Source organism: Euleptes europaea, chromosome 14, assembly GCF_029931775.1.
Source record: "Euleptes europaea isolate rEulEur1 chromosome 14, rEulEur1.hap1, whole genome shotgun sequence".
Lineage (NCBI taxonomy): Eukaryota > Metazoa > Chordata > Lepidosauria > Squamata > Sphaerodactylidae > Euleptes > Euleptes europaea.
The window spans coordinates 44,760,558-44,904,736 of record NC_079325.1 but is presented as its reverse complement, the minus strand read 5'-3'; the positions used below and the strand labels follow the sequence as shown (position 1 = coordinate 44,904,736).

The 144,179-nt window shown below is 45.5% G+C and overlaps 1 protein-coding gene across 5 annotated transcripts; it reads left to right on the top strand.

The window, feature by feature from the left end:
- Positions 1 to 55,371: 55,371 nt before the first annotated feature.
- TNC (tenascin C) lies at positions 55,372 to 126,318 on the top strand. 5 transcript variants are annotated; one of them, XM_056860377.1, is made up of 26 exons: positions 55,372 to 55,889; positions 60,345 to 61,937; positions 63,024 to 63,287; positions 64,968 to 65,083; positions 65,418 to 65,574; positions 67,400 to 67,669; positions 68,673 to 68,858; positions 69,070 to 69,159; positions 72,314 to 72,577; positions 83,845 to 84,117; positions 86,708 to 86,980; positions 88,066 to 88,341; positions 89,800 to 90,075; positions 91,434 to 91,706; positions 95,253 to 95,525; positions 103,645 to 103,767; positions 104,685 to 104,828; positions 111,122 to 111,241; positions 112,511 to 112,654; positions 116,333 to 116,463; positions 118,002 to 118,134; positions 120,027 to 120,178; positions 120,974 to 121,070; positions 121,575 to 121,736; positions 124,162 to 124,325; positions 126,057 to 126,318. In XM_056860377.1, exons 1-26 carry the CDS (start codon positions 55,427 to 55,429, stop codon positions 126,165 to 126,167), a joined length of 6,528 nt encoding a protein of 2,175 aa, XP_056716355.1. In that variant the 5' UTR covers positions 55,372 to 55,426; the 3' UTR covers positions 126,168 to 126,318. The 5 variants fall into 5 exon arrangements, with proteins under 5 accessions (XP_056716355.1, XP_056716352.1, XP_056716351.1 ...); XM_056860374.1 differs by lacking the exons at positions 88,066 to 88,341; positions 89,800 to 90,075; positions 91,434 to 91,706 and having other exon boundaries at positions 60,345 to 61,383; positions 61,570 to 61,937; XM_056860373.1 differs by lacking the exons at positions 88,066 to 88,341; positions 89,800 to 90,075; positions 91,434 to 91,706.
- Positions 126,319 to 144,179: the final 17,861 nt, after the last annotated feature.

Below are 144,179 nucleotides of genomic sequence, written 5' to 3'. Positions count from 1 at the left end.
CTCTACACAATCCTTTCCTGCCCTCACTCCCTCTCAAGAAATGAATTAGCAGTTCATTCAGAAGGTAATCGATGATGGGGAAAGCGTCCATTGAAATGAATGGCTTGGCTAGGACTCTGACCCTTTAACTACAATTGCCGAACAGAGGTTGGTCAAATGAGTACCCAGCTTGCTGGGGGTAAAGCGTAGATGACTGGGGAAGGCGCTGGCAAACTACCCCGTAAACAAAGTCTGCCTAGGAAACGTCGGGATGTGACGTCACCCCATGGGTCAGGAATGACCCGGTGCTTGCACAGGGGATCTTTACCTTACCTTTTTAAAGTATGCATCGTCTCCAGATAGCTGCCATATGTTTCATACCTACTGCCATGCATTTCCCCAAGTGGCAGGGAATTCCAAGGGCTAATGCATACCCAAATGGTATCCCTTTGGGATGGGGCACTGTAAGCTTATGGTGTTTTTGCTGTATTTCTTTATTTGAAAAAAGTGGAGGCAAAAAAAAAAACACCACCCTACAGATTCATTCCCCCACATCAGATCTCTCCAGCTGGAAGGGGGATCTCCATCTTTTTCCATCCAGCCAGTACCTTAAGTGGTAGAGAAAGTTGAGATATAAAAACTAACTCTTCTTCTTTCCCTTTATCAGAGCCATTAAAGCTCACTGAGGGTATATCCATAGTTATGAAGAAATATTACCATTCCTTTTGTCATGTAGCATAGGCTGAGCCACAGTGATAAGAACCCAAGCTTGTTAGCTACCTTATTAACTGTCTGACTCCAACACAGTACAAACAAGTCTACAAAATCACCAGCAAAAATAGACAGCAGAAATGGCTGTTTTTAAAACATGTAATAGGGAACACTGACTCATTCCAACTGCCTTCTTGTGCTTGTAGCTGTAGAATCTGAAGACTAAAGAAGAAAGGCTGGGAGGTATCAGTGGGCACTGAGACCCAGAGGAAGCCAGCAGACCAGAGCACCATGGTAAACCAGAGATTTGGCAAGGTCATATGTGGAGGGAAGGAATAGAGGGAAGGATTGAAATCAGTCACTAAAAGGGCCCAAAGTAAGCAATTATGCTCTGTCAACTTGGCTGGCATCCTACTTGCCTATTGGGAGGGGTGAACAGATAACTTTGTGAATTGCTTGGATGCAATTTGGATGTGCCCATTTGCAAGATTATAATACTTTCTTGCATTTTTAGATGGGTTTCTCACAGTTCCCTCCTCCTCACTTGCCTGCCACCACTGTCTCCAATTTTAAAAGGTAGATAGTAAAAAAAAAATGAGATTTTTGAATCGAGACGTACTACTTAAGTGTCTCACATCTGCCTCAGTGCCTGCCCATGAACCAAGCTAACTGTGTGGTCAGTTCTTGCAAATTCTTGGCTTTGGAATAGGCAAATACTTCTATGCCTTTTTGCTAGAATCCCCACAAAACAGTGAAAGCATGGTGACATCTTTCAATGTTGAGGAAAAACAATGAATATCAATCTCCCCTTGGCTTTGACCTAGTCTGGATAAGCCATAAAGAGATTCTATAGGCAAAACTTTGTATTTTTGCTGGTGCAAATGAAAACTGAAACTGTTGGGTTGAAAGTTTGGCAGTTGAGCATGGAAGAGAGGAAGTGGTTGCCATTTTATCCCTCTTGCCCATCCCATGAAAACCAACTGTGTCCACAAAATATAATCCACTTAGAAGAAAAGAGCGTTCATGTGTGGCTGGCACTGACCTCAGAGGTGTGTATAGGTCAAATATTTAAAGGAACTCCGGGGCAAATTGTAAGGCATCATCAGATAATATTGTTTTAAGGAGTAAATGGATGATAGAAACTCTTGGAAGTATCTGAAGCCAGAGGCTAGACAAGAGGGGATGTGTCCATTTGGAGTTACATGAAATGCAGTGGCTAGTGAGGAAAGCATTGTGTAGTCCACTGAGTGACAAAGGTGTGGATAAGAGATAAGCCAGGACTTGAAGTAGGGACAAAGAGATTCCCCCTCTTCAGTTGTGCAGGAAGTTTACTCTGTTGTGTATTTCACTCTTTAATTCCAGTTTATCGAGAATTTGTTAAAGCCTGTGCAATTGACTGCTGTTGCCAGCTCCTTTATTTATTTGCATCTCCCCCAGTTCTTTCAGAAGAAGAGCTGGTTTTTATATCCCACTTCCCTCTACCTTTAAGGAGTCACAAAGTGGCTTACAGTTGCCTTCCGTTCCTCTTCCCGCAACATACACTTTAGGAGGTAGGTGGGGCTGAGAGAGTTGTGAGAAAACTGTGAGTAGGTCACCAAGGTCACCCAGCAGGCTTCATGTGGAGGAGTATAGGGAATCAAACCTGATTCTCCAGATCAGAGTCCACTGCTCTTAATCACTGTACCATGTTCCTCCATATGAGTGGTGGACTCTGATCTGGAAAACTGGGTTCAATTCCCCATTTCTCCACATGAAGCCTGATGGGCAACCTTGGGCCAGTCACAGTTCTCTCACAACACTCTCAGCCCACGTGGAGGCTGGCAAATGGCAAACCACCTCCAAATGTCTCTTGCTTTGAAAACCCTATGGGGTTGCCATAAATCAGCTGTGAAAATAAATTCCCATAGACTATAATGGGCCCTCCCCCCTCCCCGGAAATAAAGACGAAATACCCCTTTACTGGTATGGGTATTCGGCTTATTCTGGGTTTATTGGGGGGAAAAATCAGGCCCAATAAACCCAAACCTGAAATTTACCATTGTTATTGTGGGGATTTTTTGCACAACTCTACTCCAAGGGCTTTAGCTGATCTTTCTTGATAATAAATGTCCTTGATATGGTTGTTGATCACTAAGGTAGCTTTATTTAACCCCATGGATTTTTTTAAAAGGAGGGGAAAGATCCAAAGTGGTCAATTTCTTGTCTACTGGGTTAAGCTAAATTGGAGTATAAGGATCAGTCATGAGGGGAAGGGCCGTAATTCAGTGGTAGAGCATCTGAATGGCATGCAGAAGGTCCCAGGTTCAATCCCTGGCATCTCCATTTAAAAGGAGATGTGGGTGATGTTAAAGTGGGTGATGTGAAAGACCTCTGCCTGAGACCCTGGTGAGCTGCTGTCGGTCTGAGTAGACAATACTGACTTTGATGGACTAAGTAGAAAGCAGCTTCATGTGTTCATGTAAGTGTTCATGTGAGTCTATAAAGAAAATTGTTCTGGTCACAGATAAACAAAAATTGGATTCTAAATCTGAAAGCCGATAGCTAGGAAAAATGTATAAGTGATGTGAGACCAATTTCAAATCTGAGTCATAGAAGGTGCACACCTCGGCCCTTTAAGGATTGTTCTCAAGGTGAGTCAGAACTCCAAGATCTGGGAGGAAAAAAGAAATTGGAAGCATCCCTAACTATATGCAAATCCACAACAACAATTATGTCTTGTTTTAGAAAATATCCTTCTGCCACAATTCCCAATTTGCACCAAAAGAGAGACACATGAAGTTGCCTTCTACTGAATCAGACCCTTGGTCCATCAAAGTCAGTATTTTCTAAGACTGGCAGTGGCTCTCCAAGGTCTCAGGCAGGAGTCTTTCACATCACCTACCTGCCCAGTCCCTTTAACTGGAGATGCCAGGGATTGAACCTGGGACCTTCTGCATGCCAAGCCGATGCTCTACCTCTGAGCCACAGCCCCTCCCAATCAGTATGACAGCAGAAGCTGAAAGCCCAACATTCTACGGTAACTTCCAAGAAAGGGTTTAATCTGGTTGCAATATTACAAAAGCTTTTTATTTATGCATTTGTACATTATCGCATGTGTACATGGGACCGCTTTACAGAATAACAGATGTAAAAAAAAAAACCCCGATCTCTGGTGCCAAGGAACTTGCAAACTAAATTGACGGGAGATTAGAGAGTGGAATGGGATGATGGAGACCAAATACATTTCTCAAAGCTTTGGATTCATTTTGCTTGGGAATGAAGGGTGAGGTGGGCAAGCCAATGACTTCTCAGAAAATATAGGCTCTGAAGAGGGAGGTGAGGAAAGACATGGGTGGTTTCTCTACATATGCTCTCCTAAAGTAGATATGCTTTGGGCTCCTGGGAACTAAATGGGAAAAAGCTAAAAATTAGAGTTGATTTCAAATTTCCTTTTTTAAAAAATATTTTATTTATTTTCATAACAAAGAGGGTGATTTTAAATTTATTATATCTGCTGTTTTGACCTGAAGCCCCCTGTTTTAGTTTGGCCTCTCCCTTGTGCAAATTGTAGCCATACTTCTTCATTTTCATTCTATCTTCTGTTCCCTTGCATTCTATTCCCATAAAATATATGAATTATTCACTGTTGTTTGTGCATTAATAAATCAGCTGGATACAATTCACATATTATACATTATAAAGGACGAACATTGTCCATATCAATACTATGCAAATGGTCATATAACAGGAGCATGTAATATAAAGAACTTTGGAATCCAACAGCAAATGACCAAAGCCATTGGTGAAAGCATAAATAAGAAATCAGCTAATTCCTACTACACTGTGGTCACTTAGAGGACCTATTTAAAAAATCTATGCAATGATCTAGCACTGCTTCTTGCCTACTCTTAATCATTACAGTGGGTAATTCTATACCTTAAGGACCTGCAGCAGATGCATGACCAGCATGTATTGAAAAACCTCAATGGAAAAAGATTCCACATCTTCCCTATGTAATTTAACCCTTGAGTTAGGGAGTACTAATATTTAATCTACATATACTCTCTCTGTAATATTAATCCATTTATTCCTGGGCTATACCCAGCAGGTAAAGGACATGCTGGATGTGTATGGTTAAATGTGTCCATAGATGTTTGCCAATTTCACCCTCCTGCAGCAGCCCAAAATGCACACCCTCAATATGCTCCTCCTGGAAGTCAGGGGACTCCCATTGGCTTAGCATGCAATCAGAGGGCTCCCATTGGACAGGGGGGTTAGGAAAAAGTGCCTCCCTCCTTGCACCCATAGGATCCAAGCCTGTATGTATAAACACATCAGGTCATTACTGATCCATGGGGTGATGTCACATTCCAACGTTTACTAGGCAGATTATGTTTACAGGGTGTTTTGCCATTGCCTTCCCTTGGCAATGTAAATTTTTCACCCTGTAAATTTTAACAACCTTGGAAGGATGGAAGGCTGAGTCAATCTTGAATAGGCTACCTGAAACTGACTTCAGTTGGGATTGAACTTAGGTTTTGAGCAGAGCTTTTGAATGCAGTACTGCAGTTTACCACTCAGCACCATACTATATGTATAAGCAGCATATATATTGCATATAAAAGCCATACAACACACATATAACATACAAACAAATCTATTAAATGAACAGTGAAAAGTGGGTAACCAAAACTGTTGTCCTATAACTGACAATAAAAAGAAATGGAACAGAGAAATACTGATGCACAATACAGGAAGCACAAATAACAAATCATGGGCCCACAAAATCTGACCAATGAATGGGAAGCAACTAAGAGAATGCTGGTTGGGCACACAGCCATCCATCCAGACTGTAGGCAGTAGGGATTCTTCCAAAGTTTTTAAATCTAGTTACAGTTCTGAATTACTTGATTTTGTTTCTAAAGTGGAGCAGACCCATTAGGAATACCTCAAAGTTCTTTGTGTGTGTGTGTGTGTGTTAAAAATCCAAATGTTGAACATGGAAATGTGCATGTTGTAAATCCATGTGCATGTGTAGGTTGCCACAACATACAGTCGCTTCATCCTGCCTCTTCATTCCCATTGACATGTAGACACTGATAAAACACTGTAGAAAAGCAGTCATGATGTGATGTTGTATCAAGATTTGTGGTGTTTTTGTATTGTGCTAGAGCATGTGCATAACAGGAAAACACTCCTCCCAAATACTTTTGCAGTCTTATAAGTGATAACCGCCTATTTGCTTCTTTTCTTTTCTTTTCCTTTCCTTTCCTTTCCTTTCCTTTCCTTTCCTTTCCTTTCCTTTCCTTTCCTTTCCTTTCCTTTCCTTTCCTTTCCTTTCCTTTCCTTTCCTTTTCTTTTGCAATGTTTGATCAATGCACGTCAGGGAGAAAAACATGCAAATGGACTGAAGGAAGTAAAAGTTGTGGCAAGCTGGGCATGCTGAAATTCTGGAATTAATGCTAGATTTTTTCCCAATGAAGGTATATATTTTTTTAAAAAAATCAGGACACGGGTACATTCCAAGGTCACCCCCTGCAGACACTTGGAGATCCAATAACAGTCAGAGCCAACAATATTGAGAGCCGAAAGATTTGACTCAGTAGAAGGCAGCATCTTATCTTGCTTTAAAACATTTTAGATCATGCTTATGACTGTAGGGGGTCCCAGTGATTCCAGCTCTCCTCAGGATTTCAGCCTAATCATCTACATAACCCAAAAAAAAAATGACAGACAGCTGTGGGCAGAAAGCAAGGGTTTCCATTTTCTGCCCGTGCGTATTGCTAACGTGACGACAACTCAGTCATTAATAAGAAGTGGCAAACACTCCTCTGTCTCCCCCCCTCTCTCTTTGCGGTCTTGGACCAGCACTGAAACAGAATCTCTGAGGATGCGCCGGCAAAGGAACAGCCGAGCCGAAACCTTCTGTAAGGGATTTGGGGTTACAGCTGTCTTTAATAAAAAAAGCCCAAGCTAGCCGCAGAGAATGTGAGTAAGTTAAATCCCATCTGCTCAGAGGTTTCCCTTTGGTCCCTGAAGAAGATGGAGCAGGATATGAGCAGAGGTGTACAGGCCCTTGCTGGAAATGCTGAAAGAAACCTGAGCCCAGATGCCTCCCTCCGCTCTCTTTGTCTGACTTTCAGGAGTGACTTCATCAGTTCTGGCCTCCCACCATGACAGGAACTGGGTAGCAATGCAGAAAAATACAGGGGCCGAGGAGAGCGCATGCTCTGCACTGTTTGAACAGTGATTTTTCAGTTGCCTCTTGGCTGTGGTTCAGAAGATCCCAGGTTCAGGCCTTGGCATCCTCAGTTAACAGGTAGCAGGTTATAAGAAATAGACTTTTTTGGGGGGCTCCAGGAAACCACAACCATATCAAACAATCTTGAGCAAAGTACCAACCTAAAGAAATTCCCCATACTGAATATGCCATGCCCTACTCTCCATTCCTGCATGGGGGTGCCATGTCTCCTGATGCTCAGACTCTAAGATGAAGGGGCAAAGGGGTGTGGCTAGATGAGGGGTGGGTCCTGATGGAAAGGCTGGAATCTGATGAGGGAAGTGGCCGTCCCAGCCTGAGGGAGTGTTCTGGTGAGCTTGAAAGCTCACATGTTTTTGGTCAACATGGTTGGTCCCAAATTAACACAGGCTCTGTCCTTGTTGGGGGAATAGCCTGAGCAGACAATACTGACTTCGATGGACTGATGATCTAACTCCATATGAGGAGCTTCCAGTCAGCCCCTGAATCATGGCAGCCCTAGACACATAATCCAAAACTGTGACTTTTGGGTCTTTGAACAAGAAAATTGGAGGGAGGGCAAGTTCTAGCTTGCATTATCCAAGTATGTTCCTCCTGGCAACCGATGGAACTCTCCCCTTTGACTCAGTCTGAGTATTATGTATTATCTTTGAAGGGGAATCCTTGGATCACTCTGTTCTGTCACGTGTACCTTGTTGTGTTTCAAGTAGCAGTTTGGTGCAGTGGACTCTGATCTGCAGAACTAGGTCTGATTCCCCACTCCTCCACATGAGTGGTGGATGCTAGTCTGGTGAACTGGATTTGTTTCCCCAGGAGCCCCATGGCACAGAGTGGTAAGCTGCAGTACTGCAGTCCAAGCTCTGCTCGCGACCTGAGTTTGATCCCGATGGAAGTTGGTTTCAGGTAGCTGGCTCAAGGTTGACTCAGCCTTCCATCCTTCCAAGGTCGGTCAAATGAGTACCCAGCTTGCTGGGGGTAAAGGGAAGATGACTGAGGAAGGCACTGGCAAACCACCCCGTAAACAAAGTCTGCCTAGTAAATGTCGGGATGTGACGTCACCCCATGGGTCAGGAATGACCCTGTGCTTGCACAGGGGACCTTTACTTTACCTTTACACACAAAGCCAGCTTGGTGACCTTGGGCTAGTCACACTCTCTGAGCCTCACCTACCTCACAGGGTGTCTGTTGTGGGGAGGGGAAGGGAAGGTGATTGTAAGCCAGTTTGATTCTTCCTTAAGTGGTAGAGAAAGTCAGCATATAAAAACCAACTCTTCTTCTACCACTGCCAAAGCTATTTGCTGTAATAGTGGGGGCGGGGGGAGATGGGTACCTGTCTTTTTCCATACTGCAGCACATTGGGGCTGTTATTATTTAGGAGCCCTGACCTGGATGGCCCAGGCTAGCCCAATTGGCCCTACTTTTTTTTTAAATGGGACCACTAAGGAAGTCTGGGGTTGCTTCACAGAGGCAGGCAATGGCAAACCACTTCTGAGCACCTCTTGCCTTGAAAACCCTATGAGGTTGCCATAAGTCAGCTGTGACTTGATGGCACTTTTCACCACCATTATTTAGGAAATCTATTTATCAATGTATATTCCACCTCTCCAGATACCTGTACAAAAAGACAGATTTCTCCCACCTGGTCCCTGAACCCAAATCCCCATCCAAATCATCCCCTACTCATGCCTGCTTAGTGATGCAAAAGAAAATGTGTGATGGTTTAAAACATGCCTGTCCTGCTTATTATATGTGATCCTATACAAAGCTGCTTACAAAAAAAAAAAAAACAATTAAAACAAAACTCAGACCAAGAGAAGACCATAAGAATAGCATCAAAAGCCAGAGCATGACAACAGAAAAGTAGCAATGAAACTCACGATTTTCATAAGTGGGCTAGGAGAGAGCAGATTCCAATTAAAAGAACATTAGCAGAGTAAAATACTTTAGAGAGGCATGTGAGAATAAGAGACTTTTTGCCAGGTGTCTAAAAGCATGTAAGCTTGGTGCCAGATGCAGGGTGGTCTTAGGCACGGGCAACCAAGGCCGATGTCATGGCACCTGCCAGCACCTTTCCTGGCAGCCGCTAAGTGTTTTTAGAAAGTGGTTGTTGAAGCAATGTCTCCTCAATGGGAGCTCTCCCAGGTACTGAAGAGTTTAACTTGCCAACTCTATGAATTCCACACTTATTTATTTATTTTATTTATGTCCCAACTTTCACCCCAATGGAGTCCCAAAGTGGCTTCCATCATTCTCCTCTGTTTTATCCTCACAACAACCCTGTGAGTTAGGTTAGGCTGAGAGTGTGCGACTGGCCCAAGGTCACCCAGCAAGCTTCCAGTGGGGACTCGAACCTGGATTTCCCAGATCCTAGACCAACACCTTAACCACTACACCATGTCAGCTCTCTGTTCCTACTACCAAATTCCTATGCTCCATCTATCAATGTATTACAAACAACCTTTACTTTTATTTTAAAATTGCATCCCTATGGTAGAATACATGCTTTGCCTGTAGAACATCCCTAGTACTACACTGGCATCTCCAGTTAAGCATTCTATAGTCTGTAAAAAGACCTTTCTCTGCTAGAGCCAGCATGGTGTAGTGGTTAAGAGTGGTGGTTTGGAGCAGTGGACTCTAATCTGGGGAACCAGGTTTGATTCCCCACTCCTCCACATGAAGCCAGCTGGGTGACTTTGGGCCAGTTACAGCTCTCTTAGAGCTCTCTAAGCCCCACCTACCTCACAAGGTGTCTGTTGTGGGGAGGGGAAGGGAAGGTGATTGTAAGCTGATTTGATTCTTACTTAAGTGGTAGAGAAAGTCAGCATATAAAAATCAACTCTTCTCCTTCTCCTTCGAGAGCTATTGTCAGTCTGTACAGGCAATACTGAGCTTTTGGGGTCAATTGTTTGAGTTAAACAGAAGGCAACTTTATATGCTTGTGTTTGGGGATGGTGAAGTTTTGGGAATTTGAGATGGAATCTGAAGCTTGTGCACTAAAATTAGGGGCAAACCACAATCCACACTACTTGCACCATCATTCATCCAGGAAGAGTTTCTTTTTGCTTGTACCATGTTAATACTACAGACACTATGATGCACTGTGACTGTGAGAAATATCTGAAAACATCTATAGTCTGTGAAATATCTGAAAACATCTATAGTCCAACTGGGCTAACAAATTGATAGCTAGAGGGGAAGGGTGGTGCTTTTTGGGGTTTTTTTTGGGGGGGTGGGGGGTAGAAATTACAAATGATTTTGGATTACTTAACACTATGGTTTTGACCTTAATGTTCTTGTGTTATTTTCACTTCCCCCTTGTGCAAATTGTGATTCTTCTTATACCATTTTCTTGCAAGACATACAAATGTTTCAAGTTTATTTGTGCTTCAATGAATAAATGGGAATGGTGTATCCACATGCGGTTCACTGTATGTATAAATACTGCATGCATTGCACATAACAGATGTGTAACTTATGTAGGCCATATGAATGAGCCTGCAAATGCCAACAGTGAACAACAGAGAACCGAGACCTTTGACAATTATAAAAAGAAACAAAACGAGGAACTGTTCCACACACACACACACACACACACACCCTACATCATCCTCTTTTTCCAGCCAGGTCCCATTAAATTGCTAGTTCTTCCCCCACCACTGGACCCCAAGCAAACTAGTCCCTGGCTGGGTTAATGGCTCCAGCATGTGTGCTGGAGCTGAAAGTGAGAACTGCACATAAAATTATCAGTCACCCATCAGTCAACAGTAGCCTCCCCCTTCCCTTGTGCTGCTAAATGCTTTGCAGAGCAGTTAAAAACTGGGGCAGCTCGGTGATTTATGAGTAAATTGTGACTCAACGGCTAGTGGAAAGGTAACTTTAAATTATCCTGACCACATGGTAGTTGCAGATTAACTGAGGCGCAGTGGCTGGATGGTCCTGGGAGCTTGGTAAAACAGAACTCTGAATAACACCAGCGTGGTGTAGTAGTGGTTAAGAGTGGGGGACTCTAATCTGGTGAACCGGGTTTGATTCCCCACTCCTCCAGATGAAGCCTGTTGGGTGTCCTTAGGCTAGTCACAGTTTTCTCCGAACTCTCTCAGCCCCTCCTATCTCCCAAAGTGCCAGTTGTGGGGAGGGGAAGGTGATTGTAAGCTGGTTTGAGACTCCTTTCTGTAGAGAAAATCAGAGTATAAAAACAACTCTTCTTCTTGTAACAGATATGGTTTTAAAAGCCTAAGTACCTAGAGAAGCAATGCTTAGAGGGTGGGATTAGGATGGGGGAGACCCAGATTCGAAGCCCTGCTCAGACATGCAACTCACCGAGTGACTTCAGTGCATTTCTCTTAGCCTACCTTAGGGTTGTTTTGAGGATAACCCGGAAAGAACCAGGTACGCACCCCTGAGCTCTTTGGAGGAAGGGAAGCATAAAAATATCAACAGCCAAAGTCTGGCTCATTCCTTACTACTAAGTTGTGTGGTGTAGTAGGTCAAGAACGGTGGACTTTAATCTGGAGAACCAGGTTTGATTCCCCACTCCTCCACATGAAGCCTGCTGGGTGACCTTGGGCTAGTCACAGTTCTCTCAGAACTCTCTCAGCCCCACTACCTCACAAGGTGCCTGTTGTGAGGAGAGGAAGGGAATGCAGATGTAAGCTGTTTTGAGACTCCTTAAGGTAAAGAGAGAAAGAGCCAGCATGGTATCATATCAATAAGCAACATTTTATTCTTCTTAACATTCTATCTCTATGCCCTCTAATAAACCAAAGAGTTTAAACCACATGAGTATTTATCATATTGAGACAGCAGGGGAAAGTCTGCTGGAGTACAAGACTGTGTGTTGAGTCAGTGGGGGGAAAGTCATGGTGAATGATAAAGGGGACTGGATGGAACCGCTGTGCTCCTGTGCTCCTGACTATGTGAAACTACCAGATAAGCACCAAATGGTGACTTGTCATGTCTTAGCATGGAACTAGGATAAAAGTTCATTCCCCAGTACAATTGGGGCTCAGTTTTTATGCTTGTTAAGGTGGCTGAGCCGCAGCTGCAATAAAACTGTTTTCTCAACAAACGGTCTCGGGTCTCTCTCCTCCACGAACCCCCCGTTTTGCCGCAACAATATAAATACTTTACACTCCTTTGTGTGATTCTTGCTTACTAGGTAAATACTACAGGCTCCGTAGCTAAACCCATTTCAAAGAGGATGACATTAAAAACAGATGAGCAGTCAGCAGAATGTTGTCAAATGGTTCAGCTCTTGTGAAGGAGGCAAAGGATAAGCAGGCTGTAAGACAGACACCATATAAAGTCTAGAACATTGTCACTTGTTCTTTCTTGGGGGTGATTTGCCAATGTGGTCAGATTTTGTTCCAAGGAGGAGTGAGACTTCCTGCCGCTGGTGGTTCAGTGACTGGGGACATGCTGATCTTGTCTTTATTGGTGTTCTTGTGTGGTGGGAGAATATTTTGTTTAATCCACCTCACTCACCTATTATAACAACAACAACATTTATTATATGGTCATGCAATCATTATCCTGACCTGGATGGCCCAGGCTAGCCTGACCTCATCAGATCTCAGAAGCTAAGCAAGGGTTGGCCCTGGTTAGTATTGGATGAGAGACCACCAAGGAATACTAGGGTTGCTATGCAGAGGAAGGCAATGGCAAACCACCTCTGTTAGTCTCTTGCCTTGAAAACCCTACTGGGTTGCCATAAGTCAGCTGCGACTTGATAGCTCTTTACACACACAATGGCCATTTATGCTTGGTAATTAGCAGTGCATTCCAGGCTGAAGCGCCCCGCATAATTTTTGGAGTTTTTCACTCTAAACCATCATTCAGGAAGTGACTGCGAAGCTGGAGCATACCTGCTCTGCATTTCTTAAGAGCCCCTTTAACGCGACCTTTTGTGTTTGCTCCGCCCCCACCTCGAAGAATCTCCTCAAGGAAGCATGCAAAATCACAGCGGCATGTTAGCTGTGCAACCGGTGGTTGCTAATTGCTATGCAAACACAGGAATGAAGGAGCAGGCGAGTGGGGGGTGGAATTTCCTTTTGCGTTCGGACTGTGAATAGGCATTTTAAAGGTCGCATTTTTAAAAAGAGCTTTGAGCGAGCATCAAAATTAACCCCGCATAAATGGCCAATGTAATAGTTAAAACAAAGTATGTGTGGAGGGAGTGCAGTCTTCCAGATGTCTTTTTTCCTCTGGCAGGTTACAGGTTCTTTCTCTTGCCTCTGCAGCCTACTCAGACTGGCAGTAGCTCTCCAGGGTCTCAGGCAGAGATCTTTTACATCACCTACTTGCCTAGTCCCTTTAACTGGAGATGCTGGGAATTGAACCTGGGTCCTTCTGCATGCCAAGCAGATGCTCTACCACTGAGCCATGGCCCCTCCCCTATCATGCTGTAGAACTCGGAGGATTTGGAGTGCATTCGAGACAGGATCCTCCATCTGGTTTAATTTCACTGGCGTACTTGCAGTTGAGAAAGGGGAGGGAAAGAACTGACAACAGAGATGTCAGAAAGCCCAGCTCACTGTCTGGTGTGTCCGTTGCTCCTCACTGCACCATCAATCAGCATGCAAGCTTGCCATTCGTTCCATCCCAATATGCCGCCCTCCCTCTGTTTACAAGAGGTCTCTCGGTAACAGGGCGCATCCGATTCCAGAGACCAGCTATCTGTCGGCATATGTCTCCAAAGTTGATTGACCTAGCCCTGCGGAAAGAGAGCTGGCATCCTCTCTTTATTTAAAAGGTTGCTTTCAGTTAAGTACAACTTGGTGTTATGTCATCCCCTGTGAATATGTCCAAACATAAGATTACGGGAAGCAAACACAGATACACAAACTGAGCACCTGTTAATTGTTAGTGGGGCCCGAGCAAGAAGCTGCCTGCAGCTTAATTGCATTTTACAGGGCTTTCCCAGAGAGGCATAAAAGTCTCAGTGGTATAACATCCAGGAAGGTGTGCAACGCTTTGTTGAAGAGCATCACAGACTGAATTTCTATCTTCTGCAGTGTCGTGGTGATCAACGTCTTCTGCACACTCACAGTAATAAGTATGGAAGCAGCAATTCCGTGGCTTCCCATAATTGCATGGCGACTGACCTGGCTTCTGCAGCAACAGCCGCCGCAGTTTCCTCTTTGGCCACACTGCACGGTGGCGCACTAGCTGAACAGCAGCAGTCCCACAAAGCACCAGTTCAAACCCTGTGAGTATGGGCCGGTCAAAGGCTGTTCCAGAGGCAGTCTGGTAGGTGGGTAGATGATAGAATCATAGAATCACAGAGTTGGTAAGGACCATACAGGCCATCTAGTCCCATCCCCTGCTCAGTGCAGGATCAGCCTAGAGCATCCCTGACAAGTGCCTGTCCAACCTCTGCTTAAAGACTGCCAGTGAGGGGGAGCTCACCACCTCCCTAGGTAGCCAATTCTACTGTAGAACAACTCTTACTGTAGAAAAACTTTCTCCCTCATTGGTTCTTGTAGGTTATCCGGGCTGTGTAACCGTGGTCTTGGAATTTTCTTTCCTGACGTTTCGCCAGCAACTGTGGCAGGCATCTTCAGAGTAGTAACACTGAAGGACAGTGTCTCTCCTTCAGTGTTACTACTCTGAAGATGCCTGCCACAGTTGCTGGCGAAACGTCAGGAAAGAAAATTCCAAGACCACGGTTACACAGCCCGGATAACCTACAAGAACCAATGAACTCTGACCGTGAAAGCCTTCGACAATATTTCTCCCTCATGTCCAGCTGGTACCTTTCCTCCCGCAATTTAAAGCCATTGTTGCGAATCCTATCCTCTACTGATAAGGCAGTGAAGTGGTTTGAGTGTTAGGTCAGGACTGAGAAGATTTGGGTTCAAATCCAGCTTGGTCACTGGCTTGCTGACCTTGGGCCCATCATATAAGGAAAAATTGGAGGAGGGGAGATCCCAGGAATGGTGTCAACATACCTGTCAGGCCTTGGCTGGGCTTCCGTAATGTCAGGCCTTGGCTGGTCTCCTTTCGGAGTTAAGATTCGGCATCTGCAGACCAGAGGGTGGCCTCCTCTCAAGGCCAGGTGCTGGCTGCTGGTCAAGGTTATGATCTCATGCTGTTGATCCTGTCTCCGTGTTATGGCTTTGATTTTGTGAGAGCTGTGAGAACCGTTATCTCTTAGTAACCTTAGTAACCTGCGGTTTCACTTGTATGACTGTTTTCACTTAGAATGCTTTTATATTGTAACCCATTTGGTTTACCTTTATTAACGCCCTTTCCTGCATGAGGGGCAGTCAACTTCTTAAACCAGTCTTTTTGTTCCTAATAAATTAGCATTGCTTAGGTTCACCTGCCTGAGCGTGTCTGTTTATGGGAAGCTAGGGATAGATGCCTGAGTTGACAATACCAAGAGGTGGAGCAGTGGCCTGGGCCCAAGGCTTCTGGTGAGGCCCACTGATGCTGCCACTCACGCATCTCCCGACATTCCCATTCATGACCTTCCCCTGCCTGCTTTCAAGTGCTTCCTCACCCACAATCCCAGCAGCCTAGTGCTGCCAGGGAAGGGCATGTGGGTGATGCACACAGCAGAGGCGCTACTGGTAGCCATGGCAGCAGCCCTCCCAGCTAAACCTGCTGCCCAGCACCATGGGAGAAGGACCAATGTGGGCAGCGGCAACTGTAGGTGGTAGGAGAGTGTGGAGGACACACAGTAGGGTTGCCAACCTCCAGGCACTGTAGATTCAAAAACCAAGCACAAGTAAGAACACACCAATATGAAGGCAATTAAATATCACAACTGGATTATGCTGATAGAAAATATATTATGAGGAAAAGACCTCAAAGAGACAAGCGCAGTTGATAAGAATAAGGGGACAAAGGTCCAAATTGTACAATAAATAAGGAACGCAAAACATTAAGAAGTCAAAGGTGTTGAAACGCTCACAAGTCATAAAAGCCCATGCATGGAGCAGAAAGCAACGGAGCAACGGAGCATGAATGTATGGACGGCAAGATGAAACGTCTTATCCTGCCGTCCGTACATACTAGGAAGGTTCACTCCTTTAACTTCTGAATGAAGCTACAAGCATACGGAAGAATTTAAAGCTTGAAAAAATATCTATGAAATGGGAATTTACCGGAAACCCATTGCACGATATTCTTGCTCCCCCAGCCAGGCCAGGCTCAGGGCGGGTAACAACATTAAAATGTTTACAATATAACAATAAAACATATGAAACCATAAAATCATTCCTCAATTAAAAAAAAAGATGGTCACCATATATATAAAGTGCCGCCTGCAGCAAATGATGGCAACCGCAGAACAAACAAAGCAACTCAAAACTGGGGTGCCTATCCACCCCCAGTAAGTTGATCGTAGACTAAAGAAGGTGGGGTGGGGAGTAGGGAGGCCAGCACTGATCTCACCTGCGACGGTCCTCAACCGTAGGCCTGGCGGAATAGCTATTTTACCGGCCCTGAGGAACTTTTTCAGGTCCCGCTGGGCCCCGATGTTACTAGGCAGAGTATTCCACCAAAAAGGCTCTGGCCCTAGTAGAGGACAGCCGCACACTCCTCGGGCTGGGGACCACCAACAAGTTATTATCATCAGAGCGTAATGCTCTCCAGGGGGTATACCAAGAGAGGCGAGCCAAAGATACGAGGGTCCCAGACCGTGAAAGGCTTTAAAGGTTAAAACCAGCACCTTAAACCGATCCAATACTCCAGCTGGAGCTAGTGAAGTCCCTCCCTTCCCTAAACCCCTCCCTCCTTAGGCACTGCCCCCAAAACCTCCCGCCAATGGCAAAGAGGGACCTGGCAACCCTAATGTGGGGGCAAGTCAGTAGGGAGACAAAAAGGGGGGCAGGTAGCAGCCGTAGGAGGCCCATGGACACATTTTGTCCAGCCCCGAGCCTGGAACTGGCCCTGAGAGATCCAGATGTGTTGCCCTCAGCTTTCTGGAGAAGGATGAAATCACGGAGGTAGCTTCATGCCTAAAAGCAGAGAGCACTTCGCTGGAGCATGAAACGCAAGAGGGAACCTCCTTGGATAACAAGCCGACTCAAAAGTCATCATATTTGGTGGACTTGCAAAAAAGCTAAGAAAAAAAGATTTTACAACAAAATACTTCTAAAACGCCTGAAATGATGCTATTAAGTATGATACAGGATACAATTTTTACTCACCGGACTTTCCTGATATATGCCACCACTGCTGCCCGCTTGATATATGCAGCTAAATGGAAGACTGACGAGATTCCGACTAAAATAGACTGGATAAATAAGATGCTGGAATTGACAGAAATGGCAAAACTTACAGCTTTGATAAATCAGACTGACAATGTACAATTTTTGGGGGAATGGGAGGCGTGGAGAACTTACTGTGAAACACAATTTTGATGGGATCATTTAAAGGATATTCTTTGGTTTAATCCCCTATATATATTTTGTATTATGGCTATATTAAGGTATTGAATTAACAATACTAGATAAGATAAGATAAGATAAGATAAGATAAGATAAGATAAGTATATACTAATCAAATAAGATGGGGATTAGTTTTAGTTGGCGAAAGTATATACAATTTAAATTAAGATGGAAGAGAGTGAGGGGGAAGTCACTTTATGATTTAATTACTATAATTATTTCCTTTTTATTACCTTATTAAATTTTAAATAATTGATGTTTTATATATGTTAATGAAATGAAGAAAACAATAAAAAAATTATTATTAAAAAAAAACCAAGCCGACTCAAAGTGCCTTCCTCCATCTGATCTGCGCTCAGCTCAGCTTGCAAACTGCTCTCGCTCAGCTGCAGGTAAATTGGCCACTCAGGAGAAGCCTTCAATATCCTTAAGAGCCATGAGGTTCTTTTCTGGCACTTGTGCTGGAGGTGGACAGCCATTTGCAGGGATCAAGCTGGGCGAGGTAACTGCCGTGCATCCAATACTGATTTCGCACCTCATTGACGCCCAGCATGTGCCTGCCTGGTATTTTGAGGACTCTGGTTAGGGTTGGCAGGCACATGGTGCAGATACCTTCCTGAGGCTTAGCTTCCTGATCAGCACCCGGATGGGAAATTTATTGGGAACCCTTATGTATGTGAGACTAGCTCATTTCAACCTTCAGAGGCTGCAGGCAGCAGGGACCGGACTCGGGTTCACAGTTTCCCCTGCAAGCCCCCCTCCCTTCTTGGGGAGGCAGAGCCCGAACAATTTGCAGGCCAGACAACAGCACTCAAGGGGGTGCATCCAGCCCATGGGCCGTATCTTTTACCCCCCCTGACATACAGTGTACATATAAATACCGTATAAATGGCATATTTAAAAAAATGTACAATCTGTGTACCCAGTACAAAAAGTCTGTCAAACCAACAGCAAAAGAGTGAGAGGCCATTTATTCATGGAAGGTTTTGCATTGGATTGGCCACTCTTTAGATGCACTTTCCCCCCATCCATATTCTCAAAACTCAACAATAAGCCGCCATGCAGAGTTTTGAGAATTCAGATGGGGAAAATGTGCATCTAGAGAGTGACAAATCCAATGCAAAACCTTCCATGAATAACCCGGGAGAGAGAACTGAAACCATCAGCAAAAATATTAATGAGCATAGGAAGAAACAAAAGAAAGGGACATTCATTTGTCCCTAACTCTGGCTGTTACCGCACTTGTATTCCCAGCAATGTATTAAGAGTTTGAAAATGTTATCAAAAATACTGTTCACACTTTCTATGTATTCCCACCAATGTATTAAGAGTTTGAAAATGTTATAAAAAATACTGTTTGCGCTTTGTTTGGCCCCTTTAGCTGTGAAGACTTCTTCCAACCATTTATAAGCCGTGGTATCCAAAAACCCTTTAAAAGCGATGTTTTTTACAACATTTTCAAACTCTTAATACATCGCTGGGAATACAAAGTGTGGTAACCCCCTCTGTGTGTACTCTGATGGAAGGAAGGAAGGACAAAATTGTAAATGGTGATGGAAATTGCCGTCAAGTCACAGCCGACATATGGTGATCTGGTAGGGTTTTCAAGGTAAGAGATGTTCAGAGGTGGTTTGCCCTTGCCTGCCCCTGCGTAGCAACCCTGGACTTCCTTGGTCGTTGCCCATCCAAGTACTTACCAGATCTGACCCTGCTTAGCTTCTGAGATCTGATGAGACTGGGCTGTGTGTGTGTGTATGTGTGTGTGTGTGTTAAGTGCTGCTGAGTCACTCGGGTTAGCTGATTATTTTCATATGAGTAGAGGCTTATTAATGGGAATGGGGGTCATTTAAACAAACCTGTGGCAGGGTGGGGAGAGATAGGTTCATTCAATGGGATGGGATCACTCTGTGAGGCCTCAGTTTTAGGAACTGAAATTCAACACAGTTCTAGCCTGGATCTATCAGTGCCTTGTTGCATACAGTTGAAAGGCAATTTTAAAATTTCCTTCACCCTGGGAGAGATTGGGGCTCAATAGCAGAAGAAGAAGAAGAAGAAGAAGAAGAGGACCATTTATGCACAGGAGGTTTTGTCTTAGATTTGCCACTCTCAAGGTGCACATTTTCCCCATCCGAATTCTCAAAACTCTGTATGGGGGCTTATTGTTGAGTTTTGAGAATTTGGATGGGGAAAATGGGCATCTAGAGAGTGGCAAATCCAAGGCAAAACCTCCCATGCATAAATGGCCGAAGAGTTGGTTTTTTTAGGCCAACTGTCTCTGCCACTTTAGGGAGAATCAAGCCGGCTTACAATCACCTTCCCTTCCCCTCCTCGCAACAGACACCCTGTGAGGTAGTTGAGGGTGAGAGAGTAAGAGAGCTGTGACTAGCCCAATGTCACCCAGCTGGCTTCATCTGGAGGAGTGGGGAATCAAACCCGGTTCTCCAGAGCAGAGTCCACCACTCCAAACCACCACTCTTAACCACTACACCATGATGGCTCTTGGAAAGCCACTCCAAGCCAGAGAACACACTACGGATAAGGAGATGAAACAGTGGCATCTATACAAGCTGATATGTTCACCCAAGCCTACTTTTAAAAACTGCTTGGAAGTTTGTTTAAAATGCAGTTAAAGGCAAAGACTACCCATTCATCCAGCTAGTTATTGCTAGGGAGGAGAGGATTTCCTCGGTCCCTGATTTGTTCTGAATTCCAGTTGTGTGAGGAGAAAATTTCAGAATTGTGCCATGCTCAATTCCCCCCACACTTTCAATTCCTGAAATCCTTATGCAATGTTTCCTCTGTGTGGCTCATCCCCACATGCCTATTTTGTTGCAGTGTTTTATCGGTCTTGATGCCGTCATCTGTACAATTACATCAAGATGCTTTGGGGTGGTGTTTTACTGATGCGCGCCCTGGTATAACATGACACACAAAAAGAAATCCCATTCAACAGCACATTTTTATTGCTCTTTGCAGTTTTTATCACAATTCTTTTGTGTGCGTGAGTGTAGTGTCTTACCAATGCACAGGAGCAAACTTTGGCATTTCACCAATGTGCTCAGCAAAATGCTATACAAAAAAAGAGTCCAGACTCATGTATACACGTGATGACATCGTAGGTTTATCAAGGCGCATGTGTGCATCCATCATCAGAAGGAAGGCGATTCAGATAAGGAACTGGAAGCAGCAGGGAACTGGACAGCCTGAATTAACTTCTTAGAAAATCTCCTTGTTGGCCTGGAATTAAGAAGAAATCAAATGCAGAGTGGCGCAAACCCACAGAACAACAAAGGAAAGGAACATGGGAAACCTGATCCACAATGTGTGTATAAGTAAAAGAGAGGAGGGGGTGTTTCTTATCCCCTGCTAGGGCAAACATGAGCCCTTACAAAAGGAAACAGGCTATCTTTTCCCCGCACACATGGCTCCCAGAAATATAATCCCTTTCTATCAGATCTTTGGAAGAAAGAGGAGCACTCTCTTTGTGTCCACCCCTGGCCGTTTATCTCATCTTTTCAAGTGGCCTGGCCTTCGTCTCCCGCTCTCCTCATCCAGGACGAGGGAAGGGGGAAAGGAGAGAAATGTTGCAGTTTGCATCCCTTTTCTGAGATACACCAACACCCGCTGCGCATGGCACATGCCTTTAATTCCTGCTGGGAAACCAATTTGCGCCAAGGCTGGAGACGTGACACAGTTTAAGGAAGCCAGACAGTACAGTGGGGTTCTTAGAGCTTTCTTGGAGTCCTTTTTTTTTTTAAAGTAATGTAATATGAATTCGCTCCCCCCCCCCCCATACCACACTGTTCTCAGGAAAATATTCTCCCTTTCTGAGTCATTTGCTGCCTTGTGCTGACTTTCCTCGCCCCCCCCCCCAAGTAGGGGAGGGAAAGGGGGGGGAGGCTATTTCCTCCCCGAGCCATAAATTACATGCAAATGCCTTTTGTGTCTCTGCCTCCTATATATAGGTGCGTGTGAGTGCGTGCGCCTTTCACAAGCGCGCACGGGATGCGGAGAGAAGCGGCGCCTTTAATTCGCCCACTGGAAGCCGCCGAGCGCTTTGCTGCCCGCAGGCATCCTATTACAGGAGCCCGAGCGCCGGAGCCAGGCGCAACTATATAAACCAAGAGAAGCGGCTTCCTCTGACCGCCCTCCGCCTTACCGGCTGACAGCTCTCCCTCTTTCCCCCCCCGACGCCCACCTAAACCCTAGCAGAGGCAACTTTCCCAAGTTGGTGGCAGGGCAGAAAGACAGCGAGGCGCGCAGCCTTTGGAGAATCCCGTTTCTCTTAGGGAGACCTGGCAAAGCAGGACCTAATTCATATCAAAGGCGAGAAGGTAAGGCACGGAGAGTGACAACCCCTTCCCTGAGAAAGGTGACCATTTGAAGAACGGATCCCCCCCATTTTCTCAAAGTTTTCTGCCCCTCTTTTCTTCGGGAAATGTTTCAGGGGCTTGGGATGTGTGCGGCCGTTTATGCACGGGAGGTTTTGCCTTGGATTTGCCGCGCTCTAGATGCACATTTCCCCCCTCCAGATTCTCAAAACTCTGCATGAGGGCTTACTTTTGAGTTTTGAATTCAGAGGGGGGGGGAAATGTACATCTAGAGGGGGGCAAATCCAAAGCAAAACCTCCCGTGCATAAATGGGTTTTTTTTGTTTTTTTTAAAGTTGCATTTCTTTGCACTGTTAGAGGGGATCGAATCCGGGTTTCCATGGTGCCACCGGGGACGCATGAATGAGCCAATGAATGAATGAATGAACGGAGGGCTGAAAACCGTAATCAGAGATGCGCAGGGCCAAAAATGACGCCGGCGAAGGAGAAGCACAGGGACAATGGGGTTGTGGGGGTCCCATCCAGGGTCCCAAAGTCAGATCTATTTTTGGAGACCTCAAGGAATGGGAAAATGTATTAAAACTTTGGCTGGGGGGGAAAACACACCTTGGTTAATGTAAAAAAGTAATTTCTCCTTGTTGTTTGGTTAGAGTGGATTCCAGGTTTCTTTTCTCCAAAGTACGGTTACGTGTGTATGCACTGTCCAGGGCAAAGGATTAGAAGCGGAGGTTTGGCACAGATCTTTTCTTGTCTAGGACTGGAAACAGGAAAATCTCTGAGGGCAGAATGAAAAGCATTTCTTTTCTATAGTTAAAGGAATGAGCTGCTTTTTTCCACATTTGGTCGTGTTCCTTGCTTAATTCAGTTCCACTACAACTTTTGTACGTATTGAGTGGCTGAATAGAACATCTGTGCTGGGTTGGATCCGAGGAACTGAATAGTAATAATAACAAAGAATAAGGGTTTTGTAGCATTTGGCTTTGTTTAATAGCTGGATCTGACTTTGAAACGTGCAGACTTTTCCCTGAGTTTTTCGTGGCGGTCTTTGGAATTTATGATTTGGAACATTTGTATTGCTTTTTTTTAAAGAACATGTTAAGCCTTGCTTTACACAGAACAAAGCTAAGACTCAGTGCTCAATCCTGTGCATGTTGGCTGAGCAGTAACCATCACTGAATTCAATATTGCTTGCTCCTAAGGAGTGGTGCTTAGATACACAGCCTTAGGTAAAATTATACACCCCTTAAAAACCACAGGTGCAATCCAGTTAAGATACGGCTGAATTCTGCCTAAAAGTACTTTTAAAGTGGATTTTAAGGTTAAGGGCAGAGGCAGCTTCACTGGTGTAGTGGTCAGCATGTCAGACTTGGAGTGGGAAGACCCAGGTTCAAAAACCTGCTCAGACATGGAGCTCCTTTGAGGGACACCAAAGATCACTCTTCTCTACCTGACCTACCTCACAGGTTGTTGTGGTGAAAAGGAGGAAGCACCATTGTAATTTATGCTAGCCTGAGTTCCTTGGAGAAAGGGCAGAATAAAGATATATGAGGTTCATGCTCTAGGCACTGTGCAAAGAATTTCAAGGGGGATTTAAAAAAAGTTTTAATAGGTGAAGAAGAGTTGGTTTTTATACCCTGATTTTCTCTACCTTAAGGAATCTCAATTGAGAAGAATATTGAAAATTCCAATATGCAAACATGGGTAAGCACTTTCAGTGGGGAAAATGTGTAGCCTGATCCTGTGCACATTTACTTGGAAGGAAGCCCCCCCCCCCCCGTTTGCTCAATGGGATGTACTCCCAAGTAACTGTGCATAGGGTAACAATCTTTACTTGGGAGTAATGCCCATCAAAACTTGAAAATATTGATCTGTGGGGCACAAGGACCTTTAAAGGCTTACGTACATTGTCTGGTTTGTGCCCCACACTCCAGTATGGATATATTCAGGTTATATCTGTGTCTTGAAAAGCTGCCCCCGCCCATGTGGAAATCTAAATGAGACCCATCAGGCAATAACACTAACAGACTTTCCTTTTCATTTCAAGCTCTCATGACCAAATGGGGAGCCTTTATTTCTTTAAGGAAAATATGGTGGAGAGATACATTAAGAATGCAACCCTATACAGAGTTACTTTGATCAATGGTCTTAGACTGGCGTAACTCTGCAAAGGATTGCAGTATAATTAGCACAGAAGAGTGGATCAGTTTATAACTTTCTTGAAACCTGTGCACTTTTCGTGCTTTATTTCACTGCCTTGCAAGAAAGAAGAAAAGAAATCAGCATGGAACTAGCGCAGCTCTTCCACAGGGTTTTGTTTGAGGCCAATGATAATTTATTTATGCCATGCGCTTGGATCCACTGGAAGTGTTGAAAAGAAAATGAACAGGATTCTAAGCCCGTCAGTTTTTGCTGGCAGAAGATGTTGTCTGGATTTGCTGCTCTGTAGCCAGAGATCACATGGAAGGTCTGCAACAGTTCATTTACAATATAATAACTATGGAAATAAGAATTGGGACTTTAGAAGAAGAGTTGGTTTTTATATGCCAACTTTCTCTACCACTTAAGTAAGAATCAAATCAGCTTACAATCACCTTCCCTTCCCCTCCCAACAACAGGCACCCTGTGATGTAAGTGCAGCTGAGAGAGCTCTAAGAGAGCTGTGACTAGCCCAATGTCACCCAGCTGGCTTTGTGTGTAGGAGCAGGGAAACAAATCCAGTTCACCAAATTAGCCTCTGCTGCTCATGTGGAGGTGTGGGGAATCAAACCCGATTCTCTAGAGTCCACTGCTCCAAACCACCATTCTTAACCACTACACCATGCTGGCTCTTTAAAGAACTAGGAGTGTAACCAGATGATTTCTTCTCATTTTACTAGGGCAAGTGGGAAGAGGCGTAGAATTAACAACACCTCCCCTATTGGGGGTCCCACCACTCATGCCAAAAGCAAGCTTGGATGGAAAAAAATGTTGGAAGGGGGCATTCTGGATGGGATCCCATAATGGGAAAATTAGAAGTGGGGTCAGTTTATATGTTTAGCTGAATTGTGTACTAAAGTTTTTGTTGCATTAAAATTAAACAGGAATCCGGTGGTATCTTCAAGACTAACAACGTTATTTCCAGCATGAGCTTTCATGAGTCACTGCTTACTTCATCAGATGCAACAGCTCACAAACGTCCATCTAGAATAAATTGTGTTAGTTTTTTTAAGATGTCACCACACTTTTGTTGAATTTTGCTGTAGCAGATTTACACAGCGACCCTTCTGGATTTATTATTTTTCTGGACTTCATCCTGGGGGTGGGGGTGTTTGTAAGGAGGGGGTTGTGTGTTGGCTGCATCACTATAAAAAAGAATAGCATGTCAGAGAAAAGGCTAGAAGGAGTTCCTGTCCTTGGCATGCTAGTGCAGGGAATATATTTCCCCATAGGGCAGCAGTCAGCTATGTGATTTCTCCCACTATCATCTGTAGCCTGAAGTGGTACAGTCCAGCAATAGCTATACCAGTTGGTTTGTGCCAAATGTTGAAGCTTATGTTGAAATGTTGAACTTCTGTGCAAATGTAGCACAGAGGTAGAGATGAGTGGGATTTTAGAAGATTTCTTCTCCCATGTTGGTTGGATTATGTGTTTCCATAAATCAGGAAACTCTGTTTGGGATTATGTGGGGAAAGAAAGTGGTGGGCAGAATTAAAGGTAAAATATGCTGGTGTACTTATGAGGAACTACACTGTTGTAAATGCTTCCCTGTTCAACAGTGGTCACTTGTTTAAGGGGTGTGGTGAGACTGAAGCTTCTTTAGCTCAAAGAGCAAAAAAAACAATGGATTTTCCTGCCTTACCCTCTGGAACTCAATGGTTACCGTATTTGGGTCTTGGAAAGATTTCCACCTCTGGGAACATCAGAAAAGTCCTGATGGATCCAAACAAAGATCTATCTAGTTTTGCATCCTGTTTCCCCAAAATGGCTAACTAGTAGGGATGCCAACTCTGGTTTAGGAAATTCCTTGATATTTGGGGGTGGGGTTTGGGGAGGGGAGAGACCAAAGCAGCAATTTTCTCCAGGAAAACTGATCTCTTTAGTCAGGAGATCAGTTGTCATTCTAGAAGATCTCAAGGCCCCACCTGGAGATTAGCAACCTTACTAAACAGATGACACTGGAGGGCCTACAAGCAGGGGCACAGATGTCAATTCCTCCAACTTGGGCAGCTGAATGTCTCTGAACATGGGGAGACAGTTCATAGGTACACTGCCTCTGAACACATAGCTATAGCCATTGATACATCTAGGGTTGCCAACCTCCAGGTGGTGGCTGGGAATCTCCTGTGATTACAACAGGTCTCTAGGTGACAGAGATCAGTTCACCTGTAGAAAATGGCCACTTTGGAAGATGGACTCCATGGCATTATACTCTGTTGAAGTCCCTCCCCTCTCCAAACCCCACCCTCCTCAGATTCCACCCCCCCCCCCAAATCTCCAGGTATTTTCCAACCTAGAGCTGGAAACCCTACCTATATCCCATTAATGTAATACATATTTAAGTCATCTGCATTCGTACATTACTAAATCTGTGGCAGTTAAATTCCATAAGTGAATTATTTTGGAGGTGAAGACATCTCTTTTCTATTTGATTGACCAACTCCAGATTCTAACATTATTGGAGAGCAAGAAAAAGTTCTCCATCTACATCTTCTATGCCATGCATAGTTTTATGAGTATATATCAAATACAGGATGTGGTCATTGAAACACTACTGAAGTGGAAATTCAGCAAAAGTTAGAATGTCCAAAATCATCTAAAACTGAAGGGTTCCAGATGCACCTTAAGGGAAGGCCAAGCGGCTTTTCAAAGGATAGGGACATTTGGTTTTAGGATTCTGACAGACTGTGAAACATTCCGCTATAAAAACTGAAATCTGATTTTACTGTTGTGCTGTTTCCTTTAATCTTTAGCTTCAGCTCTGGTGCAGTTTTTTTTAAAAACCTACTATACATCCTCAAAAATATTGTAAAGCACTAATTATCTGGAGGTTTTCCAAGGAGTCCCTGAAGTTGCTGCAATTTATTTATTTAAAAGCAGACGCCAACTTTCTGCCTTCCAGAGAGGTTCTCAGAGAGTCTCCTAACAATTCAAGTCTAGGTAGACTTTCAAACAACCTAAAACATAAAGATACACAACCTGAAAGATGAGGATAATCAAAACGGCAACATAAAAATGGAGCCAAGAGCTTTATACAATCGGTGCAGAAACTAAAACAGTTGACCAGCCAGCCAATGCCTTTCAAAAAACCATCATTGTTGACCAACTTGTAAGAGATCAAGGGGAAGTCATTTTGATGACTCTTTAAGAGCAATTCTGTGGGAAGGTGCTCTCACCAAAAAGGCCCTATGTCTTATATTTAAGTCTGCTGAGTCAACTACTACAAAGCTCTTGCAGGTGGTCCCTTAAACAAACAAGTTGATTCATGCAGTCCTCTACTAGGGTTGCCAACCTCCAGGTACTAGCTTAGGGTTGCCAACCTCCAGGTAGTAGCTGGAGATCTCCTGCTATTACAACTGATCTCCAGCCGATAGAGATCAGTTCCCCGGAAGGAAATGGCTGCTTTGGCTATTGGACTCTATGGCATTGAAGTCCCCTCCCCAAACCCTGCCCTCCTCAGGCTCTGCCCCCCAAATCTCCAGGTATTTCCCAACCTGGACCTGATTTCCAGACCGCAGAGATGAGTTCCCCTGAATAAAATGGCTGCTTTGGAGGGTGGACTCTATGACATCACATCCCTGTTGAGGTACCTCCTCTCCCCAATCCCTGCCCTCCTCAAACTCAACCCCCAAATCTCCAGGAATTTCCCAACCCAGAGTTGCCAGCCCTAGTTATCTGTTAAATTACTTCTAGAATGCCCTAGATCAATTTACTGCTGTTTCCCCGATGGCTGTAAAGAAACTATATTCTATGGGAATTTTAAAGAAGCAAAGCCACCTTCGGCCATGAAAAAGGGTAGGATATTAATATTTTAATAAAATCAATGCAATACAATAAAATAACAACTTCAGTCCTTCTGGGCAGAGAACATTGGCTAAAGTGTCCCATTCCAAAACAATATCCTATGACAGTGCAAGTAGGGTTGCCAGCCTCAGGGTGGTGGCTGGAGATCTCCTGCCATTACAACTGATCTCCAGGCAACCGATCAGTTCCAGCTGGAATCTAACAAGGCAAAGAGGAGATAGTTAGACTGATGACTGTATCCTAATTTTTAAATGTTAAATGATCTATATTAGATTTTTTGTTGTGTGTAGAGATGAGCAGATTCCCCTGGCTTCTTGTTACTGTTATTGTTCCAGGCCTTTTACTGCATTACACTCCTCTTTAATTCTAGTTTAACTAGCAGAATTTCTAAAATTAATCCCACAATTGGCCACAGGTGACTGTTGTTTAAGATTATCCATCCTTCTGTTACTAATGCACAGGTGTGCACTGATAACACACTGCAAAGCAAGCAATTTTGTCTTCATCTGTGATTGCTTTTTTGCAGCAGTCCTGATGCAGTGCATCAGTTCATGGTTAATGCATGAAGAAGCCAAGAGCTGTGGCTTGTGGCACATGCGCAAAATCTCTGTGTGACATTTGGAAAGGAAAAAGGAATTGATGGGGGGAAAATCCTAGTGTATAAGTATTGCTTTTGAAACAGGACCAGAAAATTTGTAACTCCGACATCCAAGGATAAATTTGGATAAGGATCATGTAAGAAATCCCCAGTTGTCTGTTTAGCAGCAAGCTCTGGAAAATGATGTGCATCGTATTATGCATTCAAGGGTGCTCTCCGTCTGGCTGCTGCTTTCTCTGCTTGGACACGTTCCTAGTCAGTGGCATATGTGTCCCACATGTGGGAAAAGTTAAAAACCAGGCACACGTTCAGCAAATCCCAACCCCCCCCCCAAGTGAGATGTAAATACGCAGCAGAATGGACCATTGCTCCCCCTGACAAGGGGGTGTCTGTCTGGTCAGCAGGATGTGTGGGGAGGATGCAGGAGGAGGACAGCTTAACGGTTGTTTTGCTAGGTTGTAAAAGAAGCCTTGACGCGTTCTGAGTTGTATTGCCTGAGGAAACCCAATCCGTGTACACCTACCAGTTAACACATACACTTCATTATGTGGAAACCTGATCTTCCTTTCCTGAGCCAGTTTCTCATTTAATTAGAAAATGTCAGGGAGCTTTCTGAACTTTCAACCAGGAAAGCCTTGAGTGGCTAGAGCTGCACATAGGAGTTTAAAAGTGTGTCTGCAGTGGATGGGCATTTGAAAAAAAAAACTTATATCAGAACTCTTATCAAAGGCCTGGGACTGGTTATTCTGTGTACAAGTGGTAGCAAGTACCATTTTGTTTTTTGTTTTTTGTTTTTTCATCATCATTCCTTTATTGGCATAAAAACATAATACACAATGGGTACAAAAGGAATGGAGATATTAAAAAGTGCCCTTTATGGCATAGTTAAAAGACGGTTACATCAAATAGCGCTGTTTGTTGCTACTGCAATCTAATTAACCGTTTGGCGGGCTTTTAAAACAAACTTTAAAAACTGTGCCACCGTCTCCAATATAGGGGGCGAACGATTGTTCAATAAATAGGAAACGTTAAAAGAATCTGAGACTTTCTGTCTATTAACCAACAGGGGGCTTAAAAGTTCGTTGCGAGATTCTGTGTAGAAACTACAATAAAATAAGGCATGAGCAACCATTTCAATACAGTTGTTGCCACAGGGGCATAGCCTGTCTACCATTTTGTTACTGAGTGATGGTTGAAATGGCCCTGTTATCTTCAACACTGCTTGTGCACCTACATTACAAACTAATAATGAAGCTCAAGACAATGCATTCTCCTGGACTGAATAGACTTCTGGGATTCCTGTCTCACTGCCAATGCTGATTTCTCCACGCCTACTCCTTTTCTCATATTTTGGTTACGTTATGAGAAGACAAGAGTCACTTGAAAAGATAGCCATGTTAGGAAAAGTCGAGGGCAGCAGGGAAAGAGGAAGACCCAACAAGAGATGGAGGGACTCAATAAAGGAAGCCACAGCCCTCAGTGTGCAAGATCTGAGCAAGGCTGTCAAAGGACATTTTGGAGGACTTTGATTCATAGGGTCGCCATGAGTCAGAAGCGACTTGATGGCACTTAATACACACACGCTCCTCCTCTGCATATCACACCTAACCCAAGCACACCTGCTAATAGATCCTGATGGGTAGCCATGTTAGTCTGTCAATAGCAAGAGAAAAGAGCAAGAGTCCAATAGCACCTTAGTCTTTAAAGTATTACTGGACTCTTACGCCTGCTGACATCATTTACCAGTAATTGACATTTACATGCTATTGCCACTGGGTATCTGAATTCATTCATCTCTACTTAAGGACAGATGGACTCACATTCTAGCTGTATCTGAAGAAGTGAGTTGTGACTCACGAAAGCTCGTACCCTGCCAGAAATGTTAGTCTTTAAGGTGCTACTGGACTCCTGTTCTTTTCTACTGCTACAGACTGACTAACATGGCTACCCATCATGATTAGCTACAGGGATGGATGTGTTACATGGATCTGGCAGCCAGTGATGATGGACCAAGACTGGGGCGATATGGTCCCTATGGCCCTTGCCAGTTAACATTGATTATATTCCAGATATACTTCCCTAGACTATAACGTTTTCATGCAACCTAAGCATGTACATTGAATGTGCTTAGGTATGGGGATGGTTGCAGTGGCAAGACCTACATAAATATAGGTATATAGGTTCGTTTATGTGATTACAAATCCTGCTTTTGGCAGGGTACCTGAATGAATATTTCTGAACATATGCATGGACAATGTGAATATATTTCAGGGACCACACAGTCTAGTAAATGGTTTGGGATGGAGCTTGGTGTCATAAGAAAAGCCATGCTGGATTAGACCAAGGTCCATCAAGTCCAGCTGTCCGCACAGTGGCCAACCAGGTGCCTCTACAAAGCCTACAAGCGAGACAACTGCAGCAGCATCCTGCCTGTGTTCCAAAGCACCTAATAGAATAGGCTTGATCATCTGATCCTAGAGAGAGTAGGTATGCATCATGACCAGCATTCATTTTGACTAGTAGCCATGGATAGCCCAGGCCTCCATGAACATGTCCACTCTCCTCTTAAAGCCTTTCAAGTTGGTTGCCATCACCACATACTTGGGCAGGGAGTTCCACAATTTAACTATGTGTTGTGTGAAAAATACTTCCTGTTATCTGTTTTGAATCTCTCACCCTCCAGCTTCAGCAGATAACCCCACATTCTAGTATTATAAGAGAGGGAGAAAAGCTTCTCCCTGTCCCCTCTATCCATACCATGATATGTTATGGTCCCACTTGCCCACCCAACACACATGTGCATTCATGGCCCAACCATAGGCTGTCTGAAGAGAGCTGTGATCTTTCCTCCTTATTCTTAAGGGGATCTTATGCCATCTATTTTTTTTTTTTTTTAAAGTGGATGATGTGGGCCCAGGCTAGGAAGAGGTGAGGTCTGGCATTGTTTGCAAGCTTATTGGGAGAGAGACAAAACTGTGCATTGGGAAGGATATGGGTTTGCGGAATGAACTCTTTTACTTCATATGAATGTAAATAGTCTATGTTAGAACCCAAGTTCCTGCTGGGGAAAAGGGCTGTGTGTATGTGTATATATATATATATATATATATATATATATATATATATATATATATATATATATATATATATATATATATATATATATATATATATATATATATATATATATATATAAATTCTACCTGCATAGAGGTTTTTCTCTGAAGTTCCTTTCTTCTTCCGCTCATAACGTTTTTCCCAAAGTGATTTTTTTTCAAGAAAAGTGTTCTAGTCTGGATATTTGGTACATTGCAAGATTGTCCCAATCAGTGGTTGGTTGGGTTTTTTTATCGTATCTTTCCTCCAAGGTGTTTGAGGTAGCATATATGGTTTGTAAGAGCAAGCATGGTGGTTAAGAGTGGCAGACTGTAATCCGGAGAACCAAGTTGGATTCCCCACTCCTCCACATGAAGCCTGCTGGGTGACCTTGGGCCAGTCACAGTCCTCTCAGAACTCTCTCAGCCCATGCAGGCAGGCAATGGCAAACCACCTCTGAACGTCTGTTGCCTTGAAAACCCTATGGGGTCACCATAATTGAGCTGTGACTTGGCAGCACACATACGCAAACACACATATAATTTTACAACAACTATCCTGAGAATCAGACTAAGTTGAGAGACAGAGAGACTGTGATGGCCCTAAGGTCACCCCTCTTCATCGGCAGGAAGTTTTAAGGGGCGGGGCTGGGTTGATTGCGCATGGCTGGGAGTGACGGAATTACATCACTTCCAGGTTTACCCCCAGAAGCGCCAAGGGGTTTGAGTGCTAAAGCAGCCGCGGTGATGCGGCACTTCCGGTGGTTAACCCAGAAGGATGTCATTGCGTGATGCGCAGTTGCGATTGCACATGATCGCTGCTCTGGAGCAGCTGTGTGGATTGGCGGGCAATTGCCTGCTGAAACCACTCACCTGGCAACCCTAGTTTAAACCCAGGTCCCCACGATCCCACATAAATATTAACCCACACAGGCTGTGAATATTTAATCCAAATATTACTTTTATTTCTGGGTATGTATGTCCCCCCCCCCCTTTATCTCAAAGGTATGGACAGCCGAGGAGCTAAAATTCCATCCACTTCTGTTGCCAGAGAAGGCAAATTCTTGATTTCACAGTATCTGACAGAACTAGGCCAAGCAACCATCAAGCTAGAGAGGGAGGGAGAGGAGGGAGAGCCTTCTAGGAACCACTTTTGTGATTGCTGGAAACAAAGCTCTTTCATGCTGCTGTAAATTTAAATATGCTAGTACCAAGGACAGAGGAGTTCTGCCTGGAAAAGGAATACTTGCAGAGTAACTCATGGTGTTTCATTTTTCAAGCAAGTGAAATTCCCTGAGGAGTCAGTACTATAGAACGGAACCATTTAATGACTTTCAAGGTTGCTTTTTCTCCTTGTTCAGGTTGTCAGGGAAGGCCAAAATGTTTCTTGCAGAGTGGGGTTATGCGTATAGTTAGAGGAAAGCTCATTTTCCGAAAGCTCTCGACCGCTGAAATTTGAAAATCCCACTCTGAGTATGCCTGGGGCAGTGCCTTTACATTGGCGAGGACTTTTAGTTCAATGCACACAAGTTTTAATGGTGTTTTTTGAGGTGCAGTTAAGTCTAGCAGAAGAGTTAAGCGAAATGATCCCACACTGCAGTGAATTTCAAAACAAGTGAGGGGGGAATGTGTCTGGCAGCGCATGGAATCAAGAAGAAGAGCTGGTTTTTATATGCTGGCTTTCTCTACCTTTTTAAAGGAGTCTCACACCGGCTTACAATCTCCTTCCCTTCCTCTCCCCGCAACAGACACCTTGTGAGGTAGGTGGGGCTGAGAGAGTTCAGAGAGAACTGTAACTAGCCCAAGGTCACCCAGCAGGCTTCATGTGAAGGAGTGGGGAAACCAACCTGGTTCACCAGATTAGAGTCCATTGCTTTTAAACACTATGCCATGCTGGCTCTCTGTGAAGAAAGTGGGCGAGGCCTGCTAGGGGTGTTCCAGGGGGGTGGGTTATTGTGGGTCTGCTGGTGGAAGGGTGCCTTTTCAATGCTCCCCTGTTGTAATGTAGAAGACTAGAACAGCCATAAGTCAACTTGACCACACTTTACACACACATACACACACTCACACACTCACAGAGCCCAATCTTATCACCTCTTAGAAGCTAGGCAGGATTGACCATGGTCAGTACTTGGATGGGAGACCACCAAGGAAGACTGGGGCTGCTATGCAGAGGAAGCATCTCTGCTCATCTCTTGCCTTGACAACCCCATGAGGTGGAAGTTCATGGGGTTGCCATGAGTCAACTGTGACTTGACAACACTGTTTACCATTAGAACAGAAGGGAGAGAACATTTATTTCTGATAAAGTATCTTTCTTATTTCAATAAACTCTTTAAAAACATGTATTCTCCACCTGCAGTCTGGAGTTGTCATCCTTGAAGATTTTATGTTCAAAAATGGAACTTGCCTTCCTTGAGAGGTCCATTTTATCTTGAGTTATTCACCCCATCTGTGAATAACTATATCTTCTTATTTTTCATTCTCTAGGATCCTTCCGAAAGGTATCAGAGCAGGAGAAATATCTTCCTATTTCTCCTGCTCTCCTGCTCTCCTGCTCTTTTGGAAGGATCCTAGAAAATGAAAAATAAGAAGATATAGTTATATCAGTATTGTACTTTACCAGTGTGAATACTTACCCCTACCTTACCTGTTTGGAGACCTTTGACTTTGTACTATATTGACCTTCATGTTATTGAGTGATTATATTTGTATTTTAGCTTAGGGTAGATATAGTAGTAGTGTTAGATTGTTATAGTATATTTCATTGAATAATTGTGTAGCATATTAATACACTTTTTGCACTTTGTTACAACATTCATCCCTGTCCTAATTTCCAAATCCCTGTGATACTTGCACAGTGGTGTCTACTTTTCCAGCAGTACCTGGAGGTTGGCAATCCTAGCCGCGTATGTTACTCTTCACTCCCTGCAGGAAGTTCAGAATAAAAGTGAAAGAGAGGATTTTAAAAAGAGCAATGGATGACTTCAAATTTACCTCAGAAGGTTGTTGAGAGGATAAAATAGAGAGTGGAGTACTGTGTAGGCTGCCCTGAGCTTACTGGAAGAAGGGTGGGAAGGGGAGATAGGAACAGACAAACAATAAAAGAATTAGTGGTTAAACATCAGCTTCTCCAGAAGATTATCTATGGTGGTGTGTTTTTGAAAGGAAATGCTGATGATCCTGGAAACGAAACAGCAAGCCTTATGTTTCAGATTCACATTAGTTGCTGTGATTGATTCCGGGGGTTGGGGGAGAAGAAGAATTACAAGGCCTGTAAGTATAAGCTGAGCCTGTAAAGGACTTGGCATAATTCAGTGTGAAGTCATTGGGAAAAAAAATGAGCTCCCAACCGAGTGTAACTTGGCAAAGGAACTTTCCAAAGACAAGTTTGGAAAGCTGTAGGTTTTTGCCAGCTGGGCATATTCTTGCCTAAAGGAGAAGAGAGAAAAGGGGTGGTGGGAAATGGAGAGTTCACACGGATTTGAGGTATGAGGAGAACTTCTCTTGTAAAGTTGTAATGCTTTCATGGCGGAAAGCAGATATTTCGATGCATAGGCCACAAAGAGGATTGTGCTTTCCATCGGCTTGTTGAGATTTGTTTTGGAGGGGCCATGAACACACATGAAACTGCCTTACACTGAATTAGACCTCACGCCCACGCAGATTGGTAGCAGCTCTCCAGGGTCTTAGGGACAGGTCTTTCACATCACGTACTGCCTGTTCCTTTTCATTGGAGATGTTAGAGGTTGAACCTAGGACCTTCTACATGCAAAGCAGAGGTTCTTCCACTGAGCCACAAGCCAGGTGACTTGGGAAAATCTGTATTTCCAAGGATCCCTGGTTCCTGGGACACAGTCATTTCATTATCCAGGGTGCCAGAGAGGAAAAGATACCTGGGGGGTGGGTGGGCATTACTCTGGGGGGCTACTGGGGGGCAGCAGTAAGGTGAGCAAAGCGGCCCCTGCAGTGTTGGTAGAGCTACAGGGTCCATAGGGCTTTGACCCAGGGCTCTGCATTGCTATCATTACTGAGACTTGGTTCCAAGCCATACTTATCCTATGGCCCAGCCAACACTGCAGGGGCCACTTTACTCAGCTTCCTCCAGTTGGCTTCTGGAGTGAAAACAGCTCAGGTGATGATTTGAGCCAAAGGCCTTCTGGGAGGAATGGTGCTCTGCCTGGATTACAGCCAAGCATCACAAATGGGTAGAGTTGCCAGCCTCCACGTGATGGCTGGAGATCTCCTGCTATTACAATTGATCTCCAGTCAATAGAGATTACTTCACCTGGAGAAAATGGCCACTTTGGCAATTGGACTCTATGGCATTGAAGTCCCCTCCCCAAACCCCGCCCTATCAGGCTCCGCCCCAAACACCTCCCGCCAGTGGCAAAGAGGGACCTGGCAACCCTACAAATGGGGCAAATTCATATTCCAAATCAGGTTAGAGAGAACTCCAGAGACGTCACTAGAATTGCCCCAGTTTGGCTTCTTGGTTACGGACCCATCTCTCCACTCAAGTTAAACATTTTCTTCTGGGTCTCTTGGTTTTAAAAATCTGGCCCAGACAGAAAGTGACCTGATCTCCCAGTAGCCCTGATCCTGGACCTTCCAGAACATGACATCACCACTCGGAGGAGCGCTAGACGTTATAATGAAGTGCCAGCAACGCTTTGGATTTTATTGGGGGAAAGTCGCAAAGAGGAGGAGGGTGTGCCAATGGGAAGAGCTGGTTATGGAGCCACACGGCAATCTTCCCTGGGCCAGGGGAACACTGAGAGAGTTTCCGATGTGGCTGGAAAGAGCAGCTGACGAGGAAAAAAGAAAAGCAGTGGCTCTCTTTTGCTTTCCAGGGAGTCATTTCGCGTGGCCTATTTCCGCAGCACAGTTTCCATTTTTAGAACAGAGCTGGCTTTTCCGCCTTCAGCCTGATTGTGGCTGCTCATTGTGACCCACTGTTTCCAATCTATTGCTTGTATCTCAACTGGATCTGCCTGGGGTCTTTTTTTGGTCAGGCCCTGGAAACGACAGTAAAAGGAAGGACTGTATCGCCCGTTGGGGGAAAGCTTCCCAGCGAGCAATGCATCCTACCTACTTGCATCTTTTGGTTGGATTTCCGCTCACAAATTGCACACGTAACTCCGTTTGGCTAATTGGTTCGCACCCTGTTGGGCTGTCGACTGCAAAACCGAGAGCACCCCACTGACCCTGTTGGCTTTGTTTATTCATTTTCTCATAGGCAACTTGCCATAGATTTGACAGCAGGCTGTGTGTGAAGCCTCGGATTTCCAGCCAGAGTGAATTTTCCAGCTTTGGGCTATCTGATTAGTTGTGCCGGCAAACACATAACTAGATCTGAGATGCTTCTGAATTCCTCCCCAATAGGAGTTCTTCCCAGAATATGACATCTGACTTGTCCATATCACAGATAGGAGCTGCATCCATATTTAAATTGTGGAACCCCCTGCCCAGGGTAGGGTGATGGCTGCCAACTTGAAGGTCTTTAGGAGGGGAGTGGACATGTTCTTGGAGAATAGGGCTATCCATGGATACTAGTCAAAATGGATACTAGTCACGATGCATACCTATTCTCTCCAGGATCAGATGATCATGCCTATTCTATTAGGTGCTGTGGAACACAGGCAGGATGCTGCTGCAGTTGTCTTGCTTGTAGGCTTCCTAGAGGCACCTGGTTGGCCACTGTGTGGACAGCTGGACTTGATGGTCCTTGGTCTGATCCAGCATGGCTTTTCTTATGACACCAAGCTCCATCCCAAACCTTTTACTAGACTATGTGTGGTCCCTAAAATATAAACATATTGTCCATGCATATGTTCAGAAATATTCATTCAGGTACCCTGCCAAAAGCAGGATTTGTGATCACATAAACAAACCTATGTACCTATATGTATGTAGGTCTTGCCACGGCAACCATCCCCATACCTAAGCACATCCAATGTGCATGCTGAGGTTGCATGAAAGTGTTATAGTCTAGGGAAGTATTTCTGAAATATAATGAACGTTAACTGGCATGGGCCATAGCAGCATGGCTTTTCTTATGTTCTTTTAATAATGCACTTTGCTTAAAATATAGGGGGGAAATACAATCAGCTATGATGATAATTAAATGGAATAGGGCTGAACCAAACCATTTGCTTCGATGTCAAGGTCTGTCCCTTGTTTTGGTGATCTTTGGGGAGCATATAAGCAGAGGGGAAAATGTCTTTCTCCATCATAATTGCAAGTGCCAGATTAAAGCGGTTATCTCCGGCATGCATGTTGCATGAACAATTCTCCTCTTTTGAACAATGTTTTCCAAGAGAGGGAAAGGATCACAGAACACAACATGATTGCCTCCTTCTGCTTTAAGTGAAGCAAAGTGTGGTGGAATAGATGATGTGAGGTAGAGATGAGTTCACCTGCTGGATCTCTCCAGCAGGTAGAGATCAGTTCACCTGGAGAAAATGGCAGCTTTGGCAATTGGACTCTATGGCATTGAGGTCCCTCCCCTCCCCAAACCATGCCCTCTTCATGCTCTGCCACAAAAACCTCCCACCAGTTGCAACCCCAGGCAAAACAACACCTGGCAACCCCAGGCAAACAAAAAAAAAAGTCTTCACCTGCTGGTGAAAGGCATCAATAGAGGGAGACAGATGAACCTTGGGAGGGAATTCCAAAGTTTTGGTGCCATGGTGGAGAAGGCCCTTTCTCAAGTTGTGACCTATCTGGCCTCAGATGGCGGGGGCAACTGAAGGAGGCCTCCCAGGATGACCAGAATAAGCGGGTAGCTTTGTATGGGAGCAAGCGGTCCTTAAATAAGGTTACCAGCTCCAGGTTGGGAAATACCTGGAGATTTGGGGGGTGGAGCCTGAGAAGGTTGGGATTTGTGGAGGGGAGGGACTTCAATGGGGTGTAATACCATAGAGGCCACATATCTTTGATATAATGCCAAAGTGGCCATTTTCTCCAGGTGAACTGATCTCTGTCACCTGGAGATCAGTTGTAATAGCGGGAGATCTCCAGCCACCACCTGGAGGTTAGTAATCAGAAAAGGCTACAAATGCTCAACAATGGGGTTGAACTCAAGCAACGACAGCACAAGAACAAAAAGCCAAAATATCTGGCATATAAACTCCAACACATGGAAATCTGCTAATTGTCTATATTGTCAAAGAATAACAAAGTGCAACCACAGTTGACATGGAACAAGAGCGTGCGTATATAGGTCAGACAAATTACATGGAACGCAAAGTGTTTAACAAGTTAAAAGCAACGGAATTAATAAGATACAATGGGCTTCCGGTAGATTTTCCCATTTCATAATGGCTTTGTCAAGCTTCAGATTCTTCCGTGTGCTTGAAAGTTCATTTTTAGGACAAAGGTGTGTACCTTCCTTGTAACAGCGGATGGCTGGCTGAGGCAGTGTGATAGCATCTTTAGGAGGAGCCGTCCCACCCAACAGATACCAGACATCGGAATCCTCCATTTTTATTTCCAAATGTGGTAAAGTTCTGTGCAGGTGCTCCAGAATTCTTTTTCTTTGCATCATTCTTGCTCATTGGTAAATCACGGGGAAATCTTGATGTTATTCAACGTATGGTTACATCAAGATATTTTTGTGTTCTACCAATGCACAGCAATGCATGTACCTATTGGTGTAATATCACGCAAAAAAGAATCTTTGTACAATTTGTGTGTATGGTCTCATCAAGATGGGTGTTTTTTTTTTTTTTTAGTGTTCGGTCAATTCACAGATGTACATTGATCATGTAGAGATGCAAATGAACTGTAGGATCTGAAACCTGGCAACCTGCATGATCCTACAGCCAAATTCTTCCTGTTTGAATTAAAGGGGAAAACAAAGCACAAAAAGAGATTCTGGGGAGTGGGGGAAATCTACTCCTCTATACCTCAAATGACACTTTCTGCTGGGGGGAAAACAAACCACAAGAATTCAGTGCAGCTCTAAATTCAAATCACAGCAGAACTTTATAAAGGGCAATTGCCTGAAATGGATTCTCTAGTAGGAACTGTAGAATGATGAACTGTGTTTCATTCCCCCGGCATGTTTGACGCCAACCCAGTTTGGCTAACATCCCAAGAAGTTATGTGGAGTCTTTGACAGCTGACTGCCATCAGCCATGACTATGAATCTTTCTACTGGTCTGGGTTATGTCAGATAAACTTTGAATCCTTTATAAACACAGTTGCTTTGAGCCGAATGTTTAGGTAAGTAGCACCAAGCGCTGCATTAAGTAATGGTTATATTTAGCCGGCCAAATCTCCAGAAAAGCCATGTTTCTAAACATAAGAATCAACGTGCTCCTAATAACTCACCTCTGGAAATGAGACCATCAGTTTAGCTCTGCATGAATAAGTGGCTAGCTTCTATAATTCAGAATTAGTCATTCTGTGCTCATGTCTCAATGCTTAATCTCATGTAATTCCTGTTAATTATGCATAATTAGAGCCAGATCCATGATCTCTCTCTGTCGGAGATACCCCATTAACAGGAGATGGCAGATGTAGTGAGTTCTATGTTCCCCTAGGTTGCTTTTCAGGAATGAAGCAGGCTTTCACAAAGAAAGCATTCAGCTTCTTCTACCAAAGAGATGCCGACTTTCTGCCCTTGTACCACTTAAGGGTGATTTTGAATTTCTTTTCCCGGCTGTTACAGACACAAAATTCCCTTTTCAGTTTTGCTTGTTTCTTGCTTAAACTGAACTTGGGTTTCTTTATTTTCATACTGTTTCCTCTTCCCATGCACTAATCCCTCCCCTGCAAAATGTACACACCATGATCTGCGCATGAACAAAACAGCATTATATATTAGACCAGGAATCACCAATGTGAGCCAGCATGGTGTAGTTGTTAAGAGTGGTGGTTTGGAGTGGTGGACTATGATCTAGAGAACCAGGTTTGATTCCCCACTCCTCCACATGAGTGGCGAATGCTCATCTGGTGAACTGGGTTGGTTTCCCTGCTCCTCCATATGAAGCCATATGGCTGGCTGGGTGAACTTGGGCTAGTTACAGCTCTTAGAGCTCTCTCATCCCTCCTACCTCACAGGGTGTCTGTTGTGGGGAGGAGAAGGAAAGGTGATGGTAAGCCAGTTTGAGTCTTCCTTAAGTGGTAGATAAAGTCGGCACATAAAGACCAACTCTTCCTCTTCTCTTCTTTCTCTTCTTCTTTTTCTTCCTGGGTGGTGCCCAGGAATGCTATAAAATCTGTCAATGTTTTTCCGAACAGCACCCACTTTCTACTTCCCCATAGTATCTCTTCCTCATAGCATCTCTTTCCCAAAGCGAACAGCCAATCTTAGCTTTCTTCCACTTGACTAGAGAAGGAGGTGCTTCAGAACTGCCCAGGAGACATCATCTTTGGGTCTGCAGGGAGCCCCCATTTGTAAAGGGCTGGCTCCATCACAGGAGGAGTCTTGGCTTGGAAGCACATAACATTTTGTTTACCCTCTCAGTGTTTTGTCATTGGGCCCAGCCCCCGAGTGGGTACATTTTGTGACTGGTCCTGCCCCGATGTCAGCCATTTTACTGTGCATCACTAAGTGTTGCCAACTTCCAGGTGGTCCAAAAAAGACCCAGTATTGGGCTCAAATGTTTATAGAAACAAAATGCTATTTACTTATTTTTAATCTCATACCCATACCCATGCATGGAACATGGAAACAATATATACAATAATACCAAAAATCTATTGTATATATTGTTTCCATGTATGTCAATATGCACGTCTTGTTCATTTTTCACTGAGATTGTGTGTTAAGTGTCGTCAAGTCGCTTCCTACTCATGGCGACCCTATGAATGAAAGTACTCCAAAATGTCCTATCTTTGACAGCCTTGCTCAGATCTTGCAAATTGAAGGCAGTGGGTTCCTTTATTGAGCCAGTCTATCTCTTGTTGGGTCTTCCTCTTTCCCTGCTGCCCTCAACTTTTCCTAGCATGACTGTCTTTTCCAGTGACTCTTGTCGTCTCATGACGTGACCAAAATATGATAGCCTCAGTTTAGTCATTTTAGTTTCTAGGGTCAGTTCAGGCTTGATTTGATCTATAACCCACTGATTTGTTTTTTGGGCAGTCCACGGAATCCGTAACACTCTCCTCCAACACCACTGATATTAGGAATCAGTAAATAGCATTTTGTTTCTATAGACATTTGAGCCCAATACTGGGTCTTTTTTGTTGAGCTACTGTACAGTATAGGTGATATTTTTTGCTCAACCTCCAGGTGGTGGCTAGAGATCGCCTGGGATTACAACTAATCTCCAGGCAACAGAGACCAGTTCACCTGGAGAAAATGGCCCCTTTGGAAAGTGGACTGTATATACCGCACTGAAGTCCCACCCCAAAGCCTGCCCTACTTAGGCTCCACCCCCAAATCTCCAAGTATTTCCAAACCTGGAGATGGCAACCCTACACCACTGCCTGTTCTCAAAATTTCACAAGCAGCCAGCATTTAGATAAGAATAAGGATCCCTGCTTTATATGTATTAAATATAAGTTGTACACATAAATAGCACAAAAATTGTATATAAAAACCCTATATCATGGACCCACATTACAAAACATCTATATGCGTAGGAAGCAGAGCACTAACACCGTTGACAATTACAAATCACTAGAAAAATAATCAAAATGAGAAATATGTTCATCCCTGCCTCCGTGCCCCTGTGTTAAAGCGCCGGCAAGGCATGCCCCTGCTTCCAGAATGTCCAAATTGTGTATCCTTCGGGGATAGGTGGAGGATGTTTCTTATTTATCTCATTCCAAATCAAGTTCCATCTTTTCCCATTTGTTTAGGGACACTGGGTAGAGTCTCACACACCCCATCCCCTTTGGGTGGTTTCATGCAGCAAATGCCTTTTGAAATCAGATCCAAGCCTGCCCATCGTTACACCATGTAAACAGAATGTTTTGTTTGCATTTATTCCCAAGCAACTTCAGAAAAGCATCTTGCCAGACAGATTTTTCCTCTCTGATGGGAGAATCAGAAGCTGATATTAATCCAAGTGGTTTAATAAAAGACACACAGATACACACCCAAAAGCACGTAGAATAGGTAAAGTTGCCTGGTGGTGACCTGGGCTCGGCTCACACTTTCAGCTTCCATGTTGTAGGATCTGTATTGTTGCTATGCCTCCACCTGACCTCTGATGTGTCTCCAGCCAGCCCTACCTAACACACGAACACATGAAGCTGCCTTATACTGAATCAGACCCTTGGTCCATCAAAGTCAGTATTGTCTACTCAGACCGGCAGCGGCTCTCCAGGGTCTCAGGCAGGGGTCTTTCACATCACTTACTTGCCTAGTCCCTTTAACTGGAGGTGCCTGGGATTGAACCTGGGACCTTCTGCATGCCAAGCAGATGCTCTACCACTGAGCCACAGCCCCTCCCCTACTTGACCACATCTGAAGCTGCCTTATACTAAATCACACCCTTGGTCAATCAAAGTCAGTACTGTCTGCTCAGACTGGCATTGGCTCTTGAAAGTCTCAGGCAGAGGTCTTTCACATTACCTCCTACCTAATTCTTTTACCCGGAAATACTGGGGATTGAACCTGGGACCTTCTGCATGCAAAGTAGAGGCTCTTCCACTGAGCTACAGCCCCTCCCCAGAAAATGGCAAAGGTGTGAGATCAGTTCTTTTCCCACTGTGCTCATCAATATTACTATGCCCCATTTGGCTGTGTTGCTTCTTGTGGGTATATGTGTGTGTGTCGTCAAGTCACAGCAGACTTATGGTGAACCTGTAGGGTTTTTTGAGGCAACATTTGGAGGGGGTTTGCCATTGCCTGCTTCTATGTCAGGCCCCTGGTATTCCTTGGAGGTTGCCCATACAAATACTAACCAGGGCGGACCCTGCTTGGCTTCTGAGATCTGATGAGATCAAGCTCTCCTGGGGTGATCCAGGTCAGGGCTCATTTGTTATCTGCAGTAAGGGGGACTTCTTTTTTTCCTCCATAGCAGTTAAAGGACAGAAGTAAAAAATGGGTCCTGGGATGGAATGAGCCTGGAGGTGTGGTAGTCTCTTGAAGCTGAAGTTCTATGAATGCTGTTCAATTCTAACACCCTCCTCCTCTAAAGGAATCAGAATTGAATTCATGATTCTCCCGTCCTTCATTATATACAACCCAGAAAGGGAGGTTAGATTGAGAGCACAGTTGACCAAAAGACATGCAAGATGACTGGGGATTTGAAACTGGATCTCCTTTGTCACTCACCCTACTGTACCACAATGGCTCTCCGATTGTAATCTCTGGGTTGCAAACTAGCCTTTCAAATAATATTAGCCTTGTTTCTATGTGTGTGTGTAGAGTGACGTCAAGTCACAGGCAACTTATGGTGACCCCGTCGGGTTTTCAAGGCGAGAGACTTTCAGAGGTCGGTTGACCGTGCCTGCCTCTACATGGCAACCCTGGACTTCCTTGGTGGTCTCCCATCTCCAAGTACTAACCAGGGCCAATGCTGCTTAGCTTGAAAGATCTAATGAGATCAGGCTAGCATGGGTAGGGTTGCCAACTCTGAGTTAGGAAATACCTGGAGATTTTTGGGGTGGAGCCTGAGAAGGGTGGGGTTTGGGAGGGTCAGGACTTAAATGCCATAGAGTCCAATTGCCAAAGTGGCCATTTTATCCTGGTGATCTCTATTGGATGGAGATCAGTTGTACTATCAGGAGATCTCCAGCTAGTACCTGGAAGTTGGAAACCCTAAGAGTGGGCCATTGCTAGCAAAGTTTTAAAAGTGTACTGCTAGTGCCTGTCCCACACACAAGGAGGGGTCAATCTTGTCTCAGCTGCCACTCCCGCAAATGATTTCTTGGTGCACAAATAACACTGGAAAACACATACCATCTCTGAGAACGACCTGTTGCAAGGAAAAAGGAAATGGCACGACAATAAAGATTTGCAGGTTCAATTTGCACATGAGAGCCATGAAATTGAAATGGGTTTTGGGATGGGGGGTGGAAACTGCGAGAAAGAGCAACTGGAAACCATCCCCACAAAGCCATCAAAAAGGTGCTAAGTTCCAGTGTAGCAAGCATGGCAGCAACTTAAATGAAGAGATGGAATCAGCTCCCACTCCTGCTATGTCAGAAGCCATGGTCCAGTCTTCTCTAACTCTCTCAAACCATTTCAAGATGCTCAGCTTTTTCTCAACGGCAAAGGATGGCTCAGAGCCCACGGGCTTTTGGCAGGAAGCAGCAGTGCTGGCAGAGTTTCTTTGAGCGGGAGTGAGCCATTTCAAGCTGTTCTTTGTAAAAAAATCCACTCTGGCCGCCACTGTTCATTTGATTAATCTGCCCTAATGAGGTCCCTTGCATCTCATGATTTGAAGAAAGCACAAGTTAGCTGACCTCACCAGTTCCTTTGGGTTTCCAGACCGTGCCAAAGTTGTCGGCAATTTTAAGCAAGTAAGAGAAGAAGAGGACCCGATGGAAGCAAGACCTTGTCCAATGAGGGCTCTGGCTGTGTCAGGGCCTTTGATTCAACTTTTTCAACTTTATGTGTGATGTCAATAAATCAACAGTATAAGGCAGCTTCACGAGCGTGCACAATAGCCACATCTCTGGCTTGGGTGCAGGCAAATGAACACATGAAGCTGCCTTATATTGAATTAGACCCTTGGTCCATCAAAGTCAGTATTGTCTGCTCAGACCAGCAGGGGCTCTCCAGGGTCTCAGGTAGAGGTCTTTCATATCACCTACTTGCCTAGTCCTTTTAATTGGAGATGCTGGGGATTGAACCTGGGACCTTCTGCATGCCAAGCAGATGCTCTACCACTGAGTCACAGCCTCTCCCCCTACCTGACACCCTGGAGAGCCACTCCTACTCTGGGTAGACAATACTGACCTTGACGTACCAGTAATCTGATTCAGTATAAGGCAGCTTCATGTGTCCATGTATCAATATTGTCTACTCTGGTAGTGGTTGTCCAGGGTCTCATCTTTAACTGGAGATGCCATGAATTAAAACCGGGACTTTCTGCACCCAAAGCCAGGGCTACACCACTGAGTAGGGTTGCCAGGTCCCTCTTCGCCACCAGTGGGAGGTTTTTGGGGCAGAGCCTGAGGAGGGTGGGGCTTGGGGAGGGACTTCAAGGCCATACAGTCTAATAGCCAAAGCGGTCATTTTCTCAAGGTGAATTGATCTCTATTGGCCGGAGTTCAGTTGTAATAGCAGGAGATCTTCAGCTAGTACCTGGAGGTTGGCAACCCTACCACTGAGGCCTAGCTTAATCCTCTCTATTAAACGCATGTGGGCATTTTTAATTATGGGAACACTCACAAGCACATTACAGTTCAAGAACAACTGCTGAAATACTTGTTGTTGCAGCACCAGACGGCCCTGACGGGTAATACCATCACCAATGGTGCACCACAATTGGGCTTTTTTGTTTTTTAATGACTGAATAGATGAGGCCTAGAGAAGATTTCTGCACATGAATGTTTTGTCTGCAGTTTCTCAAGCCTTGTCTGGATGGGAGTGAAGCATCAAGAAACACAGAGGGGGCCTCAATAGCCGTTGATTCGCTTATCTCTCCCTGGGTGGTCTAGATAGTATGCTGAATGGCCGGAGATGCATTCTGGAAGGAAGGGAATGAGGGTGGAATGCAGACTTTCTTCCCAAGTCACGATCTGGCTAATTTATAATGTATTGTGTGATTCTGGGGCTTGAACTGGGAACCTCGGGCATGCAGCCAAGTGAATGAACCGGGACAGTCTCTGCTTAAGCATCAGTGTTTTTTTTTCCAGGCACAGAACAGGGGTGTGCAGCAGCATCCCTCCTAGAATTCATCTGTCCCTATTTATAAAATAAGTAATTGGTCCCTACGTTTTTTGGGAGGGGGGAAGCCTTGTAAGGAATCATTCGAATTACTGGAGTTTTCATTCTTCAGGGCTTTGCTCTTTCCTCCCAACTCAGAATGAAACCTCTGAGTGTAGAATGGATCCGTCTTGTCTCTTGCTGTGCAGATGTATAAATGCTTGCACATGAATGTTAAGACCCAAGCCACAGCTGAGCTTGGCACAAGGTCATCTGTTGGCAATTCCTGCCTTCCAAGTGTTCTGCTTGTCCTCCATTAATGCCACAACTTTGGACACATGAAGCTGCCTTATACTGAATCAAACCCTTGGTCCATCAAGGTCAGTATTGTCTACTCAGACTGGCAGTGCTCTCCATGGTCTCAGGAAGAGGTCTTTTACATCATCTACTTGCCTAGTCCCTTTAACTGGAGATGCCAGGGATTGAACCTGGGATTGAACCTGGGACCTTCTGCATGCCAAGCAGATGCTCTACCACTGAGCCATGGCCCCTCCCCTACTTGACCACACCTGAAGCTGCCTTATACTGAATCACACCCTTGGTCAATCAAAGTCAGTATTATCTGCTCAGACTGGCAGTGGCTCTCCAGGGTCTCAGGCAGAGGTCTTTCACATTACCTTCTACCTGCTCTTTTCAACAGGAGATGCCAGGGAGTGAACCTGGGACTTTCTGCATTCCAAGCAGATGATCTAACACTGAGCCACAGCCCCTCCCCCAAACTGTCCACTATTGGAGAATGTGGGCATCGATCCCACTACCTCTCACATGCTAAACAAGCTCTCTACCATTTGAGCTAATTCTTCACTTTCTCTGTCATTGCCCCCACTTTGTGGAATGGCTTAGCAGAGCAAATGCACAGAGCTTTTTCTGGCAAGGTGTAGGAAGTGTTGTAAGGCAACTTTATTCCTGCATGTGATTGAAAACTGAAATTAAGCGTTGATTTAAAGATGTTAGATATGATAAATGTATGCCAATTAAAATAGTAAAGGGATTAGCCCCGTTAGCAAAAGTTTATACAATTTATTTTTGGACGGAAGAGGGAGCGGGGGAAGTCAATTTATGGTCAATTTAGAAATTTTAAGTGTGTCTTTTTAGTATTATTAGTGTTGGAAATTGTTTTATATGTTAACCTGTCAAAATAAGAAAATAAAAAATTATTATTAAAAAAAAGAAAACTGAAATTGAGTGACTGCATTCTGGACTGGTTACTCTGCAAAGGGAGAGGCATTCTCCCGGTGAACCTGGAGACCCCATTCAGATACCATGGTGGGAGGTTTTTGGGGCGGAGCCTGAGGAAGGGAGGGTTTGGGGAGGGGAGGGACTTCAATTCCATAGAGACCAATTGCCAAAGCGGCCATTTTCTCCGGGTGAACTGATCTCGATCGGCTAGAGATCAGTTGTAATAGTAGGAGATCTCCAGCTAGTACCTGGAGGTTGGCAAGCCTATAGATGACCCTAAGTTCTAGTGTTAAATTGTAGGACAATTTTTTTTTCAAATAGAGCCAAAGAACCATCCCTTGTAACGTAATCCTGTAGCAGGTGGTGAGGAAGCATCATCAGTAATATGTACCAGGGGAAGGGGAGGGTCCTTGCAGATGCCATACTATCATACTAAACTAAGTACAGGTGGAGTGTACTTAGAACCAGAGGTGTTCTGTATTTTGGATCTTTCTGTATTTTCTAATATTTGCAAATACATCTTGGGGATGGCCCACAATTCTAATGAAATTCATTTATGTTTTATATATGTTTTGTATCCAGTTTATGCATATAGCTTGCAAGTAATTTTAAACAATATTTTTTTAATAATTTTGTGTACATTGAACAATCAGAAAGCAAAGATGAGAGAGGCCTGGCACGCTGTTCAAGGCCTGTGAGTAATGACTGCATGCCAGCTCAAAAGTTTTGGTTTTCAGGTTTTTGGATGTTCAGTTAAGGGATACTCAGCCTGTAATGTAAATACTTCACATGGGTTTCAGCTAGGGCGGCCATCTACAGAGGACCAAAGACAATGGCAAGAGCCTTCAAAAAGAAGGCAAAAGAGGGGGAGGGACAAATTTTGCATATACTAATTTACATTCATAGGAGCCCCGTGGTGCAGAGTGGTAAGCTGCAGTACTGCTGTCAAAAGCTCTGATCATGACCTGAGTTCAATCCCTACAGAAGTCAATTCCGGTAGCCGGCTCAAGGTTGACTCAGCCTTCCATCCTTCCGAGGTCGGTCAAATGAGTACCCAGCTTGCTGGGGGTAAAGTGTAGATGACTGGGGAAGGCAATGGCAAACCACCCCATAAACATAGTCTGCCTAGTAAGCATTGGGATGTGATGCCACCCCATGGGTCAGTAAGGACCTGATGTTTGCACAGGAGACAACCTTTATTTTTAATTTACATTCATAACTGCTTTTTTAATGAATCCATATGGGAGACATGCTTACACAGAATGTTATGTACCTGCATGCTGCCAGCATTCTCACACCAAACCATCTGCTGCCTCTGCTCTCTGTGCGTAGCTGTAGGGCTGTCAAAAAAAAAAAATTCGGTACAGTTCGGATTCGGTCGAATTTGGCCCTTGTGGGTTCGGTACGTGCCGAAGTCCAAACTCCCCCACTTTGAATCCGTTCAATTAGGCGGGAATTCAGAGTTCGGGGAAAAATTCGGCCGAATAAAGCCATTAAAAACACAATCGCGCCTTTCTGCGGCTCTGGGGGGGCATTTTTGGGGTTAGAGGTCCCAAACCTTTGGCAGAGCTTCAAAGGACGTTTATTGAAAGACTCCCCAAGTTTTGTAAATATTGGGTCAGGGGGGGCTGAAATATGGGCCCTGAAAGGGGTCCCCCCCACCCTTAATGTGCATCTCTCAGCAGAGCTTGCCGCCTACGCACAAAGCTCCCAGCCCCGACAACAGCTGAGAAATTAGCAAAACAACTGCAAACACAACCTTGTTAAACAACACCTTTGCAACACACAACTGAAACCTCCCCCCTCAAACCAGTGAACGAGAGACTCGAGGGGGAACACACACCCCAGGCAGAACCGACGAAAGCCCCCTTTGGCTTCCCCCCCACCCACAGAAACTGCTCCCTCCCCACACACACACAGACTCTGCTTTTCCCCCCCCCACACACACACATACACAGGAGAAAAATTATAGATTAAAGCCCCCAAAGGGGTCTTACTGTGGCTGTCTTCTGTTCCATCAAGAGGGGCTGAAGAGAGGACTTGTAATCCAAGATGATTCCAATTAGGCACGGAACGTTTTGCTCTGGAGAAGATGCACAGGATCTGATCCATTCATCCCAATAGGGGAAAGGGGAAAGCCCATATCTCTGGCCCCCCTGACCCAATGTTCACAAAACTTGGGGGGTATCTTAAGAACACTGGTCTGAAACTACGCTCAAAGTTTGGGATCTGCACCCCCAAAAATGCACCCCCTGCAGCCATGGAAATAGAAAAGGGGGGGAGGCGATATTTCTGCCCCCACTGAACCCATCTTTACAAAACTTGGGTAGTATCTTAAGAATAATTCACTGAAGCTATGCTAAAAGTTTGGGGGCTATATCCCCCAAAAAGCGCCCCCTGCAGCCACATAAATGGAAAAAGGGGGAGGGAAAAGGGGGAGAGCCCATATCTCGAGACCCCCTGACCCAATGTTTACAAAACTTGAGGGGTATCTTAAGAACACTGGTCTGAAACTCCGCTCAAAGTTTGGGATCTGTACCCCCAAAAATGCGCCCCCTGCAGCCATGGAAAGAAAAAGGGGGGAGCCCATATCTCGGGACCCCCTGACCCAATGTTTACAAAACTTGGGGGGAACCTTAAGAAGCTTCATCTGAAGCTCCAGTGAAAGTTTTGTGTCTGTACCCCAAAAAATACGCCCCCTGCAGCCACAGAAAGGAGCGAATGTGCACAAGCACCCCCCCACACACACACACGAGGATTTCGCTCTCTCTCTCTCTCTCTCCCTGGCCGGGCCGCACATCAGCTGATTCCTCCAGTACTCAATCCTGACTGATTGGCCAGAAGAAGACCCAGCTTGCCCACCGATTGGCCGGGGGAGGAGAATGCTGCTTACTGATGGTTATGCTGCTTACTGACGGCCGAATTTGCCGAATTTATTTGCGAACTCCCGAACTCGCTGAATTCGGTCCCCCCAGTTGCCCGTCAGTTTTGAGTTCGGTTCCTCCCGAACTAAAAACCACCGAATCAGGGGAAATTCGGCTGATTTTCAGTTCGGGCCGAACCGAATTGACAGCCCTACGTAGCTGTAACCTTCTTGCGCTAGCATGTGCATTTGTATGATATTCTAACCCTTTCACCAAACCACATGCATTTGTGAGAGCAAAACACACACGTAGGGAAGACCCAGCCACCGACGTGCTTAATTTTGGTTGGAGCTTTTTAAGTTGGCTGAGGCTGCAATCCTAAACACCCAATCCGGTTGTGTCCAGTGAGACTGGCTGTTCAGTAAACCTGAAGCTCCTCTCTTTCGTTTAAGAAAGGACTTCAAATACTCTCGAAGAAACATATGTGCAGGACGATCAGTTTCCAGACGTCAAGTGCGCCTCCCGATCTTGCCCATTTGGTTCTCGTTTCTCTCACAATAAATATTAAAATTCAGTATCATCTGGTGCTGGTGGGGGGAAAATAGCCTTGGAATAGAAGAGTCTGGGCTTTTATTGTCTTCCCATTGTGGAAAGCTGCTGGAACTGCAGGAAAATAAATTGCTGTGTTTGATCTCAAAGGGGAGAAACAAAGAGAGAGAGAGAGAGAGAGAATCCAAAATGACTCTACTAATACTTTTTCATCTGGCTGCATTAGGAGAGTCTGGCTGATGAAGTGTGTTTTGGATAAAAGTTTTTTCCCCCATTTTTTTTCCAAGTCCTTTTGGGGTGATGTTGTTTAAGAGCTTCCTCTTGTCTATTTGCCAAAGTGCCTTCTGCCTGTCCCATTTAAAGGGTTGCTTTTAAAACAGTGCTCTGCTTCGAAAGGGCATGGCACTTTTTTTCTAGGATCAGGAGCTCTGATGGCATGGAAGCAGACAGTGCTGTCTGGAGCCTGGGTCTTACCGTGAGATGGATGAGACAGGCCAAAGTAGACAGCATATAAGGTCGAAGTAACCTTTGTTCTATCAGGTGGTGGTGGTGGAAAGCACCATCAAATCACAGCCAGCTTATAGTGACCTAGGGATGCCAGGTCCCACTTTGCCACTGGCGGGAGGTTTTTTGGGGGGAGCCTGAGGAAGGCGGGGTTTGGGGAGGGGAGGGACTTCAATGCCATGGAGTCCAATTGCCAAAGCGGCCATTTTCTCCAGGGGAACTGATCTCTATTGGCTGAAGAACAGATGTAATAGCAGGAGATCTCCAGCTACTACCTGGAAGTTGGCATCACTATAGTGACTCCATAGAGTTTTTAAGGCAAGAGACATTCAGAGGTGGTTGGCCATTGCCTGCCTCTTAGGGTTACCAGCTCCAGGCTGGGAACTACCTGGAGAGTTTGGCGGTGGAGCCTGAGGAAGGCAAAGTTTGGGGAGGGGAGGATATAATGGGGTATAATGCCATAGAGTCCACCTTCCAAAGTGGCCATTTTCTCCAGGTGAACTGATCTCTGTCATCTGGATATCAGTTGTATAAGCGGGAGATCCCCAGCCACCACCTGGAAGTTGGCAACCCTACTTTCTCTGCATCATGACCCTGGACTTCCTTAGAGGTCTCCAATCCAAATACTAACCAGGGCTGACCCTGCTTGGCTTCCAAGATATGACAAGATTGGGCTAGCCTGGGCTATCCAGATCATGTAACTCAGTTGGTCCATCTGGTTAGTATTTTCTACTCTCCAAGATCTCAGGTGCAGAAAAGCCCTTCCTACCACCTGCTACTTGATATCCTTTAACTGGAGATGTCAGGGGTTGAATCCTGAGCCTTCTGCTTGCCAAGCCAGAGCTCTGACCCTCAAGATGGTACAGCCACATTGGTTGTTCCTATGTTTGACTATTCAAGTGTACCCAAGAGAAGCTTTTTCAGTCCAAGTCTAATCCTGACTGAATTAAGGGACAGGGCGGATGCAAAACCAGAAGACAAAGCTAAGGGAAATTCCAGGATAGATACTAGGGTGAGGAAGCTGGGAAGAGATTGATTAAAATGCAGGATATGGCATGTTGTATTTGGAGTCTGGGTTTTTTTAATGACCCTTCTAAAAAATCCCTATGTATGAAATTTGCACAATACATGAAGTACACATCAGGTTCTGCTATGTGTGCATTGTACTTCCTTGAAATACATCTGTGATCTCAGTCTACAAAATTAGCTGGCATCAGCCGGCATCCTGTCTTAACTATGCTCTATACTTACCTTGTCCAGCTTGTCTTTTCTATCTTTTCTATATATCCACCATGTCTAACTTATCTGTTCTATTTATCTAGCCAACCTATCTTTAGCAACTCTTTTTATAGCTCCTCGACATCGTCTGGAGCATAAACAAAATAGAACATCTATGAAAAGCTGAGTTATCTTTGACCTCATAATGGAGAGTTTCAGTTTGTTTTTTTCTTGGCTTTGAGTAAATTTGAAGCACAAAATAAATTTGCTCCATTCTCATGACTGCATCTGAGCAGATATGCTACTTTTGTTGGGAAAGGGGTTGAGAAAGAACAGCTGTTTTTGTCCATTCTGAGACTGTGTAAAAGGGAAGGCCTTTGTATAACTGGCAAAAGAAGTAGCCAAGTTTGCAGATGACACCAAATTATTTAGGGTGGTTAAAACAAAATCGGACTGTGAAGAGCTCCAGAAGGATCTCTGCATACTGGAAGAATGGGCATTAAAATGGCAAATGAGATTCAATGTGAGTAAGTGTAAAGTGATGCATATTGGGACAAAAAATCCCAACTTCACATATACACTGATGGGATCTGTGCTGGCAGCGACAGACCAAGAAAGGGATCTTGGGGTGGTAGCGGATAACTCAATGAAGATGTCAACCCAGTGTGCGGCTGCTGTAAAAAAGGCAAATTCTATGCTGGCCATAATTAGACGAGGAATAGAAAATAAAACTGCTGATATCATACTGCCCTTGTACAAATCTATGGTGAGACCACACTTGGAATACTGTGTACAGTTCTGGTCACCACACCTAAAAAAGTATATTACAGAGCTTGAGAAGTTGCAGAAAAGAGCAACCAAAATGATTAGGGGACTAGAGCAACTGTCCTATTAGGAGCGGTTAGGACGCTTAGGGCTGTTTAGCTTGGAAAGAAGGCGGCTAAGGGGAGACATGATAGAGGTCTATACAATTATGCATGGTTTGGAGAGTGGACAGGGAGAAGTTTTTTTCCCTTCTCCCATAATACTAGAACACGGGGTCATCTGCTAAAGCTGGAGGGCAAGAGATTCAAAAGAGATAAAAGGAAGTATTTTTTCACACAATGCATAGTTAAATTGTGGAACTCCCTGCCCCAGGATGTGGTGATGGCTACCAGCTTGGAGGGCTTTAAGAGGGGAGTGGACATATTCATTGAGGAGAGGGGTATTCATGGTATTAGTTAGAATGGATTCTAGTCATGCTGCACACCTGTTCTCTCTAGTATCAGAGGAGCATGCCTATTATTTTGGGTGCGGTGGAACACAGGCATGATGGTGCTGCTGCAGTCATCTTGTGGCTTCCTAGAGGCACCTGGTTGGCCACTGTGTGAACAGACTGCTGGACTTAATGGGCCTTTCTTATGTTCTTGAGACCTTGAGCAATGGTGATCCTCCAAAGGGAATCCCCTGATTTTTTTTTAATCCCACAGCAGACATATTTGTGCTTGTATTGATGTAAAACCTTCCTCTCTTCCTTCTTGAAGGAGCTGGGCATACCACTAGCTCACCTGTTTAACAAAACAGGTCTATTTCAATAAGCTCATGTAATCATGGGGCCTCCAGTTCCCTCTCATTCTAACAGAATTAATCCTCTGTCCCTTGGGGCTCCATTCTTAAAAATGCAAAGGTCACCTGAGCTAGCAAAAACTAGCAGTTAGGATACTAAGTCAGATCCAAAAACCCCAACCACCCTGTTTTGTTGTTTCCTTCACTTGCTAAAGCAAATCTCTGTATCTTGGCTCAGGACTCAGGTTGCCAACTCTGGATTGGGAAATTCCTGGAGAGTTGGAGGTGAAGCCTAGGGAGGGGGGGGTTTAGCAGGATACAATATCTACAGTCCACCTTCCACAGGGGCTGTTTTCTCAAGAAGAACTATCTCTATAGTCTGAAAATCAGTTGTAATTCCAGGAGATCTCCAGGTGCCACCTGGATATTGGCAACCCAACAGGCTCACTTGTGCATAAAAATGCTTCAGAGATCTGAATTACCTAGTATTGCTTCCAAAATAGAGTCAATTCATTGCCCATTATTTCCAGATTATGTATACAACGTAAGGTGGCCAGCTGCCCGGAGAAAACAGATGCCCTTTCCTCTTAATTGAGTTTTGATGAGATGTATGTTGTTTACTTCCATGCCATGAACTGAATGGAAAGTTGGTGGGATTCAACTAGGATTGCCAGCTCTGGGTTGGGAAATACCTGGAGATTTTGGGGGTGGAGCCTAAGAAGGGCAAGGTTTGAAGAGGGGAGGGACTTCAATGTCATAGAGTCCAACTGCCAAAGCGGCCATTTTCTCCAGGTGAACTGATCTCTGTCACCTGGAGATCAATTATAATACTGGGAGATCGCCAGCCACCACCTGGAGGTTGACAACCCTAGATCCAGCCCTATGTTTACTCACATTAGGGTTGCCAACTCCAGGTGGGGAAATACTGTGAGATTTTTTGGGAGAGTGGAGCCTGAGGAGGGTGGGGTTTGTGGAGGAAAGGGGCTCCAGTGGGGTATAATGCCATGGAGTCCTCCTTCCAAAGCTGCCATGTCCTCCAGATGAACTCTTATGTGTTGCCTGGAGACCAGATGTAATAGCAGGAGATCTCCAGCCACAACTTGGAGGTTGGCAACCCTAACTCATATCCTTTAACATCTTATTATCCAGCTGCAATCTGATCACCTTCTGATTCCACCACTGCCTTCTTTCTGGAGGTCACAATATTAGTTTCACAGAGAAGTAACGCAGTCTGTTTCCTTTCAACTGTTGCAGGGACAACACGCTTATCGAGAAGCAGAACCAAGCAGCACCCTTTCATCCAAGCTGGCTCTTTTCCTTTCTCCTTGAAGGAACCCCATTGAATCCACAATAACATCCTAAAAGAACTGAACCTCAACATGGGTCTTGCCCCATGGGTTTTGGCGTTGGCAGTCCTCTCTTTGTTCCATCCACAAGTCAGCGGTGGACTCATCAAGCGAATTATTCGTCAGAAGAGAGAGGCGGGGATCAACGTCACTTTGCCCGAGGACAACCAGCCCGTCGTCTTTAACCACGTCTACAACATTAAAGTCCCCGTGGGGTCCCTTTGTGGCGTGGACTTGGAGTCAGCAAGTGGGGACTCAGACCTCAAACCTCACATCGATCCCAGCAAACATTATCAGGAGCACACCGTGAACGAGGAAAACCAGATCGTCTTCACGCACAAGATCAACATCCCACGGCGTGCCTGTGGTTGCGCAGCAGCCCCTGATATCAAGGATCTCTTAAGCAGACTTGAGGAACTGGAGGGGCTGGTCTCCTCTCTACGAGATCAATGCGCCAGTGGACTTGGCTGCTGCTCCAGTGGGCAAACTGCTGAAGGTAAGGCAACCTTGGGCAAAAACTCTCTCTCTCTCTCTCTCAGCTAGGGCTGCCAACAGGCCTGGGGTGGGGGCGGGGATCCTGGCTCTTGAACAGAGGATAAAGGTGTGAAAATGGACAGATGAAGCTTTTCATGACATGCAGGTAAATAACATCCCTTAATACATCTAGGGTGGCTAGCTCTGGGTTGGGAAATACCAGGAGATTTTTGGGACAGAGGAGGATCTCAGTTTGTGGATCAAGCTACTCAGCTTCTAAAAAGATATATGGACTATATATGAATACTTTTGTAATTACAAATTGTTCCTTTCGATGGACTTTTGCACATGTTTTTGGTATACGTGGTCATTGTTGTATATTGCATGAATGTAACTCTTGTATTGTGTATTTTTGCTTTGCATTTAATTGTTGGATATATTTATGAACAGAGCCCTCGTGCTGTCTTTTGTAATTGACTAACCTTCAGGTACTAGCTGGAGATCTCCTGCTATTACAACTGATCTCCAGCCAATAGAGATCAATTCACCTGGAGAAAATGGCTACTTTGACAATTGGACTCAATGGCATTGAAGTCCCTGCCCTCCTCAGGCTCCTCCCCAAAATCTCCTGCCGGTGGTGAAGAGGGACCTGGCAACAGGCAACCCTACAAAGTGGCCATTTTCTCCAGGTGAACTGGCCTCTATCAGCTGGAGATCAGTTGTAATAGCAGGAGATCTCCAGCTACTACCTGGAGGAAGTCTTTGAGATCCTGTCTTTGAGATCTTTGTGAGGAACCAGTCTGGTCCATTATGAAATGATACCTATTAGGTGCATTCTATTTCCTCTTTTTTTGATTGCATAGCTGATGAAGCCCATAGCGAAACGTGGTCACATGGTCTAGACAACACGTCCTATCAATGAAGCTATGGATTAATTCTTGATATTTGTTCCCAAGCCTTCTGTCTACTTCTTCCTGCAAAAGAGAAATATAGATTATACAGAACAAGCATTTTCAAGATCTGTGATCTGAATACTTACCTTTGAACTTGTTATATCATATCAGTTTCTGACAATTGTTTGAATTGTTTAGGCTGGGAATTTTTTGTTGTATATATTTGTGCATTTTCTTCTGTTTGTATTTTTGCTTATTTCACCTTTTCACTTGTCTCTGTAATATATTTATATTTATATCATATTGTTCTTGCGTGCTGTTTCTGGTTTGCTTGCACTACCTGGAGGATGGCAACCCTAGTTACATCCTATCCCATTAAGCCTTTCTTTGAGACAGGACATTTTTCTCCAGGCCTGCTGGCTCCCCTACTCTCAGCCTAACTTAACTTAGGGGGGGGGGAATTGCTGGGAGCATAGAGGAAGGGAAAATTAACCTATGCCACACTGAGTTTATTGGAGGAAGGGCGGGTGGAAAATGTTATAGGTACATAACAACAGCAGATAGATAACCAGAGAATTGGGTCATGACGTGGAAAAACTAATGGGTACAGAGGAGGAGGCATTTTATTTAACCTGTTTAATAATACATACCCCAGAGTCAGAAATCTTGTCCAAAGGGGCCAACAACCAATTTTAAATGCAAAAGATATAAAACATTAAACATTTTAAAAATCAATGCGGCATATCCTGACCTACTAAATTATATTAATGGTCACTGAAGTTTCAGGGTGAGAGGTATTTTTTTAGGCCTCAAATGGAGCCTGGCCTGTCAGGCCTGTTGCTAGTGTTGCCAACTCCAGGTTGGGGAATTCCTGGAGATTTGGGGGTGGAGCCCAGTGAAAGTAAAGTTTGTGGATGGACTTCAGTGTATAATGCTGTAGAGTCCATCCTTCAAATGAGTCATTTTCTCCATGGGAACTAACCAGGAGTTGGCAACCCTAGTAAGTGGCAAATAGTCCTTCCAAGTCATGATTGAGACATTCTGAGACAGCATATAGTACTAGGGATGCTAGCCTCCAGGTGGGACCTTGGGATCCCCTAGGATTATATCTCATCTCCAGACTACAGAGATCAGGTCCCCTGGAGAAAATGGCTGCTTTGGAGGGTGAACTCTATGACATTGTACCCCACTGAGGTCCCTGTCCTCCCCAGGCTCATCCCCAAATCTCCGGTAGTTTCCCAACCTGGATCTGGCAACCCTACCCCCCGCCGGCAACCAGGGAGACTTGGCAGCTTCCTAGTGGTGGAGACGAACTGTCAGCAGCATGTCTACTCAATGTCATATCACCAACTAGGGTTGCCAGGTCCCTCTTCACCACCAGTGGGAGGTTTTTGGGGTGGAGCCTGAGGAGGGTGGGGTTTGGGGAGGGGAGGGACTTCAATGCCATAGAGTCCAATTTCCCTAGCAGCCATTTTTTCCAGGTGAACTGATCTCTATCGGCTGGAGCTCAGTTGTATTAGCAGGAGATCACCAGCTAGTACCTGGAGGTTGGCAACCCTTTCACTAACCCTTAGGTGTCTCAGGGTTTGGGATGCTGGGAGCTTGCAGCTTTAATACTATGGCACAATTACAGTGTACATTTTGCAGCAATCTATACACAGTGAGGCTGAAGCAACACCCCTTGGTATGAAGATAGGGATCTTACATTTTTGGCCTATGTGCTCCAGCTCTTTCTATTTACCGGCAACAGTCCCTCTTTTTCTGGTCTCTGCTCCTGGAAAATCATTCTCCCAATTTTTGCCTCTCGAAGAATTCCTTGCTAAAGTATGTAGCAATTATGTTGCTATTCTTCAGGATTGAGCTCACTGCCTAGGATGACGTTAAGTGTCTCAGTGTGAGGATGGGTGCATCTTGATTCCAGTGTGCATGCATGGAAAAAAGCTTGTGCATGAACACTAGTGCACCAGTTCTCAGTCTGCAGTTTCACACACAGCAAGCATTGAGATGTGGAAAGTTGCCAGGGCTAGCCCTTGGCTGGCAACTCCCGGGAAATTTGGGAGGCAGGGCTAGGAGTCACACAATGCTGCGATGTTTCAGTTGCCAACCTCCAGGTAGTAGCTGGAGATCTGCTATTACAACTGATCTCCAGCTGATAGAGATCAGTTCCCCTGGAGAAAATGGCCGCTTTGGCAATTGGACTCTTTGGCATTGAAGTCTCTCCCCTCTCCAAACCCCGCCCTCCTCAGGCTCTGCCCCAAAAACCTCCTGCCAGTGACAAAGAGGGACCTGGCCACCCTGGACAGGAGGTGAACCTAGAACTTTGTGCTGTTGATAATATATTGTGGAGTAATTGTGTCCTTCCAGCATATCTTTAACTCACCCCCCTTAGCTTTTACAGCAGGAAAGCACAGCTGATTGCAGAATAAAATAATGCAGCATATGGCAGACAGAGTAATGTGTACACAACAATATAGAATGGCAGGGGAACTTTGCTTGGTAGGAGAATGGGGGTGCTGGCCAGCATGTCCTTATTTTCCTTTAAAAAAAAAAAAAACCTGGCTATGCAAGTCCGCTCATATAGCTTCTAATAGCAATTGGATACTCTGCAGGTATTAGCAACTAGCATCCTCAGCTCATTTCTGCAAGTCATCCATCTGTTAAAGGCACAGTGGCAGGACATGAGCTGGTTTACCTTTGGTTCCATCAGTGACTCTGGGTGCTTTCACACATGCCAAATAATGCACTTTCAATCCACTTTCAATGCACTTTGCAGATGGATTTTATGTGAAACAAAAGTGCATTGAAAATGGACTGAAAGTGCATTATTCAGCAGGTGTGAAAGCACCCTCTAATACAATAATGCAAAAATAGTGCCAACTAATCCTCTTTGGAAGAGAGAGAGCACCCTCTGACAACATATGATTCATTTTAGATGCTCACTTGGCCGTGAAGCTTAGGCTAGTCACCTCAATGCATTGTTCACCTTGACTGTTAGTAGGGTTGCCGGGTGGTGGCTGGAGATCTCCTAGGATTACAGCAGATCACCAGGCGGCAGAGATCAGTTCACCTGGAGAAAATGGCCACTTTGGAAGGTAGACTCTGTGGCATTATACCCCATTGAAGTCCCTCCCCTCCCCAAACCCCTGCATCCTCGGGCTCCACCTCCAAAATCTCCAGGTAATTCCCAACCCAGAACTGGCAACCCTAGCTGCTAGCCTTGCTTTCTCTTGCTCTACTCTGATTTTCTGCTCACTCAGTCTCAAAGTTGGTTTGATAGACCTTGATAGACCTATCCTCCTCTGTGAATTGGCTGGTCCCTTTTAAAAGCCAGTAGCCATCACAACATCTGTGAGATGGCAAATTCCGTGTTAATTATGTGTTGCATGAATCAATGCTTTATTTTCATGTTAAGTCTTTTACTTATGGATTTCATTGGGTGACTCTGAATTTTTGTGATGGGGAATATCTTTATCTACTTCTTCTACACCTTATGCAACTTTATAATTGTATAAATGTCCTTTTGAGCTTTTTATATCGCTGATCTTGCTTTGGGGATAACATGGCTTCTCGTTTTCCTGGCCTAGGTCGCATCGATGCCACGCCTTACTGCAGTGGACGGGGGAACTACAGCAATGACGTCTGTGGTTGCATTTGTGAGCCCGGCTGGAAAGGCCCCAACTGCTCTGAACCAGAATGCCCCCAGAATTGCAACGACAGGGGGCGGTGCATTAATGGCAAGTGTATCTGTGATGAAGGCTTCACTGGGTCGGACTGTGGCCAACTGACGTGTCCCGGGGACTGTAATGACCAAGGCAAATGTGTGGACGGCCAATGTGAATGCTTTGAGGGCTATGCCGGTGAGGACTGCAGCCTCGAGGTGTGCTTGGTGCCGTGCAGTGAACACGGGAAGTGTCTGAATGGACAGTGCATCTGCAAGGATGGCTTCAGTGGGGCAGACTGCAGCGAGCCGCTGTGCCCGAACAACTGCAATAACCGGGGCCACTGTGTGGAAGAGGAGTGTGTGTGCGATGAAGGTTACACAGGCGAAGACTGCAGTGAGCTCATCTGCCCAAATGACTGCTACGACCGTGGCCGTTGTATCAATGGCACTTGTTACTGCGACGTAGGCTTCACCGGGGAGGATTGTGGGGAGGTGGCTTGTCCTAACAATTGCCACAATCAGGGCCGCTGTGACAATGGTGTGTGTATCTGCTATGAAGGGTTCACCGGGGATGACTGTGGCGATCAGAGGTGTCCCAAAGACTGCAACGGCCGTGGCCGTTGTATCAACGGGCAGTGCGTATGCAACGAAGGTTTCTTGGGCTTCGACTGCTGGGAAGTGAGGTGCCCCAATGACTGCAACAACCAGGGGCGCTGTGTTGACGGGCAGTGCGTGTGCGAGGAAAGGTTCATGGGAGAGGACTGTGGTGAGCTGAGGTGTCCCAACGATTGTAGCAACAGGGGACGGTGCGTCAACGGGCAATGCGAGTGTGACGAGGGATTCATGGGCAAAGACTGCAGAGAACTGAAGTGCCCCAATGACTGTCACCATCGTGGGCGATGCCTCAATGGCCTGTGCCTCTGTGATGAGGGGTACACAGGGGAGGACTGTGCTGAGCGGAGGTGCCCCAATGACTGCAACAATCGGGGGCACTGCATTAACGGCCTGTGTGTGTGCGATGAGGCCTTCATTGGCATTGACTGTAGTGAGCTGAGGTGTCCCAACGACTGCAACAATCACGGCCGCTGCATCAATGGGCAGTGCGTGTGCGACGAGGGGTACACAGGCGAGGATTGCGCGGAACGGAGGTGCCCCAATGACTGCAACAATCGTGGGCGCTGCATCAACGGGGTGTGCGTGTGCAACAAAGGCTTTGTCGGTGACGACTGTGGACTGTTGGCCTGCGTGAACAACTGTAATGGGCGAGGCCGCTGTGTCAACGGGCTGTGTGTGTGTGATGAGGGCTTCACTGGGCTGGACTGCAGTCAACGGCGGTGCCCCAAAGACTGCAACAACCGGGGGCGATGCGTCAATGGGCAGTGTGTGTGCGATGAGGGATACCAAGGGACTGATTGCAGCGAACGGTCCTGTCCAAATAACTGCAATGATCTTGGCCACTGTGTAGATGGGCAGTGCATCTGTGATGAAGGCTACATAGGGGACGACTGTTCTGATGGTGAGTTCCCTTGAGGATTCTCTCAGGATGATTATCGTTCTCTGAGAGAGCCAGCGTGGTGTAGTTGTTAAGAGTGGTGGTTTGGAGCGGTGGACTTTAATCTGGAGAACTGGGTTTGATTCCTCACTCCTCCACATGAGCAGTGGAGGCTAATCTGGTGAACTGGATTCCCCCCCCCACTCCTACACATGAAGCCATCTGGGTGACCTTGGGCTTGTCACGCTCTCTCAGCCCCATCTACCTCACAGGGTGTCTGTTGTGGGGAGGGAAAGGGAAGGTAAGCCGGTTTGATTCTCCCTTAAATGGTAGAGAAAGTCGGCATATAAAAACCAACTCTCCTTCTTCTCCTTCTTCTGCTGCTATTTTCATGGAATGATTTTGTACCCTCTTTCAGCCTTCCAGTTTACTATCTCCACCTGTTTAAACTGTCATACTTGCCATTCTTTACAAACTATAAATAATGAAGACCATGTTCTAATGTCTTCCCTTGATGCTCCTGCTGTTGGGTAGTTCCCCATCTGGTGGAGCCACAATGGGCTGGGGGGATGAAGGAAGTTACAAAATAGCGGGAAACCAAGGAAGACCCAAAATGGAGGAGGGAGAACAAGAGAGCCATGAAGAGGGGAGTGGACATGTTCATGGAGGAGAGAAATATTCATGGCTGTTAGTAAAAATGGATTCTAGTCATGATGCATACCTATTCTCTCCAGGATTAGAAAAGCATGCCTATTACATTAGGTGCTTTGGGACACAGGCAGGACAATGCTGCTGAAGTTGTCTTGTTTGTGGGCTTCCTAGAGGCACCTGGTTGGCCACCGTGTGAACAGACTGCTAGACTTGATGGGCCTTGGTCTGATCCAGCATGGCCTTCTTACGTTCTTATGAAATTGTGTGGGGAAGCTTTAAAAAACAACAACAGAATTCCCAGTGTACAGTCTGAAATGGTTCAGCCCAGGAAGGAATCTATCGCATGATATTTCTCAATGTGTAGATCGGCTGTTAGAATGGCATAGCATCTCCCCATTTTCAAAGCATTTGATGGTGACTTCACCTGTTTTTTTTTTTTTTTCAAATCCCTCTTGGCAGTATCTCCTCCGAAAGAGCTGATGGTGACAGATGTGACAGACAAAACTGTCAACCTGGAATGGAAAAATGAAAATATCGTCACTGAATACCTTATCACCTACATTCCTACTGGCACTGGTGGTTTAGAACTGCAGTTCCGAGTCCCCGGAAACCACTCGGCTGCCACCATTCGGGAATTGGAACCGGGTGTAGAATATTTTATCCGTGTCTTTGCCATCCTAAAGAACAAGAAAAGCATCCCAGTTAGTGCTCGGGTGGCCACATGTGAGTAGATTAAATTTTACTGAGCCTAACGATCAAATGAATCAGCAATGAAAGAAATTCAAAATATGGATCCCTTGCATTTAGAAAGCCTTGCTCCATTAAAATCCAGGCTCAGACTCTTCTAAATTTTGGCATGTCTTATAGTGGGTGCTGCTCTTGCAGCTAATCTTTGCTAGTCTTTGCCTTTTCGAGGCCGGTTTTTTTTTTAATAAAAAGAAACTTACTGTTGAGAAGGGTAAACAGTGGTAATGAAGGCTTGGTAGAGACAGAAGAGAACTTACCAAGACTCTCCTTAATCGGAAATGATTCAACAACAGTATCCCCACATTTGGTGTGATTGGCTACATAGTTTTGTCAGGAATACAGGTGTGCAAAAATAAAAATCAGTAAAATTTGGATTTGGGTCTAATTTCTGTGTGTGTGTGTGTGTAGAAACCTGGATATTCCTGAACTCCCATGTTGGTAATATCCAGATTCCTGAAAAAATCAGGTCCATTAGACCCAAATTTGAATTTTATCTCCTCCCCCTCCTTCTCCCCTCATTTTCCTTTCCTGAAGCAGCCATGGTGGCCACCTCCAAACCCCACGTGGAGGCTAAAGGTATGGTGCAGAGCTGCATGCCACCTCCAAGCCCCAGGTGGAGCCCATAGGCGTTGGCAGTGGCTGATGCACAGCTGTCTCCAAACCCCATGTGGAGGCTGGAGGCGGCAGGGGCCAGCAGCGCAGAGCTGTACACCAGACCTGGCTGGGGCCAGGCTGAGCCCCACTTGAAGCTCTGTGCAACCCACTGCCCCCGAGCCCCACATGGAGCGCAACAGCAATGCCAACGGAGTTCTGCCCTGGCCTAGCCACCAGGTAAGTGAGTGGGAGAGGGAGGGAGGGAGGTGGTAGAACGGGGATTCCCTCAGTCTTTTTTTAATTTTTAAGATAGTGGTGAAGCTGAAGCAGCTCGAAAAATGCTGAAATAATTCAGCAGTATTCGGGATTTGAAGCAGCTCAAAAAATTCAGATTTCGAGTCAAAACGGCTGGAAAATTCGGATTTCAAGCCGAAGTGGCTCAAAAAATGCTGAACAAAATTCAGCATTATTTGGAATCCTCTTTTCGGCTCCCTTTAAATCACCACCATTTTGGGGGGTTCAGCTTGCTGAACGCAGATCCCTAGTAATGAGGGCAAATCAGACAGAACGTAAAACGTCCTGCCCTCACTCTGGTCGTGTTGTGCTGCCAGTAGAAAATGGTGCCAAATAGAGGCACCAAGAGACATTTGGGGGTGGTTGGTTTGCTATTGCTTACCTCTGCGACATGACCCTGGTATTCTTTGGAGGTCTCCCATCCACATACTTGCCAGGACCAACCCTACTTAGCTTCTGAGATCTGAGAAGATCAGGCTAGCCTGGGTTATCCAAGCCAGGGTGGGGGAATATACTGATGGGTATTATTTCCTTCATGTCAGATTTCTTGTTTGTCTCCATTATTTGTTTTCTTATTGGCTTGCAAGTAATGTACTTATTTATAATTGTGGTCTTTATTTTCCCCCTCTTCTCTTCCATGTTGTTAGAATGCAGAGTATGCATACACGTCCTGTATTACACCATTGCAGAAATTCCTGTAATGGAAATATAATTAATTCCGGTTTGTGTAGAAATTTGCACTTCATCTTTCTTCTTTTTGCTTTCCAGACTTGCCTGCCCCAGATGGCTTAAAGTTCAAGTCAGTTAAAGACACTTCTGTCGAGGTGGAGTGGGATCCCCTGGACATTCCTTTCAGTGGGTGGGAAATAGTCTTTCAAAGCCCGGTAAGAAAGATTTCAGTTTCACATCTAGCTTGCCAGCTCCAGGTTAGGAAATACTTGGAGATTTTTGGGGGTGGAGCCTGAGGAGGGCTGGGTTTGGAGAGGGAAGGGACTTCAATGCCATAGAGTCCAATTGCCAAAGTGGCCATTTTGTCCAGGTGAGCTGATTTCTATTGACTGGAGATCAGTTGAAATAGCAGGAGATTTCCTGCTACTACCTGGAGGTTGGCAACCCTATGGCAACCCTATTCACATGACCCTTGGACACCCAGAATCCTACATTCCCCCCTTGTTTTTTTTTTCTCCAAATCCTTATTGTTTGATCCTTGCATTGCAGAAAAAGGAAGACAACGGAGGAATCAGAAGCAGCCTGGAGAGGCCACAGACATCCTATTTGCAACGAGGCCTGGCCCCAGGACACCAATATAATGTGTCCCTGTATGTTGTGAAGAATCAGACCAGAGGACCTGGCCTCTCCAGGGTGGTAACTACAAGTAAGTGGCTGCCTTGTTATGTTAATAGGGAACCAAGAATAAACATAGATCTGGTGTTTATAGGTGCCATAAATAAAACTCCTGTGTGATGAGAAGCATAAGGGGGACTCTAGTAGCTTTCTGTTCTGACAGTCACATGGGCAAAGCTACCTTGGCAGTCTTCTTGCAATGCTACTACCTACTCCCAAACTAAGCTTGCCAACTGCCTGGTGGGGGCGGGCAAAAAACCTCCAATCCACCGGGCTACCAGTCGACCCTCAGAGTAGTGTTGCCAGGTCCCTCTTTGCCACCAGTGGGAGGTTTGGGGGGCACAGCCTAAGGAGGGCGGGGTTTGGGGAGGGACTTCAATGCCATAGAGTACAATTGCCAAGGCGGCCATTTTCTCCAGATGAACTGATATCTATCGGCTGGAGATCAGTTGTAATAGCAGGACATCTCCAGCTATTACCCAGAGGTTGGCAACCCTATTTGAGGGGCATTAAAATAGATTTCTGTTTTGCTTGGAAGTGCTACTTGCTTCATTGGGCAACATTGAAAGGACAACAGGACAAATATAAGTTTTGTGGGGACATTTCAGCTCTTTTTTTAAAGAAATTCTTGGAAGCTTGATACACAAATAGGGTTGCCAACCTCCAGGTACTAGCTGGAGATCTGCTGCTATTACAACTGATCTCCAGCCGATAGAGACCAGTTCACCTGGAGAAAATGGCTCTTTTGCCATTGGACTCTATGGGATTGAAGTCCTTCCCCTCCCCAAACTCCACCCTCCTCAGGCTTCAACCCAAAAACCTCCCACTGGGGGCAAAGAGGGACCTGGCGACCCTATACACAAAGCTTCCAGCTAGAGATGAGCAAACTCCCCACAGCTTTTCATAGGCTGAATTCTAAACTGAGCTCTTTCCTGATAAATCAAACATATCTTAGTGCTAAGACTTTTGGGAACTTTCTCACCCCTCTCCTCCTTCAGCTCGATCCATGCATGTTCACTCAGAGGTCCCACAGTGTTCAGTGGGCTTACTCCGAGGTAAGCATGCATCAGTGTGCAGTTTCTCCCAACTTTCACAACTTTCCTGATACTGGAGGGTCCAGTTTGCTAGCCAGAGCAAAGAAATGGGAGACAAACAAGTTTCCAGTATAAAAGGGCTCATCTCCAGTAAATACCAATGCAGATGCAAAAATATAAAACTATACAGAGAAAAAGACCACTTAAAGTTTCAAACAAAAGTGCTCTTGAGTAAGTGTTAACTCTCCTTATAATTTTTCCAGGGATACTCATCATGGAAAAGTTCAATCTCAAGTTCCAAAGTAAAAGGAAGCAGCATCTTTCCTCCTAGCATCATGTCTGTTTTGGTGCTAGGATGGGAAAGACCCAGATTCAAGTCCTCATTCAGCCAGGAAGCTCAGAGGCCGACCTTGGACCCATGTCTCTCTTTAGTCTAACCTTCCTCACAGGGTTGTTAGGAGGGGAAAAAATGGAGGAGGAAGCCTCAAAAACCTTCTGCCGGTGGCAAAAAGGGACCTGGCAACCCTATCCTCAAACTTGCTGTTGATGAGAAGTGTGTCGTTACGGTTGCCAACCTCCAGGTGGTGGCTGAAGATCTCCTGCTATTGCAGCTGATCTCCAGCCGATAGAGATCAGTTCTGGAGAAAATGGCCATTTTGGCAATTGGACTCTATGGCGTTGAAGTCCCTCCTCTCCCCAAACCCTGCCCTCCTCAGGCTCCGCCCCAAAAATCTTCAGGGATTTCCCAACCTGGAGCTGGCAACCCTATCTGTCATTCATCTATTGTTAAACTCCCGTTTTGTCCCTTTCTCGCTGCCCCAGGACTTGATGCCCCCAGCCAAATCGAGGTGAAGGATGTTACGGACACCACAGCACTGATCACCTGGTTAAAACCCTTTGCCGAAATCGATGGCATTGAGCTCACTTTTGGGCCTAAGGATACCCCTGGGGACCGAAGCTCCGTCGACCTCTCAGAGGATGAAAGCCAATACTCCATTGGCAATCTGAAACCGCACACAGAATATGAGGTGACTCTTGTGTCCCACCGCGGGGATATGAAGAGCGACCCTGTGACGGAGAGCTTCACCACAGGTAAAAGAGCTGCTTGCTGTTTCTGTCTTCTTTTGGGGGAAATACAGGACTATTGGTCCATCTAGCTCAGTACTACGGCCGACAGCAGCTCTCCAAGGTCTCATATCGGAAAAAGGCATCTCCAGCATTTGCTTCCTGAAACCCTTTAACAGAAGATGTCAGGGTTGGCATCTGGGACCTATAGCAAGTAAAGCATGCACTGTACCAGCATGGTGTAGTGTAGGAGAGCCAGTGTGGTTAAGGGCAGTGGTCTCTAATCTGGAGAACCGGGTTTGATTCCCTGCTCCTCCACATGCAGCCTGCTGGGTGACATTGGGCTAGTCACAGTTCTCTTAGAACTCTCTCATCCCCACCTACTTCACAGAATGTTTGTTGTGAGGAGAAGAAGGGAAGGCAATTGTAAACTAATTTGAGACTCCTTAAAGATAGAGAAAAGTGGGGTATAAAAACCAACTTTTCTCCTCCTTTTCCTGCTTCTTCTACCACCAAGTGATTCCCCCTCTATGACATGAAACCTTTCCTCCTCAGCTCTTCCATCAATTCAATGTATTCCAGAGGATTCTGGGGCATGTTCTCTGGTGCACATTAAATTCACAGACTACTCCTGTTGGTCATCACCATAAATAAAAACAAAAACCTTTTATGCAGGGACCTTTCCCCACAATCATCCCCACCAACTGCTCCGGGGCTTCCTTTTGATTATGCATGCCTTTTCTGGCCTTCAGGGGTCGCCTCGCTCTCCCTGTGCATTTTGTCTGCATTTTCCAGATTCTGGCTAAAACAGCATTTGGAAAACACGGGCAAAATGCAAGGGGAGAGCGAGGCGACCTCTGATAGCCAGAAAAGGCATGCATAATCAAAAGGAAGCCATGAAGCAGTCGGTGGGGGTGACCACGGGGAAATGTCCCTGCATAAAAGCCCAAAGTCGGACTCAATATGAAACAGTTCCATAGGTCTGAAAACCTTGGGTGTTGAGAAAAAAATACCTTCTCCATCTCCCCAGATCTGGATGCTCCCAAAAATCTGAAGCGCCTCTCTCAGACGGATAATACCATCACCCTGGAGTGGAAGAACAGCCAAGCAACCCCTGAAGCTTACAGGATCAAGTATGCGCCCATTTCTGGTGGAGATCACACTGAAGTCACAGTGCCCAGAAGCAACCAAGCCACAACCAAAGTTACCCTCACTGGTAGGACTCCTGAAAGCTCTGCAAACTAATGCTAAAGTCACACATTGCTTGACCTGTGCAAGAATCTGAGTAAGACTGTCTTAGTTCTTTGCAAGGTGTCATATTAAATGAGAAATTTACTGTTCCTAGTAAAGACAAACAAGGATGGGATACATGCCTAAAATTCCATATAAACTGTAGGCGTTGTTGGTGTTGTTTTCTTTTTATTTAGGTTTGCGGCCTGGGACAGAATATGGCATTGGCGTGACGGCCCTGAAGCAGGATCGAGAGAGTGCTCCTGCCACGATTAATGCTGCAACAGGTAGGGGGAAAAGTCCTTCTCTTCATTAGAACAGGGGAAAGATTAAGCACAACCATTGGCGTGAGCATAGCAGGAGCTACTGCAAACCATGTCTAAAAATAGGACTTATACATTCACCACACCTAGAAGACAGGACCGAGCATGCTACCAGAGGCATAGAATACTGATAGGGCAAAAGGAAAGCAAAACAGGGGGAAATGGGGAAATCAGAAGACATTTCCAACTCATGTCCCTCGCTCTGCTCCCCATCCCAGTAATTTCTCACATATTGTCGAAGGCTTTCACGGTCAGAGTTCATTGGTTCTTGTAGGTTATCCGGGCTGTGTAACCGTGGTCTTGGAATTTTCTTTCCTAAGAAAGAAAGAAGGAAAGAAGGAAAGAAGGAAAGAAGGAAAGAAGGAAAGAAGGAAAGAAGGAAAGAAAGAAAGAAAGAAAGAAAGAAAGAAAGAAAGAAAGAAAGAAAGAAAGAAAGAAAGAAAGAAAGAAAGAAAGAAGGAAAGAAAGAAAATTCCAAGACCACGGTTACACAGCCCAGATAACCTACAAGAACCAATTTCTCACATGTTCCCAAGTTTGTGTAATTTCTAAGAATCAAGTGGGCAAGTCATGCCAAATCATGAGAGCAGCTAAGACAAGGGAGGGATTTTTTATGTACTGTGACTCCACTGGTATGCAGAACAATGCAGTTTGTCAATAACTAAAACAGTTTGATCTAGGGTTGCTAGTTCTGGGTTGGGGAATTCCTGGTGGTGTGGGGGGTGGAGTAAGGGAGGGCGGGGTTTGGGGCAGTGAGTGACCTCAGGGGGGTATAATGCCATAGAGTCCATCCTCCAGAGTTGCTATTTGATCCAGGGGAACTGATCTTTATAAGCTGGAGACCAGGGCTGTTAACGCATGACCGATTTGGTCTGCTTCTCCCCACATAATGTAGCGGTTTTCCAGTGGTCACACGCACGCTGTCCCCGCTCTGCGAATCAAATCTACCATGAGTGCAATTTACTTGCGTGTTTTCCAAGACCTGTCTTATCGCAAAATACAGATCACAATCGAGATAAATCCGGTTGCTTCATCATGCGTGAGCTTCCGTGTCGATATTCCATTAGTCCTTGCCGCCCAAGACTGCATGTGTGCGTGCTTGCGTGTGCGTGTGTGTGAAATCACCCGGCCAAACGCAACCGGAAGTGATTTTTTTTTATTATTAGTGCCTGGCCACACTAAAGAGGGTGTGTGTGTGTGTGAAATTCACCGCCAGATGCGACTGGATAACTAGAGGGCCAAAGAGAGGAGGCGGGGGCTCCTCCGGTAGATCAGCCATCCGCTGACACCAGGCCCCATGTACGCCTCGTGCCGAGGCCGCGCCTCTCCCTCACAGGCTCACTCCCCTCAGGGGCTCAAAACCGCCCCTCCCTGGCCAGGAAAGCAAGCGGACGATGCCGCTAAGCCTGACGAGACAGCCCAACCGTCCGCTCGCCTCTCGCGGCTCCCGCAGAGCCGCCGCTCAGCTGGCCGGTGGATTCAGCGTTGCCCGCTCTAGCCGCCCCTGCCCTGAGCTTCTGAGCCTCCTGCCGCCTCAAAAACAGAGACAGCAGAGCTGCGGTCTGGAGAGCTCTGCTTTTTGCTACAGAGCAGGAGGGCAGGAGAAAAACTAACGTCCTGAAGTGAGTTGCGTTGGTATACCGGCATATCATTCTGGGGGGGGGGGGAGACACCAAGCACGCACAATCACGTGACTGTGGTGTAATGACATCGGTAGCGACGGAGCACTCCCCAAATATCCCGCGTTATCCCATGTCCCAAACGCATGGAGCATCGGGTGGTGCACATAGTGTGGGATGGGAGACGGACGTGCGTTCACTTTTATGATCCCAGATTAAAATAGTGTGAGATGAGAGAGAGATTAACCGGTGACTTCTTGCCCATGGGTTAATGGCCCAGATGTAATTCCAGGAGATCTCCAGCCAGCACCTGGAGACTGGCATCCCTCTTGAGTATTTCACATGATAAGATCCTGAGTGTGCTGAATAGTAAGAATCAATCCATTAAAGAAGGGCAGGTGGGGGCAAATGAGGACATTGGTCTGATCTACCCCCTCCCCCAAGAAATTATAGTGTCTTGAAGAACTGGGGGGTGTTGGGAGGGAAAGTTTAGGAATCTTTCGGGGAGAGGAGGAGATATTTAGGGGTTTTAATCAATAATATTTTAATACTACTAGTAAGCTGCCTTGAGCCAAGAGGAAAGGTGTGATAGAAATATTTTAATACATGAAAATAAATTTTAAAAAGCATTTAGCCCAAATCCCCCCTTGTAATTCCTCACAGTTCCCCCATATATGCTTCTAACTGGCATTCTGCTTACCCTGGAATGAATACTCAGAAACTGGTAGGTGGATGGGGTAGGCCATGTGATGCTGGCAGTGCTCTCCCTGAAGCCAGCTATGAGCCAGCGTGGTGTGGTGGTTAAGAGTGGTGGACTCTAATCTGGAGAACTGGGTTTGATTCCCCACTCCTCCACATGAGCAGCAGACTCTAATCTGGTGGACACGGTTGGTTTCCCCACTCCTACACATGAAGCCACCTGGGTGACCTTGGGCTAGTCACAGTTCCCTTTGTGCTCTCTCAGCCTACCTCACAAGGTGTCTGTTGTGGGGAGAGGCAGGAAAGGAGATTGTAAGCCGGTTTGATTCTCCTTAAAAGGTAGAGAAAATCTGCATATAAAAACCAATACTACTTCTTCTTCTTCTTCGAAAACAAGATGGCTGAGGCTAAAAGATTCCTGTTTAGTTGGTCAAAGTAGTGCCAAGTGATGATGCTCAGTGGGCCAGATCTAAATCTCAGGTGTCCAGCTGCCCGCCTTGGGTGGAAAGTGGAAAGTGCTGTCAAGTCACAACTGACTTATGGCAATTTCATAGGGTTTTCAAGGCAAGAGACATTCAGAGGTGGTTTGCCATTGCCTGCCTCTGCGTAGATGGAAAGAGTTCTGGGAGAACTGTGACTGTCCCAAGGTCACCCAGCAGGCTTCATGTGGAGGAGGGGGGAATCAAAACTGGTTCTCCAGATTAGAGTCCACCGTTCTTAAACACTACACCATGCTGGATTTCCCTTGGGTTTATACAATCTTCATTTGACCTTCATTTCCTCTTGTGTGTTGCTTGTAGATCTGGATAGTCCCAAGGACTTGGAGGTCAGCGGTCCTACTGAAACCACTCTCCTCGTGCGATGGAAAAGACCCCTGGCCAAATTTGATCGCTATCGTCTCACTTATGTGACCCCCACGGGGAGGAAGAATGAAATAGAGATTCAAGCAGATAGCACATCTCACCTCTTACGGTCGCTAGATGCTGGGGTAGAGTATACCATCAGCCTTGTGGCAGAGAAAGGAAGACACAAGAGCAAGCCTTCCACTGTGACAGGTTCCACTGGTATGTGCCATGGTTTGACTTGAATTGTGTTAGCTTGTTTCTCCCTTGAACAGCCTCAACTATTTTCCCCCTCAGGAGATGGTGATGCTTTCATACTGAGTGAGACCATTGGTCCATTTAGCCAATTGCAGAGGTAGCTGTGTTAGTGTGGTGTAAAGGTAGTCCCCTGTGCAAGCACCGGGTCATTCCTGACCCATGGGGTGATGTCACATCCCAACGTTTACTAGACAGACTATGTTTGCAGGGTGGTTTGCCATTGCCTTCCCCAGTCATCTTCCCTTTACCCCCAGCAAGCTGGGTACTTATTTTACCGACCTCAGAAGGATGGAAGGCCGAGTCAACCTTGAGCTGCCTACCTGAAACTGACTTCTGTCGGGATCGAACTCAGATTATGAGCAGAGCTTTTGACTGCAGTACTGCAGCTTACCACTCTGCGCCACTGGGCTCCTTAGTGTGGTGTAACTAAATAAAACAAAAGTCCAGTGGCCATGCTTTCATGAGTCACTACTCACTTTTTCATATAGCCCAGCCTTTAAAATTGGGCATAAGGAAGGAAGAGGAGCCACCACCAGTGAGGATGGAGGGGGGGGAGAATTAGCATGCCCACCCATGAGTGAACAGCAGCTGCCCTGTAGATGATAGAAGGGAATGAAGAGCCTCAGCACTGAGGAACCCACCAGAAAGCATTTTTTCCGGTCCCCCAAAACTTAGAACGAGCCCTGGTTTGAGATCTTACCAGAAATACTGAAAAAGGGAAAGAGGGAAATGTGGCTTGTTCTTAGCTGTTCATTGCTTTACAGCAAGAACCTTAAAGACTATCCAGTATACTGTGGCACAAGTCTTGTGAGCCAAATTGGGCTTCATCCAATGCAAGCAGTGAACTCCAGGCGATGGGTACTGAGTAGGGCTGGACAAAGGTTCAGTTGGAGATGCCTGTGGAGAAAGGGAGTGGCCGTGGCTCAGTGGCAGGACACCTGCTTTGCATGCAAAAGGTCCCAGGTTCAATCCCTAGCATCTCTGTTTAGACGAATTCAAGTAGCTGGTGCTGGGAAGGGTTTTTCTTCACCTGAAGAGCCACTTGCCCTCAGAGTTAACAATATTGAGCTAGATGGACCAAGGTCTCATTCTGTATAAGGTGGATTCATATAACCTACGTCTCTTCTTTGCCTTTATGCTGCTGTTGGGAATAAGATTTTCTTCCATTTTGGATAGTAAAGTACCGGATTTGAAACAGGAGCTGCCCCTCTAGCCAGCTGTGCCTTAACGTTTGTGACTTTCATTGTCATTTTTTCTCAACATTCTTTCTTTCAGCACATCTACGCCCAAGTCAACAGAATGTATACAGTCAAATTTAGCAAGCAAATATGAATGAGGAGAATTTGCTTGAGTATCCCCCACCCCATTCATTTCAGCACGTTTCGTATGTTTCTATCTAATGACTGGTTTTGTTTTTCTCCTACAGTGCCAGTGCAACCATATAGGACAATCATGGGGCAAACTAGGGCTTTACTGTGATCTCTTTCTCTTACTCTCCGATCAACCTGTACTGCAGCCACGCTTCTAGCTTCCTAAGGGGTCACTGTTGAATGAGGATAATTTTGTTTTCACTGCTAACATTGACAATAATGGTGTCTTCCGAAGGATCAAAGTAGATATGATAGGACAGCCAAGTTTGTTCATATTTGTTTGTTTGTTTGTTTTAGTACACTTTTACCTCGCTCTCCCCGGCCCAAAGGCCAGGCTCAGGGTGGCCTTTCACATCTGGGGTGGTGGAAATTATCTTGAGAGTCTATGTGATACAGTGGTATTCTTCAATTACAGAGAAACAGGTCGGGTTCAGGGTTCCACACTGTGCCGTTGGGTGACAGTCACACATGAGTTGCAGGTTCTCAAATTTCCTGCATGCAGTGCCCAGTTTGGAGGTCAACTGCGGCATGCGTGGAAAGGGGTTGTAGCCCGTTCTTTATGCAATGCACAGTTGTAGGCTGTTACCGCACTAGGTATTCCCAGCAATGTATCAAGAGTTTGGAACTGTTATAAAAAACATCGCTTTAAAAGGGTTTTTGGATACTACGGCTAAAAAATGGTTGGAAGACATCTTCACAGCTAAAGCGGCCAAACAAAGTGTGAACAGTATTTTTTATAACAGTTTCAAACTCTTAATACATCGGTGGGAATACATAGAAAGTGCGAACAGTATTTTTTATAACATTTCCAAACTCTTAATACATCTCTGGGAATACCTAGTGCGGTAACAGCCGTGCTCTGAATCGGGCAGTGTGAACATTTGAACGGAGGAGAACCCACAACTCACACATGACTGTTACACAGGACATAAGGTGAGAGCCCCAGTCCCAACCCATGTTCTCTGTAATGTGTGAATTGTTATCATACATTTTGCCACACTTTGGATTTGGCCTTCTCCCTTTAACCTCAGCTTGATCGGTCAATTAGGAGAGGGCGATGCTGATTATCCTTCTTTACAGAAGTTGGACCTCATAACTTCTGCAAAATAAGTTGCAGTTCAAGGCAGAAGGGAAGCCCTGCTGTGTTTGTATCAAGTCAGCTGGTAACCTCAGATTTGACTTGGAAATCCAGGAGTGGCAGCATTCTCCTTTCCTCTTGGCAGGATGCTACCTAGGACTGGTTTGCCATATGTAAACCAGAGAAGTTACCTGGTTAGTAAATGGTCTGAACTGAGTCAGGGATAAGTCAGCAACATCTAGGGTTGCCAGGTCCCTCTTTGCTACCAGTGGGAGGTTTTCGGGGTGGAGCCTGAGGAGAGTGGGGTTTGGGGAGGGGAGGGACTTCAGTGCCATAGAGTCCAATTGCCAAAGTGGCCCTTTTCTCCAGGGGAATTGATCTCTATCGGCTGGAGATCATTTGTAATAGCAGGAGATCTCCAGATAGTACCTGGAGGTTGGCAACCCTATTAACATCCCATTCACTAGGTGTTCAAGTGAGGGTTGCCAACTTCCAGGTGGTGGCTGGAAATATCCTGTGATTACAAATGATCTCCAGGCAACAGAAATCAGTCCACCTGGAGAAAATGGCTGCTTTGGAAGGTGTAGTCTATAGTATTGTACCCCAATGAAGTCCCTACTCTCCCCAAATCCTACCCTCTCCAGGCTCCACCCCCAAAATTCCAGATTTTCCCAACCTGGAGCTGGCAACCATACATCATACCCATCACAATTGCAAAGCTTACTTCCTGTTGATGATCACAAAGGCTATATGCTGAGGAATGGCTGTCCAGAAATGTGTTTTCCTCCCTCCCACCCCCCACTGCAAGAGCTCATCTCCAGTTCTAATGGTTTATGATTCTGTGCAGGAAGCAACAAGATCAAAGATCCTTTATGTACAAATTTACAAGTCTTATTTTACTGTAGAGATTAACATCTGGATCTTAGAGAAGCCCGTACACCCCCTTTTGTTACATTTCAGCATTGAAAGATGAGATCTTTGATAGAGGAGGGGAAGTATCACAAGGAATTGATAGGTACCATCTGTTTTTTTCCCTTAATCCCAGCATTTTCATCTTTCTTCCCAAACCCAGAGACGACAAATGCAGATTTCTCCAAATTAGCACATCTTGCAAAACGTCCACACTGTCGGGTATAGAGAAACCACAAGAAAGGCAAGGAACTTTGTTGGAGAGTTCCAGACAGCCAGCACATTAGATACTACCTAAATCCTCAAGGCAATCGGTCCCTCTTAATTAAATTATTTATTGCAGCAAAATCCCTAATCCTTATGCTATAAATCCAGTGAGACCGTCCATATGAAAGAAATGCTCAGGCATGTAGGGAAGGCTGGTAGCCAAGGGAGAGAGAGAAAAATGGGAGCTATTAGAGCCACACATGGGCTTGGAAGTATTGCAGAAAGCTGCCATCTTTCACAATTTTATCTATCCTCCCTTTAGATTAAGAAGGTCCAAAGTTGCCAAGGAATAGGGTTGCCAGGTCCCTCTTCACCACCGGTGGGAGTTTATTTGGGTGAAGCCTGAGGAGGGTGGGGGTTCGGGGAGAGGAGGGGCTTCAATGCCATAGAGTCCAATTGCCAAAGCGGCCATTTTCTCCAGGGGAACTGAACTCTATCGGCTGGAGATCAGTTGTACCAGCAGGAGATCTCCAGCTAGTACCTGGAGGTTGGCAACCCTACCTAGGAAATATGCAAAGGGTTGTTATAAATGAAACCATCCTCAGAGATACTGTTGCATGTTTTTAGGAGCTGGGTGTATCTGGTGTCATAGCCTAAATCCCGTCTGTAGGGTTGGCAACCTCCAGGTGGTGGCTGGAGATCTCCCGCTTTTACAACTGATCTCCAGCCAATAGAGATCAGTTCACCTGGATAAAATGGCCACTTTGGAAATTGGACTCTGTGGCATTGAAGTCCCTCCACTCTCCAAACCCTGCCCTCCTCAGGCCCTGCCCCCCAAGTCTCAAAGTGTTTCCCAACCCTAAGCTGGCAACCCTACCCGTATGGCTTCTCTTTCATTTCGTTGCTTCTTTCTCAGTGCCTGCCCATCCAGATTGTTCTATTTAGATTGTTCTGTTGGGAGCCCCCCCGAGAAATTGTTCTTGTCCTAATAAGTGAACATCAGGACTATTGAAACACAGGCCTAGAAATACACTGGGATGTAACTCAAGGAGTCAGTTCCTTCCCTTGTGTCTCCTCCGCTGCCTCCTTCATATGGGACAGAACCTTCCATCCTGAGCCAAAGCATACAAGACTTATGATGTCAACCTCTGACTTTCCATGACACCAAGTTCTTTTTAGTCCTTGAGGGAGGACCATGGCCTGAACTCCAAGCAGCAAAGAAACACCAAGGAACCTAAAACGGGGCCTGAACTGGAGTCTGTGATTCAGAGGACAACTCCTCCAGAGGCATCCCAAGGAAGCCAAAGCAGGAGGAATTTGAAAGCAGTCTTTGATAGCAAAATGAGCTTTTTGTCCTGGGGGAAAAAAGGTCAAGGGGCTATATGAACAAATTATCCAGGTGAACTGATCTCTGTCACCTAGAGATCAGTTGTCATTAGGGTTGCCAACCTCCAGGTACTATCTGGAGATCTCCCGCTGTTACAATTGATCTCCAGCCAAAAGAGGTCAGTTCACCTGGAGAAAATGGCTGCTTTGTCAATTTAACTCTATGGCATTAAAGTCCCTCCCCAAACCTCCGCAGGCTCCACCCCAAAAACCTCCCACCTGTGGCAAAGAGGGACCTGGCAATCCTAGTTGTAATAGAGGGAAATCTCCAGCCATCACCTGGAGGTTGCCGACCATATCTCCAGGCAACCAAGATCAGTTCCCTTGGAGAAGATGGCTGCTTTGGAGGTAGGGTTGCCAACCTCCAGGTGGTAGCTGGAGATCTCCCACTATTACAACTGATCTCCAGGCGACAGAGATCAGTTCACCTGGCGAAAATGGCCGCCTTGGAAGGTGGACTCTATGGCATTATATCCCATTGAAGTCCTTCCCCTCCCCAAACCCCACCCTCCTCAGGATCCACCCCTAAAATCTCCAGGTATTTCCTAACCCAGAGTTGGCAACCCTACCCAATCTAGATCAGAAGTCTGAGAAAACTTCCTTTCTCATCAGCTCCGGCATGTAGTCATTCTGAGTAAATGCAGTTTTGTCGAAGGCCAAGCCATCAATTCATCTGTTCCGTTAAAGTGGGCCTCTGCTCCTCAAAAACATTTCTACTTTGTTCAGAGGGAAGAGCAGCCGTAAAAATAGCAGCTAGGAATTGTAATGGAATTCTTTGGGGAATTCCAAGCCTTGGTATGGATGACATATGCTATATACCGAGCCAGTGTAAGCTGAGGGGGTTTATTTAAACTACAAGATAATATATATAGGAATTTCTCCTTTGGAAGGAATGTTTATGGCCCTGTATCTGTTGTTCATCCAAGTAACTTTTAACTTCAGCTTACATTTGCTGTTTATTAATCTACCTTCTGTGTCTGGCCACCATCCCCTCATCTAGAGCTGGCCATTTTTAATATTTATTGTATTTGTATTGTGTTCTTTGGAAAGATGGGGAAAGTTCACATGTGGCTCCCATCTAGGCCCATCCCAACAAGACCTTGAACCATTCTCTGCCCCATTTTGCCTCTATTATCTTTCCCAAATCTTAACTGGAAGGGGGGAGGCTCTCTGGAAGCCTCTGCCTTGCTTCCTTTTCTCTCTTCTGTAACTAATATATAACTAGGGTTGCCAGGCTCCAGGTAAAAGCTGGTGATCTCCTGCTATTACAACTGATCTCCAGTCGATAGAGATCACATCACCTGGAGAAAATGGCTGCCTTGGCAATTGGACACCATGGAGAAGAGGGACCTGGCAACCCTATATATAACAGCCATGTCCTATGTACAATAAACCCTGGGGAATGTAATTCTTGAAGATGTCTAGATCCACACAGGCTCCATGTGCCCGGGACTCTACTTAGTAGGGTTGCCAGGTCCCTCTTCACCACCAGTGGGAGGTTTTTCGGGGAGAGCCTGAGGAAGGCAGGGTTTGGGGAGGGGAGGGACTTCAATGCCATAAAGTCCAATTGCCAAAGCAGCCATTTTTCTCCAGGTGAACCAATCTCTATCGGCTGGAAATCAGTTGTAATAGCAGGAGATCTCCAGCTGGTACCTGGAGGTTGGCAACCCTACCACTTAGGGATACTAGCCTCCAGGTGGGACCTGGGGATCCTGTGGAATTACAACTCATCTCCAGACTACAGAGATCAGTTTCTCCGGAGAAAACAGCTGCTTTGGAGAGTGGACTGCATGGTATTGTATCCCTCTGAGGTCTCTATCCTCCCCCTGGCTCCATCTTCAAATCTCTAGGAGTTTCCCAACTGGGATCTAGCAGCCCTACCACCCCATTCTGATCTGAGCCAAAGGACAATTCTTAGGTAGGGTTGCCCGCCTGCAGGTGGTGGCTGGAGACCTCCTGCTGTTACGACTGATCTCCAGGTGACAGAGATCAGTTCTCCTGGACAAAATGGCCGCTTTGGCAATTGGACCCTATGGCATTGAAGTCCCCCTCTCTCCAAAACCCGCCCTCCTCAGGCTCTACCCCCAAAATCTCCAGATATTTCCCAACCCAGAGCTGGCAACCCTAAGACCATAATACTCACTGCAGAATGGAGACAAGTATTATGAGCCGCTCAAATTCACATTCTGAATTTCAGTGGTATCTCAGGCTGCCAACCTTCAGGTGGGGCCTGGACACCTCTCAGAATTACAACGAATCTCCAGATGATAGAGATCAATACCCATGGAGAAAATGGCAGCTTTGGAGGGAGGGCTCTATGGCATCATCCCCCACTGAGGTCCCTCCCCTCCCCAAACCCTACTGTCTTCACACACACCCCAGGAATTTCTGAAACCAGTGCTGGCAACCCTAGTGGTATCAGAACTATGAACATTTTGTCCTTTCCACATACCCAGTGGCAATGCCTGTTCTCTCACCAATCTTTCCTTCATTCCTATAGCATTTGTTTAGTTCTTCTCCCAGAGTGAATGTACACAACTTTATTGGCATGCTGTGAGTGATGGTTGTGAATGGATCGATTCCATGCATGCTAAATGGATCCATTCGATGCATCCATCCAGCTTGCAAGTCAGCCTGCATACGCAATGCCAACCCTCTTTCTACTGGCTTGGGAAATGCTTTTGTGAAGACGTTTGCTTACAAATCCAGATGACTCCCACAGGAAAATGGTGACATTTTTCTTTCGGGGGAAAAAAAACTCTTTACTGTATGTTTGCATGCCTTCAGTATATGCCTGTCCATGGGGAGGATGAGCTAATGATTAACAGATATGCATGAGGCCTAATTAAGCATTGACATTTGGCTCGAGGCTGTCTCGCATGCTTGAGATGCCACCGTTCTGCTGCATTGCAAGAACCTTGTGCCATCTCTTGCCACAATGTCAGCCTGCGTTCAGACTCACAGGAGATTATTAACAGTCAAATGAGGCATGATATTTGGCTTCTTTTCTCCTGTGAATTTGGCATGGGTGATAATTCTAACTGAGTGGTACGAGGACCAAAAAGCCTCACAGTAGTCACGAACGGGTGATTGTAACTCGCTTCACCTTGCCTTCTGTGGTAGGGTCCCAACCTCCAGGTGGTGGGTGGAGATCTCCCGCCATTACAACTGATCTCCAGGTGACAGAGGTCCGTTCCCCTGGAGAAAATGACTTCTTCGCCAATTGGACTCTATGGCATTGAAGTCCCTCCCCTCTCCAAGCCCCACCCTCCTCAGGCTCCACCCCCAAAATCTCCAGGTATTTCCCAACCTGGAGCTGGCAACCATATTCTGCAGACAGGAACAATATGCTCATGAGGACAAGGGACCACCTATGATCAGCAAACCATGATGTAAATAATTATGGAGTAAAACATAGACATGAGGAAGCAATTCAAGGTGGGCTGCAGATGAGGATTCCTCATTGAGGGATCAGTTCACCTGGAGAAAACGGCTGCTTTGGCAATGGACTCTATGGCATTGAAGTCCCTCCCCTCCCTCAACCATGCCTTCCTCATGGGTGCCCCTGAATTCTAGCTTCAGGGCGACACGGAGTGACACTGGAATCTGGACTGGCTAGCAGTCTTCTTCTTTCAAGATGGAAACCCTCACTCACAAAAACATTCTCCGTTGTGGCTGTACATTACAGGAAGAGAGGAGGGTTTTAAGAAACCAGTCATTACTGATCAACTCATCATTGATTTACTCACTGAAGAAACCTTGAAAAGCTTTTAAGGTTCTCAAGAACGTAATTAGTTATTTATTGTATTTCTATCCTTCCTTCATGGAACTCAAAGGCATTGGATTTCCTAGAAATCTCATGAATCCCTGTGTGAATGTTCCCTGGGATCCCATGAAAACATTGCCACCTTTCTCCTGTTTTCATTGTGTGGCTTATTCTGATCTTCCAAACTGAGCTGTGTTATTCTTCAAAGCTTTTCCATGAGAGTCGACTCACCTCGAATCATTGCCACCAGAATGCACCTTTTGGAATTGTGAGGATGCATGGATTTCCACACATCTGCATGCTCTGGAGACCTAGCATTGATCTTCTCTTTGCTACAGTGCATGGAGAGACAATGTGACTGCTATTTATAGCATGCATGCAAATAGCAGGTTTACCACCCCCCAAAAAACCTGGATATTTATTGCATTTTCATGAAAGCAATGTCTTCTGAAAAAAGAATACTACTAGGGATTATTTCAGATTTCTCACCCCTGCTGTTTCAACCTCCCAAAACCTGGTTCCAATTGAGTTTCACCCTTATACAAGTAATATCCAGAAGTCTTTCTTTTCACACCATTTCCTGGTTCCTTGCACTGATTCCCCCCCCCTCCCCCGTAGCAGGTATGATTCATTTTCAGCATTGGTAAAGCAGCATTATACATTATGCATTCATTATAAATGGCATAATTGTGCATGTAAACTCTGTACAATATACATCCATAGTACAAATCCAAAATGAACAGTAAAAAGCAGAGAACAGGAACAGCTGACAAAAAGTATCGACACATGTAAAAAAGGAAGCAGGGACCATTTATTTATCCTTAAAAATTGTTAGGTCTAACCTGGATAGCCCAGGCTAGCCTGATCTCATCAGATCTCGGAAATTAAGCAGGGTTGGCCATGGTTAGTACTTGGATGGGAAACCACTAAGGTTGCCAACCTCCAGGTGCCAACCTCAGGCTTCACCCCCAAAATCTCCAGGTATTTCCCAATGCAGAACTGGCAACCCTTGAAACCACTAATGAGGTTCAGGCAATTGCAGCCCCATCTGTTCATCTCTTGCCTTGAAAACCCTACGGGTCACCATACATTGGCTGTGATCTGACAGCACTTTCTGCCACCAAATATGAGTATCAGAGATGAATTATGTATGAAATATTAAGGGGTATAGCCTCAGGGGACTCACTTTTAGGACTGTACCAATTCAGTATGCTGATTTGTTATTTTATGTTCTTCAAGTAAAAACAAAACAAAAAAACCTTTCTCTGCATGGATAACTTATTATGGCAGGATAGTGCTTGGAAATAAAGGTGATTTTTTGATACCATCCACTAGCAATCTATGAAGTCACCATTGTGTGTAGGACATTCTATAGAATGGTAGCTTTTACATTTATTTCTTTGCTGGGTATTTTACTGAGCTATGAGAGTCCATGTGGATGAGTCAAATTAGTTCTCCAAAGAACGGCTGTGATAGGCTTATTTTGCTTGGGACAACAATCCCTTAGGAAACCCCCCCCCCAACTTTTTTTCCCACATGGCTGTGAAAGCCGGGGTGGGGGAGAGAAGAAAGTGGGGGAAATAAGTCCAAGTGGTCAGGATGGATTAAGCACTCCCTCGAGGGTTACCAACCTCCAGGTAGTACCTGGGGTCCTCCGAGAATTACACTTCATCTCCAGACCACAGGCCTCAGTTCCCTGGAGGAAATTGCAACTTTGGAGGGCAGAGTCTATGACATCACCTCCCACTGTGCAACCTCCTTTCCCAAAATTTCACCCTCCCTAGGTACCCCCTCCAAATCTCCAGGCCAGAGTTGGCAACCCTAACTCCCTGCTACCTGCCACATTTTCCATCCAAAGTATTTCCTGTTCTGTTTTTTAAAATAAATTTTATTAAACAGGTTTTTGTTTAACAGAAAAGAAGAAAGCAAACCATAAATAAGATAGTATAGTAAATATCAGGTACAACAAGTTTGGAACTGGGTGTTTTCTACTTGCCTATTTACTTCTGCCTTGCACTGGCTGACGTACTTTGGTTTCTCCATCTTTTAATTTGTTCTTTGTCTTTCCCTGTCTTTGGGAAAGAGGCAGAGACAAAACAAGTCAAGGGACTGCTGATTGCTGCATTAGTATAATAGCATCGGAGGAGCAAATATTGCATTTTTAATGGGCATCATAAAGCAACGGTAACATTCCTTCCAAGAACCCGGGAAGCGTAACTAGATGCTTGTAAAACAATTTCCGTGGAAATTGGTTCCCTACATTGCTTTCTAGGTCCTGCAACTTACTGCTCAGTGTAGGGCCGGCATTATTTACGTCTGCTTTCTCGGCGGCATTGGCTGGCTTCGGAAACCTTAGACTAGGGTTCCGTGCGTGTAATTGAAAAGGAGCCGAGCTCATAAATACGCAATGGACCGCGAGTGGGGCTCATTTATATGAAAGCCCTGATTGGACGGCTCCTTGTCTCCCCTTCGGCCTGCGCCCTGATTAACCAATTGGCTCTCTGTCCTTCTCCAGAGGAGGAACCTGAGCTGGGGAATTTGTCAGTCTCAGACGTTGACTGGGATGGATTCCGGGTCAGCTGGACAACAGCAGAAGGGGCCTATGAGAGCTTTCTCATACAGGTGCGAGAGTCAAACCACTCCAAAGTCATGCAGAATCTCACGGTTCTGGGCAGTGCGCGGTCTGTGGACATCGCTGGCCTCCAGCCAAACGTTTTGTACATTGTCACCCTCTATGGTGTAACTCAGGGCTACAGGACCAAACCCATCAGGGTTCAATCCATCACAGGTACCCTTTTCTTTTCGTTTGTCCATGCTCCTTCCTTCTTTGTTGGTTTTCTCCTTATTCTTTCCTTTACAGAGAAGAGAGACATCCACTTCAAATTTTCTCCTCTTTTCTAATGATCAGCAAACTTAATATAACTGGAACAGCTCATCTCATGAAAACCTTTCTTATGCTTTAGAACAGTGGTTCCCAAACTGTTTTCACTTGCGTCCCCCTTGACAGCTCATTTCTATAAATTGTACCCTTCGTATTGACAAAAATGTTTGTAAATAATACAGTTGCTGTTATTTCAAATTTATATTTCCAACATTATTCTTTTTTTCCGCATACCCCTAAATGTCCTGGTTTTTACCCCTGGGTGTACAAGTACCCCAGGTTGGGAATCACTGCTTTAGAACTATGTTCTAAGAGATAAAAACAAGGCCATTTGTACAAAATAGGTAAAAATATTTTTATTACTCAGAATAGAAATTCCCTACGTATTTGGGGTTTCTTCAGGGGAAGAAGTTATTGCAGTAGTCCTTAAAATGAGCATAAATTCTGCAGCCCTTAAAATGAGCATAAATTCTGTAGCCACTAGACCTATGTTCTAGAAAGACTTTCAGGGAAACCAATAAACATGTTGTTTCCCCTCCCTTTCTTAGGCTTAGTAAGTCTTTTCCTTATTAGAACTTGAAAAATATACTTAGCAGTGTTCAGTTTCTAAAATAAAAGTAATTGAAACTTGACACTATGGAAGTCACCTTTTGTAACCTAGAATCCATCATTTTAAATCTTTGAGGTGGTTTGAATTGGGTAAAAGACATTTTGTCCATGCTTAGAAGCATCCCTTTTTTTAATCTTTACCATGCATTTCCTCTAGCTGAGCACTGGCTGGGGTGAACTCTCAGACACTTTCAGCTCACATAAAATCTCAGTTCTTGGTCTGTAAAGGAGATGACCTTGATTTTCTTTATTACATCTGATTATGATTTTCATTTCCTACAGTTTCCTTTATTGTTTGTTTGCTTGTTCAATGAAAACCCTGCTGCTCCTCTAATGCATTGCAAGCACTTTCATTTAAATAAAACGGCAAGATTCATGCTAGTTGCAAAGGGTGGACCAAGGAATTTAACTCTTCCCTGCATGTTGGCATCTCTTCTAAAAAGGTTGCTGTAACATGCCATTACCATTTCTCTTGAAAAAGCTTACCTGAGACACAGTTTCCCCTTGGAGAAAGAAAGGATTTCATCTCTGACAAGAGCCTCATAACCTCTCTCCCCCCCACCATTTGCTCTTTTTAACTCACTATGGCAAAACTCCATCCAGCTTTGACTACCCCACAGAGTCGCATTTCTCTCCAGGCCTGCTCTCTCATGAGGCATAAATGCCCAGGCCTGGTTGGCACATTCATCAGCTCGAGGTGGTACAGTCTGAAGATGGCAGAATGGGCCCTCCCAACTACAGCCTGAGGTTGTGCAAGCCACTCTACCACTTCAGTATGGTACCGCTTCCTTCTCGATGTATGCACCAGACAGCCCACAGGAAAGGAAAACCCTCCTTCTGATGGAATTATAGCGACAGTGTAGAGTGCAAACTTGCCACATGGGCTTAAACTGGATTAATTGCTAAACTGATCACCCTGAATAGCACTTTGGAAGAGCATGCATTTGGAGTGTTCAGGGTTCCAGGTTTAATCCCTGGGATATCCAAACCATCTCAGGTAGCATAAGAACATAAGAAAAGCCATGCTGGATCAGACCAAGGCCCATCAAGTCCAGCAATCTGTTCACATAATGGCCGACCAGGTGCCTCTAGGAAGCCAACCAGGTGCCTCTAGGAAGCCCACAAACAAGACAACTGCAGCAGCATTATCCTGTCTGTGTTCCACAGCACCTAATATAATAGGCATGCTCCTCTGATACTGGAGAGAATAGATATGCATCATGACTAGTATTCATTTTGACTAGTAGCCATGAATAGCCCTCTCCTCCATGAACATGTCCACTCCCCTCTTAAAGCCTTCCAAGTTAGCAGTGTCATGTGTCTACCACTCTGAGTCAATTCAGCTTAGCATGTCCATCTATGGTCTCAAAAACTAAGTGCTGAAGCATATGTTTTCATGAGGTAGAGCCCACTTCACCATGCAAACATATGCTTTTAGTCTTCAAGGTGCCACAACTCTTTGTTATTTTTGCCACGGCAGTCTAATTCCCTTACCCTTCTGGAATTTATTAAAAAAAAAAAAAAAAAGGCCTTCACAAACTTGGAAACTAGTTCAGTTTAAGTAACCAATCTAAGAGGAGATTGTATAGGTAGAAAGTCTCCAACTGATGCTAATCCAAGCCTTCCTATGAAAAACTACAACAAGAGATTTTCTCTTGCTATGTTGCTTCACTTCATTCTGCTTTCATGCATGGTGGCAGTATGGATGGTATTTTTCATTTTGTGCCATGATTCTACCCTGGCTGGTCTTTCTTCTCTATATCTGCTTGAGCCAGTCTCCCCATTCCATCTCCTGCTAGGCAAACCAGTAGCTTGAAGATCAACAGAAAGTTGGCAGGTCTTGAACTCTCACTTTTAAAAAAAAAAAAAATGTTTTTTCCCTCCTTAGCAACAAAACCGGAAGTCGGCAATCTAACTGTTTCTGGCCTTACCCCCGAGAGCTTCAACCTTTCCTGGACGGCCACCGAAGGAGCCTTTGAGAAGTTTACCATTGAACTGATTGATTCTAACAGGTTGCTGGAACCCATGGAATACAACATCTCAGGCCTTTTAAGGACTGCTCACATCTCAGGGCTATCCCCCAACACTGATTTTATTGTCTACCTCTATGGTTTCACACGGGGCTTCCGCACTCAGGCAATAAGCGTTTCGGCGACTACAGGTACATGATCCTGTCTTGGTCACTAACGGTTCTTCTTTTCAGGGTTCTGCTTGTCCTCGTTCATTCCCTTTTCCTCTCCATTGCCTTCTCACAAAGAGCATACCTAGAGGAGCATATTATACTTGTTGAAAGAATAGACAAGTTTATTGATCTGCCGGAATATTTTTGTTCTTAGTTATGTTTGTGTGGGGATTGGAAGTTTTGAAAACCTTTGTTTTCCTGAGATAGCAAGCTTGTATCTGGGCTATATGCTTTAGACTGTGGGTAGCAGTGCACTTTTGGGAATATTCCTACACACAAAAGTCTGTTTGCACATTTCAAGGGACAAGACTCAGCTAGAACTCTTTTGTCTGACATGTTGCTTTGTTGTGTGCAGGGAATATTTTACCTCAGTGGAGGAAGATTCTCTCCACTAGAGGAAGAGTCTTTGCTTAGTGGAAAGGTGTAATTAGATCCAGTGCAAGATTTCTATACTATTTTGATCACAAAACAGAAAAAAACCCAATAACAATCAATCAAAATGTTAATCAAAATTAACAAAATCCTATCAAAAAACTATTTAGAACTGTAGGAGTGTTATGGAGGAAGGGGTTATACTGGATGGGGACAACTGAACATGGTGGAGAAAAGGATCTTCTGCAGGAGATGTTCATTGGTGGGTGGATCCTATAAGTAAGAACTTAAAGGCAATAACTAGATTTGTTCAAAAGGACCTTAAGCAGGAGATTTTCCTTGGTGGGTAGGTCATCAAAGGAACATCCTACAAATACAACTAATTAACATATGAAGTCATTAGAACATTTCCTGATGCTTTCCTGCCATTTGGCCTGGATACATGGAAAGCATTCATATATTTTAGGCAACTTTCAGGTAGGTAGCTGTGTTAGTTTGCAGTAGAAGAGCAGACCAACAAGTTTTCTACGATAAAATTTTTTCGAGAGTCAAAGTTCCCTTCATCAGATACAAGTAGAAATGGGATCCCTGAGCCCTTATATCAGTCAGAAGGTGGGAGGGATGTTGCAAAGAAAGGAGTCAAAGGTTTCCAGGGTATAATGTGTTTCCTTTTGTTTTTCTCCTCCTCATAGTAGCTGCACCCCTCCTTAGCAAACTCACGGTGTCAAATGCTACATCCGACAGCATGTCCCTCACATGGGAAGCACAGGACATGGCCTTTGACCATTTTCTCTTAGATGTTAGCAACACCAAACACCTGCCTCTGGACTCCCAGCTGCACACAATACCGGGGGACACCCGAAGCTTTGTCCTCACCAACCTCAGACCGAATTCTAGTTATACCCTCTGGCTTCATGGCCTGGTTGATGGGCAAAGTAGCGAGACCTTGACAACTCTGGCCACCACAGGTACATCATCTCCAGCACTTGCTTTTTAAATTCTGTGATGCCTTTTGTTCTAAGTCGAATCCCAAAGAAAATTCCTTCCTGTCTCCTTTTGGAATGTTGAGAGAGATTGTTTCTTGGAATTACTGTGAGCTTTCGAGGGAGGACAACTCATGCCATGAACATGTCCCCAAATTAAGGGAGCTGAGTGACCGGAACCCTTATTGGTTCTTTTATATATACACACACCCTCTCATCTCCATCACATTTGTTTTGTTCTCTGTGTGTATATATAGATACGTGTTTGGGTACATGCATATATGTGTGTATATGTGTATGTACTTTGGTTGACGTCTTTCTGGAACATCGCTTGCATCTGATCTTCAGCGTCCACCATTCCACCCCTCTTCAACCTTCATTGCCTGATTTTTTTTTCTCATTGTGAGGTCAGGTGACTCCATGGCTTTGCTTTTCTGGGGGAAAGTCTTGCATGCTATCTTGCTTTCTCCTTTGTGACAAAGGTCCAAACATCTTTCATAGGATCTAGATCGTTCGATACCTTTTGTTTTGATATGGTGACATATCAACCCAACAGAGGACATGTTGCCTGGATGGCAGTTTTTGATGATGTCAAGAGCCTTCTCTTCTTGGCCTCTTGGCGTATATTATGATACTAAGTTAGCAGCTGGAACAACAACAACAACAAAAGCCCATCTCTTTCTTGAGGTTCAGTCTCACTTCTGCCATTGCTGCTGATGTTTTCTATGATTGTGATATACGTTCTGTTGGATGCCAGAGCATTTTTGCCAGCAGTTGGCATCTCTGAGAAACTGAGATCCAACTAAACTTGGCATGGCTCGGTACTCTCAGTTTGTGTTGCATGCAGAAGCCTTTGAGGTCCAAGGACTAAGCCTGATCTGAATGCAAATGCATGCTTTGAAAATGGTCAAATGAAGCACAGGCATGGAGAAAACTATCCTTTCATCTCATGCAGCATTCTGGTGACACCATATCTGTCCCCTTTTCTACTCTGAATTCCATCATCTTCTGAGGCTTTTGCGCTCTCGTTCAATTTCATGAGGTCTTCAGCATTATGAAACCATGCCAATACTGCTTGTCACTTGCTGACAGTATGCAGGCAGTTCCAGCATGGATCCTTAATTGGGGTCACTCAGGGCTACTTCACGCAGCCATGCATCTTGCATGAGAACTGCATCGGTCCACCCAGCACCCTGCCTCATTGCTGCTAGAATGTGGTGCATGGGTTCATGTCTAAGAACACACTCATGGTAGATCCCGGAGATAAGGATGAATGGATTTGTTCACTTTAAATGACGGTCATCATGCGAAAGGCAATAACAGGCCAGTATATATCCTGCAGGGTAATTTTTTTCTTTGTTTTTAGGAGATATCCCTGATTCTCTGGCACACGGTACATCACGAGTAACATTTGTCTTTCCACTTGTGTTCCCTTTCCTTCAGAGGTCGAGTCACAGCTGCGCATGCTCACACTCACAAATGCTCACTCCAACAGCTTCAACCTCTCCTGGACCACAAGAGATGAATCTTTTGTCAGGTTGGCCGTAAATGATAGAGATTCGTATTCAGACCATGAACCGCAGAAGCTTATGGTATCAGGGGAGGCTCGCGACACTGCCGTCTCCAGCCTGGTAGATTATCCTGAATATGAAATTAACATTCAGGGCACAACCACCGAAGGGGGCACCCCTGAGCCCCACACCTCTTTGGTGATGACAGGTACCCATTTAAAAGTCGTTGTGGCTTTTAAATCATGTTTCTGACCACTGTTTCAAAGAACATGCCAAATGATCCCTGAATATTCGCCGACAAACTTACTGTCGAAATCCAGCAAAGCTGAGAACATTCATATAAAGGGTTGTTAGTAATGTAGCTTTTTTTTTAACAGTTCAGCCCTACTTGGGCAATGGGCAGTCTGTAATTATGACATCCAAGAAATGCTCGTTTTGATCCCACATGAGAGGTGTGAAAACACTGTTAAGTTTGTCGTATTTATCACATCGCAGTGCAGGCACCTTGTTCTGAGCAAGCCCTGTTGTGCTAACCCCCATTCATTTTATCAGGCTTTCTGCAAACATTCCACACAGGGTTCTTGCTGGATTCTGCTCAAACAGATTTCAGAAGCAAAGCAGGGTCAGCCCTGGTTAGTATTTGGATGGGAGACCACCAAGGAAGTCCAGGGTTGCTACACAGAAGAAGGCAATGGCAAACCACCTCTGTTAATCTCTTGCCTTGAAAACCCTACGGGGTCACAATAAGTTGCCTGTGACTTGATGGTACTTTACACACACAAGATGGAATTGCTTTCTAGAATTTACAAAGATCCCTGTCTGGTGGGTCACCCATAGTGATAGTCAAATACAAGGCCAGAGTGTCATACGTTGCTCACAATGGCAATGCATCATGCATGCTGTAGTCACCAGTAGGTGCATTAAAAAGCTGCATTGTATCGTAGACAGGAAAAAGCTGTATAAACAAGTTATAAACTCTCTTCTCTGGCAGTTGCATTGTATCATACAAGTTCTGCAATTTCTGGAGACTACAAAAGCCACGATGCAGCACAATTGCGAGTGAAGCATGTCTGTGTGAAAATATCAAGGAACTTTACAAAGTTCCTGTTGTTCAAACCATTTTTTACACAGCTGCTGTAAACTGTACCACAGGGTGCAGCTGTGAGCGACCTGAGCCGTTCATACATTTTGCATGCCTAAGAGATTTTAAGTTATATCCCTTTATGAAGGTGCAAAGCTGTCTTCTAGCGAGTCAGCTCTAGTCCTCCTTGCTCAGAATTGTTTGTTCTGAGTAGCAGCATTTATCTATGGTCTCCAACAGAATTTTCAAGGATGGAACTCAGGAACATTTGCATGTAAAGCAAGCGCCCAGCCTCTGAGCTAAAGCCCTTTTCACCATGTATAAATCAGCCCCAAACTTTATGTATATCTGAAAGACTCGCCAATGTCCTTAGTCATATAAAAGTTGCTAATGCTTTTCTGGAGACCTGTGATTTATACTGGGTTGAGCATGCAGCCATATCTAACTCCAAATGTTATGTTTCTTGAACCTTTCCCTTCTTTTAGAGGCCCTTCCGCCACTGGAAAACCTCACTGTCTCAGGAATTAATCCATATGGGTTTACAGTGTCCTGGATGGCCTCAGAGAATGCCTTTGACAGCTTTCTGGTTATCGTGGTGGATTCTGGCAAACTGCTGGACCCCCAGGAATTCCTCCTTTCAGGAACACAGCACCAACTGACCCTTAGAGGCCTTATTACCGGCATTGGTTATGAGGTTGTCCTTTATGGCTTTGTCTTCGGTCGCCAAACTCGGCCCTTAAGTGTTGTTGCTCTAACAGGTATTTTAATACAACCAGGAGGTCCTTTCTCCACCTTCTCTTCTCTCCTCTGGAAGAACTTTTGTGACATCCTTCTTGCCAAACAGCCATGGCTTCCCTCATCACTGGCTACTGATGCATCCACTAACGAGACTCCATCATACCTTTTCCTTGATGTTTATTTTCTGTCTCTCAGAGGACCAAAATGAGAGAAGTGGCAGGTCATGGTTAATACAGATGTCTTTGTCATTTTGTCCCAAGGACAGGGATCAGCATATACCCTTGTTTTATTAATCCTCACTTATTACACTTAATGCTTCCAAACTTCTCCCTGGATTTGTGGGCTTCAAATTATGTGATTTCCTAAGTGAAAATGAGCCATTGTTGCATTCTAAAAACAGTTCCAAGTGCTATGCAGATCACTGCACATGTCCTTCTATATGGGGGGTGACCTCTTCCAGACCCCATAAAATCGGACCCTCTGATCCAATCTTCACCAGTCCTGGGGGTTCTTGCAAGGAGAGTCCCTTCAAGCTACCCTGAAAATTTGGGACCTCTACCTGCAAAAATGCCCCAGCAGCAGTGAAAAGTCCCCATAGGCTTTACTGGCTGAATTTCTTTGGGAAACCCGAAAATAACTCGAATTCCCATATTTACCAGTATGGGAATTCGGCTTTTTTCGGGAAACCACTGAGATGAGCCTGTGCGGGCAGGCACTCGGCCCCTCTGGGAGGATGAGGCGCACAAGACAGGACATGGCAGCTGCGATGTGAGGGATATGAGTCGCAGTCCACAAGTCCGCTGAGCTACTGGGCCATGAAGGAGTCCTTCCATTCATTCGTGTCTCCTCCTAGCTTCATTACCAATGTGTACATAAGCCTTGATATAACACTGCAGAAACCCTAGTTAAACCAGAATGAAATAAGAGTGGAACACAAAGTTAACCCCAGGAACAAATTAAATTAAGTTAGATTACGCTGGTTAAATCTGTGTGTCTTTATTTGTTTCCACATGAGCCTCCTGGAAGAAGTATCCAGTTTAAAAATGGGCCAGGCCCACAACTTCAATAATGCTTCAATACCCAGACAACTCAATGGGATAAAACATCCATCAGTACTTTCTCAAGTAGGTTAAGCTGAGAACAACTGGAGGAGATAACTTCACATGGGCTTCATGTTTGGCCAAGGACTTGAGCTCGGTTAGCCTACATCCTAAATCCAACTTTCCATTCATTAAACCACACTGAGATCCATTTTCTCCATTTGAGGGCCTTAGTGTGGTTCTTAGAAAGGAATGAATTATATCACAGGAGCTTACTCAATCAAGGAAAAATCATCAAAGATTTTGGAGTGCTCTTCAGTAGTCCATCTTCCAAGAGGCTCTCACCTCCATCCATCTCATCTTCACAGGATTCAAACCTTCATTTCTGTTTTGGAATTTCACACACACACACACACACACACACACACACACACACACACACAACATTTATCTGCAGTGTCGTCACAGGTCTTTCCAATGTGTCATTCATGTTCAACCAGATTCTCATCTTCCTTGTCTACCAACATCTCCAACCACATTGGGCCTCTCTGCAACAACAGCCATGCCCCTAAAAGAAATCTTGACTAGGATGGACTAGTGATGCATTGAACGTAATGTTCAGAACCAGCCCTTACCACTATAGAAAAAAACTGAGAATTAAGAATGGAGGGCAGTTATAAAGTTTCCATGTTGATCATTTCTCTGTTGCATAATTCTATAAAACTACACCAATCTGAGGTTCTGAATCATCTGAAGGAAAAGTGTACCTGGTCAGACCATATTGGTTAATCCAGCAATATGAGCATGGCTATCCTCCATGATTTTATTTAGTTCTTTTTGGGACCATGTTATCAGGTTCAGTTTCTAGTGTATGTTCTTCAGTCTATTGCTGTAACACTATCAGTTCACTCACACACTACTATCGGGTTTACTTTCCTCTGTATGTGCAAGCCTTGGTGAGTAAATGGAACAGTTTAACTGGGTGAGATGAAACACCATCTTATAAGACCTTCATGCTAAAATACTGATGCAGAATTATCAAGGTCCTTCTATCTGTAAGAACACAAGAATGACCTTGCTGGATCCAAGCTGGGGTGAATGGGTATCTCACCCCTGTGCTTCCATACAAAAATACTCATTACAGTTTTACTTCTGCATAAATGAAATAGGCCAGAGGTGTCAAATAGAGCTGTGCATATCAATAAACCCAAACCAAAAATAAACCAGAAAAAAGCCGATTTTGCTACATCCTGCAGAAGTTAGCTCAGCGATAGTTCCCACAATAGAAAAAGGGGGGATTTTTGCGAAGCTCCTGTGAGGGCATTTTTGGGGTAGAAGTCCCAAATTTTCAGGGTAGCTTTCAGGGACTCTTCTTGCATGAACCCCAAAGTTTGGTGAAGATTGGGTCAGGGGGTCCGGTGTTATGGGCTCTGGAGAGGTCACACCTCCCTTCTCCATTGACAAGCATTAGCCGATTAGCGAAGGAACAGAGAATCTGACTCTTACCTTCCTGCTTGTGCATGGAGGCGGGAGGGGGTGACCTCTTCCAGACCCTATAACTTTGGACCCCCTGACCCAATGTTCACCAAACTTGGGGGTTCTTGCAAGGAGAGTCCCTGTAAGCTACTCTCAAGTTTGGGGGCTCTACCTCAAAAAATGCCAGCCTCCAGGTGAAGGCTGTAGATCTCCCGCTATTACAACTGATCTCCAGCCAATAGAGATCAGTTCACCTGGAGAAAATGGCCGCTTTGGCAATTGGACTCTATGGCATTGTGGTCCCTCCCCTCTTCAAACCCCACCCTCTTCAGGCTCCACCCCCAAAATCTCCAAGTATTTCCCATCCCAGAGCTGGCAACCCTACAGGTGGGCCAGGATAAGCAAGGAGTGGTCTGGCTACCGCCCTCTGCTTTTAACCATGGTCGGATTGCCCAGATGCTGGCAAACCTATTGGGTAGCTTCATAAGGTGCCTGGACTAATTTGAGTGCTAGAGATTTTACCATTTGCAGTTCAACTATTTAAAAGTATGCCTGTATGTGGGGTGAGTGCACACAGCTGTCATTGATTTTTCAGTGTTAGAAACAGACAACCATGGGTGGATGGTGTACCATGGTGCTTTTATGGTTTGCTGAGAGGACAGGGAAAAAAAAGATAGGTGGGCTCCGATGGAAGGCAGAGAACCAATGAACATCAGGATTACTACCAGCATGTTTCATATTGCATGGCAGGGTGAAAGTGGTGTGTGATACATCAGCGGTGTTTGGGGGTCCTCGAGAAACAATCACACCCCCATCTTCGGTCGGGAATGCATCTTGTTCTTAACCTCTGAAAGCGTTTCTCCCCCTTCTTTTGGATCACAGGCCGACTGTTTCCATTTCTCTGAACTTGTGGCTGGAACATTCACACCATACTCTAACCTAATTTGTGGCAGACCCCTGGGAGTTTTCTTTCTTCTTCTTTTTTTAAAAAAAGGGAAATTAAAAGCTTTCCTTTTTTCCCTCCTGCTTTTTTTTTGTTTCCAATTTCAGAAGCAGAACCTGAAGTTGACAACCTTCTGGTTTCGGATGCTACCCCAGATGGTTTCCGTCTGTCTTGGACAGCCGATGAAGGAGTATTTGACAGTTTTGTCCTTAAAATCAGGGATGCCAATAGGCTTGTAAACCCTCTGGAACTAATTATACCAGGTCATGAACGCACCCAAGATATTACAGGGCTGAAGGAAGGCACCGAATATTACATAGATCTCTATGGAGTTACCAGTGGACGGCGTTCCCAGCCCATAAATGCAATGGCAACAACAGGTATTCTCTCGAAAAGGAATAGAAAAGCATGAGTCACCCACATGCATGCAAGCATCTCTCTCTGTGTGTGTGCTGTCTTTCACATTTCTGTCCACTGAAACATTTGGAGGACAACCCACCAAGAAAACTTGTCTTGCAGTAGCCACATGTGTAGGTGTGTAAATGTTTTTCATATTTCTGTTCACTTAAAAATCTGGCGCACAGAGCATGGGTAGAATTTCTCCTGCATAAGCTCCATTGAAAGGAATAACTTGAAAGGAATGAGAGCCAGCGTGGTGTAGTGGTTAAGAGTGGTGGTTTGGAGCACTCTAATCTGGAGAACTGGGTTTGATTCCCCACTTTTCCACATGAACGGCGGAGGATAAACTGGTGAACTGGGTTGGTTTCCCCACTCCTCCACATGAAGCCAGCTGGGTGACCTTGGGCTAGTCACAGTTCTCTTCGAGCTCTCTCAGCCTTGCATACCTCACAAGGTGTCTGTTGTGAGGAGGGGAAGGGAAGGTGATTGTAAACCGGTTTGATTCTTCTTAAATGGTAGAGAAAGTTGGCATATAAAAACCAACTCTTCTTATTATTATTGCTTCTCATGCATAGTTGCATGCGACTTTCTCATGTCTCTCCACATAAGAATTTGGAGCACAGTCCACTGGGAAATGTTATTGTGTGCAAGCCCTACAAAATGAAACAAATACTCAGGCTCAATTCCCTATGGCATTTGTGCAGCAGAACATCCCAGTGGGTGGTGGTCTGGTTACTAACAATTCATGTACAACCCTCTACTTCCCCTTCCCAAAGTTTCTTTATTGGTTCTCAGATCTCTTTTCAAACATTTCAATGGATGGAACATGCTTATGTTCCTGTCTTTGTATTTCTCATTCTTCACCCCAGGCAAACTATTGGTGTTTGGATTTCTTTAATGTACTCCGTAGATCTAAAAGAGATTTTACATGAACACATAAAGCTGCCTTATACTGAATCAGACCCTTAGTCCATCAAAGTCAGTATTGTCTACTCAGACCGGCAGTGGCTCTCAAGGGTCTCAGGCAGGGGTCTTTCACATAACCTACTTGCTTAGTCCCTTTAACTGGAGATGCCAGGGATTGAACCTGGGACCTTCTGCATGGCAAGAAGATGCTCTGCCACTGAGCCACAGCCCCTCCCTATGGAGTGTTTAATACCCATGGAGTGTTTGAAATACAGCATAGTGTGGCTGATAGCCTAGCTAGGGATCAGAACAATGGAGCTAACACCCCACTTAATGGTGTTAAAGATGGCTTTCAGGTTCAGCTTAAGGTCCTGATGGGCTATGCTATTATTATTTTAAGAATTCCACTAAGCTGGTGCCCAAAGAATACTAAACAATGGGCAAAAAACCCAGCATACTCCATTATCAAGTGGTCCCTAATTAACTCCAGGGACCATAAGTTGTAACTGGTGGTCGGTATATCACCAGTTAATAAATTTGCAGTTCCTGGGACTCTCAAAGGCGGATAGAGGGACTACTTTTTTCTTCTGCAACCTGTTCTTTGCTAAGGTTGTGCACTTGCATCTGGGGTATACCATGCCAGACTGCATCATCAACCGAAAATAAGCTAGAAGTGAGCAGTAGCACTTGGCAGAGTGGATAGATGTATGTCCATCTGAGCCAAACATTTCCACCAAATGTAGATCCGACATTTAAAAAAAGCATGTGCATTGGAAGTTGGAATCCACTGGAGGAACCAGGAGCATATCTGGCTCCTGAAGGGGTACCAAATGGCTGTCTATCTTGAAATTCCTTCAAACTGCTCACCTGACTGAATGTTCCTCCTTTGTTATTGTACAGAGATGCATTAGATTGCATCACCAGTAATGTGATGTAGCACAGCCAAGATGCTGGTGTGGACCCAACCTTTCTCCAAGGAGCAAGCCTCCATCCTAAAAAGCTGTCGTCCAATGGAAGTGACTCTTCCATTGGAAGGACCACTTAAGTTGGAGGTTGAGTCCTTGGGCTGGGAGAAATCTTCAAACTTTGCTCAGTGAAGCGGTAGGATAGGAGTAGGATTGGGCTCTAATCTGGCAAACTAAATCTAGAATAGCCACGCACTATTGCTGGTTGCTATGACCTAGGGTTGTCAAGTCCCTCTTTGCCACCGGTGGGGGGTTTCTGGGGTAGAGCCTCAGGAGAGTAGGGTTTGGGGAGGAGAGGGACTTCAATGCCATAGAGTCCAATTGCCAAAGTGGCCATTTTCTCCAGGTGAACTGATCTCTATTAGCTGGAGATCAGTGGTAGAAGCAGGAGATCTCCAGCTAGTACCTGGAAGCTGGCAACCCTACTTAGCTCCAGAGGGTCACATGTTTACGACTGACTTTCTAAAACAATGTCTCCTCTTTTCCACTGACTCATACCAAATGTATGGAAAGCCACTGGTGATGGTTATCATTTCTCCCCTACATGCACATATACCATCCCCCACCAATGACAAGTTCTTAGACTTTTCCAGAGAGATTTAAGAGTCCATGAGTAAGCCCCTGATAGAACAAAGCCTATTAAAATTCCCAGGGAAATACCTCACAGAGCAGCCATGTGCATTGCTCCCTGCAGCTGGGCCCTCACAATCCCTCAGCAAAATGGAATTAGCTTTTGATTTATTGCCTCCAAACCTCTTTAAGACTCTTAATAGTCTTTTTCTCCTTTGATGGTAATGAGATATTTTTCAATGCCAAAGAGGGAAGCTACGGAAGGATTGTGTTTTGTTGAAGCTGCTGGAAAAGCTGGTCTCAAACATGAACACTGCAATCCTAAAGAGGGTTATTCCAGTCTAAGCCCATTCATTTCAATAGGCGTAGACTGGAGTAAGTCTACATAAGATTACACTGGAAAGGTAGGGAGGAAATCTGTGGCTGGGACTAGCAACTAGCTTTCTTGGAGGTTGTGCCAGGTTGCCAACCACAAGGAACTAGCTGGAAATCTCCTGCTATTACAACAGATCTCCAGCCAATAGAGATCAGTTCACCAGGAGACAATGAGCTGCAATTGGACTCTATGGCATTGAAGTCCCTCCCCTCCCCAAACCCCACCCTCCTCAGGCTCCACCCCCAAAAATCTCCAAGTATTTCCCAACCCGGAACTGGCAACCCTAGATGTGAAACTGAAATCTTCCTTACCGGGCTTTGAAGGACTATTTTCCACCCACTGAAAGGAATGTCCAGGGGATCCCACTCCACCTTGACAGAAGTGTCTTTAACTGACTTGAACTTTAAGCCATCTGGGGCAGGCAAGTCTGGAAAGTAAAAAGAAGAAAGATGAAGTGCAGATTTCTACACAAACCTGAATTAATTACATTTCCATTACAGGAATTTCTGCAATGGTGTAATACAGGACGTGTATACATACTCTGCATTCTAACAACATGGAAGAGAAGAGGGGGGAAAATAAAGAGCACAGTTATAAATAAGTACATTACTTGCAAGCCAATAAGAAAACAAATGGAGACAAACAAGAAATCTGACATGAGGGAAATAATACCCATCAGTATATTCCCCCACCCTGGCCTGGATAACCCAGGCTAGCCTGATCTTCTCAGATCTCAGAAGCTAAGTAGGGTTGGTCCTGGCATGTATGTGGATGGGAGACCTCAGAAGGCTGTGGCTTAGTAGCTGAGCCCCTGCTTTGCATGCAAAAGGTCCACAGTGCAATCCCTGGCATCTCCAGTGAAAGGAGTATTGCGGAAAATGGACCAATGGCCTGATTCAGTATAAGGCAACATTATAAGTAGGGTTGCCAGCTCCAAGTTTGGAAATGCCTGGAGATTTTAGGGGTGGAGCATCAGGAAGGCAGGGTTTGGGGAGGGGAGGGACTTCAGTGGGGTCTAATACCATGGAGTCCACCTTCTAAAGGGGCCATTTTCTCCAGGTGAACTGGTCTTGGTCACCTGGAGATCAGCTGTAATAGCAGTAGATCTCCAGTCCCCACCTGGAGGTTGGCAACCCTATTTAAAAATGAACAGTGCGATGACCAAGAGTTGTCACAGTTCTCCCAGATGTCTCTCAGCCCATGCAGAGGCAGGCAAAGGGAAATCACCTCTGAACATCTCTTGCCTTGAAAACCCTACGGGGTTGCCATAAGTTAGTTGTGGCTTGATGGCACACATACACCAAATTGTACACACACACACACACACACACACATAGGAATCAGGTTCCCCACCCCCTCTAGCTGGCCTATTGGCAAGCCATCTGCCTACAGATGCTGCCAGGTCCTTCTTTGCCATCGTGGGAGGTTTTTGGGGCGGAGCCTGAGGAGGACGGGGTTTGGGGAGGGGGATGATTTCAATGCCATAGAGTCCAATTGCCAAAGCAGCCATTTTCTCCAGGTGAACTGATCTCTGTAGGCTGGCGATAAGTTGTAATAGCAGCAGATCTCCAGCCTGCATGGTTTAGTGGTTAAGAATGGTGGTTCGGAGTGGTGGACTCTGATCTGGAGAACCAGGTTTGATCCCCCACTCCTCCACATGAGCGGCGGAGGCTAATCAGGTGAACTGGATTTGTTTCCCCACTCCTACACATAAAGCCAGCTGGGTGACCATGGGCTAGTCACACTCTCTCGGCCCCACCTACCTTACAGGTTGTCTGTTGTGGGGAGGGGAAGGGAAGGTGATTGTAAGCTGGTTTGAGTCTTCCTTAAGTGGTTGAGAAAGCCGGCATATAAAAAACAACTCTCCTCCTCTTCCTATCCTTCTTCTTCTACTACTACTACCTGGAGGTTGGCAACCCTACTAAGATAGGTTAGGCTGAAAGGGAATAACTTGCCCAGGAAGCTCCCATGGCATAGTGGGGATTTGAACCTGGGTCTCCCTGATCTCTCTTTAGCACTCTAACCACTCCACCATAGATTGATGGTGATAGTGACAGAGAGGATCAGCATTTCATAGAAATATTTGGTTCCAGTCTATGGCAAGGACATGGTTTATCCATTTACTAACTTTGCCAAACGCTCCTTTCCCCATCTAGCTCCATTCCTTGTTTATTCTCATGAGCAGAGTTATTTTATTTATTCTCCTTGGGAACTGTATTTGCACTCCCCTCCAAGGCTTAAGGTAATAACATGCGAAGGCAACAAAAGAGATCCGTCAGCTGCAAAAACCATATGGGGGGGGGGGGAGAGAAATAGGCACAATACCACTGGTCAAAACAAAACAAAAATATTTTATTCCGAGGATATTTCAAACACCAGTTAATAGCTTTCCCATTCCTGCTATTTTGACCTGAAGATCCCTGTTTTGATTTAATTGTGCTAACTGAACCCATGATTCTCATCTTTGCACCTTTTAAAGCTTCAGGTTAACCAAAATGTCACAAAGCTGTGGTGAACTTTTCGGTTTCTCAGGATTCTTTCCCAGGCTGGTGAAAAGTTCTGAGGGACTCAAAAGCTTATTCAATACTTGGTGCCCAGGTTTGCTAACCTCCAGGTGGTAGCTGGAGATCTTCTGCTATTACAACTGGTATCCAGGTGATAGAGATCTGTCCCCCTGGAGAAAATGGCTGCTTTGGCTATTGGACTCTGTGTAGGGTGGCCATCTCTGGGTTGGGAAATACCTGGAGATGTTGGGGGTGGAGTCTGAGGAGGGTGAGGTTTGGAGAGGGGAGGGACTTCAATGCCATAGACTCCAATCGCCAAAGTGGCCATTTTCTCTAGGGGAACTGATCTCTGTTGCCTGGAGAACAGTTGTAACAGCAGGAGATCTCTAGCCGCTACCTGGAGGTTGGCAACCCTAACTCTACGGCATTGAAGTCCCTCCCCTCTCCAAACCCCACCCTCCTCATGCTCCATCACCCAAATCTCCAGGTAATTCCCAGCTCAGAGCTGGCAACCATATTGGCGACAGTGTGGTTTGGCCTAATGGAAAAGTATTCTTCGACTTCTGCTTTTTGGATGTAGAAACAATTTAGCAGAATGCTTAACTTAAAAAAATAGTCCATTGAAAAGGAGCCAGATTTTTTTTAAATGAAAAGAAAAGAAAACACTAGCCTTTATTATATACAAATTACATCATTTCAAAGTAAATCAATCTAAATTTGAAATTTCGTGAGCCATCTGAAGCCAGCCAGCCACCCCCCACCCCCAGCCCAGTTTGCTTAAGTTGCAACTGGCACGTCTCCATAGAAGCTTTTAATGTGGTTTGCTTCTGGTACTTTGCTAATGGACCTCCCTTGTGTGGGCTGTTTATTTTTTTAACATTTTAAAATCAGAGTTGTTTCCCTTGCAACTGGATAAAGAAAGGCCATTTAGGACTGCAACGCTGAATATAAACTTCTGAATGCCAGACTTATCTCGGGGTGTCGGAAATCTCTTCTACTTTTCCTAACAGTTTGCCAAAATAAGTTTCAGACTATGACAAAAGGGTAGTTTAAAAGAAACCCTAGACATGGGATGGCTTCAATTTGCCTGTGGTTGGAGTACCTCTCTCAAGTATGAAAGGAGATATAGGTCTTTTATGCATGGTTGTTTCCCTCGCTATCAGCCTTCCGATGACTTTGGGTCTTCGTGTTGATTACGCATGTCGATTCTGACCATCAGAGGTCGCCTCACTCCCCCCTGCCTTTCCCTGCATTTCCCCCAAGTTTTCAAAGGCAAGTTTTATATCTAATTTAAAAATACGGGGAAAACGCGGGGGAAATGCAGGAGGAGAGCGAGACGACCTCTGACGGTTGGAAACTGCATGCATAATCAACACAAAGACCCGAAGCCGTCAAAGGGCTGACGGCAAGGGAAACAGCCATGCATAAAAAACCAGAGGCAAGAATACGAAGAAGGTTTGTGTCATGTAGAAACCAACCAACAGATTGCCATTAGCTCACACATTTTCAATGGATTATCGTTTTGCTACTTTTTCCATGATTCCCCAAAGAAACACACGGCCGGAAACAACGAACAAGGGGAGCAAGGGGAGAGAAGCATTTTGAATTGCTTTCAAAGAGTTCCTTGTCTGCGGCTGCTTCCCCAGGGGGACTTTTCCCTTCACAGAAAGCAGGAAGCTTCTGTGTTAAAGGCCACATGCTGTTGTGCTTATCCCTGGCATGGCACTGCTGGGGCGTTTCCCTCGAAACCGGGTTAAAAACACACCTCCTGTTTTGACCCTGCTCGAAGGGGCATCCTCAGGGGGGCTGTGGGCGAAGCACCCACATGGACACTCCCTCTGTAACAATCACAGGGAGGCATGCAGAGCTACACTCCACTTTAAAGATGGCACACCTGCTGCCGCATGCCATTCGACCCCTTTGTAGGCCTTTAAAGGGGTGTTTTCCCTGTCCTTTGCTGGGCTGTGTTGTCACTACGGTTGCCAGCACTGGGTTGGGAAATGCCTGGAGATTTTGGGGGTGGACCCTGAGCAGCATGGGGTTTGGGGAGGGGAGTAGGGTTGCCAACCTCCAGGTACTAGCTGGAGATCTCCTGCTATTACAACTGATCTCCAGCCGATAGAGAACAGTTCACCTGGAGAAAATTGCCGCTTTCACAATTGGACTCTATGGCATTGAAGTCCCTCCCCAGGCTCCCCCCAAAAAAACTCACCGGTGGCAAGAGGGACCTGGCAACCCTAGAGGGGAGGGACTTCAAGGCCATAGAGCCCAATGGCCAAAGTGGCCATTTTCTCCAGGGGAACTGATCTCTGTTGCCCTCTTCAGAAACAGGCAAGAACTCCTCAGTTGCTTGAGAGCATCTGTGCACACGTGAATCTCTGAAATGGGGAGATGTCATCTAGCATAACATATGAATACCACGTTTTGACATTTGCACTGTTTATGCTCTGGTGGGAGAGGACATCTTAGGAGTCAAGCAATACAATTCTCTCAAGCTGCTTTTGTTTGTGTGTGGAGTTGGACGTGACTGCAAGATTATTGACAAAAATCTAATCCTCAACCATAAAGGGAATTGTTCTGAGCTCGCCACAAAAAGCCTTTGTGGTATCAAACTTTCCATTCCAGTCATAACACTGGACTAAATATTTATTGTAGTTTCAGCTCATGGACTGGAAATCTGAGACCGTTCTCTTTTTCCCCCAACCAAGCGTGGATGGTGTAACAGCGGCATGTTAACTCCTTCTCCTTGTCTGTGTCTGTGTGTTTCTCTTTTGGCTAGCTTTGGGAGCTCCCAGGGAACTCACTTTCTCAGATATCACTGAAAACTCTGCTGTCGTCAGCTGGACTGCCCCAAGAGCACGAGTGGACAGCTTCCGGATTTCCTACGTCCCACTTACAGGAGGTGAGAGAGAAGGGGGGGCACACGTGGGGATAGGTAGGTATGAGAAATCTATCTATCTATCTATCTATCTATCTATCTACCTCTCTCTCTCTCCCTCCCTCCCTACCTACCTACCTATCAACCTACCTACCTACCTCCCTACACACCTACCTATCAACCTACCTACCTGCCTGCCTGCCTGTCTTTCTGCCCATCCATCCAACCATCCATCCATCCATCTGGAAAAAAAAAATCTATGCCTGCCTCTCCAGGGAACCTGCCTGAGGCGATATACAAAACAAAACACAATAAATGCAAAAAACGCTTTAAATGTTATTAAATACCACCGTTCAAAACACAGCAGCACATAAAACAACCCAAAACATTAAGCCATTTAAAATGGGTCTTAAACATTTCTCAAGGATAAAAACAGACTACAAAAGGATGTTTACAAAGATCGGCCCCTTATTTAAAAGCCTGGGTAAACAGAAACATTTTACCCTCATGTCTGAAATAAAGCAGTGCACGTGTTAGGCAGGCCTGAAGAGGAAAGGCATTCTACAGGTAAGGTGCCACATCTGAAAAAGCCCTGTCTCTAGTTGCCACATGCCTCACCTCTGAAGGTGGGGGACACAGAGAGGAATGGTTGTGAGGAATGCTCTTAGGTGGTGGGCTGGACAATAGGGAAGAAGATAGTCTTTCATGTGCCCTAAATGCAAGCCATTTAGGGCTTTAAAGATGAAAAACCAGCACTTTGCTCAAACACAAATATGGGCAGCAAGCTCAAATCGATTATTTGGAAACTGCAGCCAAATAATAGTAATAATAATAACAACAATAACAATAATTTCATTAATTCCGAGCTTTCTCCACAGTGAAAATGTCTCTTTTTTGTGAGAGCATGTGCAAAATATCATCAAAATCGTTATCGATTCCAGGTACCCCCAGTGTGGTAACAGTCGATGGAAGCAAGAGTAGAGCCAAGTTGGTAAAACTGATTCCAGGCGTAGAGTACATTGTCAGCATAATCTCTGTCAAAGGATTTGAAGAAAGTGAACCTGCTTCTGGATCTCTGACCACAGGTATGTATAAAGGCAGATTCTCCCTTACCCTCCTCCCAGGATCTTTTTAATAAGCAGTTAAGCCATGAAAGAGTTGAAAGTGTATAGCCTGTCTTGGCTTGCTTGCTTGAGTCATTTGGAGGGAACTTACTATGGTGGAGCCAATCTGTGCTTGCAAAATATTGCAATCTGAACTCTGTAGTCGTAACTCTGAAAGAGGCTGGTGGATTAAAATCATGCCTTTAAAAAGTTGTATTATCAACTAATCCATCCATCCATTTTTATCCTGCCCTTCCTACACAAGAAGCAGCCTTACCCTTAGGGCACTTTCACACATGCCGAATAATGCACTTTCAATCCACTTTCAATGCACTTTGCAGCTGGATTTTACTGTGTGAAATGGCAAAATACACTTGCAAACGATCATTTGAAAGTGCATTGAAAGTGGATTGAAAGTGCATTATTCAGTATGTGTGAAAACACCCTTTAGTCAGGCCATTGGTCTATCAAAATCAGTACCAGCAGCAGCTGTTCCAGGTAGAAGTCTGTCTCATCATCTGCTGTGTATGCAAAATGCCATCAAATCACAGTGTACTTATGGTGACCCCATAGGGATTTCAAGGCAAGAAATTAAGCAGAGGTGGTTCGCCATTGCCTTCCTCTGCAAAGTCTTCCTTGGTGGTCTCCCATCCAAGTACTGACCCTGCGTAGCTTCCAAGATCAGTCAAAATTGGGCTATACAATACCATTCCACTTCCCCATCACCTGCTACCTGATCCTTTTAACTGGATATAACCTGAAACCTTGTTAAGGTTGCCAAGCAGGGCCTGGCTGCTGGCTGGGGGTGGGGGCTTACATATGATGGGAGTGACATCAATGTGTCACTGTGGGATGCTGGGGATGCTCTAGCATTTGGGCAAAACTGCCAGAGTATATCCAATGTCCTCTGGCGACACGCTGACATCACTTCTGGGCACATGGGGGAAGGTTTCAGCCCACCCCCACCCCCATTTGCAGCCATTCCCAGTGGGGGAACTGGCAAGCCTGAACCTTCTGGATCTTCTGCATGCCGAGCAGATGTTCTACCACTAAGTCATGGCCCCACACTGAGTAACTCAAAGCAGTGATCATGGTTGTCCCTGTTTAGCCTCATAACCACTGTCATAACCTCCAGGTATTAGCTGGAGATCCCCTGATTACAACTGATCTCCAGCTGACAGAGATTGGTTCATCTGGAGAAAATGGCCGCTTTAGCAATTGGACTCCATGGCATTGAATTCCCTCCCCTCCCCAAAAACCGCCTTCCCTTGCTTCTGCCTAAAAAAACTCCTGCCGGTTATAAAGAGGCAACCCTAACTGTGGGCGAAAATGCATGGTCGCTCTAGCCTTCTTTATTCCCTGTTTCAGCCAGGATTCAGCCAGGATCGAACACATGCGTTTCCCCGAACGTGCATTCAATCCTGGCTGAAACAGGGAATAAAGGAGGCTAAAGCGACCATGCGTTTTTGCCCTGTAAGCTGAGAGAGAATGAGTAGCTGAAGGTTACCCAGTGAGCAACCACAGTTTCCTGGGAATTAGAAGTCTCGTCTCCTGGGCCCTGCCATTAACAGTTCTGTACACTGCTCATGACCATGCAAGGATGCAAAAAGAAGTACAATATATTTGTTAATGTCACAAAGAAAAAGAGGGGGGGGGAATCTTCTCTTAAAACAAATATCTAGGTTCGTTTTAGTACAGCACAGGACAGACTATTTGAAATATGCCAGAACCAGAGACCAAAATTCCACTAAATGGCTGCTATCTCATGTTAGCCCCCAAGAGAGCCATCAACTTCATAAACAATAATAAATACCCAACCTTTTGTAACTAGTCTTGTTTGTTAGGGCCAAGTTGTCCTTTCCAGCATTTGGCGAAATACAAGAAGCTTGTTTATCTTCTTCCCTGGCTTCTTCTTTGGAACTTATTCCACTAGACAAATGGTTTTATTATTTCTTTTATGGTTAATGTTCCTATTTTTATGGACTTTACAGCTGTTAGCATTGGGTTAGAGCCAAAGTTCTGCAAGAGGAGCAAAGACTGGGATTTCCTGCCTCCCCTCCCCACAGTCGCCCAGAGTCCTTTGTGCCACCCACAGTCCTGCTTAGTGTCAGGGGACCCTCACAAGCGGCGCTAGGGTGAAACAAGGACCCTCAGTGTCAGTAGGGTGTCAGGGGACCCTCACAAGCGGTGCTAGGGTGAAGCAAGGATCTGCAGCGGCAAGGGATATTGGCAATAATCTCCCCCCTCCCACTCTGCCAACAGAACTCTCTTTCCACTTGCAGAAATGCTTGTTTGGCTCAAATCTTTGTTATGAATTGGCTTGTGTGTGTGTGTGTGATTACTACATACACTAACTTTTGTAGGTTTCAGAGGTTTTCCTTCACTACATTTCTTTATTGTTCAGAAAAATCCCTCTGCTTTGCTTTTCACTCCTGAATTTTCATTTAACTAGAAGAATTTCCGAAACAAATTCTGGAATTGGAGCATGCCCAATTCATAGGGTTGCCAGCTTCTGGGGTGGAAAATACCTGCAGGTTTTGGTGGGGGCAGAGCCTGAGGAGGGTGGGGTTTGGGGAGGGAAGGGACTTCAATGCCATCAAGTCCAATTGCCAAAGAGGCCATTTTCTCCAGGTGAACTGATCTCTATGGGCTGGAGATCAGTTGTAATAGTAGGAGATCTCCAGCCACCACCTGGAGGTTGGCAACACTACCAATTTACTGTAGAGTTTGGTTCTTTTTGTCCCCCTCCGGCTACATTATTAATGCACATGTGTGCATTTATAAAACACTGCAAAAAAGCTATCATGATATGTGACTGCATCGAGAGACTTTCTCTGCGCAGGGCGCATACTTGTGGCCCTGTGCATTGACAAAACACAACTCAAAAAGCATTGTTGATGCAACCATATATAGAATCACATCAAGATTGCTTGACTTATGTTGTAAGGAAGGAAAAGCAGACCATGGTGCTATAGCATAATGGAACCAGGGATGTGTACTTAGTCTTACCCATAGTACTGTGATAATGGAGACTGGATGGATTTTCCTGGCCTTGGAGCATCAGCCCACCTCAATGCCACATCTCCAGTGAGAGTAATGGGGGGGGGGGGAGAACTCCTTCACAAGAATGAACAGAACATGGTCACCTGTGTGAAAAATCGTGAGCAGTGGCCTCCAGAGAGCCACAGGCTGCCAGAACACCATCCCTGTTTTTTGCCTTCTGATCAGCTGATTTCCCAGACTCAGTTCTGGATTTCCCCCCAAGAAACTTCTGGAACTGAGAAGGGGATAAATAAGTCAGGTGAGAAAGATGGATGATACCAAGGTTAGAACTTGCAGCCAATTTGCCCTTCACAACAGGACAATAATCCATTTTGCTTTGTCTCAACATCTTTGAAAGTCCTCATCCATAATGGCTTTCCTTTCCTGTGGGGATAATAATTTGTTCCTGTGTCTACTGCGAGGAGTTGCCCGTTATATGTCTCTTATTTACTTCAGCACATTCTAGACAGCCAGAAAAGAGAAATGACACAGTTCACAGAGGTCTGTTTATTTTCTTCATGTAGAACTGGGATGCGTTCAGTTGAGGGTCATCTATTGTCAGCCGACTGCCAAATAGGATCATATATTCTGCAGAGCTGAACATCCTTCATGGAAGTAGTAGATGGCCTTTGTTTTAGGGTTGCCAACCTCCAGGTACTAGCTGGAGATCTCCTGCTATTACAATTGATCTCCAGCCAATAGAGATCAAGTCACCTGGAGAAAATAGCTGCCTTGGCAATTGGACTCTATGGCATTGAAGTCCCTTCCTTCCCCAAACCCCACCCTCCTCAGGCTCTGCCCCAACCCGAAGCTGGCAACCCTACTTTGTTTGTAGCATCACAAGCCCTTCCAACCATTCAGAATCTGGGAAGACTCACTCAGTTTATGGAAGGGGGTGAGGTGGTAGAAACAGGGTCACTCTCCTGCAATCTCTGCCCTCCAATTTTAGAGGTTAATTGGACTGTTTCTATATTCCAATTCCTCAAATCTGGCCAACCTAGTTGCATGCTATGCAACATTTTTGTCCATAATGCATATCAAGTAGGGTTGCCAGTTTCCAGGGGGTGGCTGGAGATCTCTTGGGATTACAACTGATCTCCAGGTGACAGAAACCAGTTCCCCGGGAGAAAATGGCTGTTTTGGAAGGTGGACTCTATGGCATTATACACTGTTGAGGACCAGTGCCGGATTTACCTATAGGTTTGGCAGGCTGAAGCCTAGGGCCTCAAAATCGTGGGGGCCTCTTGCCAAGGTGTGTAATTTTTTTTTCAATCACTACGGTATTTAACAATAACATCTTATGTCCCGTAGAGGAAGAATTGTGAATTGCGGAACTGTAAACACCCATCATCCTCGGCTTCGCTGAATTTTGTTTAAAACACTCTTCCTTCTTCCTCTAGCCATGAGGGTGGGGGATTAGGAAGGGCCTCACAAGTGGAATAGCCTAGGGCCCCTCTTCATCAAAATCTGGCACTGCTGAGGACCCTTTCCTCCCCAAACCCCACCCAACCCAGGCTCCACCTTCAAAATCTCCAGGTATTTCCCAACCCAGAGCTGGCAACCGTAGTATCAAGCACATTAAGTGTTGCACTGTTTTCCTGGTGGTTTGCATCTAACTGCAGCAACTGCTGTATAGAGGTGGGGGGGAGGATCGGAGGGAGCTTCTTTCTAACATGATCATTTGCCTAGGCCAGCTGGGATTTGCTGTCTTCTCAGGCAACAGCTAAGCATGTTGGGGAGAGATGGAGCAACTATTCCATCAAAGTTGTGGTTTCCCACATTGACTAAAAAAAATGTAAAACTAAACAGCAGGCTGAAAGACTGCTTAACATTTTGCCATGTATCTGCAAGAAGAGCTGTGGCTTGGTGGTAGAGCATCTGCTTAGCATGCAGAAGGTCTCAGGTTCAATCCCTTGCACCACCAGTTCAAAGGACCAGCCAGTAGGTGATGTGAAAGACCTCTGCCTGAGATCCTGGGGAGCAACTGCCAGTCTGAGTAGACAATACTGACCTCAATGGACCAAGGGTCTGGTTCAGTTTAAGTGTCTGGATCAGCTTCATGTGTTCATGTGTGTGTGGTATGTTTTAAAAAAATGAAAATTATGAATCCAGGTCACTTTGTGGCTAAAAGGAATACTGGGTAGAATCAGAAGATATATAGAACCACCCTACTTAGTTGACGGTATATGTACAAAGCCTATGCATGTACATAAGAACATAAGAAAATCCTGCTGAATCAGACCAAGGCCAATCAAGCCCAGCAGTCTGCTCACACAGTGGCCAACCAGGTACCTCTAGGAAGCCCCCAAACAAGACGACTGCAGCAGCACCATCCTGCCTGTGTTCCACAGCACCCATGTAACTACTTACACACATATAGATTCTGTACCTAAAGCTCACACCCTGTATAGTCTACCCACATGTGGAAGTTAGAAGTGGAATGGTAGGCACCATCCACCCCTCTCCCTGCAGGAAGTCTACAAGGATTCTGCAGGTGTGAAAAGGCATCAACAGTCCTCTGAGAGCAATGGCAGTCGTGATTGCTTGTTCTTTTACCGTTCTAAAGAAACGAAGGTCATACACATTTGAGTTATGCTAAGCCCTGCCCCCACCCCATTTAAAAGGAGGCATCCCTTGCATTTTCATTATTCCAGAGATCTTCTGCCTGCTCCTTTCCCAGTTAAACCATAAGGCAGAGCTCTAGTGGCTATGCATTGTAGCTGCAATCTCAGGTTGAGTAACGCGGCAGGGTGGTGGCAGTAATGTTGAATGAGTAGGGTTGCCAGGTCCCTCTTCGCCACCAGCAGGAGGTTTGGGGGGGAGCAAAGCCTGAGGAGGGTGGGGTTTGAGAGGGGAGGGACTTCAATGCCATAGAGTCCAATGGCCAAAGCAGCCATTTTCTCCAGGGGAACTGATCTCTATCGGCTGGAGATCAGTTGTAATAGCAGGAGATCACCAGCTACTACCTGGAGGCTGGCAAACCTATGAATGAGGCAGATGCGCAGGCTGAGGTCCCAAGGGCCCAGCAGCCTGTGCTGCACTCCTCCTCTTTCTTGAAAGGCTCCTCACTGTTTGCTACTCTTGTGATTTAAAAAATGCTTTCAATGCTTGACTCCTTACTGATTAACGATACCTGACCAGCCAGTTAACCAAAGTTTTTTTTATTATTATTATAATTTACCTATCCAATGTCCGCCCAACCTCACTGTGATCTTCTCTGACTTTTTCCTCAGTGCTGGACGCCCCCTCAGGACTGGTGGCCGTGAACATCACGGACTCCGAGGCCCTGGCTGTCTGGCAGCCAGCAATAGCTGCAGTGGATAATTATGTGGTTTCCTATGCCGCTGAAGGTGGTAAGTCAGCTCTGTGTGCTTTATACACTATAAACATGGTTGCCAGGTCCCTTCTCACAACCAGCGGGAGGTTTAGGGAAGTGGGGTTGGGGGGGTGGCAATCGCTGTCATGTACATAATGATGTCATTTCCAGTTTATGCGGAAGTGCTAGCATTGTGCTGGGGGGATGCTCTAGCACTCGCAGAAAAACTTGATGGTTTCCGTAGAGTGCTAGAGCATCCTCCCAGCGCAATGCTGGCACTTCCGCATAAACTGGAAGTGGCGTTGTCTACCTGATCGCTCCCTCTCTGTTCTCCTGGCCTGCTTCCACCCGCCGACCAGCTGAGAGTCGGCGGGCAGCACAAGCAATTGGCGGGTGATTGCCCAGCATAACCAGGCAATTGGGAACTCTAACTATAAAAAGCATCTGAAAGTTATTTCTATATTTACTTACTTCATTCATCTGCTGCCTTTCTTCCCAATGGACACCCAAAGGGGCTGGCATCATTCTCCTTTCCCCCATTTTTATCCTCATAAGAACCCTGTTTGGTAGGTTAGGCCGAGAGCATGTGACTGGCTCGAGGTCACCCAACACGTTTCCATGGCACAGAAGAGATTCGAAACTGGGTCTCCCAGATAGTAGCCTAACCAGTACACCACACTGGAATTTGGTACGGGACACAAATAAGATATCCGGTGAATCTCAAATTTCATATTTGTTTTCTTGTTTTAATCGTTCCTAATCTATCAGGTCCTGAAGATTAGCATTGCCCAAAGGAAACTCAAAAGCATCCAGGGGGCCAGCCAGAACAGGCTTTCCGCCAAGAAAGCTGTTATATATCACATCCCTACTTTCTCAATCTGCAAATTCATTTTTTCAGTTTTGCTTTTCCCTTGTATGAATTGAGCCCATGATATTTCTTTTCACACCATTTTGTGTTTCCAGTGACTATTTCCCCATGTTAATACATATGTATCAATAAACCAGGATATATAAAAATGCTCACACACACATTGTATGCATAGATAAGCAATAAACTGCATACAAAAAATTTATGAAATGCATTGTTAAATACAGCTGAATCTACAAAACAAGCAGCAAAAGGCAACCAACTGTAATCCAGAAACCTGGCTTAAAATCCTTCTGGGGTCTTCAGGGCTCTCCTCTCTAGACCTATCAGTATAACTAGTTAGAAGTGAACAGACCTTGCAAATGGAATGATTACATAGGTCAATTAACAATGTGTCCGACAACTCTGCTAATTCTGTGTTATTCTTTTTCTGTTTAGAGCCAGAAGTGACTCAGAGAGTCTCGGGCAACACTGTGGAATACGATCTTACTAACCTTCGTCCTGCTGCGGAATATACACTCAGGATCTATGCGGTTAAAGGGCCTCAGAGAAGCACTACTGTTTCTACAAGATTTACTACAGGTACTCTGGAAGGTTCTGTCCATCATAGGTTCCAAATGAACCTAGAGTAGGGATCCTACACAGAATCAAGATCTCCAGAAGTGGGCATAGGTGGTTTCAAGAGGAGAAGGCATAGATCAAAGTTTCTAAAAGACCACAGAGTTCTACATGCAGACCTGTTCTTCATGCGGGTAGAACACTCTGGGTGATAAATTCCAGAGCTGGTGGGGCCATGACTGAGAAGGCCCTGCTTTATTTCCACCCAACAATCCTATCTCACATAAGATGAGAGTGTTGTGAAGGCCTTCTTTCTGCTCTTGTGGGTGGGGCTCACATTTCAAGAGTGTGTTTTGATTATAACACGTGGGCAGACAAGAAATAAAATGGTTGTGAGGTTTAGATATTTCGCCAGTGATGTGGCTAACTGAAAAGCATGTGCTTTGCATGCAGAAGGTCCCAGGCTCAATGCCTGACATCTCCAGATAAAGGATCTCAGGTAACAGGAGGTGGGAAAGATACTTTGCCTAAGACCATAGAGATCAGAGTAGATGACAGTGAGCTTGATGGATCAGTAGTCTGACTTGATATAAGGCAGCTTCCTATGTCCATGATTCCATTGGAGAAGTGCTCTTTTACAACACATCCTTTGCATACAGGAAGCCCTGAGTTCGATCTACAGTTAAAGGGATCTCAAGTAGCAGGCGCTGGAAAAGACTTCAGAGAGCTGTTGTCAGTCCGTACAGAGCACACTAAGCTAGATAAATAAATTGAGTCTAGCAGCCCACTCCTGAGAATGGGGCTAAAAGTCTATAGGAGGCGGCGTCACCTGGCCACTGGTGTAAATGCATGCAATCATGTGGTTACATGCATTCACGTCGGCAACGAGGCCAGTCCCACCAGCAGCCGAACGCCGTGGGACTGCGCCTTCCCCCTCCGCCAGCAAGGCCTCTCCATAGTGCCGGCAATGGCGTGGAGAGGCCACGCCGTCACAGGGGGGTATTCCGGGGGCGGGCCAGGGGAAGGAGCCGCCGCTTGGGTGCCTTCCTCACCACTTTCGGGCACTTGCGCCGGCAGCCGGAAAAGCCTCGCTGTTTTCATGGGGCGAAAAGCCCCAGTTAAACAAAAAAACAAAAAAAGCCACAAAACGGCTTTTTTTGGTTTAACGGAGTCAGGGAAACGGCTTTGGAAGAGGTGCCACTGCCATCCCCGTTCACCTCAGCTCAGGAATGGGCTGTAAGACAGCGTCCTACCTTCAACTGCCTATTCTAAAGTGCAAACTAATGAAGCATTTAAAAACATAAGAACGTAAGAAAGGCCATGCTGGATCAGACCAAGGCCCATCGAGTCCAGCAGTCTGTTCACACAGTGGCCAACCAGGTGCCTCCAGGAAGCCCCCAAACAAGATGACTGCAGCAGCACCATCCTGCCTGTGTTTCACTGCACCTAATATTAGGGCTGTTGAATTTAAAAAAATTCGGTATAGTTCGGATTCGGCCGAATTTGGCCCTTGTGGGTTCGGTACGTGCCGAAGTCCGAACTCCCCCACTTCGGGTCCGTTCAATTCGGCGGGAATTCAAAGTTCGGGGAAAAAATTCGGCCTAATAAAGCCATTAAAAACACAATCGCTCCTTTCCGCGGCTCTGGGGGGGGCATTTTTGGGGTTAGAGGTCCCAAACTTTCAGCAGAGCTTCAAAGGATGTTTATTGAAAGACTCCCCAAGTTTTGTAAAGATTGGGTCAGGGGGGCTGAGATATGGGCCCTGAAAGGGGTCCCCCCACCCTTAATGTGCATCTCTCAGCAGAGCTTGCTGCCCACGCACAAAGCTCCCAGCCCTGACAACAGTTTGCAAAGCAACTGCAAAGCAACACAACCTTGTAAAACAACACCTTTGCAACAGGGAAAACCAGAAGACACACAACTGAAACCTCCCCCCTCAAACCAGGGAGCGAGAGACTCGAGGGGGAACACACACCCCAGGCAGAACCGACGAAGGCCCCCTTTGACTTCCCCCCCACCCACAGAAACTGCTCCCTCCCCACACACACAGAGACTCTGCTTTCCCACACACACACACACACACATACACAGGAGAAAAATTATAGATTAAAGCCCCCAAAGGGGTCTTACTGTGGCTGTCTTCTGTTCCATCAGGAGGGGCTGGGGAGGACTTGTAATCCAAGATGATTCCAATTAGGCATGGGACGTTTTGCTCTGGAGATGCACACACAGGATCGGCTGATCCATTCATCCCAATAGGGGAAAGGGGAAAGGGGAAAGCCCATATCTCGGGACCCCCTGACCCAATGTTCACAAAACTTGGGTGGTCTCTTAAGAACACTTGTCTGAAACTCCGCTCAAAGTTTGGGATCTGCACCCCCAAAAATGAGCCCCCTGCAGCCAAGGAAAGAGAAAAGGGGGGTGATATTTCTGCCCCCACTGAACCCATCTTTACAAAACTTGGGTGGTATCTTAAGAATGATTGTCTGAAGCTATGCTGAAAGTTTGGGGGCTATATCCCCAAAAAAGCGCCCCCTGCAGCCACATAAATGGAAAAAGGGGGGAGGGAAAAGGGGGAGAGCCCATATCTCAAGACCCCCTGACCCAATGTTTACAAAACTTGGGGGGTATCTTAAGAAGCTTCATCTGAAGCTCCACTGAAAGTTTGGGGTCTGTACCCCCAAAAATGCGCCCCCTGCAGCCATGGAAAGAAAAAGGGGGAGCCCATATCTCGGGACCCCCTGACCCAATGTTTACAAAACTTGGGGGTATCTTAAGAAGCTTCATCTGAAGCTCCACTGAAAGTTTTGTGTCTGTTCCCCAAAAAATATGCCCCCTGCAGCCACAGAAAGGCGCGAATGTGCACAAGCACCCCCCCCCACACACACACACGAGGATTTCGCGCTCTCTCTCTCTCTCTCCCTGGCCGGGCCGCACATCAGCTGATTCCTCCAGTACTCAATCCTGACTGATTGGCCAGAAGAAGACCCAGCTTGGCCACCGATTGGCCGGGGGAGGAGAATGCTGCTTACTGACGGTTATGCTGCTTACTGACGGCCCCGAATTTGCCGGATTTATTCGCGAACCCCCGAACTTGCTGAATTCGGCTCCCCGGTTGCCCGCCAGTTTTGAGTTCGGTTCCTCCCGAACTAAAAACCACCGAATCAGGGGAAATTCGGCTGATTTTCAGTTCGGGCCGAACCGAATCAACAGCCCTACCTAATATAATAGGCATGCTCCTCTAATCCTGGAGTCAATAGGTTTGCATCATGATTAGTATTCATTTTTATTAGTAGCCATGAATAGCCCTCTCCTTTTTTTCAGATCCTGTCCACTCCCATCCTGACTAACCACACCGTTCGGGATTCCAAGCTATACCCTTTCCCTGAGCATAGAAGCCCCGTGATCAGTCCGTGCTGGGGGCTCTGTGGCCCCACAATGACCCCTCCCATATCGGCTCACTCCCTCTGCAACCGAGAGTTGTATGCCTGTGAGACAGTGTTCCAAGCATCCGTGTGCCGGTCCATGTACATAACAATACATCTCTGCTCAGAGTTATCAAGGGAACTTCCAGGCTTTCCCGATACATTTTGGGAAACACTTGTCCACAGACTTCATTTTAAACACAAGGAGATTTGTACTTATTTGACTCCATCCCCTCTGGTTGATGATGCGCCCACAGCTTTCTGGGTTTTTTGCTAGGCCTTGATGCTCCAAGGGATCTGACGGCCACTGATGTCCAGTTTGAAACAGCATTACTGACCTGGAGGCCTCCCCGTGCTTCTGTTACTGGTTACCTCCTCATCTATGAGTCCATTGATGGCAAAGTCAAGGTAAGCAGCCTTGCTCATATGGTGATATGCAACATCGGTCACAGAGAGCATTAATTTAAAGACACTTCCAAATGTCATAGTCCTACTTGTTCGAATCAAAATTCTCTACTGCTTTTTTGCTTCATTTTTATTATTTTCCCACACCCCTGCCCCTTTTTCCTGTTTGCAAATGGAACATTATTTTGTGCCAGTTGCATATCATTGGCAAGTAACATATAAATGCTGTAAAGATGGTGTAAGAAATGCCATGAAAGAAACAAATTAAGAATGCCAGCGATGAAAAACTGGGTGAAACCAAAAGACTCCCAAGAACAGCACACACACACACACACACACACACACACACACACACACACAAGGATACATTTCTACACCCCCAAAACTGAAAATGTGAACTGCCTTCGCACATTGGATTCAGCCCTTTTTAATCCTACATCGCGTTACTGCTGGTGATTGTTTTTTATTATTATTATTATTAAAGGTGTTTAATGAATTGTAAGCCACTTTGGGAATTTTGACCAGGTTGGAAGTGCAGGATATAACCGCTTTAATCATATAAATAACATTTTTTGCCATTATGTCTGAATCAAGCCATTTTTATTTTGTTCTTTTTCTTTCTTTCTTTTTCTCTGTTCACTCTCTTCTCTTCTCTTCTCTTCTCTTCTCTTCTCTTCTCTTCTCTTCTCTTCTCTTCTCTTCTCTTCTCTTCTCTTCCTTCCTCCCTTCCTCCCTTCCTTCCTTTCTCTCTCTCTTTCTTTCTTTCTTTCTTTCTTTCTTTCTTTCTTTCTTTCTTTCTTTCTTTCTTTCTTTCTTTCTTTCTTTCTTTCTTTCTTTCTTTCTTTCTTTCTTTCTCTTTCTCTCTTTCTCTCTTTCTCTCTTTCTCTCTCTCTCTTTCTCTCTCTCTCTCTCTCTCTCTGTGTGTCTCTCTGTCTCTCTTTTTCTTTCCCCATACTTCCAATCACAGTACTTAAGGTGGTTACAGCAAACCTATTAAACCTTAATGCAGACTTTAAAACCAGAGCATTAAAAGAAAAGAAAGTTCTGGCATCTCGCAGACAAATCATCACGCCAAATGGAAAGGCCTTGAATGCTATTTTGGACAGGCTTCTAAGAAGTGAAATGATTTCTTTCAGAAATGGGCTGGCTCTCCTTTTACTCCAGTCATACTCCTAAGGATGCCACAATGGTGGGGGGGAAATAGTGTGCTTAAATATTTGATGTGCTACAGGCCTGCAACTGCATTTAGAGCATGTATGGGCCATATTAACTCCTGCCCAGCCTGCTTCTTAAGCAGCAGCCCTTGAACATTACCACATGAAACATTCATTACCAGATATCCCCTCTTATACTTCTGAGGAGTGTGGGAAGGATGCAGTGGGAACAGCGGTGACTTCATCAATCAATCGTTGAAATTGTTTTCTTAAAATTGCATGAATGATTCACCGAAGGGCATCGGAATGTGTAAAAAATGTATGCGTTTTTCTGTCCGTATGGTTTCTTGACAAAAAGTGGCCCTCTATTATTGATTCTCCCTTCAGGAAGTCATACTGGGACCCGAATCCACTTCCTACAGCTTGTCGGACCTCAGCCCATCCACCCAATACACAGTGAAATTGCAAGCACTCAACCAAAGCCTGAAGAGCAAGATCATCCAGGCAGTGTTCACCACAAGTACGATATACAAGCTGAGGGCCCACGGGGGAAAGTGGGAGGGGGGAATCATTGGTAAACCACACCCCACTCCCCAAAATCTCTCCATCCACTATCAGCTCAGCTCTCAGTGTCTCGAGCAGACCAATCCTCCCTTCCCCTTTGCATTGGTGCTCAGCTGTGTTCACATGGTTACCAACCTCCAGGTGGCACCTGGAGCTCTCCTAAAATAGCAACTGTTCTAAAGACTCCAGAGATCAGTTTCCCTGGAGGAAATGGCAGCTTCAATGGGTGGGCTCCGTTGCATCACATCCTTGCAGGGCCCCCTCCCCTTCCTAAACGCCATACTCCTCAGGCACAGTCTCCAGCGTGGGAGCCAGCATTGTGTAGTGATTAAGAGCGGTGGATACTGATCTGGAGAACCAGGTTTGTGTCCCTGCCTCCTACACATGAAGCCTGTTGGGTGACCTTGGGCCAGTCACAGTTCTCTCAGAACTCTCTCAGCCTCACCTACCTCACAAGGCATCTGTTGTGAGGAGGGGAAGGGAAGTCGATTAGAAGCCGCTTTGAGACTCTTAAAGGTAGAGAAAAGCGGGGCAAAAAACCCAACTCTTCTTCTTCTTCCGAATTTCCAGACCTTTTCTAAGCCAGAGTTGGTAACCCTGTGCACTCATCATTCTATCCCCTCTGGAGAGCGTTCAGTCCTCATTAGGCCAGAACAGCCTTATGAGGTAGATTAAGCTGAGAGCAAGTGACTGCTCCGAGGCCACCTGGGAAGTTCACAACTGAACGGGAACTCGAATGTGGGCCTCCCCGGTAGTAGCTAGGGGTGCCAGCCTCCAGGTGGTGGCTGGAGATCTCCCAGGATGACAACTGATCTCCAGGTGACAGAGATCATTTCCCCTGGAGAAAATGGCCACTTTGGGAGGTGGACTCTATGGCATTCTACCCCAGTGAAGTCACCCCCTCCCCCAAACCCCACCCTCCTCAGGCTCCATCCTCAAAATCTCCAGTTATTTCCCAACCCGGAGCTGGCAACCCGGAGTTGTCCATAGAACTGGGCAAAAAAAGGAATATTTGATGGGTTTGTATGTATGGTTGTATCAAGAGTCTTTTTGTTTTGCTAGTGCACTTGTGAACATCTGTACAAGATGCAAAAGGAAACAGGCCATTTATGCATGGAACGTTTTGCCTTGGATTTGCCACTCTCTAGATGCACATTTCCCAATCTGAATTCTCAAAACTCTGCATGGGGGCTTATTTTTGAGTTTTGAGCATTTGGATGGGGAAAATGTGCATCTAGAGAGCTGCAAATCCAAGGCAAAACCTCTCATGCATAAATGGCCTTGGTGTAACTGCACATAGAATCTCTTCAAGATTGCTTTTTTTTTTTAGCAATATTTCAGCAACACTCCATGTTCGCTTGAGGAGGGTGGAAAACAGGGAAGAATTTCAGAGTGTGGCAAACCATGCCCCCAGAGCACTCTGCTTCTTAGAAAAATAAGTCTGTGGAGTTTCATAAGACATGAATTCCGTTTGGGGGAAAATGATCAGACAGTTTGGAACTCCAGCATTTGGGGAACAATTTGGTGTATGTGTGCATGTGTGCCATCAAGTCACAGCCAACTTATGGCAACCCCATAGGGTTTTCAAGGCAAGAGACATTCAGAGGTGGTTTGCCGTTGCCTGCCTCCACATGGGCTGAGAGAGTTCGGAGAGAACGGTGACTGACCCAAGGTCACCCAGCAGGCTTCATGTGGAGGAATGGAGAATCGAACTCGGTTCTCCGGATTAGAATCCCACGGTTCTTAACCACTACACCATGCTGGCTCACAACAATTTGGTAAAGGAGAATTTGTGAAGCATCTCCATTTCTCAGGGCCTGATTCTCTGCTTTGTCCCCCCCATTCCAGCTGGCCTTCTTTACCCTTACCCCCGAGACTGCTCTCAGGCTCTTCTGAATGGAGAGACAGCATCTGGCCTCTACACCATATATGTGAATGGTGACCAGTCCCAGCCTCTACAGGTGTTCTGCGACATGACTTCTGATGGAGGTGGATGGATTGTGAGTATGAGCTGACAAAGGGAATGAAAACATCCTTAGAGAGCATAAACAATTGGAGCAGGCCAAGATACAGCCCCCGACTGGCCGTGGCTCTTCAGCATAGGGGATTTTCACATCACCTGCTACCTGGACCCTTTACACGGGAGTTTCTTGGGATTAAACCTGGGCCCAGATGTTCTCCTACTGAGCCATGGCCCCATCCCCACTAGCCAATGCTGCTTGCCACAGGCCTGTGCTCCTAACAAATTGTCAAGCAGCTTGAAGGCTGGAAGAGAAGCTGCCCAGGGCCTCGGGTTGCCAACCTCCAGGTGGTAGCTGGAGATCTCCTGCGATTACAACTGATCTCCAGGAGATAGAAATCAGTTCACCTGGGGGAAAGGGCCACTTTGGGAGGTGGACTCTATGGCATTCTACCTAGGGTTGCCAACCTCCAGGTTGTGGCAGGAGAACTCCCACTATTACAACTGATCTCCAACGAAAGAGATCAGTTAACCTGGAGAAAATGGCTGTTTTGGAAGATGGGCTCTATGGCATTCTACCCAATTGAAGTCCCGCCGCTCCCCAAAATCCTCCCTTCTCAGGCTTCACTCCTAAAATATCCAGGTATTTCCCAACCTGGCAACCCTAATTCTACCTCATTGAAGTCCCTTCCCTCCCCAAACCATACCTTCCTCTGGCTGTACTTCCAACATCTCCAGGTATATCCCAACCTGGAGCTGACAACCCTACCAGGGCCATATGTATGCACTGGGCCATAATTTGCCCTAATATAACATTGTTCGTTTGATCTAACAGATCTTTTTAAGAAGGCAGGATGGAGGACAGGATTTCTACCAGAACTGGAGGACTTATGAAGCTGGCTTTGGAGATCCCAAGAAAGAATTTTGGATAGGTGGGTCACCACCAAATACTTCTTCTCGCACCACAAAAAGATGTCCACTCGGGGCAAGCACCTACTCTGATCCCTGCGGTGAAAACAGCTTCTGCTGGGTTACATTGGTTCCAGGGCTCAGACCAAGGGCATCTCTAGAAAACTAATTTTGGGGAGTAAGAGAGTGGCAGAGACCATTATTATAAGGACGAGGATTGGGTTCTACCCATCCTTTAAAGAACGGAGGTACTTGAGGGCCTTTTAAAAACCCTCCAAGGTTGGAGATTTTTATCCATGAAATGGCAAGGGATGTTATCATTATGGATTTCCCGCCACCTCGGAGTCTCTAGCAAACAGTTTTATCTTCATTGCTACAACAAAAAAGTATAAATTCCTGCAGTTTAAGCCTGGCTACTCTCCATCTGTCAATGTGGTTCTTGTTCCACCAGGACTAGTGTCATGAAAAGTGTGATCAGGCAAAATAACGCTGGAAAACACTGCATATTCATTTTCTGTTCCCCATAGGTCTGGACAAGCTTCACAAGATCACCTCCCAGGGCCAGTATGAGTTGCGGGTGGATTTGCGTGACCACAACGAGACTGCTTATGCCCTTTATGATAAGTTTAGTGTGGGAGACGCCAGATCGCGCTACCGGCTGAAAGTGGATGGATACAGTGGCACGGCAGGTGCGTTTTCAGCCTACAACGAGAAGGATCCAAAACTTAATCCCCCTCTTGTCACATTATTGCAGAGCCAGGTCTCAAAGTGAACTTTATAACAATGATCTGCATTTCTCCCTGTATTCAGAGTGCTTAACAGCCATTATCACAGAAATTTTTACTCCTTCCCTGTAAGGTAGGCCATTTCTGGGATTATACCCATACTGTAGACAGAAGGCTGAGGAAACAAGGGCTTGTCAAAGACCACTTAGTAACTTGGTGGGGGGGGGGGCAAGAATTAAATCCGGGGCTACCTGACTGAAGAAGAGTTGGTTTTTATATGCTGATTTTCCCTACATTTCAAGGAGAATCAAACCAGTTTACAATTGCCTTCCCTTCCTCTCCCTGCAACAGACACCTTGTGAGGTATGTGAGGCCGAGAGAGTTCAAAGAGAACTGTGACTAGGCCAAGGCCACCCAGCAGGCTTCATCTGTAGGAGTGGGGAAGCCAACCTGGTTCACCCGATTAGAGTCCATCGCTCATGTGGAGGAGTGGGAATCAAACGTGGTTCTCCAGATTAGAGTCCACCACTCTTAACCACTACACCATGCTGGCTCTCAACTCATATTCACCACAGTTAACTAGTCAATATTAAAAGTAAACTATAGCATTCATAAGTGCTTATTGAAAGCACTCCAGGTACATTGTCTCAATCATCTAATACAACTACCCAGCGAAGTAGGCCAGCAGTGATATCCCCAAATGAAAGATATGAGGCAGAGTGATACCTTGATTCATAGCTTACTCTCTCACCTGTTATACTATGCCAACTATTCACATTATAGAAGACAATTATTTTCGGTATACTTTGGACATTTAATGTATACAGTTCCAAACTGAAGCCCTGTCTACCTCACAGGTTTGTTGGGAGGATAAACTGGAGGGTGGGGAAAACATGGAGACTTCCCAGAGCTCCTTGGAAGGGAGGGTGGGATAGACAGCTCTCCCTTCCTGCATTTTACCCTTACAACAACTCTGTGAGGAAGACTGGATTGCAAGAAAGCGACTGACGAAGGCCCTCCAAGGAGCTTCCTGGCTGAGTGGGGATTTGAACTCGAGTCTCTCTAGTCCAGCCCTCTGACATTGGCTTTCTAGATACGCTCCATTCAGACAGAAATGCGGCTTTTGCACCCCCTCTCCACAATCCCCCTAAGCCACATTGCTAGGGTTGCCAACCTCCAGGCAATAGTTGGAGATCTCCTGCTATTACAGCGATCTCCAGCCGATAGAGATCAGTTCACCTGGAGAAAATGGCCACTTTGGCAATTGGAGTCCATGGCATTGAAGTCCCTCCCCTCCCCAAACCCCGCCCTCCCCAGGCTCCACCCCAAAAACCTCCCGCCGATGGCAAAGAGGGGCCTGGCAACCTTACACATTTCCCCAGTGAGACTCACAGCCACTCACACATTCGCCACCCAACGGCCAGCTTAGCACTTCTGCGATGGGGCCCCGGCCCCTGCTCGTCTTTTGCAGACTGCACGCTGAGGTGGCCGTTCGCCAGGTGATACTGGTGCGCCGCCTCTTCTGGAAGTCCCTTTTGCATCATGACGTTTTGGTATGTAGTTTCCATTTTTAATCCTCCCCACGCCAAACAAAATGCCACTTTTTACGGCAGGCTTCTCCTGGAACGTAAACACACCTGCTGAGCAGAGCCAGGTCTCGTGGGAAGCTCTAATCACCTGTCACCGAGATGGTTTACAATAGTGAGTGCCATGGCCCAGGATGCCAAGAATGTGCTTGGCGGCCTCCATTTGTAACAAACTGTAGACTGTTCCACAAAGCCTGGAAAATGTTGTCAAAGACGGAGTCTGCTTTCCGACAAATGCAGCAGGCTAAATCATGCAATCTCTCTTTGATTTTTTTTCTCCCTTTACCACCACCCTCCGCCCTCCGAATCTCTGCTAGACTAACAACATAGGGTTGTTTTTGCCCTAGGAATCTGGGAGACCACAACCAGTTTATGCGCTGGCAAGATGTTCAGAATACCTGGACGCAGTGCCATTTCAGAACGTGGCATAGCCTTGCTAGGACTATACCATTTCAGAATATAGGCAGTAGATCCCAAGTTTCCTTGCCAGGAACAGAAGAAGAAGAGGCAGAAGGTGAGGACCAATGAGGAGATGGGATTACCTTCCCCAATGAGTTCCTTGCAGGTCCCCTACTTGTGCACAAAATTAGGCTACAGTAGATTAAAAGTATCATTGAAAACATGCAGGGCAGAGCAAAATTATGCAATGATGAAGGAATGGAACCAGGGGAATCCTCTGACCTCCAAATGCATGCCTTTTGACGTTTTGTCACCACTATGTATCAGTGTCCCTGCTGTCCTTCTTCTGGAAGGATATCATCTTTATGGAGATTTAATCCATGTCCCCCTTCCCTCCCTCACAGGTGATTCCATGACCTACCACAACGGACGGTCCTTTTCCACTTTTGATAAAGACCACGACTCAGCCATCACTAACTGCGCTTTGTCGTACAAAGGAGCCTTCTGGTACAAGAACTGCCACCGAGTCAACCTGATGGGCAGATATGGGGACAACAGCCACAGCCAGGTGAGTGGGTCAGCTCAAGGTTCTTCTGACTGCACTGAGACATTTGGGAAAGATGAGGTAAACCAGAAGGCCGACTTGCTTTTCAGGAAGTTGGTCTATTTACCACCACCCTGTTGGGTAAGAAGCTTCTCTTGAAATCACCAGAGAAGTGAACCTTTCAAACCACAGGGAGATTTTGATTTAATGCCTGTGTTGAATACATAATTCTTAGGGATGGGTCTCAGCAGCTCTCCTGTTCTCAAATGCATTTTCAATCTGTATTGCTGTGCTTTTTCTAACACAATGTTTCAACCTTTCCAAATATCAGTGTTGGCTTGTACTCAGGTAAATTGAGGCATGCAACCCAAATTGGTATACACCTTGGGTTATCCCTAGCCTGACTACAAGCACTTGAAATCACATTCCATTCCCACTGATATTACTGAAGAAGCCAAACCTCCCAATTTTCAACCCCAGCCTCTTTTACCCACTGCTTTGCCAATACTTTGGCAGTGATAAGTGGCAGTTGGACCAGCTAGCAGGTTGGTAGGCAGGAAAGATCTCTGTCCCTCTTTCTCGTCCTCCTTCCTGCCTCCTTGTTTCTCACCAGTGCCCTGCCTCTTCTATCAGCGACTGAGACACCTAGTCCATACTGGGAAGTGTAGCTCCCAGGACATTTGATGGCTTAATCAATGCGCAGGACTAGCCCATTCACATGATAGGCATTATTTATATCATTGGAGAAATGCTCTCCAAATGTGATTTGTTGTGAATGGGTTGGCTCTTATGATTACAGTGTGCTAATGGTGAAGTCTTTGTTTGGCGCAAGGAGTGTTGCTCCGGTGGAACATATCTTTTCTGCTGGAGGAACGCTCTACTATCATGGGATCCAAGCCAAAGTATGCATCGGTTGGGAGAATGGGGCAGGCTGTAACCATTATTGTGTGTGTTAAGTGCTGTTGAGTGACTTCCAACTCATGGTGACCCTATGAATTAATGTCCTCCAAAATATCTTGCTCAGGTCTTGCAGAATGAGGGCTGTGGCTTCCTTTATAGAGTCAATCCACCTCATGTTGGTTCATCTGTCAGCAGTGCAGATTCTATGATCTTAGGCAGATCATGAGAGGGAGGGCATCTTGGCCATCTTCTGGGCATGGAGTAGAGGTCACTGAGTGTGTGTGGAGGAGGTAGTGTGAATTTCTTGCATTGTGCAGGGGGTTGGACTAGATGACCCTAGTGGTACCTTCCAACTCTATAATTCTATTATTCCTCTTTTCGTGCTGCCTATATTAGCTGAGCCCAAATGCCTGTTGAAACAGGACGGTTTTAACAAGTTTTCAAAGGCTTTGAAAAAAAAACAGACAAGATGTACTTTGCCAGTAAATGGGTAGTATCCTGACTTAAGTTTGAGGAAGATCCTGCAGCATAAGGAACCTTCTCCAGCCTATGTGAATTGTCTCCAACTTAAATGTCTGAAGAGCTATTTAAGTTGGAGGAAGGCTTCTTAGGAAGGCTGGAGGAAGGCATCCAACTTTGTTTGGTGGAGTGGTAGTCTTGGGATGCCAAGGTTGTAGTGTGGGGAGAAGAGTAAGGTTATGAGTTAACACTTCCCTTGTTAGGTAGCGAATATGCGACTGAGATTAGCTCTCAATCACCCTTTACGCCTTCAGATGCCATTCTCACTTGCAAATAACTACTTTATGTCTTTTTATTACTTAACTGTTATCACATGCCAACTTTTATCTCTTCCAGGGTGTCAATTGGTTCCATTGGAAGGGGCACGAATATTCCATCCAGTTTGCAGAGATGAAACTAAGACCCTACAGCTTTCGGAATCTAGAAGGGAGACGGAAGAGAGCCTAAACACTCCGTGGGTGGTGGAGAGAAAGAGAGAGAATGGTCAAGAGAAGGGGTGGTTTTTTTTCCAGAAAATTGGGGAAGGGAAATCAGCAAGGAAGGTGGGAACCTTACCAAAGTCTCAGCGTTGCTTGGCCTGACATTGGCTCCTTTGACAATTTCATTGGGAGGGCAGGGGTGGGAAAGCCTTACTCAAACGTAGCACACTCGACCGAGCAGCCCTTTTTTATGTCCGTAGCTGGCTTTCTTTGCACCAAAGACGACAATCTCCAGGGGTGTTGGGGAAGGGGGAGGGTTTCTACGCAGTCCTTTTTCTTAGTGGGTTCTCGTTGACTTTGAGGATGTCTCCAGAGGCAGCAAGGAAACAATATGGTAGTCTGCAAACCAGCCCTCGCTTACAGCAACATGCAAGTTATTTTCATGACTCTAATGAGTTGCCACAGAGGTTTCTTAGGTCATCGAGAAACTTTCTTAATATATGTGTGTGTGTGTGAGTGTGTGTGTGTATATATATGTGTTTATATATATATGGCACCACAGAGGAAAGAGAATGGAAACGAGCTGTCCATTTTGAAAATTTCAGCCTAAAAATTAATATTATTAATATAATGGAAAAAGGGAAAATAATAATGATGATAATAATAAGCTACGTTTTGTCGTCTTTTTTATTTTAAAAGATATCCATGCTTTCCAAAACACAGCAGGACAGTGTCTGATTGTACATTTCCTTTTTTAAAAATAAATAAAAGCACAATTTTACTTTTACGGAAATTTCCAGGTGTTTTTTTTTCATGCATTGCATTGTTTGGAGCACGGGGAAGGGGGTGGGGGGCAAAGGGCTCAGTGTATTAGGGAAGGAACATAATTCAATGGCAGATTACCTGCTCTTTCGATTCAGAATGTTTGTGGTTCAAGACCCCAAATCCCCAGTTAAAGGATCTCTAGTAGCAGGTGACAGGGAAGGCCGGTCTCTTCCAGTGACCTTGTAAGAGCTGTAGCCAGTCAGAGTACATGAGAACATAAGAAAAGCCCTGCTGGATCATACCAAGGCCCCATCAAGTCCAGCAGTCTGTTCACACAGTGGCCAACCAGGTGCCTCCAGGAAGCCCCCAAACAAGACGACTGCAGCAGCACCATCCTGCCTGTGTTCCACAGCACCTAAGATAATAGGCAGTAGGGTTGTGCAAAAAAAAAAAAAAAAATTGGGTTCAGATTTATTGGGCCCGATCTTTTTCAGTAAACCTGGAATAAGCCGAATACTCCATACCAGTAAATATCAGCATTTGGCTTATTACCGTGTTTACCAAAAAATTCAGGCCCATTATAGTCTGTGGGGATTTTTTTTCAAAGCTTCTGTGGGAGCATTTTTGGAGGTAAAGTTGCCAAATTTACAGCGTGGCTGCAAGGAACTCTACTTAGACGGTCACTGACGTTTGGTGAACTTTAGGGCAGGGGGTCCAATTTTATGGGCCCACAAAGTGGTCACCCCCATCCTCCAGGAATTTGCAAGCTAAGCTGTTCATCGGTTTCAGATTCAGAAGTTTAGTGTTGCCGAGGACTGGCGGAAAGAGCCAGTTGCCAGGCTGGCACCTCGAAGTCTGGGGGCTCCCTTGGTATCAGGGGCGAATAGCATGATGTCCATGCAAATCAGCTTCCAAATGGAAAAAAAAGGCTTAAATGCAAGAAATATAAGGCACGGAAAACATTTCTTTTGGTGGCAAACAGCATCCTGTGAACAGTCCTTTATTGTGGTCATCAAAAATCTGATTTCAAGAGAAGGCCATGGTGCAGGGAAACAAAACCTGTTCTCAGGGCAACCTTCCGTTTGAGAGGGTTTTTTTGAGGGGTAGTGAGATCGGAGCCAGCCGAAGTCTCGACCACTGGGGCTGTCTGAAGGAGATTGCTCATCCGTGTGGATGAAGAAAACTCCTTCGGAAGCCTGGTGGTCAGCAGCTGTTGATGTTGGCTCTTTTTAATTGGAGGGTATATCCCTCTGGATGGGACTTGGTGAGCCCTGTCTTAAAAAAAAAAAAATTATGCTTGATCCAGATTAATACACTGATGGTTGGTCAGACCAAGTTGGCTCTGATTACGTGATCCCCATCTCAAAAGGGGGGAAATGGGAGAAAGCACAGAGCCGTGCCTCTGAGCAAATAGCCAAACCCGAAAAAGCCAAAAAATTACTCGGCTTTTTTGGGAAGCGCCTATTTGACTTCAGGAAGATCCTCAGGTTTTGGCGTTCAGTAAACCTGAAGCCCAAATATTGCCAAAACGGCTGATTTCATGTTTATTTTCGGTTCAGGTTTATCAATATGCACAATCCTAGTAGACAGTGCTGCTGAGCTGGTATAAGGCTGATTCATTTGTTGGTGTGGCGGGGAGCAATATTTGGTACTAATCTTTTGTCTTTTTTTATGAGCAACTCTAGTGAACAGTTTTAGTATTTGATTGCATATGAGTTGGAGTAACAATGTTCAGAGCCGAATTGGCTGTATGAGCAGTATCACTGATGTAAATATTAGTTGGGTTGGCTACCTTGTGATAGGTTTGTGAATGATGTCTTTCCCCCAGCTATTCAGCAAATGAATGATAATCTAACTTTTTAAAAAATCATTATCATCATCATCATCATTCTTTTATTGTCATACAATAAAATACACTTCAAAAGGTTACAAAAGAAATTGAAAGGTTAAAAGGTGCCCTTTATAAAATGGTTAAAAGGCGGTTACATTGATAAAGTGTCCAGAAGTATAGTGTCCAGATCACGCAAAGTGATGGTATTGCTTTACTCCGCTCTGGTTAGACCTCAACTAGAGTACTGTGTTCAGTTTTGGACACCACAATTTTAAAAAGATGTAGACAAGCTGGAACGTGTCCAGAGGAGGGCAACAAAGATGGTGAGGGGTCTGGAGTCCAAGTCCTATGAGGAAAGGTTGAAGGAGCTGGGTATGTTTAGCCCGAAGAGGAGAAGACGGAAAGGGGATAGGGTAACTATGTTCAAGTACTTGAGGGGCTGTCATATTGAGGATGGTGCCGAATTGTTTTCTGTTGCCCAAGAATGTCGGACCAGAACCAACGGGTGGAAATTAAATCAAAAGAGTTTCTATCTAGACATTAGGAAGATTTTTCTAACAGAGCGGTTCCTCAGTGGAACAGGCTTCCTCGGGAGGTGGTAAGCTCTCCTTCCCTGGAGGTTTTTAAGAAGAGGTTAGATGGCCATCTGTCAGCAATGCTGATTCTGTGACCTTAGGCAGATGATGAGAGGGAGGGCATCTTGGCCATCTTCTGGTCACTAGGTGTGGGGGGGAGGTAGTTGTGAATGTCGTGCATTGTGCAGGGGGTTGGACTAAATGACACTGGTGGTCCCTTCCAACTCTATGATTCTGTGATTCTATGAAATACAGTTTGTTGGTATTGCCATCTAATTAGCTGTTTGGCGGGCTTTTAAAACAAACTTTAAAAACTGAGCCACCGTCTCCAAGATTTGGGGTGAACGATTGTTCAATAAATAGAGAACATTAAAAGAATCTGAGACATTCAGTCTATTTACCAACAGGGGGCTTAACAGTTCATTATGAGGATAATCTAACTTACTGAAGGTGTTTTTAAACATGACTTGCAGCCCATTCCTGAAAGGGGGGCAGATAGGCAGTGGACAGAGGTGGCACCCTACTCCTTCTCCTCCCTACTTCCTACTCCTTAAGTATCAGAAATAACCTATCTGGCTAAAGCACTCTAATTAGTTTGCAAAGCCCATAATTACCAGTATCTCATCTCAAAGATTTGCTGGCTTTCAGAGACAAACAAAACATGCCATGTTCAAAAAATAACGTCGCAGTCCAAATAGGAACAAGTAATCACCTAAACATAAGTGGGCAAAAAGGAAAGAGTCACAAAGAAACAAGGGTCAAGGTCTGGGGCGAAACTGATGTTTTATGACCTCACCTGCAACTCCATAACAAATCAAGGTCAATAAATTAATTACCGCTTGTAGCTGTGAATAAGGTTGCCAGCCTCCAGCTGGTAGCTGGAGATCTCCTGCTATTACAACTGATGTCCAGGCGACAGAGATCAGCTCCCCTGGAGAAAATGGCCGCTTTGGCAATTGGACTCTATGGCATTGAAGTCCCTCGCCTCTTCAAAACCCTCCCTCCTCAGGCTCCACCCCCAAAATTTCCAGGTGTTTCCAAACCTTGAGCTGGCAACCCTAGCTGTGAAAGTAATTAGGGAAACATACCGCAAGCTCTGAAGAGCTCACTCCCAATATCAAAACTGGAGGCACTTTAAAGCTTTTAAATTAGCAGCACTTGCAAACTTTCTTTTGCAAGGCCTGCACCCCTGAAGCCACTTACAATCGTAAAGACAACAGGGCTGAGTGACACATTGTACTTCCATTCATAGTCCTCTGAGCCACAGCTTGGATTTGGGAAAATTGATTCCCACAGAAAAAAAATTAGGACTTTGGCGCTTCACTGAGCAAAGCCTTTTCTCCAAAATAGCTCCTTGTATGTCTCCTTTCTACCAGCAGAGGGCAGATTGGCTCCACCTTTGTAAGCCCCAAACCGTCCATTTTAAAAAAAAAAAAAGTTTGCTTAATTCTGTCAGGAATACATCTGCACAAACTTCACTTTTTAATTGCCAGCTCTGTCTAAATACAGTAGTATCCCCTGGGGGTCAGTTCGAAGTGACATGCTGATCTCTACGTTTCAGCGGACCGAAGATTCCCTGCTTGCCAACTTAAACCATTGTATGGGAATTAATTCAACATTTTGTCCAACTCTACGCCGCTCCCCATGGGTGATTAGGACCTCCAGAATTTTGTTTCCTGAATCTTCCCCACCCCCAGGAGCCCCACGGAAAAGCGATTATTTCACTTCACTATCATTTTTTACACACAAGTTCTTGGCTGTTGAGTGAAATGGCTGTTATTTTTTTAAAAAAATCCAGTTTTCCAGGCAAATGGTCTCTCAGCGCAGTTTAAAATTCAAAACATTGTGACTTTCCATTATGTCATGGCACAGCATTCCTCTCACCAATGCCACCAACTTCATTGCGTGTCTCTTGTTGTTCTGACCACATGGGCAGATCGGCTGAGAGCCACCACGGACCCCTAGAGGAGGATTCCTTCTGCCGCCTCAGACATAAGAACATAAGAAAGGCCCTGCTGGATCAGTCCAAGGCCCATCAAGTCCAGCAGTCTGTTCACACAGCGGCCAACCAGGTGCCTCCAGGAAGCCCACAAACCAGACGACTGCAGCAGCATTATCTTGCCCGTGTTCCACAGCACCCAAGATAATAGGCATGCTCCTCTGATCCTGGAGAGAATAGGTATGCATCATGACTAGTATCCATTTCAACTAGTAGCCATGAATATCCCTTTCCTACATGAATATGTCCGCTCCCCTCTTGAAGCCTACCAAGTTGGCAGCCATCGCCACATCCTGGGGCAGGGAGTTCCACAATTTAACTATGTGTTGTGTGAAAAAATACTTCCTTTTCTCTGTTTTGACCAAACCCAGACCAAACCCAGCCTCATGTGACAGCTGATGGGTCCTTCATGGATGATCTGGGCCCTCACAGTTTGGTTTAGGGTTGCCAACTCAGGGTTGGGAAATACCTGGATATTTTTGGGGCGGAGCCTGAGGAGGGCGGGGTTTAGGGAGGTAAGGGACCTCAAATCCATAGTGTCCAATAGCCAAAGCGGCCATTTTCTCCAGGGGAACTGACCTCTGTCGCCTAGAAGTCAGTTGTAATAGCTGAAGATCTCCAGCTAGTACCTGGTGGTTAGCAACCCTAGTTTGGTTTCTCTTCCCTTCAGGTCCCCAGCAGATCTGCACGTGAAGACATACCCTCTGCCACATTCCTACCCGCTCCAGTACAAAGCTGTCCCTTTTGCCTTCAACCCGCTTTGTGGCCACAGCCTCTCCTTTTCTCTCCCCACTCTGATACTTCCTTGCCCACAACCTTCACTCCTCCAGCCCCATAGCCCCTTGGACATTCTAAAGTAGGGTTGCCATCCCCCACGTACTAGCTGGAGATCTCCTGCTATTACAACTGATCTCCAGCCAATAGAGATCACTTCACCAGGAGAAAATGGCCGCTTTGGCCATTGGACTCTACGGCATTGAAGTCTCTCCCCTCCCCAAACTCTGCCCTTCTCAGGCTCCGCCCCAAAAACCTCCTGCCAGTGGCAAAGAGGGACCTGGTAACCCTATTCCCGTGTTGGTGAACCTATGGCACGAGTGCCACTTCCGGCACGCGTAGCCCTCTCTGCCGGCATGCGCAGTTCCTCCAAGCAGCTGTCCTTTCCAGATCTGCCCTGCCCCGGATGGGGGAGGCTGTAGCCCAGGGGTGGGGAACCTCCGACATCACTGGCGGTGGCCCCCGGACTCTCCCACAGAAGCCACCGCCATTGCCGCCGCTGGAGGGAGCGTGCGCGGCCAGCCAGGCGGGTGGGAGAGCAGGGAACAGAAGCCGGACGCCCACACTCGGCATGGCCGGCGGCTTCTCCGGCACCCTCTGGGCCTGTTCAGGCGGAGGGGCGTGGCTGGCCGGTGGGCCTGAGCCACACCGCTGCATTGTTGGCCTTCCTTGGGCTGCTCTGCCTCTCCTGCCCCTTCACCCTTCCTCTCCCAGCTCCTTCTCCCTCACCCAGGACCTGCCCCAGCCCTCCATGGGTGTGTAGGAGCGGGGCAGGACATCGAGCCTCCGCGGGAAGGGAAGGGTCTTCCGGCGCCCTGTGCGCTGCGGGCTGTTCTGCGTGCACTCTTTTTCTTTCTTTCTCTCCCTCCCTTCCTTCCCCTTCCCCCTCCCTTCCCTTTCTCCCTCCCTTCCCTTCTTTCCTTCCTTCCTTCTTTCCCTACAGCAGCTTCTCCAGCACCTTCTGGGTCTGCGCGGGCAGAGGGGCGTGCAGTCCTATTCCACCTTTGAAGTGCCCACAAGCCATCCTCCAAACACTTTTCCATTTGTCTTGATATGTAGAGAGAAAACACTAAGGAACTAGTTGCCAATCTCCAGGTACTAGCTGGAGAGCTCCTGCTATTACAAGTGATCTCCAACCAATAGAGATCAGTTCCCCTGGAAAAAAATGCCACTTTGGCAATTGGACTCTATGGCACTGAAGTCCTTCCCCAAACCCCACCCTCCTCAGGCGCCACCCCAAAAACCTCCCACTCGTGGCGAAGAGGAACTTGGCAACCCTAGCCTCTCCCTCTGAGCCCCCTCTGGGGGTAGTATTCAGGTTAAATTGCCGCATTGGCACTCGGCGATAAATAAGTGGGTTTTGGGTTGCAGTTTGGGCACTCGGTCTCTAAAAGGTTCGCCATCACTGCCCTATTCTAACGTCTTTTACTCCCCTAATCGATTCTGCCTTCCCCTCTCCCACCCCGGCTGCCTTTTATGCCTGGATCTCCTTCCCGGAAAACCTGCTAGATGTCATGTCTCTCAGTTCCTGGAAATCTCTATTCAAAAACCAACTGACTTCTGAAACCTTCAGCACCCTGTTGTCCCTCTTCCCTAGTGGACATTTAATGGTCTCAACATATATTCTTCCTCTGAGTCTCCCTCTCCCCAGCGTGGTGTAGTGGTTAAGAGCGACAGACTCTAATCTGGAGAACTGGGATGGTCTCCCCACATCTCCACACAAAGCTAGCTGGGTGACCTTGGGCTAGTCACAGTTCTCTTTGAGCTCTCTCAGCCCCACCTACCCCACAAGGTGTCTGTTGTGGGAAGGGGAAGGGAAGGTGATAGTTAACCGGTTTGATCCTTCCTTAAGTGGTAGAGAAAGTCAGCATATAAAAATCAATTCTGCTCCTCCTCCTCCTCCTCTTTGGCATCTCCCTTGACTCCCATTTTTGATTGGAAGATCTTTGGGGGCAGATACCTTTCTTCTGGTTCTCTGTGATTCAGTGCTTTATTTGGGAACACCCAGATGCTGTCGTCTCCTGCCAGGCCATCCGGCAGTCCCATGATCTGAGCCATAACAACGGTGACATCGCAACAGTGACGTCAAGGCAGAGGGTAGGTCCCGAGAAGCTCGGGGTGGGGTGGGGGGTTGGTTACAATTAGCCGAAGCTTTATAAGCGTCTTGTTGCTGCCTGCCTTCCGGACCACATCAAGCACATGTGTGCTCCGGTTTCTGAGCCTGCAGCTGGCTGTGGCAGTGTCAGAACCTCTTGAGGGTTGCTGCTCTTTTATCTCGGTTCTTTCCTCGGAAATTAGAAAAAAAAATCACACCATTTCCTGTGCTTTTACTGTAACTCCTGCGCGTTAGAGAGGAAAAGAGGACAGGCAGAAGCAGCGCGGCCAAGCTTGTCGTCACCGAGCCGAGGCTTGGATTAATCACGCGGCTCAGCCAGAACTGACCCCCCCTTGAGACATAATCAGCTTCAACCTTTGCACTCCCCCCTGCCTGCAAAGGATTTCCTTCCTTACTGTTCCTTGTCCTGGAGTGACTCTTCCCCTCCTTGGCTTAGGGAGAGACTTAGGGAGTTGGGTTTGTTTAGTCTGGAGAAGAGAAGGTTGAGGGGAGACATGATAGCCATGTTCAAATATGTGAAGGGATGTCATGTTGATGAGGGAAATAGCTTGTTCTCTGTTGCTCCAGAGACTAGGACATGGAGTAATGGATTTAAACGAATAGAAAAGCGATTCCACCTAAACATTAGGAAGAACTTTCTGATGGTGAGGGCTGTTCGACGGTGGAATGTGCTGCCTCGGAGGGTGGTGGAGACCCCGTCTTTGGAGGTCTTTAAGCAGAGGCTAGATGGCCATCTGTCGGGAGTGCTTTGATTGTGGGATCCTGTATGGCAGGGGGAGGGTTTGGGTCACTGGGGATGTGGGGGGAGGTAGTTGTTAATTTCCTGCATTGTGAAGGGTTTGGACTAGATGACCCTGGTGGCCCTTCCAACTCTATGATTCTATGATTGGCAAACCAGTGTGCGGTCAGTATGTCCCCAGCTTCTGAGAAATCTGGTGTGCATGTCAAAATAGGGTGGCCAGGTCCCTCTTCACCATTGGCGGGAGGTTTGGGGAGCGCAGCCTGAGAAGTTTGGGGTTTGGGGAGGGGAGGGATGCCAATGCCATAGAGTCCAATTGCCAAAGTGGCCATTTTCTCCAGGGGAACTGATCTCTTTCGGCTGGAGGTCAGTTGAAATAGCAGGAGATCTCCAACTAGTACATGGAGGTTGGCAGCCCTATGTCAAAAGCATGAGGGTGGTGTGCAGACAGGCTCAGGTCTACTCAAAGTCTCTCGAGTGGCAGGTGATAGAAAAGACCCTGGACAGCAACGGGCACACAGAGAAGGTGATACTGAGACAGGTAAACCGGTGGTCTAAGTTGGCCCATGGCCCTTTGTACTGTCCTTATAAGTTCATATAAGGATGTTTTTAAGCAGAAAGAAGAGGGCACGTCTGCACCTGTTCCTGCCAGGCTGGGCATACACGGCATTTGATGGGCATGCTAACAAAGAGGGACTATAACATCTTCATATGGAAGGGGGGCTCCTAGAGTTGCCAGGTCCCTCTTTGCCACCGGTGGGAGGTTTTTTGGATTGGAGCCTGAGGAGGCAGAGGGACTTCAATGCCATAGAGTTCAATTGCCAAAGCAGCCATTTTCTCCAGGGGAGCTGATCTCTATCAGCTGGAGATCAGTTGTAATAGCAGGAGATCTCTAGCTAGTACCTGGAGGTTGGCAACCCTACAGGGCTCCCCATTTGGGTCTCCTTGCTTCATCTAGTGCAAAGGCCTGAAGAAGGAGGAGAAGAAAATGAGTTGTTTTTTTCTCTCCAACACGTGCTCTTCCCTATCAGCACTGGATGTTGGCAGGGAGAGTCTTTTGAATTAATTACAGGAGCTGTTTGGGATTCCATGGTCCCCTCCAGAGCTTTGGTGGATGACCACATCCTGCTCTCTGCCAAAGCTCAGCAGAGTGGAATGGGGTGGTTCCGCTCATTCCTAGTATTCCCTTCTTGCATATCGCATCCATTAATGGGAACAAGGGTTTTTCAAAAATCCCCCTGAGAAAAAGCTCTGTTGCCACTGCTAATGACTCGGCATTCACAAAGACAATGAGAGCACAAGGGGGAATCACTCCCAGATGGAAGCAAACTGGAGGAGAGGAGAAGGCGGGGTAAAAAATGAAATAAATTAACACAAGATAACTGAACAGGGGGAGAGTGACTGAAGGCTTTCTAATCATTGGACACATACCTTCTTCCCAGAGATAGATGAATGAATGAATGAATTTACAGCAATAGTCAGCACAACTCATCCAATTACAACCTATAAAAGAGTAAGATATCTATTGTTTAAGAATATCGGAACTTAAAAACAGTTAAAACCAATAAAATCGGTGGCAAAGAGGGACATTCAGCATACTCACTGTGGCTGTAAGCTTCCTGTAAGAACCCTCTGTGGTCATATTGAAATATTTCCTTAGGCTGAAGAAGACTTCATGGCAAAACATGGTTATTCATCTAGACCAGGGGTGGGGAACCTTTTTTCTGCCAAGGGCCATTTGTATATATATAACATCGTTCGGGGGCCTTACCGGGCGTAGATCTCCTGGTTGGGGGCGGGGAGAAGCTAGGGTTGCCAGGTCCTCTTCACCACTGGTGGGAGGTTTTGGGAGTGGAGCCTGAGGAGGGTGGGGTTTGGGGAGGAAGACTGCATAGCTATAGAGCCCAATGGCCAAAGTGGCCATTTTCTCCAGGGGAACTGATCTCTATTGGCTGGAGATAAGTTGTAATAGCAGGAGATCTTCAGCCACCACCCAGAGGTTGGCAACCCTAGGGGAGGCTATGCAGAGAAGGCTTGGCGGGTGCCTCTGCTTCCCCGGGTCTTCCCCCTCCTCCCAGGTGGGAGGGCAGCCAGCGGTAGGCCCCGGCAACCGAGGTACCAGGGGGCGCAGCTGGCAGCCTGCGGTTGATCTGCAGGGAAGGAAAGAAGGAAGGAAAGAAAGAAGGAAGGAAAGAAGGAAAGAAAGGAAAGGAGTAAGGAAAGGAAGGAAGAAGGAAGGAAGGAAGCAAGGAAAGAAGGAAAGAAAGAAGGAAAGAAAGAAGGAAGGAAAGAAGGAAGGAAAGAAGGAAAGAAAGGAAAGGAGTAAGGAAAGGAAGGAAGAAGGAAGGAAGGAAGCAAGGAAAGAAGGAAAGAAAGAAGGAAAGAAAGAAGGAAGGAAAGAAGGAAGGAAGGAAGAACAGAAGGAAGGAAGGAAGGAAGGAAGGAAGCAGGAGAAAGAAGAGAAAGAAAGAAAGAAAGAAAGAAAGAAAGAAAGAAAGAAAGAAAGAAAGAAAGAAAGAAAGAAAGAAAGAAAGAAAGAAAAGGGAAGGAGAAAAAAAGAAAAAGAGAGAAAGAGGGGGGAGAAAGAAAGAGACAGAAAAAGAGGAGAGAAAGAATAGGAGAGAGAGTGACAGAAAACGGAAGAAAAGAGAGAAAAGCCTTCATACACAGACAGCCGGCTCCATACGACCGGGCTTCAGCCTTCCCACCTCCCCCCCCCCAGTCCACAAAAGTCCTTCACCTGATCGGCTCCCACACGCATGCTCCGCCGCTGGGAATGGCTGGCTTTTTCCTCTTCTTCCCCCCTCCCTCAGCTGCAAGAGAGGTTTAAACTGTTGTGCCGTAGAGTGCAGGAACACTTCGCCTTCCTGGCTTGGGGGAAGCATCTTTCTCCCTCCCCCCTCCTCTCGCCGATTAACAGCTGACAGTCGGTGGGGTTTAAAGGGGCTGCAGCGTTCCTGCATCTACTGCTTCAGGGAGGGCCGTGCTGCGCTGTGTTTCTGTGGCAGGGCCCTGGAGCTCTCGAGGGCCACCGAAAATGGCCTCGGGGGCCGTAAACGGCCCACTGGCCTGACGTTCCCCATCCCTGATCTAGGCAACATGTTCCTGAATCTTACGGCATTCCCGGTGGGCGTGGCTCGTCTCCTAGCTGGACCCTTCAGCTTTTTGCGGGACGTGCCCATTCAGCAGCCAGTCTTATCAGGGCGGCTTTGTGAACTTTGAGCCGCGTTCTTCATCTGTTTGAGAGTACGGTTATTTGTTACTCTTCGTTTTGAGAGTCCGGCTTTTTGTTACCCTCTGTTAAGAACTTTCAAGGCTCATTGCGGGCTATGTGCTCATGGACACTCCGAGGGGTGTAGTCTTTGTGGCTTGCATTTGGATGTTTATGTAGTTTGTATTGTGTATTGTGTATTTTCTCATGTGTTGTTCTAGTGTGTGTTTGCATTGATATACTTGTTTATATTATTTGAGCTGTGTGCTGTCTATTTTTCATTTGTCTCTCATACAGCATAGGGTTTCCCTTTGGATTTAGCAGAACAGAATCTGGCAACTTGAGAGAGACAATGAGCGTCCCCGTCCCAACGTAGAAATTTCATCTTCCTCTGAGCCGGTCTCCATTAAATTAATAAGAGGGTGAACCAACTTGTGCTGAAAACCCTCATAATAGCTGCACCTTAGAAGGACATGGTTTATATTTTCAATCTCTCCTGCACCACATGGACACTCCCATTGTGCTCTTGGCAATTTCCTAAATTTTCCCAAAGATAGAAAAATGGGGAAAGCACAGAGCTGTGCATCTGAGCAAAGGCGAATAACAGAAACCCAGAAAAGCTGAATATCTATCGAATATTGGGAATCGCTTATTCGGCTTTAGGCAGATTCCCAGGTTTTGGTATTCAGTTTACCTGAAATCCGAATATTGCTGAAACAGCTAATTTCAGGTTTATTTTCGGTTCAGGTATATTGATATGCACAACCCTAATTCTGCACGTGTTGTGAACTTAGTGGTACATGATATGTCAGAAAATGTTACTTTGTGTAGAAAATTCCTGAGTGAGTTTTCTGATATTATAACATTTGTGAAAACATCACCAAAACATCTTACTTTGTTTAAACACTTTCAGCAGACGTAAATCTGAGACACTTTTGCCCCACTAGGTGGACTGTTAGAGCAGCTTACTTACAGTCAGTGGCTTCAAATTACAGGGAGTTGATTCAGTTCAAATCAAATCAAAAATCATTTATTGCGGTCAAAAGACCAGTTCAACACAAACTTTAAAACTCTACAACATTCAGTTTTCCCCATATAAAATGTACAAATCCACTATTATTTAGAATTCACGCACTTCTTAACAAACAAACAGATATTAATTCTAAAAGGACTGCCTGTTAAGACCATAAGGCCCTATCCTGCTCAGGTGTAAAAGTGTGACTCAATTGGCCTTTCTGATGATACACCAGTCTGCAAGACCTGGCCACTTGTTTTATTATCTCTGTTGGGGCATTGAGGAGAAAATTTACTCTGTTTCATTAAAACCTGTTCTTACCTCTAAAAGGGGGCCTAATAAAGAAAGAGGGAGGAAATTCTGTTGCGACACCGCGTTTTTTTTTAAACTTAATAAAACTATTTGCATTTCATAAATATAACTTAATTAAAAGGTACAAAATGCAGTACAAGTTCGTCAAATTGGATTTAGCTTTCCTCCTTACGTTAAAACTGAGCTCGTCTTTATGGAAATCTTTAGAGGGCGAATTTCAGTAGCTATTGCGCAGAACCCAGCTGTGGCTAATGTAACTTGTTATTTTTCCCCTTCCAAAAGCAGCTGCAGTATTGCTGAATCTGAGAACTCTCTGTTGCCCTTTAACAAAGGCAAAATGTATCTGGAATGCTCTTCTTTGTACCAGGGGCATCTTAGTAACACATGGGCCGCAGTCTCCATTTCTCCAGTTTCACACGGGCAAAGTCTTTCGCTACTAGGGATCCTTTTAAAACGCCCCTCTGTCATTGCTGATGGGAGAGCTTGAAAGCACATCAATGTAAATGCTCTCTGTAAATTTGGGCGCTCTAACTGGCATAGGTATGATGCTGGTGTCACTGTATACTTATTATTGGATGGGACCCTATATTCGGGACATTTTCCCAGATCGTCCTGGCGTGCAATATCCCAAATTCTTTGTTTTATAAGCTTTTTGGCTTGAACATAATTCATATTCTGCACAACGTTAATATCTATGCCCAGGCTATCCAGTTTTCTATAAGTTGCCTGGAGCCAGGAGGATCTAAAATTATCTTGCAGTATCAGTGGGGTCAAACCTTTCGGACTTGAAGTTATCTTAAGCCACAGAATAATGGAGGTCAAGCTCACTCTGGCCTCCACACTCACCATGCCTGTCTCCAACCTAATATTTGCATTTGAAATAAATGTGGGGACTTGCAATGCAGTTCTCAAAAATTTTGATTGCACCCGTTCTAATGGCAAAAGTTGACAGTGAGAGTCTCCCAGCCATGATCCATATAGAAGTTGTGCCAAAGATTTTGCTCTGAATAATTTAAGGGCGGCGGGGACATAATGGCCACCTTTCGTCCTTAAAAACTTTGTTATCATATGGGCCGACCTCTGTCCTTCAGCTGCCACTCAATTTAAATGAGGGGCCCTTGAGGCCATGTCCTGCATTATGACCCCTAGATATTTAAAACTTTTAACTTGTTCTATAGCTTGCCCATTTAGGCTCCAGTTTTGAGTCTGTGGTCTTCTATCAAAAATCATGATTTTGGTTTTTTGAAGGTTTAGCTGCAATTGTTCAGCCTGACAACAATTTTTCAATTTTATCAAAGCTCTTTTCAAGCCTACTCTGTTTCTGGATAAAATTACCCCATCATCCACATATAAAAGGATCGAGATATGGCGATGAGCTATTTTCGGAGGATGTAAATCTAAAGCATTCAGCTCCCTAACTAAACTATCAATATAATAGATAAATAGTGAGGGGGGCAAGATGCATCCCTGCTTAACCCCTTTCTTGGTACACACCAATCTAGATAAATGTCCTTGTCTGCTACATTTAACCTTTAAGGATGTATTGTCATGTAGCGCTCTCATAAGGTATAACAGCCTCTTATTCACTGTGGACTCCTGCAGTTTCGCCCATAGCCTGGTCCTTGAGATTGAATCAAATGCTGCTTTGAAGTCAATAAATGCAGCAAATAATGTGGTTGACCTCTTAGCTATATACTTCTCACAGAGATGTTGTAACACAAGACAGTGGTCAATGGTGGATCTGCCATTTCTAAAACCAGCTTGTTTGTCAGCAATAATTTGTTCATCTTCCAGCCAGCTCTTAAATTTATCCAGCAAGTGCTTGGCATATAATTTGCTAATAATAGCAAATTATAGAGTTGATTCAGTTCTTTTAGAATGTATCAAAAGAAAAGAACATAAGAAAAGCCATGCTGGATCAGACCAAGGTCCATCAAGTCCAGCAGTCTGTTCACACAGTGGCCAACCAGGTGCCTCTAGGAACCCCACAGATGACTGCAGCAGCATTATCCTGCCTGTGTTCCACAGCACCTAATATAATAGTCCTGCTCCTCTGATACTGGAGAGAATAGGTAAGCATCATGACAAGTATCCATTTTGACTAGTAGTCATGAATAGTCCTTTCCTCCATGAACATGTCCACTCCCCTCTTAAAGCCTTCCCAGTTGGCAGCCATCACCACATCCTGGGGCAGGGAATTCCCTGATCATTTAGCCCCCTGATCATTTTGGTTGTTCTTTTCTGTACCTTCTCAAGCTCTGCAATATCCTTTTTTAGGCATCGTGACCAGAACTGTACACAGTATTCTAGGTGTGGTCTCACCATAGATTTGTCCAAGGGCAGTATGATACTAGCAGTTTTATTGTCTATTCCTTGTCTAAATATGGCCAGCATAGAATATTCTGAGGAGAGAGGAGATCCTGGGGCAAAAGCAGTTGGATATGCACAAAACTTGTTGAGATTAGTTACTTATTTCATGCTACAGTTACTGCTGCTTGTGTTTGGTCATTAAACCACATTAAACACAGCTCTTCAAAAAAGTAATCTACAGTTCCATCAAATTTCTTCTTGCTTCTGCAAAGGAGAGTACAAAGCAACTGCAGGACAACTTTGAATAGTTCTGGTCACAGACAGACTTGACAGCAAAAGACTTAGATTTAGAGAGTCCTACTGTTCCTAGATGCAGGAAACCTGTATGACGTGCTGATGCCAGATATGATCCTCACCAGTTTTTTTTTTTTAAGTTTTTTATTTTTATAATAAAACATATAAACATGAAAAAAAGAAAAAAATATATGAAATACATATACATAAAAAAATAAAAAAATTACATGTTCAGCGCACTATTTATCCATTAATACAATATTCAAATCACTCTATAAATCCCATCGTGCCCTGAATCCAAATCCCATCCCCCCACCACAGTGCCCTTCACCAATGAACTTCCGATGGAGTGTTATGACATTATGAAAAAAAAATCTGTTATTATATCATATTTAAAATCATGTTATACTATAATTCATTAACTATACTTTTAAAATCCGTTTTTGCCACTTTATCCCAATATGCGGTGGCCTTTGCCCATGTACATTTAAATTCCTCCATATCTTTACCATGTAAAAAAACTGTAATTTTGGCCATCCGCATATACATCCATAATTTTTCTCTCCACTCTTTAATTGAAGGTTTACTTGTTTGCTTCCATTTTTTTGCAATTATAATTCTTGCTGCGGCAAAACTATATTGACATATGACTCTATCACCGTTATCTAAATCTCTTTCAACCTCCTACGCATTTCTACAGAAAAATATTTTATGAAGTCATTGATAATATCTACAGAGTTTACACAATCACTTTCCTTAGATGTGTTCCAACACATGAGCAAAATTGAAAGGTTTGTCATAGAAGAGGATGATAGTACATTCTAAGCTTTTACAAAACTGACTTGGATGCTGCCTGACTACAGCTTCATCGGGATATATGTTTGGATATTGCAAGGGAAAGGAAAGTCAAGCTTTTCACTCTTTGTGATGTGATTGTTCTATTCAGCAGAGAACAAGGGAAATGTTTGCAATAGCTACTAACAGAATTAGCTAAATTTATCAAAATAGCACTTACCATACCTGTTTCTTTCTGCACCTCAGAAAGGTCCTTCTCATGCCTTCATATAGCAAAGACCTTTCTACAGTCAAGCATGAGACAGGCAAGGCTCGATCACATGGCTCTTCTTCATGGAACAGATCTCTCAGGAAATTGATCTCAGTGTTATAGCTAATGAGTTCATTCAAAGAACATCTGTTAGAACCAACACATTCAGTGTCGTTTAAGTATAGAGTATTTTGAATTGTTACATCTTAACAAGTGGGTTGTACCTAGTGACACAATGTGTATAGTTTTACCACTAATCACCTCAACTATTGGGGTAGGGAGGTAAAAAGAAATTAGGAAGGATAGGTGGGATATGGCAGGAGAGGATGCTTGTGGGAGCAGCAGAAGGGGCAATTGGGGATTTGGAGAATATTTGATTTTACTGTAATTTTTTAAAAATGCAAATAAACAGTTTGCATTGTTTGTTAATTAAAAGTTAAAGCTGTATTTCAGATGTCTGAAGATTATTTGTTGAAGCCTCCCTAAATTTCTGGGAATCCCCCTAAATTTCTGGGTAGCCTCTCCCTAAATCCCCTATGGTCCTGCCTCCATAGATAGTGGCAATGAAGGCCCCTCCCTGTGATGTCACTGGGGAGGGTCTGTGGCTCACTGATAGGGCATCTGCTTGGCTTGCAGAAGGTCCCAGGTTCAATCCCTGGCATCTCCAGTTAAAGGGACTAGGCAGGCAGGTGATGTGAAAGACCTCTGCCTGAGACCCTGGAGAGCCACTGCCGGTCTGAGTAGACAATACTGACTTTGATGGACCAAGGGTCTGATTCAGTATAAGGCAGCTTCATGTGATCACGTGTCCTCCCTGTGATGTCATAACAATGCCTCTGGCCAAGCACCAGCACACCCTCCCCGGAAATTGGAAAGTCTACTCCCCTGCAGAAGGAACTGTCAACTTTGCGTAACTGCACATGTACAGAATTTGGAAATGTAAAAGAAAACTGTACATGGGAGGATTCCAAAAAGATCAACTGTACTTAAGGAAAGAAGAGTCTGTAATGCAAATATCCTTACTCCAGGGAGAAATTTGCATGAGGGGAATTTC

Excerpts from the sequence above, each read along its gene's own strand:
- TNC (XM_056860377.1), top strand. The coding sequence starts at position 55,427 with ATGGGTCTTGCCCCATGGGTTTTGGCGTTGGCAGTCCTCTCTTTGTTC. Across the intron at positions 104,829-111,121 it reads TTCTGGATCTCTGACCACAG|TGCTGGACGCCCCCTCAGGA; the intron begins GTATGTATAAAG and ends CTTTTTCCTCAG. Across the intron at positions 112,655-116,332 it reads TTCTACAAGATTTACTACAG|GCCTTGATGCTCCAAGGGAT; the intron begins GTACTCTGGAAG and ends GTTTTTTGCTAG.